The 144,179-nt window shown below is 41.6% G+C and overlaps 6 protein-coding genes and 1 long non-coding RNA gene across 11 annotated transcripts; 6 read left to right on the top strand and 1 right to left on the bottom strand.

Annotated features, from left to right (window-relative positions):
* Nucleotides 1–11,778: 11,778 nt before the first annotated feature.
* On the top strand, nucleotides 11,779–31,340 carry LOC124124276 (UDP-glucuronosyltransferase 1A5-like). 4 transcript variants are annotated; one of them, XM_048403005.1, is made up of 3 exons: nucleotides 15,473–15,566; nucleotides 19,335–20,855; nucleotides 30,253–31,340. In XM_048403005.1, the coding sequence occupies exons 2-3, from the start codon at nucleotides 19,350–19,352 to the stop codon at nucleotides 30,283–30,285; spliced, it is 1,539 nt and encodes a 512-aa protein (XP_048258962.1). In that variant the 5' UTR covers nucleotides 15,473–15,566; nucleotides 19,335–19,349; the 3' UTR covers nucleotides 30,286–31,340. The 4 variants fall into 4 exon arrangements, with proteins under 4 accessions (XP_046343381.1, XP_048258962.1, XP_048258961.1 ...); XM_048403006.1 differs by having other exon boundaries at nucleotides 15,497–15,566; nucleotides 19,319–20,855; XM_046487425.2 differs by lacking the exons at nucleotides 15,473–15,566; nucleotides 19,335–20,855 and adding an exon at nucleotides 11,779–11,892 and having other exon boundaries at nucleotides 28,731–31,340.
* Nucleotides 31,341–55,904: 24,564 nt separating this feature from the next.
* On the top strand, nucleotides 55,905–58,047 carry LOC124125061 (2-hydroxyacylsphingosine 1-beta-galactosyltransferase-like). Its single transcript, XM_046488378.2, has 3 exons — nucleotides 55,905–55,968; nucleotides 56,249–57,207; nucleotides 57,895–58,047. Exons 1-3 carry the CDS (start codon nucleotides 55,905–55,907, stop codon nucleotides 58,045–58,047), a joined length of 1,176 nt encoding a protein of 391 aa, XP_046344334.2.
* Nucleotides 58,048–68,627: 10,580 nt separating this feature from the next.
* On the top strand, nucleotides 68,628–73,507 carry LOC124125051 (UDP-glucuronosyltransferase 3A1-like). Of its 2 annotated transcripts, none has more exons than XM_048403003.1 (2): nucleotides 68,628–68,771; nucleotides 71,654–73,507. In XM_048403003.1, the coding sequence occupies exon 2, from the start codon at nucleotides 71,657–71,659 to the stop codon at nucleotides 73,202–73,204; it is 1,548 nt and encodes a 515-aa protein (XP_048258960.1). In that variant the 5' UTR covers nucleotides 68,628–68,771; nucleotides 71,654–71,656; the 3' UTR covers nucleotides 73,205–73,507. The 2 variants fall into 2 exon arrangements, with proteins under 2 accessions (XP_048258960.1, XP_048258959.1); XM_048403002.1 differs by having other exon boundaries at nucleotides 68,667–68,732.
* A 28,950-nt stretch (nucleotides 73,508–102,457) lies between these two features.
* Nucleotides 102,458–112,723, top strand: LOC124124265 (DNA ligase 1-like). Its single transcript, XM_048403001.1, has 3 exons — nucleotides 102,458–102,547; nucleotides 106,534–106,687; nucleotides 110,400–112,723. Exons 2-3 carry the CDS (start codon nucleotides 106,540–106,542, stop codon nucleotides 112,508–112,510), a joined length of 2,259 nt encoding a protein of 752 aa, XP_048258958.1. The 5' UTR covers nucleotides 102,458–102,547; nucleotides 106,534–106,539; the 3' UTR covers nucleotides 112,511–112,723.
* Nucleotides 112,724–118,821: 6,098 nt separating this feature from the next.
* LOC124125409 lies at nucleotides 118,822–121,376 on the bottom strand. Its single transcript, XR_006859636.2, has 3 exons — nucleotides 119,880–121,376; nucleotides 119,355–119,535; nucleotides 118,822–119,058 (listed from the first exon to the last, which is right to left on the bottom strand). It is a non-coding gene; the product is annotated as an uncharacterized LOC124125409 (long non-coding RNA).
* Nucleotides 121,377–127,275: 5,899 nt separating this feature from the next.
* Nucleotides 127,276–139,626, top strand: LOC124129923. Its single transcript, XM_046493277.2, has 3 exons — nucleotides 127,276–127,338; nucleotides 129,792–129,945; nucleotides 133,322–139,626. Exons 2-3 carry the CDS (start codon nucleotides 129,798–129,800, stop codon nucleotides 139,402–139,404), a joined length of 6,231 nt encoding a protein of 2,076 aa, XP_046349233.2. The 5' UTR covers nucleotides 127,276–127,338; nucleotides 129,792–129,797; the 3' UTR covers nucleotides 139,405–139,626.
* Nucleotides 139,627–141,523: 1,897 nt separating this feature from the next.
* On the top strand, nucleotides 141,524–142,387 carry LOC124125039 (DNA-directed RNA polymerase II subunit RPB1-like). Its single transcript, XM_046488358.2, has one exon. It carries the CDS (start codon nucleotides 141,524–141,526, stop codon nucleotides 142,385–142,387), a length of 864 nt encoding a protein of 287 aa, XP_046344314.2.
* Nucleotides 142,388–144,179: the final 1,792 nt, after the last annotated feature.

Raw genomic sequence — 144,179 nt, 5'->3', positions numbered from 1 at the left:
ACATTAAACAGTACTATTCGATTCGTTGGTGTGTACAGTGTGGTGAGTGAGTTGGGTTTTACGCCGCTTTTAACATTATTCAAGTTATATCGCGGTGTGTCAGATTAATGTGGGAGAAAAGCCCGAAGTGATGCAGGCCTGAGACGTTTACCACTTTGGGGAAACCCACGAGCACGGGTATGGTGCTGACAAACCTAAAAACATAATAGGTGCGAACCGGGATTCGAACCGACAATCATAGGTTTCTGACGCAACCCTGCAGAGCGAATCGCGGCGCCTAAGACGACACCCCCCCCCCCCCCCCCCCCCGTGTGTACAGAAGTTTTTTGAAAGTCCGGTCAGTACGGAATGAATGGTGTTTTCAACGAAGTAAATATTGTCAGAGCAGGGAATAATAAAAATTGACGTCATAAGTTTCCAAAGTGTTGGATTTGAACTTACTCGTCTTACACCTCTATTCGAGTCGTCACGTTAACCACGATTGCAAGGGTGAACGTTCTTTGCGCCGCAGTCACCTTTTCTCCAGCTACATTTCACTCAAAACTCTCACGGGGGTCAAGTTTAGAACCAGCATATGTGATGGTATTGTTTGTTTGTTTGTTGTTTAACACTGAACAATATTCCAGCTTATATGACGGCGGTCTGTAAATAATCGAGTCTGGACCAGACGATCCAGTGATTGATATCATGAACATCGATCCACGCAATTCGGATACGATGACATGCACCAACCGAGTCAGAGAGCCTGACCACTAGATCCCGTTAGTCGCCTATTACGAAAAGCATAGTCGCCTTTTAGGCAAGCATGGGTTGCTGAAGACCTATTCTACCCCGGATCTTCATGGGTCCATACGTGACTGTACGTCCATTGTCACTTCAATATCTAATCGAACAAGACACTGTACATGTACATTATCTGCTTGGCGTACGTCTATAGTCACTTCAATATCTAATCAAACAAGACACTGCACATGTACATTATATGCTTGGCGTACGTCTATAGTCACTTCAATACTAGTATCTAATCAAACAAGACACTGTACATGTACATTATCTGCTTGGCGTACGTCTATAGTCACTTCAATGTCTAATCAAACAAGACACTGTACATGTACATTATATGCTTGGCGTACGTCTATAGTCACTTCAATAGCTAATCAAACAAGACACTGTACATGTCCATTATATGTTTGGCGTACGTCTATAGTCACTTCAATATCTAATCAAACAAGACACTGTACATGTACATTATATGCTTGGCGTACGTCTATAGTCACTTCAATATCTAATCAAACAAGACACTGTACATGTCCATTATATGTTTGGCGTACGTCTATAGTCACTTCAATATCTAATCAAACAAGACACTGTACATGTACATTATATGCTTGGCGTACGTCTATAGTCACTTCAATATCTAATCGAACAAGACACTGTACATGTACATTATATGCTTGGTGTACGTCTATAGTCACTTCAATGTCTAATCAAACAAGACACTGTACATGTACATTATATGCTTGGCGTACGTCTATAGTCACTTCAATATCTAATCAAACAAGACACTGTACATGTCCATTATATGTTTGGCGTACGTCTATAGTCACTTCAATATCTAATCAAACAAGACACTGTACATGTACATTATATGCTTGGCGTACGTCTATAGTCACTTCAATATCTAATCGAACAAGACACTGTACATGTACATTATATGCTTGGTGTACGTCTATAGTCACTTCAATGTCTAATCAAACAAGACACTGTACATGTACATTATATGCTTGGCGTACGTCTATAGTCACTTCAATATCTAATCAAACAAGACACTGTACATGTCCATTATATGCTTGGTGTACGTCTATAGTCACTTCAATATCTAATCAAACAAGACACTGTACATGTACATTATATGTTTGGCGTACGTCTATAGTCACTTCAATATATAATCAAACAAGACACTGTACATGTCCATTATATGTTTGGCGTACGTCTATAGTCACTTCAATATCTAATCAAACAAGACACTGTACATGTACATTATATGCTTGGCGTACGTCTATAGTCACTTCAATATCTAATCAAACAAGACACTGTACATGTACATTATATGCTTGGCGTACGTCTATAGTCACTTCAATATCTAATCAAACAAGACACTGTACATGTCCATTATATGCTTGGTGTACGTCTATAGTCACTTCAATATCTAATCAAACAAGACACTGTACATGTACATTATATGTTTGGCGTACGTCTATAGTCACTTCAATATCTAATCAAACAAGACACTGTACATGTCCATTATATGTTTGGCGTACGTCTATAGTCACTTCAATATCTAATCAAACAAGACACTGTACATGTACATTATATGCTTGGCGTACGTCTATAGTCACTTCAATATCTAATCAAACAAGACACTGTACATGTACATTATATGCTTGGCGTACGTCTATAGTCACTTCAATACTAGTATCTAACCAAACAAGACACTGTACATGTACATTATATGCTTGGCGTACGTCTATAGTCACTTCAATACTAGTATCTAATCAAACAAGACACTGTACATGTACATTATATGCTTGGCGTACGTCTATTGTCACTTCAATACTTGTATCTAACCAAACAAGACACTGCACATGTACATTATCTGCTTGGCGTACGTCTATAGTCACTTCAATATCTAATCAAACAAGACACTGTACATGTACATTATATGCTTGGTGTACGTCTATAGTCACTTCAATATCTAATCAAACAAGACACTGCACATGTACATTATATGCTTGGCGTACGTCTATCATGTCTATAGTCACTTCAATATCTAATCAAACAAGACACTGTACATGTACATTATATGCTTGGCGTACGTCTATAGTCACTTCAATATCTAATCAAACAAGACACTGTACATGTCCATTATATGTTTGGCGTACGTCTATAGTCACTTCAATATCTAATCAAACAAGACACTGTACATGTACATATTCTTGGCGTACGTCTATAGTCACTTCAATATCTAATCAAACAAGACACTGTACATGTACATTATATGCTTGGTGTACGTCTATAGTCACTTCAATATCTAATCAAACAAGACACTGTACATGTACATTATATGCTTGGCGTACGTCTATAGTCACTTCAATACTAGTATCTAATCAAACAAGACACTGTACATGTACATTATATGCTTGGCGTACGTCTTTAGTCACTTCAATACTAGTAACTAATCAAACAAGACACTGTACATGTACATTATATGCTTGGCGTACGTCTATAGTCACTTCAATACTAGTATCTAACCAAACAAGACACTGCACATGTACATTATCTGCTTGGCGTACGTCTATAGTCACTTCAATATCTAATCAAACAAGACACTGTACATGTACATTATATGCTTGGTGTACGTCTATAGTCACTTCAATATCTAATCAAACAAGACACTGCACATGTACATTATATGCTTGGCGTACGTCTATCATGTCTATAGTCACTTCAATATCTAATCAAACAAGACACTGTACATGTACATTATATGCTTGGCGTACGTCTATAGTCACTTCAATTTCTAATCAAACAAGACACTGTGCATGTACACTGTACTCTTGACGTCACATGTTGCATAACAGAAACTTGGTTACACGTTTAAACGCGCTGTGTGAGTAAGTGAGTTTAATTGTATTAGGACGGTTTTAGCACTTATCCATCACGGCTGGGGACGTCAATCAAGGACTTCAAGCCCGGGTCAACGTTGCGAAGAGCTCTGATGAAAACTCTCGAGTGTTTAAGAAATTCTCAGACTGCCTAAATTGTCTATTGATATCCACTAATATACGTAAAAAGACAATTGAATAGCACGTAAGACAAGCACGTTTGTCTGTTGTCAGCAATATTCCAAGTATAGGAAAGTGGTCTGTAAATCATTCAGACAATCCCGTGAATGACATCATGATCATCGATCTACGCAATTTGGATACGATGACATGCATCAACCAAGTGAGTAATGTGAGTAATGGTAAATGTGTTGTTTCAGCACTGTTAACTCGAATGTCTGTTATCTCAAATGGTGTGCGTTCAGGCAGGATTCAATAACACGACCAATGACCAAATAGCACTGCCAGTTTTACGATCAAAGGGACGTAATCGAGAATATTACACCTTAAGTGTCAAGTTCATGTTTGTTTGTTTTTTTATCAAAAGAAATGAAATCAATAATTTTATATTATTTTAGTCATAAATTATATCTAGAATGCATCTAACAAAGCATTGTTAAAAAATAAACAAGCTTTGAACTTTGCAATTGGTCAGCTTTCTCACTACGGAACCTTTGTAGTTTTGTCGTAAAATCACTACAGTAATTATTATTCTGAAAAAGAGACAATTCCTGCGCACTCTTGGAAAGACCCTACTGCTTCTCATGCCATGAGGTATCTACCGACAGACACATGTACAGGTATCACAGATAAGGGGCAAACCATTTGATATTCTGCTCAACGATGTTAAGAAAAAATATTTCTAACTGAAAGATATCTATTTCTGGGACGCCAACAGTTGACAACTCGGTCGACTCGATCCCCGTGTCATCAATGATCTGGTACTACGTTTTTCTCATTCATTCACCCACTTGTTTACCTGACTCATCAGTACGGCAGAAACAGCTTGCCAACCTGTGTGTAGGCTTGAAACGGTTATCCGGTTACTCAGAGAGTAATCTCCCTTGATCAGTTTTATTTTCTCCTTTTCTTAGCAGCCATGGCGGACAACTACAGCTCAACTAGGTGGCAAAATACGTAAAAAAATAAAACAAAATTAAATGCACGGTTTGCTCAATCCAACTCTCTTTTAAGGGTGGCACCACCCCTTCAATGAGGAACCACCAGCAACTGAAACATTTGAAACTACTGCACTCAGATTCAACTGGACCCGTGAAGTTCCGGGTAGAGAATTGGTCTTCAGCAACCCATGCTTGTCGTAAGAGGCTCACTGACTCGGTTGATGCATGCCATTGTATCCCAATTGCGCAGATCGATGCTCATGATGTCAATCACTGGATTGTCTGGTCTGGTCCAAATTCGATTATTTACAGACCGCCGTTATATCGCTCGAACATTGCCGATTGCGGTGTTAAACAACAAACAAACAAATCTGTCAGAATGACCAACCTCCAGCGTGTAGAGTATGTTGTGTCTGACATGTGTCCACATGAACATCCGGGCTAGAATATGTCTTCAGCAACCCATGCTTAATGGCGACTATGCTTTAAGTAAGAGGCGACTAACGGGCTCGGGTGGTCAGGCTCGCAGACTTGGTTGATGTATTTATGCCGTAGCCCAATTGCGTGGATCGATGCTCATGATGTCAATCACTGGGTTGTCTGGTCCAGACTCGATTATTTACAGACCGCCGTCATATAGCTGGAATATTGCTAAGTGCGGCGTTAAACACACGAACAAACAAAAACAAATATCACAGTATAGTCAACAAGCAATATTTCTTTACACTTATAAGGCGCTAATATAAAATGGCAATATAAAACCTTATTTCATAATTATTTACATGTCAGCTACATCAGGTATGCAGGTGCGAAATTAATGTCTCGACCACATATACAAGAGATGGATAGCATGAGCACCGATCAGAAAAACCGGGTGGACTAAAAACACGTGAATGCACCCAGGTTAAGTCATAGAAATAATCCTCGAAATTCTGGATGTTTTGACACAACATGATGATCGTGCCTTGGTACCGCCTCATTAGGTATCGCTGGCATGGCAATTGCACTTACAAACAATCCGTGACTAACTTTGTCTCACTTTGTAACAGTTAAAGAATTCAACACGAGGTGTGCGGTAGGCGATGAGAACATAAAGGATGCACTTTATCATTATTTTCACATTTATTTTTTTGTTGGCAAACTATAGCAGTAATCTAAAGACTATTACCGTACCGGGTCGCTACCATTGATCAGGATGATGGAGGGAACATATTGACTCGAAACTGCTCGCTTGTCTGCGAAAAAAAATCGATAGCCTAAGCAGACTAGTCTAAGGGATATAACTCTTGACGATCATTTTAAGAACACGTGTTTGCGCGACGATCCGGTGAAGTTATTTGAGGTTCGAATCGGGAGCATGAATTTTGCACCCGTGAAGATCTGGGTTTGAATAGGTCTTCAGCAACCGTAAGAGGCGATTATGATAACTAGCGGGATCGGGTGGTCAGGCTCGTTGACTTGGCTGATGCAAGTGGCCCAGTCGTCTAAGGCGCCGCGATTCGTCCCTTGGGCACGCCGGAAACCTATGATTGTGGGTTTAAATCCCGGTTCGCCCCGATTATATTTCTAGGTTTGTCAGCACCATACCCGTGCTCGTGGGTTTCACCGAAGTGGTAAACGTCTGACACCTGCATCACTTCGGGGTTTCCTTCCACATTAAGCTGACACGCCGCGATATAACTGGAATAATGTTAAAAGCGGCGTTAAACCCAACTCACAATGATTATGCTTGTCGTAAGAGGCGACAAACGGGATCGGCTGGTCAGGTTCTAATCTCCAAACCTCTGCTCCATATAACAAAATTGGACTTATATTTGTATCGAAAATTATAAAGAATGTATTATGCATATATTGTTTGAAGAAAACCAAGCTTGTACAGCAGCTTGGTTAGCCTAAATCTTCCATGTCAACCTATTTGTAACATATACACCTTAGTACTTACAGAATGATACAACATCTTACGAATGCCCTTAACAAAACCGATTCTCTATTCTAGCTAATGTCCGACCAGTTTTAAAAACAATAACTTTTGTCTTATTCTTCTTTACAGATAACACTGCAACTGATTAATTTTCTTTGTATTCCAGGTATTGTGCTTACTATATCATCGGCAAAGAAAAGAAGAAAAAAACTACATAATTTCCGGGTGAAGCTGGATGCCATCAGAACAGTTTTGCTGAATTTGTTGAGCTAATTCATTGATAAAGAAGGAGAACAAAAATGGACTTAAAATGCACCCTTGCCTAACACCGATATTGCTTTCAAAGGTGTCAGACACAATGTCGTTATTTCGCACACAAACCTTTACATTCTGATACATACAGCACATTAACTTTCCAATTATAATGCTAAGACCATGAGTTTTGAGACGTGACTGACTATAATTTATTTCTGCTTACAGATTCAAAGTCTTTAAATTGCTAAGTACTGTCATACCACTGACGATCCGGGGTAGAATAGGTCTACAGCAACCCATGCTTGCCGTAAAAGGTGATTGTGCTTGTCGTAAGAGGCGACTAACGGGATCGATGGTCAGGCTTGCTGACTTGGTTGATATATGTCATCGTATCCCAATTGTGTAGATCGATGCTCATGACGTCAATCACTGGATTGTCTGGTACTGACTCGATTATTTACAGACCGTCGTCAGCTGGAATAAAGCTGAGTGCGGCGTTAAACAACAAACAAACAAAGTAAATAAGATACGTCATCTGATGACAAATAATATCTAAAGTTATCAGCTCTACCGTGGACCCATGCAAATCTGAAAGGTTCATTGAAACTTTGATCACTTCCATCTGTTCAGTTGTGTGAAACGTACGTAAATCCATTGTGAGTGGAAGGTGTGGTGTCAGCACTACAACATATCAATAACTCACATGAACATATCCATACAATCATCCACGCTAGCGCCTTGATTTAAAAAAAAGGTGAAATCCCCAACACCCGCATCTGATCCACACCTTCCATTCATAATATGGATGTTAAGAACACCGCACATATCTTAAGAGATGTACCAAATCTGTTTATAGTTGAATCTACCGAAAATCGTTGTATGCTAAAACTATTAAAAAATCCGACCTGTTGTTATCATTACCTTCAAAGTATCCAATGATATAATCTTCAACAAAATCAGGTAGTGTGCCCGTTCTCAAGTTATAATCACCTCCGATGATAATATGCACATCATCACGTTTAGATCATTTTGTAACAGTAATATACCGTTTTCACATTGACGTAACGGGTTATTATACCAGGTTGAAGACCCCGGGTGAATATATACACATGCATATAATAGGTCTTTATTTAAGAAACATATATCCATATCTGGTTTAATGTATATACCACTATCACACACTTTGGTCCACTTTACAAGATGAGAAAGCAGAAATGAGATTGCAGAAAGCAATTGAACTCCCGCCGCCGTTCACAGAACTGTAAAATAACCAGATTCGCGTAAATAAAATATGCACCTGTCTTATTCTCCTTTATATCGTCTTCCTAATGAACGGTGCGATTTTTTAGTGCGGCGCATGTCAAGGCAAACGGTATTTTATACATATTTCAGTCGACCTACCATGCCCCACTTAAGATATTTATTTCAGTAGCTATTATTGTTTCAAAGTATTTCTAACATCAAACAGCTCATTGCGCTAAAATGACTCTACCAATTACAATTTTGATAAAATAGTCTAAATATAAATTAAATGTGCTAGTAGAGCCTCCCTTGTGTAGAGCCTCAATAAACTCGGCAGGTCAGGACGCGAGGACGACAGTCTACCCACCCAAGAACGGGTGCGCGGGCCTTGTCGAGGAACAGAAGCACTAACTGACTCAATCTGTCAAGGGTTTACGATGTCCCAGTTTTCAATATCCAGGTGCAGGGGCGCTGTACCGACACGTGGGCCCGGTGACATACATATACTTGTATATCCTCAACTCTGGTAGATATTAAATAAAACTGTGTTATCTATGTGGACCGTACCTGTGGACTGTTTAACACCACCTGTACGTAAAGATCCCTTGCATAAGGCGCTTCGTCACGCTGATAATAATGACTATCAGATTAAAGTAAATAAATGCAGTCAAGAGGGTTTGGGTGATCCTGGCACAGTCTGGTTTGGCTCATCATCAGCTCCGGGCCCTTAGCCCATCTATAGTATAGCGGCTTAATTATTGACTAAATTGTGCACTTTGTGTTAAAAGTATGACAACTAATACACAGGTTCGTCATCAATGTATATAGGGCCATCAAATATTTTCCGGGGGCACGGGTGGCCCAGTCGTATTAGGCGCCACGATTCCCTGTGCAGAGTTGCGTCCCTTGGGCACGCCAGAAACCTATGATTGTGGGTTCGAATCCCGGTTCACCCCGATTATATTTCTAGGTTTGTCAGCACCATACCCGTGCTCGTGGGTTTCACCGAAGTGGTAAACGTCTGAGACCTGCATCACTTCTGACTTTCCTCCAACATGAAGCTGACACGCCGTTTTATAACTGGAACACTGTTAAAAACGGCGTTAAACCCAACTCACTCATACACTCCAATATTTTCCAATATGGCCGTCAAAATTATCCTTTTTTTTGGACATGTGTAAACATTAGGCGTTTGGTTTTTCATATGCTTTCTCATATACTGCACTGCCTAGTCAACTTTTCGGAGAATGCGAATATGGTTGTAATAATGGCAGCAAGCCCAGGTATTCTCTCAATGTCAGTCAACAGTTTGAGAGGTATCAAACCTAAGGCACCGGGTGAGTATGGTTTTACGCCGCTTTTAGCAATATTCCATCAATATCACGGCGGGGGACACAAGAAATTGGCTTCACATAATGTACCTATGTCAGGAATCGAACCCGGGTCTTCGGCGTGACGAGCGAACGTTTTAACCACATGATATGGCTACCCGACCGCCCCGAAAAAATGGGGAGTCGGACAACTTGGTACGTGGGATGCACGCGTGACATTTCGAAAGGAGGTTCCCATATTTGCCATGTTTTTCCTGAGCCTTGTCAATCACATTAGTGTCAAAAGGGACCTACGTTTTCGTGATATAAATTATTTCCTTTGAATCGTCAAAAAGGACAAGATCGGGTTTGTTGGCCTGGGTAGGTCTAAGCCTGTATTGCGGGCTTATTCCAAAGAATTTTGATTTTATCATTTTCGCCGTCGACATATTCTGGGTCGTACCATGGATGGACCTCTGTGTCAAAACCACAAGCATGGCGAAGGCGGTAGTAAAATGTTTGAGCCTCTCCATCACGTCGCTTAGATACTGTGTTTGTGCCAAAGCTGGGCATCCACTGACAAGGCGTTGGACAGTCTCATTAAATTCATTGCAGAATCTACATTTCATATTTACATTCTGATGCAAAATTAAACGGTTTCGATTTGGATGTGACTGGTCCTGAGCAGCAAACAGAAAGCATTCTGTTTCACTTTTCAGGCCTATTTTTATTATTACTAATATTTCGTCTACGATCCCAAAGCTGACAAAATATCTTCCAAATTACAATTTACCCAGTCTTACCTGTTTAGTTTCGTGTACTTTCTGCTCATTAACCTTTTACGCTGCCTGGCGCTCAGCATCAATGGCATAAAAGAAGGACTGACTGGCTCGGACGCAGTATGATGTGTCGGACCCCTAGTGAGTTTGCGGCACGGTATTTAATTGCTATAACCCAGGCGTAAGTAAGGTAAGTTTGTGTTTTTGTTGTTTAATTTCAGCTACATGGCGGCAGTCTGCAAATAATCGAGTCTGGACCAGACAATTCAGTGACTGACATCATGAGCATCGTTTGCATTTGAAGGTCTTCATGATCTTGGATCATCCTCGAGGGTCTCTCTTCAAAACCCATTAACTCACAATCCACCTCTTAGCAATAGCACAGGAAGGAGCATCACCTCCTAAAGTTGTCAATATGGCTGTTGGAGTTAACGCTTTCAGTTGGAGATCCTAGGTGACAGCGCAGTTACCAATTATGTCTATTTTCATCAACAGAGTTACGTCGCGTTTAACAGTATTCCAGTTATATCACGGCGTGTCAGCTTAATGTGGGAGGAAAGCCCGAAGTGATGCAGGTCTGAGACGGTTACCACTTCGGTGAAACCCACGAGCACGGGTATGGTGCTGACAAACCTGGACACAGTCGGGGCGAACTGGGATTCGAACCAATAATCATAGGTTTCTGGCGTGCCCAAGAGACGCAACTCTTCACAGCGAATCGCGGCGCCTTAGACGACTGGGTCACCCGTGCTCCCCTCATCAACAGAAAAAAACCTAGTCACTTTGTAGACATATGCTGCCTGGCTGAGTACTTTTTTCAGATGCAGCCTGTTAACGGGGCAGATATTGTACTTACTACATGCAGTGTTGAGGGTGTACTTTTCAGCCACCTCCGCTTTGTTTGTTTGTTGCTTAGCGCCCCCCTCAGCAATATTCCAGCTATATGACGGCATTTTGCAAATAATCGAGTCTGGACCAGACAATCCTGTAATTGATATCATGATCATCGATCTACGCAATTGGGATACGATGACATGCATCAACCAAGTCAGCGAGCCTGACCATCGCCTCTTACGACTAGCATTATCACCTCAAAAGACAAACATGGGTTGCTGAAGACCTATTCTAACCCCGATCTTCACGGGTACCCCCCGTAGAAGCAGCCACGCACGCATGTGCAGGCTCGTCGCTACCTAACTGAAATCATATTGAACGCGACAATTCATTTCACCTCACCTGTTTATTGAGATATCTCACCTGTTCACTGACATTTTCACCTCACCTGTTTATTGACATATCTCACCTGTTCATTGACATTTTACCTCACCTGTTCATTGACAACATTCAGTTTCTTATGTTTCAGATTGTTCTGAAACCTAGGCTGTTCATGTCTGCACCTCTTTGAACTGTTTGTGTGTGTACCCTCTCACTTGTCCAAGGTCTAACGTCTCGATTTTTTACGAGTTAACGTTTGTATGCTGTCGGTTGCGTTTATCTGATAGCAGCCACTACTTCAAAAGTACAAGGCAGAGTTACCTCCCCTGTTATCGAGGACCATCGCTTGCGAGACTGTCGTGTGTGTTGTCGCAAACTTGTCAGGTACGTCAACGTAGATGTTCATGAAGTTACTTATAGTTTTGCAGCGGATCGCATGTAACTATGGCAATCAGCACGGCACTACTCTCGCTTCCTTGAGGTTTATTGACTGCCCTTCATTGACAGAACATCCCGTCGAAGTTGTGGGTAGAGAGGGGTGGTTTACATGAACGGAATTAGAAATATACAGTGTATTATAACCGTTTACTTATTGTTTCACGGGGGATGGGAAATGTTTGTTATATTAAAGAGAGGATAGGACATTAATTTTCAGCGAACAATCTTTTTGTGTCCCATTTATTTCTGGAACTATAATGTTATTTCGAAAAAAGTTTAAAATTCTTTCTTACTAATTTGCCTGGTGGTCTCAGCCATTCTCACAGAATCATTTGCAGGTGATTCGGGAATAAGTGCCTAAGAGTGTCCGCCTTATCCATGTACAGTTGTACACGTGAGGCTCGTCCAGCTCTTGGGCTTCAGGGGGGTCACAGCATGTATGAACGAACCTTTGATCATCTCCTGTTTGTTTGAACATTGTTTACATAACAATTGATTGGTTTATAGTGTCGAATACGATATTTCTTTTCCTTGTGTTACAAGATGAAGTGTAAATGTAACTGCAGCATGTACGTATTTCTTGGGATGTGTAATAGTCAATATTGTAAGTTTATAGAACCAATGTCCATGAATAGCCGTTTCATATTATTTTACAACTAAAACTGAATATATTACTTTAACAATGGATATACTTTTCGTTAAAATATATGCACACATTTCTGAAAGAATTGCCTTGGTCTTGGAATTGTTTTTTTTATGTCGTTTGATACACAGAACAGTGATGTCTGACGATTCGCCAGATGCGCGTTAGTCACCAACAATTTACGAATTATTCCTCTCGTTTTGCATTATATAATCAATGGGTTCATTCTTTTTTCAATATTGTGATCACAGGATATTAAACTGTTTACTTTATTTCTCCAGGAATTGTAAAAAGTATAAAAACAAAACCCATGCCAGGAACCCCGTTGGTCCAACCTTAAACGATTATACTGATAATTCTTTACCAATAGAGTTTTCTTCGCATCTTTTATTGTATAATTCTGAGACGAGATGAAGAGAAATAACAAACACAATATAGTCCACAATTAAATATAAATTTGGTTGTTTTGAAATATTCTTTTGGGTATTTCATTACGTAATTGATGCCAAACAGGTGCGTGTCTTGTCCAATTAAGACACACGACAAACTATCTAATTGTTTACATATTCAATACATTATTTACTTGCTGAAAGCAGTCATTTTATGTTGTGTCGAAAAAGCGTCAAATTCCGTTTTACACATCGAAATTTTCCATACCATGAACTAAAATTAGGTGAGATATAAATTAATCAAAATACGACGTTATCAAAGACATGAAAACAGTCATGACGTCAAAAGTAATGGTGTTATGTTTTTGGTATTTCATTTGATTATAAGGCTAGTGCTCCATTAATACTGGTACAACATTAGTCAAATTACACTTGCACAATCAGGAGAATGTTGGAATCTAAGGACTAAGTTATAGGTTAAATAGGGCCATCCATTTCTCTATTACCTCTTTTTAAAGTACGATTTCATCATTTCTTATGGGTTTTTTTAATAATTGAAAGTATACAGTTTCAATATCGATATTTGTATTGGGATATTTTGGTTCCTCGTGAACAAAACACCACGAAAATTAATTGCCCTTACCCACAGCTGATTCTCACCAAGTGACCTGAGTTACAGTGAACTAGTGCTAAGCATAGCGGAGTTATGCCCCCATTTCTTTGTACGCGTGTAACCTCTCCGTAGCCTTTTGACGTCATAGAGAAAAATCAGTTTTCGTCATTTACGGCATGCTATTTTTGGCATTGAATGTATGTCGTTATACATACGCATATAACTCCATTTGATATGTAGTTATGTCGTTCAGATATGAGGCAGTATTTTGTTCGCTCAGTTTCCGTAAAGCTTCTAAATAATTGTTTTTTTTCGCACAGTACTTTTATCGGTGTACGAAAAAAAGCGGAGTAATTTACTGCTTTTCAACGCAGAATAAATTCTCTGACAACACTTAGAAGTGTTTTTTTTAAAACCGTTTTAATATTTGCAGTTAAATTTAAACCATCAAATAGGAAATTTAATATTCTCCACCTCTGCGTAATTTTATAGCCAGAGGTAGATTCAGTGCCGCGTGAGCGCAATTCTCGCACAACCTTCACTTTTCCGACCTTAGGAAAATGTGCGTCAGAAAAAACCCTCGGCATCCAGAGGGAGAGACCCGTGATATGGCTGGAATAGTGCTAAAATCGGCGTAAACCTCTCACTCACTCTTGGGCTTCATGTGCATACACAGTATGGAATCGCAGAAGGGCGGATCTGAATTACGCCCTCCATTGTGGACGGATTACACCAGAAAAGCAGCCAAACGTGCGCACGTTAAGAGATACTTTCTTAGTTTAAGTGTAAAATTGGCTGAATATATCAGCTGAAATATGCACACGAGATTCATATACGCGTAATGTACCACCACGCCAAAATAAGTACACATATGACTGGCGTTACCCATAATTCACTGTGTTGTTTGATGCGTTCAAGTTTGGACAAGTATTCTTCAATTAGATAGTCTCTACGATGTTTACAACATTGATTTAACTACATGTAATTCTTGTATTTTGATTATCCTTAACGTTGAAAGGAGGGACAGCGAAAGCACCCGATACACAGCCAGTTACGGCCTCCCAGCCAGAAGTATGACAGTGACGGTCTGGTTGGCCTCTGGGTGACTTTATCTTCCAGTGACGGCCTTCCTCGGCCGTCACTGAACATCTCAGTGTGTAGGTATTCTGGCATCTAGTATCATAGCCACAGTTGAGCCCTCGGAAGGCTGTCAGTGGTTATACAGATACAAGATTACGTCACCCAGAGGCCAACCAGGCCACCTATACAGCGGTGTGTCATACTGTTGTTGGCCGAGACGTTGCAAGTGGTCGCGTGTAGGGTGTCGACAGTCAGCAACCCTGGCATCGTGTTGAACGGATTACCCGTAAGGGCATTGAACAAACTAGTTTTTCAAAATATCTGTGTGAACGTATTACACTTTTGAGTAATTGCTTTAAAGATTTTGTTCCTTAAAATTAATGATATAAATACAATCGATTCATCCATATGCGTTGGAATTTTGTATCGAGATAAGATTTGTTCAGCTACAGATACAAAACCAGATATTTTTTATTTAAAACTATGAACCTGATTTAAGAAAATGCAAAACACCTTGAAACAATGTAATTTTTGCGGCAGGCGATTTCCATTCGGAGATTGGTATTACGAGCAACTGTCCAAACCGTCGAGGTATGATGACACAAGATCAACTGTGTTATCAATCATACCACTCGATACATTTTGTCGATCTAATGTCAGATCTGTATTGTGTAAATAAGGACATCTGCTGTCACATCCAGATCCAGATCAGCTTGACATATTTGCTTCTTTATTTCCCACTGATACCTTGGTTGGTCCTATGTGGTTTGCAGAACAAGCTATCAACGTTTGTTCACAATGCAATGATTGATCTGAGAATAGAGTTACCTCCCCTGGTCTTGGTTGTTGATGGTTGTTGAGACGGAGGAAATCCAATTGTGTTTAAGTTGTGAAGGTATGTACTTGCAAGTTCTCGACAGAAAGTTGTATGGTAGCGTCATTATTATAACGAAGTGTTTTATTTGACTATTACTAGTACAAGGAAGATTTCGTTGTTATTTCCACTGACGGCTCACGGAAACAAATCTGTGGCTGTTGCCAGTGAGGGTAGAGAGGGGTGGTCTCGGGGACACCATATTTTTTTTACACCCCTTAGCTCCGTTTAAACCATTTTAGATGAACTGATGCACATGATTAACATTAAGGCTTTTATATTCAGTTTTCTGATCTGCGGCACTGAAATATCACAATGTAGGATGAAATAAAAAAGAAATATTTTCCCATCTATGTGTAATTTCAGTAATGAGAAAAACACCTTAAAAAGAACAACATTGTTTTATTTTTGTTAATTATCATTTAATGCAACACTCAGGAATATATTTCATCTATCTGACGACAGCCGGTGAATAATAGAGTCTTGTCCAGACAAACCAGGATTGATACTTGGAGCACAGTCCCATGCAGTCGTAGTACGATGACAACCAAGTCAACAAACAAATGCATTTTGTGTACAACAATGACTCCCCTCCCATGAAGTATGCCCATCTCCTCATGTGTTGTCACCATATCCCTACTGGAATTGCACAATATATTTAATAACAACATTTAACAAGCGATTATATTATCGTTATTTCAACAATTGTAAACACTGCTTGATAAGACCACACACGCTTATCTAAGGTTTTGTTAATCAAGTTGTTCGCGAAGTTACCTACTGCAAAGGTTGTTGATAAGCTTAGCGGAGCACTTTTACGTCCGTAGTACGACGGAACTGAACCCGAAACCGACTGACCGTTATGTTTACAAGCATGTGATGACTTTCGTGATGTCCAAAACACTTTTCCCATTATTTTGTCTGAATTATTTGCTTCAACTTCCATGTAATTAGTAAGGTGTGAATGCAATCTCTGCAATCTAGTACCAAACAAACAAACAAACAAACAAACCCCAAAATATATATGTCATGGTGACAGAGTGCACGATGACTCAGTAGGACAGCGCAGGGTTACAGAGAGTGCACAATTACATGGTGACGTGGGGTGCACGATAACACAATGACACAGAGTGCAGGATGACATGGTGACAGTGTGCCTGATAACACAGTGACACAGTGTACACTTTGATGCCGATTTCACGATGACACAGTGACACAGAGTGCTCAGTGACACAGTGTATACAATGACAGTGACACAGAGCCCAAGATGACATGGTGATAGAGTGCCTGATGACACAGTGACACAGAGTGCTCAATGACACAGTGTATACAATGACAGTGACACAGAGCCCAAGATGACAGAGTGCATGATAAAAGTGAAATAGTGCACAATAGCAGTGATGGAGTACATGATGACACATTGATAGGTTACATGATGACACGGTGATAGTGCATGATAACAGTGGCAAAGTGCATGATGCCACAGTGATGGAGTACTTGATGACAGTGACAGTACATGATGACCCAGTGACAGTGAATGAGTGAGTGAGTGAGTAATATCACGGCGGGGGACACCAGAAATGTGATGATGATGCATGATGACAGTGGCAGAGTGCATGACGACATATGGGCAGAGTACACGATGACAGTGACAGTACATGATGACAGAGTGACAGTGCATGATGACAGTGACAGTACATGATGACACAGTGGCAGAGTGCATGACTGTGGCAGAGTGCATGCTGACACAGTGAAATAGTGCATGATGTTAGTGACATAGTGCATGATAACAGTGATGGCATGAAGGCACTGTGATAAAGTACATGATGACACAGTAACAGAGTGTATGATGACAGTTACAGAGTGCATGATAACAGTGACAGTACATGATGACACATTAACAGAGTGCAAACTGACACAGTGAAATAGTGCAAGATGCCAGTGACTGAGTGCATGATAAAAGTGACAGAGAGCATGATGACAGTGACAGAGTGCATGATGACAGTGAAATAGTGCATGATGACAGTGACTGAGTGCATGATAAAAGTGACAGAGAGCATGATGACAGTGACAGAGTGCATGATGACAGTGAAATAGTGCATGATGCCAGTGACTGAGTGCATGATAAAAGTGACAGAGAGCATGATGACAGTGACAGAGTGCATGATGACAGTGAAATAGTGCATAATGACAGTGGCAGAGTGCATGATGACAGTGGCAGAGTGCATAATTACAGTGGCATAGTGCATGATGACAGTGAAATAGTGCATGATAAAAGTGACAGAGTGCATAATTACAGTGGCATAGCAGTGATGGAGTACATGATGACACATTGATAGGTTACACGATGACACGGTGATAGTGCATGATAACAGTGGCAAAGTGCATGATGCCACAGTGATGGAGTACTTGATGACACAGGGACATAGTGCATGATAACACAGTGATAGAGTGCATGATGACAGTGAAAGAGTACTTGATGACAGTGACAGTACATGATGACAGTGAGAGAGTACATGATGACAGTGAGAGAGTACATGATGACACAGTGACAGTGTATGATGACAGTGAGACAGCGTACGATGGCAGTGACAGAGTACATGATGACAGTGACAGTACATGATGACACAGTGACAGTGCATGAGTGAGTGAGTGAGTAATATCACGGCGGGGGACACCAGAAATGTGATGATGATGCATGATGACAGTGGCAGAGTGCATGACGACATAGGGACAGAGTACACGATGACAGTGACAGTACATGATGACACAGTGACAGCGTGCATGATGACAGTGACAGTACATGATGACACAGTGGCAGAGTGCATGACTGTGGCAGAGTGCATGCTGACACAGTGAAATAGTGCATGATGTCAGTGACAGAGTGCATGATAACAGTGACGGCATAATGACACATTGACAGAGTGCATGATAACACAGTGATAGAGTATATGATGACAAAGTGACAGAGTGCATAATGACACAGTGACAAAGCATGATGACAGTGACAGAGTGCATGATGACAGTGACAGAGTGTACATGATGACACAGTGACAGAGTGCATGATGACACAGTGACAGATTGCATGATGACAGTGAAATAGTGCACAATAGCAGTGACTGAGTGTATGATGCCACAGTGACAGTACATGATAACATAGTGACAGGGTACATGATGACACACTGACAGAGTGCATGATGACACAGTGACAGAGTACATGATGACACATTGACAGAGTGCATGATGACACAGGGACAGAGTGCATGATGACAGCGATAGAGTGCATGATGACAGTGAGAGTGTACATGATGACACAAAGAGAGAGTGCATGATGACACGGTGACAGTGCATGATGACACAGTGACAGTGTATGATGACAGTGACACAGCGTGCATGATGACAGTGACACAGAGTGCACGATGTCACAGTGACACAGAGTGCAATATGACACAGTGACAGTGCATGGTGACACAGTGACAGGGCATGATGACATGGTGACACAGAGTGCACGGTGGCACAGAGTCAACCAGGTATGGGTACGCAAGCGATACACAAGCGAGCACAATCAAATGGAATATGTGATGGTAGACACTCAGCATGGACAAGGCTGATTGAAAAGTACATTGTGACAACGTATCCTGAATTGTGTGGGTAGTCATACATTCGATATCAGTTTGCTAATCTTTCCGACTCTTAACACATGATGCAGTGACTATAAAGCATCAAAGATGTTTTCTCAGGAATAATCCTCAATACTAACTGATAATGAACAGGTTCTTCTGTTTTCAGGTAGTTCAGTTCAAGATGTCATTTCCTTCCTTCATACTTCTTAGCTCAATAGTCAGCTGTGTCCAGGGAGCAAGAATTCTTCATATCCCCGCTCCTGCAACTAGCCACTGTCTAGAATCAATGTCCATTGGGCACGCACTTCTTGAAAGAGGCCATCATGTAACGTTGTTTGTTGTCCTCTCGAATCCCAAGCCATGTTTAGAAAGAATAAATACTGAAGTCTTCAAGTCCAGATTCAGACTGGTTGTTCCTGATCTGGATCCATCGTTTCAGGAGAAACATGATGACCTGATGGCAATTATCCTCAAAGGGATATTTGAAGGAGTTGTTAAACTGGGCATGATTCTGTCTGTCATGAAACCTTTAATCGAAAACCACTGCAGAGCTGCGATGAAAGATAAAGAAACTCTAAAAATGTTAAAAATGGACAAGTACGATATTGTGGTGGTCGATTCTATGCCTGGCAATGAATGTCTGTTTGCCATTGCAGCCTATCTTGGGGTTCCAGCAGTCACTACCAGTTCCTATATTAGCCCGACAGAGAGCGGAATGCCTCATCAAAGTAACACTCTCCCTCACATATTGTCTACTTACACGAATGACATGACATTCCCAGAAAGGTTCATGAACACACTCGTCAACTTCGCCACTCCACTTCTGTTGCGCTTCGTGTCCCCATCCATTGACTTCTCGGTATTGGATGAAAAACTCCGACATGTTCAGCCAGGTGACTTGATAAGGCACTCTGTGCTTTTCATTGAAAACTCCGACTATATCATTGACTACCCCAAAGCTGTGTTTCCGAATTTTATTCAGTGTGGTGGTCTTACAGCAAGACCAGCAAACCCACTTTCATCTGAAATGAAGAAATACATGGATGCGGCAGAACAAGGCGTTGTACTTGTTACCTTTGGAAGCTTGATAAAAGGGTTTCCACCACCTCTGATTGAAAAGTTGATGGCTGTCTTTGGTCGACTGAAGTACCAAGTTCTGTTCAAGCAGGATAAAGAGGAAATCCGCGGTAACATCAAAACCATGAAATGGGTGCCGCAAAATGATATCCTAGGCCATCCCAACACCAAGGTGTTTATTTCTCATTGTGGGAAGAACGGATTTTGGGAGGCACTGTATCACGGAGTTCCAATCATCTGTATGCCAATCCACGCGGAAACATTCACCACAGCCATAAAGGTTAAGAAATACAATATAGGATCTAGAATTGAAATATTTGATGATACTGTTGATGATCTGTTTGAAAAGATAAGCCGCATTCTTGAAAACAAATCTATCAGCCAGAACATGAAGAGGATGTCGAGGCTCCTTCATGACAGACCAGAAAAGCCTGCAGAACGAGCAGCATCTGCTGTAGAACATGTTATCAAGTACGGCGGAGACCACTTGCGGCCACCCCCAGTTTGCTTCGTTAGTTACATCTATGCTGATGTATGGCTGTCTATTGCTGTTATTGTCAGTGTGATAATTGCTGTCGATATCTGGATCTGTCGCAAGTGTTGTTGCAAGGGAAAGAGTGACAGGAAGCACAAAACTGAGTGATGAAGTATACCTGTGGTGTATATGGATTGTTAGGCGTATTTATTTGAAGCTTAGATCAATGAATCAATTGTGACTGTGAATTTGACAATAATCATGATTAGTGAAGTCACTTGTCATTGCTATGTTGATATTCATATACTACAACAGGCTAAAGACTATTTCCTGCAGACTAAAGATACTATTGTCAAATGACAAAGTGTGTTCAGTGTTTTCTGTGTTCTTTGAAATAAAGTTTTCCTTTCAAACAAGAGTTATTTAACTGTTGGATCATGACTGTCTTTAATTCTAAAGTTGTAGTACGCTGCCTACCGTTGTTGAGAGATATTGATATGCCCTTCTTATTTGTTGTTGAAAAGATTCAGAAAATGGGGAAGATGTTATCCATACGTGTTTTTGCGATAAAGTTTTACTTGAAATGTATGTTTGATAGTTGTGATATATGGAGTTGATATCACTGGAATATTCCTGCTTGCGGCCTTAAACAACTTTCGCTCACTTACTGTTCTTTTTAGGATTGTTTTCGTCTTACTTTTCAATTACATGTACTTGTCCATCAACCAAACTCAAGTAGTGTTGTATTAAGTTGTAATTTTGACGTGTGGGTTATCGCGAGTTTGAACTTGAACATCTTTAATTGCTTTGTTCTCATCTGGGATTTCGGATCATTTTGGAGCCCCAATAGCCCTTAGTTGTCATCGTACCCTGATGGCTCGGAACGTTGCTCCTAGTATCAATCACCGATTTGTCTTGTCTTGGTTTGACTACTCGATTATTTACGGTGTTAAACAACAAACAGCATGTACACTTGCAAAGTTGTAATGGGACTGTGGGGAGGGAGCCTAGTGGTAAACTCACCTGGTGTACCAGCAATTCTGTTAGAACCGGCGTCACTCCCTATAAAATATCAAAGGTCAATAAATGTGTACGTCGTAACCCGAATCTGTATCAGTTCTAACAAAGCAGTATTGTATCAATTCACTGCGTGTGTCAGTGCCCCATCTCCACCCTCAAAGTTGGGGTCAACAACTGCGCACACCCTGGGTCCTTACTCATAATATGAGTCACGCGTTGCCCGGGTTGAAAAAAATACATTTATTCGTGGTTTTCACCATTACTTTGTGCTTTCCTTCCACAAAAACATCCGATTTGACTCGATTATTTACAGGCCGCCGTCATATCAGCTTGAATAGTGCTGAGTGCGGTGTTGAACAACAAACAGGATGTAGACTTGCAAAGCTATAATGAGACTGTGGGGAGCCTTCTGGTAGGCTCACCTGGTGTACCAGCAAAACTGGTTGCAATCTGTGTCACTCGCTATAAAATATCAAAGGTCAATAAATGTGTACACCGTAACCCGAGTTTTTATCTATTCCAACTTAGCGGTATTGTACCTGGTTGTTACTTAACAACACCGCGTGTGTCAGTGCCCGATCTCCACCCTCAGTGTTGGGGTCAACAACTGTGCACATCGCAAACGGATATCTGTGAATACATGTACCTAAAGGAAATGAGACATGTTTTATGAACATTTTGAAGCATTTTGTTAGTAAAGGATCTAACTGTGTGAAGTAGTTTGGGTGAATGGTATTCCTTTCATCGCTCTTATAACACAGTCACTCAGTGGTTTTCTCTAGTTACACAACACTTAACACAGGCACAGTAGCGTCAATTGTGATGTCAGGTGGTAACAGAAAGCAGCTTGTTGCTTTTCCCTAAACCAGTTCGGACTTATGCCGATTTCATAGTGCTGGCCCACTGAGATAACATGCCGCAGTTTAAAGTAAATACCCCACTCAGACACAATATACTGACTCCGAGCCGACCAATCCTTGTTTTGGCCCAAACCTCACGCAACACTAATCCTAACCCTTAAACCTTCACAAACGCACCTCATGGAGCAAACACATCAAAATCAAAATTGACAGTTCACTTTTGACCTGCATCACTTCGAGCTTTCCTCCCACATTAAGCTGACACGCCGTGGTATACCTGGAATAATGTTAAAAGCGGCGTTAAACCCAACTCACTCATTCACTCACCAACTCACTCAGTCAGGGCTCAGTATGATACACTGTCAGTGAGGGCTCAGTATAATACACTGTCAGTCAGGGCTCAGTATGATACACTGTTAGTCAGCACTCAGTATGATACACTGTCAGTCGGGGCTCAGTATGATACACTGTCAGTCAGGGCTCAGTAGGATACACCGTCAGTCAGGACTCAGTATGATACACCGTCAGTCAGGGCTCGGTATGATACACTGTCAGTCGGGGCTCATTAGGATACACTGTCAGTCAGGGCTCAGTATGATGCACTGACAGTCAGGGTTCAGTATGTTGTGCTTCTGATCACAATTGTCATCCGCTGCCATGGGGCCAAAATTCTTTTAATTCCAACTCCTGCAACTAGCCACTATCTGGAAATTATGTCCATTGGACAAGCTCTTCTGAATAGAGGCCACCATTTTACCAAGTTGCCGTCCTCTTTGATCCCAGGGGCGGTCGGGTAGCCTAGTGGTTAAAGGGTTCGCTCGTCACGCCAAAGACGGGGTTCGATTCCCGACATGGGTACAATGTGTGAAGCCCTTTTCTGGTGTCCCCCCGCCGTGATATTGCTGGAATATTGCTAAAGCGGCGTAAAACCACACTCACTCACTCACTCTTTGATCCCAAATCCTGTATTGGAAGGTTGGATAAGGAGGCTTTCAAGACCACATTCAACCTTATTGTTCCTGATCTTGATCCATCGATGCGCAGATGACACCGGATGAACTGATGGCAGCTGCAAACAAACATATTTTTAGTCATGGTAGTTTATGGAAAATGTTTTTGAACTTTTTGAAACCTATACTAGAGAATCACTGCACTGCTGCGATGAAAGATGGGGTTGTTTTAGAAGGGTTGAAGAAGGGCATTTATAACATTGCATTGGTTGGTGAATGCCTAGCTCAGAATGTTTGTACGCCATCGCTGCCCGTCTAGGGGTTCAAACAGTTGCTACTGGCTCCTACATCGATGCATCTGACAGCTGAATGCCTATACAAAGTAACACATTTCCTCACCTATATAATAGTGGTTTTCACCAAAGTCAGAAACGCCGAGGTTAATTTGTATTCCGTCCATATCAAGTACAAGGTGAGTGCAGAATATAAACAAGTAGTGAACCTGCTTCCTCGATCTCTTCGGTGGGACACACTATTGTCAGATATAATAAAGTTGTCAAAATACACCCGTGGCTAACAGAGAATATTGGGCTGATTGGACATAGATGGACACTGGAAAACATAAAAAAAGAAAGAAAATCAATTCATAACTCGTAACTCGTAACAATACATCTTTTTATCCCCCGCCGCGCGAAAGCGCGAAGCGGGGGATATAGTATTCACGACCGTCCGTACGTACGTCCGTACGTCCCACCTGTTTGTTGCCGCGATATCTCAAGAACTAAACACTGGATTGTCTTCATATTTGGAACTATGGTGTATATACAGACTCCGCAGACACCAGTCGGTTTTGGTGACCTTGATCCCATTTTCAAGGTCACAGCAGACAAATCTGCTTTTAGAGTTGGAAAACGGTGTTGCCGCGATATCTCAAGAACTAATCGCTGGATTGTCTTCATATTTGGAACTATAGTGTATATACAGACACCGCATATACCTGTCAGATTTGGTGACCTTGACCCCATTTTCAAGGTCACAGCAGGCAAATCTGTTTTTGGAGTTGGAAAACGGTGTTGCCACAATATCTCAAGAACTAATTGCTGGATTGTCTTCATATTTGGTACTATGGTGAACAGGCGGGGGATATTTCGTCACTCTGTGACAAATACTTGTTCTAAAACGTTTTGTGTCTGGGAATGCAATGCCAACTGTCATGTACTGTGCATATTAAACGTTAAATGAACATGTAATATACAAATTATTTCATTTCCAAACTTCAGATTTGAAATATTTCCTCATTGTATTCACAACTGAAAGTTGTGTAAGGACATATTTTGTATCAGGGGCTAAAAAAAATATCAAGTAGAGTTTTGCTGCTGGTGATTTTCATTTGGGATAAAGTTATCTCCATTGTCCTTGTCCCTTCCCTTGTTGCCTATCAGAACGCGCAGTCTATCTGGGTCAGGTGGTTACCAAACGAATAGTGCAAAATAACAAAATCGGTTCCTTCTTTTCCAATAAGTTGTATATGTGCTTCATACGGAGTTACCTCATGTTCACGTTAAAGTAGGAATACGAGGATAAATATCTTAATTACATATTAGGTTTGCTTTATCAACAAGGCATTTCATAACATGCATATGACCATATAAAAGTGAAAATACGTCATATATAAGTGAACTGTCAACTTTGATCTTTGAGGTGTTTGCTCCATGAGGTGGGTTTGTGAAGACTTTGGGGTTAGGATAAGTAGGATAAGTGTAGCGTGAGGTTCGGGAGTGAACGGCCTGTGGTTTAAGGTGCTGCCGCTGCTGCCAGTCACTGATGTTGGTGTCATGGAATATTACTCCTTTAACAATGGGCTTTCTCCCACACTGAGCTGACAAGTCTAAGTATGTTGCCCTGTCAGTCAGGGTCTCAGTATGTTACCCTGTCAGTCAGGACTCAGTATGTTACCCTGTCAGTCAGGGTCTCAGTATGTTACCCTGTCAGTCAGGGACTCAGTAGGTTGCACTGTCAGTCAGGGTCTCAGTATGTTGCCCTGTCAGTCAGGGACTCAGTATGTTGCCCTGTCAGTCAGGGTCTCAGTATGTTACCCTGTCAGTCAGGGACTCAGTAGGTTGCACTGTCAGTCAGGACTCAGTATGTTGCCCTGTCAGTCAGGGTCTCAGTATGTTACCCTGTCAGTCAGGGACTCAGTATGTTGCACTGTCAGTCAGGGTCTCAGTATGTTGCCCTGTCAGTCAGGGTCTCAGTAGGTTGCACTGTCAGTCAGGACTCAGTAGGTTGTACTGTCGGTCAGGGTCTCAGTATGTTGCCCTGTCAGTCAGGACTCAGTATATCGCCCTGTCAGTCAGGGTCTCAGTAGGTTGCACTGTCAGTCAGGGGCTCAGGATGTTGTACTGTCAGTCAGGGTCTCAGTATGTTGCCCGGTCAGTCAGGGTCTCAGTATGTTGCCCTGTCAGTCAGGGTCTCAGTATGTTGTACTGTCAGTCAGGGTCTCAGTAGGTTGCCCTGTCAGTCAGGGTCTCAGTATGTTGCCCTGTCAGTCAGGGCTCAGTATGGTGTACTGTCAGTCAGGGGCTGAGTATGCATGCTGTCTTTAAGGCACTCGTGATCAGTAGGTTGCACTATCAGTCAGGGTCTCAGGATGTTGTACTGTCAGTCAGGGTCTCAGTAGGTTGCCCTGTCAGTCAGGGTCTCAGTATGTTGCCCTGTCAGTCAGGGCTCAGTATGGTGTACTGTCAGTCAGGCGCTGAGTATGCATGCTGTCTTTAAGGCACTCATGATCAGTAGGTTGCACTGTCAGTCAGGGACTCAGTAGGTTGCACTATCAGTCAGGGGCTCAGGATGTTGTACTGTCAGTCAGGGTCTCAGTATGTTGCCCTGTCAGTCAGGGCTCAGTATGGTGTACTGTCAGTCAGGCGCTGAGTATGCATGCTGTCTTTAAGGCACTCGTGATCAGTAGGTTGCACTGTCAGTCAGGGACTCAGTGGGTTGCACTATCAGTCAGGGGCTCAGGATGTTGTACTGTCAGTCAGGGACTCAGTATGTTGTACTGTCAGTTAGGGACTCAGTAAGTTGTACTGTCAGTCAGGGGCTCAGTATGTTGTACTGTCAGTCAGGGACTCTGTATGTTGTACTCTCAGTCAGGGACTCAGTATGTTGTACTGTCAGTTAGGGACTCAGTATGTTGTACTGTCAGTCAGGGACTCAGTAGGTTGTACTGTCAGTCAGGGGCTCAGGATGTTGTACTGTCAGTCAGGGACTCAGTATGTTGCACTGTCAGTCAGGGACTCAGTATGTCGTACTGTCAGTCAGGGGCTCAGTATGTTGTACTGTCAGTTAGGGACTCAGTATGTTGTACTGTCAGTTAGGGACTCAGTATGTTGTACTGTCAGTCAGGACTCAGTATATTGCACTGTCAGCCAGGGTCTCAGTATGTTGCCCTTTCAGTCAGGGTTTCAGTATGTTGCCCTGTCAGTCAGGGACTCAGTAGGTTGCACTATCAGTCAGGGACTTAGAATGTTGTACTGTCAGTCAGGGACTCAGTAGGTTGCACTATCAGTCAGGGTCTCAGTAGGTTGCCCTGTCAGTCAGGGCTCAGTAGGTTGTACTGTCAGTCAGGGACTCAGTAGGTTGCACTATCAGTCAGGGTCTCAGTATGTTGCCCTGTCAGTCAGGGTCTCAGTATGTTGCCCTGTCAGTCAGGGTCTCAGTATGTTGCCCTGTCAGTCAGGGACTCAGTAGGTTGCACTGTCAGTCAGGGTCTCAGTATGTTACCCTGTCAGTCAGGGCTCAGTAGGTTGCACTATCAGTCAGGGTCTCAGTATGTTGCCCTGTCAGTCAGGGTCTCAGTATGTTGCCCTGTCAGTCAGGGTCTCAGTATGTTGCCCTGTCAGTCAGGGTCTCAGTATGTTGCCCTGTCAGTCAGGGTCTCAGTATGTTACCCTGTCAGTCAGGGCTCAGTAGGTTGCACTATCAGTCAGGGTATCAGTATGTTGCCCTGTCAGTCAGGGTCTCAGTATGTTGCCCTGTCAGTCAGGGTCTCAGTATGTTACCCTGTCAGTCAGGACTCAGGATGTTGTACTGTCAGTCAGGGTCTCAGTATGTTGCCCTGTCAGTCAGGGCTCCGTATGGTGTACTGTCAGTCAGGCGCTGAGTATGCATGCTGTCTTTAAGGCACTCGTGATCAGTAGGTTGCACTGTCAGTCAGGGACTCAGTAGGTTGCACTATCAGTCAGGGGCTCAGGATGTTGTACTGTCAGTCAGGGACTCAGTATGTTGTACTGTCAGTTAGGGACTCAGTATGTTGTACTGTCAGTCAGGGGCTCAGTATGTTGTACTGTCAGTCAGGGACTCTGTATGTTGTACTCTCAGTTAGGGACTCAGTATGTTGTACTGTCAGTTAGGGACTCAGTATGTTGTACTGTCAGTCAGGGACTCAGTATGTTGTACTGTCAGTCAGGGTCTCAGGATGTTGTACTGTCAGTCAGGGACTCAGTATGTTGCACTGTCAGTCAGGGACTCAGTATGTTGTACTGTCAGTCAGGGTCTCAGTATGTTGCACTGTCAGTCAGGGGCTCAGTAGGTTGCACTGTCAGTCAGGACTCAGTGTGTTGTACTGTCAGTCAGGGTCTCAGTATGATTAGATGTCAGTCAGCGCTCAGTATGTTGTGCTGTCAGTCAGGGTCTCAGTATGATTAGATGTCAGTCAGCGCTCAGTCTGTTGTGCTGTCAGTCAGGCTCAGTATGTTGTACTGTCAGTCAGGGACTCTGTATGTTGTACTCTCAGTTAGGGACTCAGTATGTTGTACTGTCAGTCAGGGACTCAGTAGGTTGTACTGTCAGTCAGGGGCTCAGGATGTTGTACTGTCAGTCAGGGTCTCGTTATCAGTCAGGGTCTCAGTGTGCTACGCTGTCAGTCAGGGAATCATTATGATTAGCTTTCAGTCAGGGGCCTTGTCAGTCTGTTGCGGTGTCCATTGATTTAAGGTGCGGCATCAGCTGCCAGTACCTACTTCAGCCCAATGATCATTATTCGATTACACTTTCTCACACACTGAGCTGATAAGAGGTCATACTGTTAATAAAAATATTTACATTATACCCTCTTACAATGTAGAGCAGTGAAAGCGCAACTTCAATAATTAGTAATCAATAGCTGCTTTTAATTGCAGGTATTTCAGTTGAAAGATGTCACTTCCTAACTTCGTCCTTCTGATCACAATTGTCAGCTGCTGCCATGGGGCCAAGATTCTTTTAATTCCAACTCCTGCAACTAGCCACTGTCTGGAAATTATGTCCATTGGACAAGCTCTTCTGAAAAGAGGCCACCATGTTACCTTATTTGCCGTCCTCTTTGATCCCAAATCCTGTATTGGAAGGTTGGATAAGGAGGCTTTCAAGACCACATTCAACGTTATTGTTCCTGATCTTGATCCATCGATGCAGAAGACACATGAAGAAGTGTTGGCAGCTGGACAAAAAGTCATATTTAGTCGTGGTGGTATGTGGAAAATGTTTTTGAACTTTTTGAAACCTATGCTACAGAATCACTGTAGTGCTGCGATGAAAGATAGGGTTGTTTTAGAAGGGTTAAAGAAGGGCAATTATGACATTGCATTGGTGAGTAGAATGCCTGGCTCAGAATGTTTGTTCGCCATCGCTGCCTATCTTGGGGTTCCAACAGTTGTTGCTAGCTCCTACATCGACGCAAGAGACAGCGGAATGCCTCTACAAAGTAACACATTTCCTCACCTTATGTCTAGTTTCACCAATGACATGACATTCCCTGAAAGACTCATAAACACACTCTTAATCTTTGCCACTTCTATCGTATTCAAAGCTTCTTCAACATCTACTGACTACTCTGTGCTGGGTGATAAACTCCGAGATGTTGACGCAAGCCAACTGGTAAGGGACTCTGTGCTTTTCATAGAAAACTCCGATTATATCATTGACTACCCCAAAGCTGTGTTTCCAAATTTCATTCAGTGTGGTGGTCTTACAGCAAGCCCAGCAAACCCTCTTTCAGGGGAATTGAAGAAGTACATGGATGCAGCACAAAAAGGTGTTGTACTTGTTACCTTTGGAAGCTTGATAAAAGGGTTTCCACCACCTCTGATTGAAAAGTTGATGGCTGTCTTTGGTCGACTGAAGTACCAAGTTCTGTTCAAGCAGGATAAAGAGGAAATCCGCGGTAACATCAAAACCATGAAATGGGTGCCGCAAAATGATATCCTAGGCCATCCCAACACCAAGGTGTTTATTTCTCATTGTGGGAAGAACGGATTTTGGGAGGCACTGTATCACGGAGTTCCAATCATCTGTATGCCAATCCACGCGGAAACATTCACCACAGCCATAAAGGTTAAGAAATACAATATAGGATCTAGAATTGAAATATTTGATGATACTGTTGATGATCTGTTTGAAAAGATAAGCCGCGTTCTTGAAAACAAATCAATCAGCCAGAACATGAAGAGGATGTCGAGGCTCCTTCGTGACAGACCAGAAAAGCCTGCAGAACGAGCGGCATCTGCTGTAGAACATGTTATCAAGTACGGCGGAAACCACATGCGACAGCCCCCAGTTTGCTTTGTTAGTTACATCTATGCTGATGTATGGCTGTCTATTGCTGTTATTGTCAGTGTGATAATTGCTGTCGATATCTGGATCTGTCGCAAGTGTTGTTGCAAGGGAAAGAGCGACAAGAAGCACAAAACTGAGTGAGATGGAACATTTTGATAATGTTACTTCGTAGGTTAGAACTCATGGATGTTTGAATGTTTGTTCACTTTGATAACACCAGCACATTACATACAATGAGAATAAACTGTTTGATATACTTCCAAATGTCATGGCTCAGTCAATCAAAATGATGATTTGGCAATTCATTTAACTAGACTTGTTTTGTTATAAAGGCTGCATACGCCACCTCTGACTTCTGGCCTGTACTAAAATGAAACTTAATTGAACAAGAGATTCAAGCAGTGAAAAGTTCAATAACGTTTAGAAAATTGATGCCAATGTCGTATTTTGTTTTGTCAAATTTTATATTCATATTATTCCAATATTCAATGGACACTTCGTTTAGTTCGATATTTTATTATATCAAATGCACTATGGCGGAATACATATGTACTATTCATGTTACATAACAGGATACGTAACAGTCTGACGGTGTTTAGCCATTGTGTTAGTCAGTATGCAATCTGACCGTTGGACAGCAGCTAGGCAGGCTGCCTCACTGATCCTCCAAGATGCTGTCTGGCCATTGCTGTCCTGTTACCATTGTGTTTTGTTTGTTTGTTGATAATGCAGCACTCAGCACTGTTCAAGCTATATGACAGTGGTCTGTAAATAATCGTGTCTGGACCAGACAATCCAGTGATTGATATCATGAACATTGATCCATGCAGTTGGGATACGATGACATGCATCAACCAAGTCAGCGAGCCTAACCACTCAATCCCGTTAGTCGCCTCAAGCAGGATCGACTTTTATACGGCAAGCATTGGATTGACGAATACCTTTCCACCCCGGATCCTCATGGGTGTGGCTGTATTCTTTTAATCAGGAATAAAATGTTGTGGACCCAATGATGGACTCCTGTATTGGAAGAGACAGATCTCCCAAACGAAATAGTCCTGGATACTTGTAATGATTTGTTTGTTTAACGCCACTGTCATAGCGACTGATTTACGACACCCATTGTCTGAAGAACATTTAATTGCAAAGGCTCTTTACCCTGGAGCCATGACATCTATATGCCTTGAAACATTTAATTGCTGTTATTTATAAGATGCTAATCATAATTGTTAATCCCCATTTTTGTGTACATCGACCGTCTGTCATCCTGAACAGGATGTGCAAGTATGTCACTGATGATTTACTGTTTACATTTATATTTATTACTCACTAAATTTCAGGTGACCTTGGCTATATAAGCCTTGGTCCAGAATGATTGAAAGGAGAAAAGAGAGAAAGAGAAAGAAAGGTCTTACCCTTAGCCTAGCTAGGGTTAGGCTGGGTGCTCCGGGGCACCAAGACAACAAGCACTACCACTATGTGCTGACTTGGCACATAGTGTCATTTGTATGTATCTATCTACATGTATAAAGTAAAACTGTATATACTGCAAGCCATCGTCTCCAAGTTGTCACTTCCTACTGAGAACCATACGTCGGCCTCTTGCATATACCAGTATGCAAATTGTTCATTTATCAACGTCAGACCGACACGCGTTGTTACCACACTGAGCGATATTCCAGCTTTATTACAACTGTCACAAATATTCGAATTTGACCAGCCAATCAAGTGGTTGACATTATGGGTATAAATCTACTCAATCCACCAACTCACCGAGTCTGACACATTCAGTCGCTTGAGGAATTATACGGATTTTCCCAAGGTCGGAGCAGGGAGAAATAGGTATGGGGCGTAATAGGGATTGAGAACATTAATCTTGGTAGCTGCTCATTGTTTATGTGTGTCTTATTCTATCAGGATCTTCATTTCACGAGTTCGAATCCAAGGCCTACACCACTTTTGGCTTTCCTCACACTTCAAGATCACCTGCTGATATACTGTTGAATCTGTGTTAAACTGAACTCGATCAATGTATGCGAGGATTAGATTAAAATAGTTTAGTCATTTTCATATTATTATTTTGGACCCGCAATATACAATCGTAAGATTGATCTCTTTCTTATCACATTTAGCTTCGACCCTCAGTGTATATTTTCAATGGGAAAGGATACATGTTTAGAAGAGATAAAATTGATTTGAGGATTGCCAGTAGATTCTGTGTTCACTGTAATAAAGTATTATTTTCTGTGTTTTGTTTTAGTATTGCAGCCTCAGGTTTCCAAATACAATTTAGTAATAATTTCTGAATTGAGTTTGTTTTGTTTTTTTAACGACCACAATTAATATATTGTAATCGAGTGTCATCAATAGAGTGGGCTCGTGAGCTAGGTGTATTCTTCAGAATATTAAACACATCATTCCCTCTAACGTATCCGACGCCATACCATTCTCCGCTCTTGATCTGAAATAAGCTTCAGGGCTTGAATTTTGGGCTATTTGACTTAAATATCGACCTTCTGACGATGCTTTATCTTTTAGTGCCCTTAAACATCCGGGGAAGGATAGGTCTTCAGCAATCAATGCTTGCTGTAAAAGACGACAATGCTTGTCGTAAGAGGCAACTGAAGGGATCGAGTGGTCAGGCTCGCTGACTTGGTTGATCCATGTCACCTATCCCAATTGCGTCGATGCTCATGATGTAAATCACTGGATTGTCTGGTCCAGACTCGATTATTTACACACCGCCGTAATACAGCTGGATTATTGCTGAGTGCGGCGTTAAACAACAAACAAACAAACTAGTCAGAGAGAACAGCTTACATTATCATTAAGACGTATACAAGAAACACAAGTGTACAAATCAATGTGAAACTTTTGTGAGAGGGACGTGCAGACCTATCAACAAGTCATGTATATATATATGTATTTAAGGCAGTGCAATCTGTCAGACTAAATGCTTTGTCTAATTTATCTCTTTTCTTCTGTTTTTGTTTCTTTCCATACTCATCAATACTTATTGTACTTGTCTTCCTACGTCACCCCTTGTACATATGTAAATAATGTATGGAAATACCAAGGGGGGGGGTGTGTGTTGGTGTTGGATAACTCGTTCCTAATCCTTTTCTATTTGGGAATAAAATATGCTTTAACTAAATTCACTGAACATAATTGCGTTGGTCTACAATTGGATGCGTCCTCTATTGATCTTTCGCTAATTCTACTGCACTGTTACGTGCAGATAACGCAGTCCTTCTAGCCTTTTCAAGAAAACATTACATACTTCTTTTGGTTGTTTTCATTGATATTGTACAAATATTGCAACTAAATATAAATACGAATAAAACAGAAGCAATATTTTTGGGGGTAATGCATCTCTCAAAAGAAAGCATATATGTCTTGAATGTAACTAATCTGGAATTCGTTGATGGGTATAAGTGTCTTGGGATTCCTTATCAGAAGAAACAATATATTTCACTAAATCAGTAGACACATCTGTGTGATCAAGCTACTTTACGCTTGTGCTTTGTTCCACGAAAATCGGGGCGGTCGGGTAGCCTAGTGGTTAAAGCGTTCGCTCGTCACGACGAAGACCCGGGTTCGAATCCCGACATGGGTACAATGTGTGAAGCCCATTTCTGGTGTCCCCCGCCGTGATATTGCTGGAATATTGCTAAAAGCGGCGTAAAACCATACTCACTCACTCCACAAAAATCACGCATATGTAACTTTTCACATAAATGTCAACTTTATTTATTTGATGCTATGTTGAAACCATAGGGGGAAGTTTTGGATTTTGAATTTTTTATTTTAAAAAAAAAGTCCACATATATTATCTAAGAAAACTTATCCCAGTTAAAAAAGGAACACCACCTTTTATGCTTTATGCTGTGCTGGGTAGAACTCCCCTTTTCATAGATATTCAGATAAGAAAGATCACATTTTGGACGAAAGTTTTTATCTGAAAATAGAGAAAACTGCCCAATATTATATACATGTTCTGGTATAAAGGTACAAATACAAATGGTACAATTTACAAATGGCTCACTTTTATTCAAAATATGTTAGACCAAGCTGGCATGAGCTATGTTTGGCTGCCACAGAGTTAAATATCATCTCCCTGGTAAAACGTAACCCTTTCACGCAAACTACATGATATTCATCGGCAAAATGGGGCGGTCGGGTAGCCTAGTGGTTAAAGCGTTCGCTCGTCACGCCGAAGACCCGGGTTCGAATCCCGACATGGGTACAATGTGTGAAGCCCATTTCTGGTGTCCCCCGCCGTGATATTGCTGGAATATTGCTAAAAGCGGCGTAAAACCATACTCACTCACTCACTCATCGGCAAAATTGGAACGCGGGTACTTCAGATTCATCTTAATGTTCAACATATCTTAACATCATAATTGACAAGAATCTTGAATAGTATTTATTAAATATTCCCTTCCTTTTAGCTCTTAAATTAATCTTCTTTTGAACATTGTGAATTGAAAGAGGAAAAGGGAATAAGACTCCAATAAGTGATCATATTTGTAAGTTTTTTGAAAAATGAAAGGTGTTGGTTATGAAAAGCATTAAATTTTTAAATGTACATATTTTAACGATGTTTGTAAATTGTATATCCTATGTAAATGTAGGAATCAACTTAAACAATTTTATGAACTCTAGCAATTTTAACTCCTCAAAAATCTGTCCAGATGAAACTGTAAATATACTGATATCAACATGAAAGCAGTTAAAGCTGTCAATGTCACACAACCAAACTCAAATAGTGTTGCATTAAGTTGTAATTTTTACGTGTGGGTTATCGTGAGTTTGAGCTGCTTTTAACAGTATTCCAGTTATATCGCGGCGTGTCAGCTTAGTGTGGAAGGAAAGCCCGAAGTGATGCAGGTCTCGGACGTTTACCACTTCGGTGAAACCCACGAGCACGGGTATGGTGCTGACAAACCTAGAAACATAATCGGTGCGAACCGTGATTCGAACCAACAATCATAGGTCAGTAAGGGACTCAGTATGTTGCACTGTCAGTCAGGACTCAGTATGTTGCACTGTCAGTCAGGACTCAGTAGGATACACTGTCAGTCAGGACTCAGTAGGATACACTGTCAGTCAGGACCCAGTAGGTTGCACTGTCAGTCAGGGACTCGGGATGTTGTTCTGTCAGTTAGGGACTCAGTATGTTGTACTGTCAGTCAGGGGCTCAGTATGTTGTACTGTCAGTCAGGGACTCAGTATGTTGTACTGTCAGTTAGGGGCTCAGTATGTTGCACTGTCAGTCAGGACTCAGTAGGATACACTGTCAGTCAGGACTCAGTAGGTTGCACTGTCAGTCAGGGTCTCAGGATGTTGCACTGTCAGTTAGGGACTCAGTAGGTTGCACTGTCAGTCAGGACTCAGTATGTTGTACTGTCAGTTAGGACTCAGTATGTTGCACTGTCAGTCAGGGACTATGTATGTTGTACTGTCAGTTAGGGACTCAGTATGTTGTACTGTCAGTTAGGGACTCAGTATGTTGCACTGTCAGTTAGGGACTCAGTATGTTGCACTGTCAGTCAGGGACTCAGTATGTTGTACTGTCAGTCAGGGACTCAGTATGTTGTACTGTCAGTCAGGGACTCAGTATGTTGTACTGTCAGTTAGGGACTCAGTATGTTGTACTGTCAGTCAGGACTCAGTATGTTGCACTGTCAGTCAGGGACCCAGTATGTTGCACTGTCAGTCGACTCAGTAGGTTGCACTATCAGTCAAGGGCTCAGGATGTTGTACTATCAGTCAGGGACTCAGTATGGTGTACTGTCAGTCAGGGACTCAGTATATTGCACTGTCAGTCAGGGACACAGTATGTTGTACTATCAGTCAGGGACCAAGTATGTTGCACTGACACTCAGGACTCAGTATGTTGCACTGTCAGTCAGGGACTCAGTATGTTGCACTGTCAGTCGACTCAGTAGGTTGCACTATCAGTCAGGGGCTCAGGATGTTGCACTGTCAGTCAGGACACAGTATGTTGCACTGTCAGTCAGGACTCAGTAGGATACACTGTCAGTCAGGACTCAGTAGGTTGTACTGTCAGTTAGGGACTCAGTATGTTGTACTGTCAGTCAGGGACTCAGTATGTTGCACTGTCAGTCAGGGACCCAGTATGTTGCACTGTCAGTCAGGACTCAGTATGTTGCACTGTCAGTCAGGGACTCAGTATGTTGCACTGTCAGTCGACTTAGTAGGTTGCACTATTAGTCAGGGGATCAGGATGTTGCACTGTCAGTCAGGACTCAGTATGTTGCACTGTCAGTCAGGACTCAGTAGGATACACTGTCAGTCAGGACTCAGTAGGTTGTACTGTCAGTTAGGGACTCAGTATGTTGTACTGTCAGTCAGGGACTCAGTATGTTGCACTGTTAGTCAGGGACTCAGTATGTTGTATTGTCGGTCAGGGACTCAGTATGTTGTACTGTCAGTTAGGGACTCAGTATGTTGCACTGTTAGTCAGGACTCAGAAGGATACACTCTCAGTCAGGACGCAGTAGGTTGCACTGTCAGTCAGGACTCAGTATGTTGTACTGTCAGTCAGGACTCAGTATGTTGCACTGTCAGTCAGGGACCCAGTATGTTGCACTGTCAGTCGACTCAGTAGGTTGCACTATCAGTCAGGGGCTCAGGATGTTGTACTATCAGTCAGGGACTCAGTATGTTGTAGTGTCAGTCAGGGACTCAGTATGTTGCACTGTCAGTCAGGGACACAGTATGTTGTACTGTCAGTCAGGGGGCTCAGTATGTTGTACTGTCAGTCAGGGACACAGTTTGTTGTACTGTCAGTCAGGGGGCCCAGGATGTTGTACTGTCAGTCAGGACTCAGTATGTTGTAGTGTCAGTCAGGGACTCAGTATGTTGTACTGTCAGTCAGGGAATTAGTATGATGTACTTTCAGTTAGGGACTCAGTATGTTGTACTGTCAGTCAGGACTCAGTATGTTGCACTGTCAGTCAGGGACTCAGTATGTTGCACTGTCAGTCGACTCAGTAGGTTGCACTATGAGTCAGGGGATCAGGATGTTGTACTGTCAGTCAGGGACTCAGTATGTTGCACTGTCGGTCAGGGACTCAGTATGTTGCACTGTCAGTCAGGGGGCTCGGTATTTTGTACTGTCAGTCAGGACTCAGTATTTTGCACTGTCGGTCAGGGACTCAGTATGTTGCACTGTCAGTCAGGGGGCTCGGTATTTTGTACTGTGAGTCAGGACTCAGTATTTTGCACTGTCGGTCAGGGACTCAGTATGTTGTACTGTCACTTAGGGACTCAGTATGTTGTACTCTCAGTCAGGGACTCAGTATGTTGTACTGTCAGTCAGGACTCAGTATGTTGCACTGTCAGTCAGGGACCCAGTATGTTGCACTGTCAGTCGACTCAGTAGGTTGCACTATCAGTCAGGGGCTCGGGATGTTGTACTATCAGTCAGGGACTCAGTATGTTGCACTGTCAGTCAGGGACACAGTATGTTGTACTGTCAGTCAGGGGGCTCAGTATGTTGTACTGTCAGTCAGGACTCAGTATGTTGCACTGTCGGTCAGGGACTCAGTATGTTGTACTGTCAGTTAGGGACTCTGTATGTTGCACTGTCAGTCAGGACTCAGTATGTTGCACTGTCAGTCAGGACTCAGTAGGATACACTGTCAGTCAGGACCCAGTAGGTTGCACTGTCAGTCAGGGACTCAGGATGTTGTTCTGTCAGTTAGGGACTCAGTATGTTGCACTGTCAGTCAGGGGCTCAGTATGTTGTACTGTCAGTCAGGGACTCAGTATGTTGTACTGTCAGTTAGGGACTCAGTATGTTGCACTGTCAGTCAGGACTCAATATGTTGCACTGTCAGTCAGGACTCAGTATGTTGCACTGTCAGTCAGGGACCCAGTATGTTGCACTGTCAGTCGACTCAGTAGGTTGCACTATCAGTCAAGGGCTCAGGATGTTGCACTATCAGTCAGGGACTCAGTATGGTGTACTGTCAGTCAGGGACTCAGTATGTTGCACTGTCAGTCAGGGACACAGTATGTTGTACTGTCAGTCAGGGACCCAGTATGTTGCACTGTCAGTCAGGACTCAGTATGTTGCACTGTCAGTCAGGGACTCAGTATGTTGCACTGTCAGTCGACTCAGTAGGTTGCACTATGAGTCAGGGGTTCAGGATGTTGCACTGTCAGTCAGGACTCAGTATGTTGCACTGTCAGTCGACTCAGTAGGATACACTGTCAGTCAGGACTCAGTAGGTTGTACTGTCAGTTAGGGACTCAGTATGTTGTACTGTCAGTCAGGACTCAGTATGTTGCACTGTAGGTCAGGGACTCAGTATGTTGTACTGTCAGTTAGGGAGTCTGTATGTTGCACTGTCAGTCAGGACTCAGTATGTTGAACTGTCAGTCAGGACTCAGTAGGATACACTGTCAGTCAGGACCCAGTAGGTTGCACTGTCAGTCAGGGACTCAGGATGTTGTACTGTCAGTCAGGGACTCAGTATGTTGTACTGTCAGTTAGGGACTCAGTATGTTGCACTGTCAGTCAAGGGCTAAGGATGTTGTACTATCAGTCAGGGACTCAGTGTGGTGTACTGTCAGTCAGGGACTCAGTATGTTGCACTGTCAGTCAGGGACACAGTATGTTGTACTGTCAGTTAGGGACTCAGTATGTTGCACTGTCAGTCAGGGGCTCAGTATGTTGTACTGTCAGTCAGGGACTCAGTATGTTGTACTGTCAGTTAGGGACTCAGTATGTTGCACTGTCAGTCAGGGACTCAGTATGTTGCACTGTCAGTCAGGACTCAATATGTTGCACTGTCAGTCAGGACTCAGTAGGATACACTGTCAGTCAGGACCCAGTAGGTTGCACTATCAGTCAGGAACTCAGGATGTTGTTCTGTCAGTTAGGGACTAAGTATGTTGTACCGTCAGTCAGGGGCTCAGTATGTTGTACTGTCAGTCAGGGACTCAGTATGTTGTACTGTCAGTTAGGGACTCGGGATGTTGCACTGTCAGTCAGGACTCAGTAGGTGACACTGTCAGTCAGGACTCAGTATGTTGCACTGTCGGTCAGGGACTCAGTATGTTGTACTGTCACTTAGGGACTCAGTATGTTGTACTCTCAGTCAGGGACTCAGTATGTTGTACTGTCAGTCAGGACTCAGTATTGTGCTCTGTCAGTCAGGGACCCAGTATGTTGCACTGTCAGTCGACTCAGTAGGTTGCACTATCAGTCAGGGGCTCGGGATGTTGTACTATCAGTCAGGGACTCAGTATGTTGCACTGTCAGTCAGGGACACAGTATGTTGTACTGTCAGTCAGGGGGCTCAGTATGTTGTACTGTCAGTCAGGACTCAGTATGTTGCACTGTCGGTCAGGGACTCAGTATGTTGTACTGTCAGTTAGGGACTCTGTATGTTGTACCGTCAGTCAGGGGCTCAGTATGTTGTACTGTCAGTCAGGGACTCAGTATGTTGTACTGTCAGTTAGGGACTCAGTATGTTGCACTGTCAGTCACGACTCAATATGTTGCACTGTCAGTCAGGGACTCAGTAGGTGACACTGTCAGTCAGGACTCAGTATGTTGCACTGTCGGTCAGGGACTCAGTATGTTGTACTGTCACTTAGGGACTCAGTATGTTGTACTCTCAGTCAGGGACTCAGTATGTTGTACTGTCAGTCAGGACTCAGTATTGTGCTCTGTCAGTCAGGGACCCAGTATGTTGCACTGTCAGTCGACTCAGTAGGTTGCACTATCAGTCAGGGGCTCGGGATGTTGTACTATCAGTCAGGGACTCAGTATGTTGCACTGTCAGTCAGGGACACAGTATGTTGTACTGTCAGTCAGGGGGCTCAGTAAGTTGTACTGTCAGTCAGGACTCAGTATGTTGCACTGTCGGTCAGGGACTCAGTATGTTGTACTGTCACTTAGGGACTCTGTATGTTGTACTCTCAGTCAGGGACTCAGTATGTTGTACTGTCAGTCAGGACTCAGTATGTTGCACTGTCAGTCAGGGACCCAGTATGTTGCACTGTCAGTCGACTCAGTAGGTTGCACTATCAGTCAGGGGCTCGGGATGTTGTACTGTCAGTCAGGGACTCAGTATGTTGCACTGTCAGTCAGGGACTCAGTATGTTGTACTGTCAGTCAGGGGGCTCAGTAAGTTGTACTGTCAGTCAGGACTCAGTATGTTGCACTGTCGGTCAGGGACTCAGTATGTTGTACTGTCAGTTAGGGACTCTGTATGTTGCACTGTCAGTCAGGACTCAGTATGTTGCACTGTCAGTCAGGACTCAGTAGGATACACTGTCAGTCAGGACCCAGTAGGTTGCACTGTCAGTCAGGGACTCAGGATGTTGTTCTGTCAGTTAGGGACTCAGTATGTTGCACTGTCAGTCAGGGGCTCAGTATGTTGTACTGTCAGTCAGGGACTCAGTATGTTGTACTGTCAGTTAGGGACTCAGTATGTTGCACTGTCAGTCAGGACTCAATATGTTGCACTGTCAGTCAGGACTCAGTATGTTGCACTGTCAGTCAGGGACCCAGTATGTTGCACTGTCAGTCGACTCAGTAGGTTGCACTATCAGTCAAGGGCTCAGGATGTTGCACTATCAGTCAGGGACTCAGTATGGTGTACTGTCAGTCAGGGACTCAGTATGTTGCACTGTCAGTCAGGGACACAGTATGTTGTACTGTCAGTCAGGGACCCAGTATGTTGCACTGTCAGTCAGGACTCAGTATGTTGCACTGTCAGTCAGGGACTCAGTATGTTGCACTGTCAGTCGACTCAGTAGGTTGCACTATGAGTCAGGGGTTCAGGATGTTGCACTGTCAGTCAGGACTCAGTATGTTGCACTGTCAGTCGACTCAGTAGGATACACTGTCAGTCAGGACTCAGTAGGTTGTACTGTCAGTTAGGGACTCAGTATGTTGTACTGTCAGTCAGGACTCAGTATGTTTCACTGTAGGTCAGGGACTCAGTATGTTGCACTGTCAGTCGACTCAGTAGGTTGCACTATGAGTCAGGGGATCAGGATGTTGTACTGTCAGTCAGGGACTCAGTATGTTGCACTGTCAGTCAGGGGGCTCGGTATTTTGTACTGTCAGTCAGGACTCAGTATTTTGCACTGTCGGTCAGGGACTCAGTATGTTGCACTGTCAGTCAGGGGGCTCGGTATTTTGTACTGTGAGTCAGGACTCAGTATTTTGCACTGTCGGTCAGGGACTCAGTATGTTGTACTGTCACTTAGGGACTCAGTATGTTGTACTCTCAGTCAGGGACTCAGTATGTTGTACTGTCAGTCAGGACTCAGTATGTTGCACTGTCAGTCAGGGACCCAGTATGTTGCACTGTCAGTCGACTCAGTAGGTTGCACTATCAGTCAGGGGCTCGGGATGTTGTACTATCAGTCAGGGACTCAGTATGTTGCACTGTCAGTCAGGGACACAGTATGTTGTACTGTCAGTCAGGGGGCTCAGTATGTTGTACTGTCAGTCAGGACTCAGTATGTTGCACTGTCGGTCAGGGACTCAGTATGTTGTACTGTCAGTTAGGGACTCTGTATGTTGCACTGTCAGTCAGGACTCAGTATGTTGCACTGTCAGTCAGGACTCAGTAGGATACACTGTCAGTCAGGACCCAGTAGGTTGCACTGTCAGTCAGGGACTCAGGATGTTGTTCTGTCAGTTAGGGACTCAGTATGTTGCACTGTCAGTCAGGGGCTCAGTATGTTGTACTGTCAGTCAGGGACTCAGTATGTTGTACTGTCAGTTAGGGACTCAGTATGTTGCACTGTCAGTCAGGACTCAATATGTTGCACTGTCAGTCAGGACTCAGTATGTTGCACTGTCAGTCAGGGACCCAGTATGTTGCACTGTCAGTCGACTCAGTAGGTTGCACTATCAGTCAAGGGCTCAGGATGTTGCACTATCAGTCAGGGACTCAGTATGGTGTACTGTCAGTCAGGGACTCAGTATGTTGCACTGTCAGTCAGGGACACAGTATGTTGTACTGTCAGTCAGGGACCCAGTATGTTGCACTGTCAGTCAGGACTCAGTATGTTGCACTGTCAGTCAGGGACTCAGTATGTTGCACTGTCAGTCGACTCAGTAGGTTGCACTATGAGTCAGGGGTTCAGGATGTTGCACTGTCAGTCAGGACTCAGTATGTTGCACTGTCAGTCGACTCAGTAGGATACACTGTCAGTCAGGACTCAGTAGGTTGTACTGTCAGTTAGGGACTCAGTATGTTGTACTGTCAGTCAGGACTCAGTATGTTTCACTGTAGGTCAGGGACTCAGTATGTTGTACTGTCAGTTAGGGAGTCTGTATGTTGCACTGTCAGTCAGGACTCAGTATGTTGAACTGTCAGTCAGGACTCAGTAGGATACACTGTCAGTCAGGACCCAGTAGGTTGCACTGTCAGTCAGGGACTCAGGATGTTGTACTGTCAGTCAGGGACTCAGTATGTTGTACTGTCAGTTAGGGACTCAGTATGTTGCACTGTCAGTCAAGGGCTAAGGATGTTGTACTATCAGTCAGGGACTCAGTATGGTGTACTGTCAGTCAGGGACTCAGTATGTTTCACTGTCAGTCAGGGACACAGTATGTTGTACTGTCAGTTAGGGACTCAGTATGTTGCACTGTCAGTCAGGGGCTCAGTATGTTGTACTGTCAGTCAGGGACTCAGTATGTTGTACTGTCAGTTAGGGACTCAGTATGTTGCACTGTCAGTCAGGGACTCAGTATGTTGCACTGTCAGTCAGGACTCAATATGTTGCACTGTCAGTCAGGACTCAGTAGGATACACTGTCAGTCAGGACCCAGTAGGTTGCACTGTCAGTCAGGAACTCAGGATGTTGTTCTGTCAGTTAGGGACTAAGTATGTTGTACCGTCAGTCAGGGGCTCAGTATGTTGTACTGTCAGTCAGGGACTCAGTATGTTGTACTGTCAGTTAGGGACTCGGGATGTTGCACTGTCAGTCAGGACTCAGTAGGTGACACTGTCAGTCAGGACTCAGTATGTTGCACTGTCGGTCAGGGACTCAGTATGTTGTACTGTCACTTAGGGACTCAGTATGTTGTACTCTCAGTCAGGGACTCAGTATGTTGTACTGTCAGTCAGGACTCAGTATTGTGCTCTGTCAGTCAGGGACCCAGTATGTTGCACTGTCAGTCGACTCAGTAGGTTGCACTATCAGTCAGGGGCTCGGGATGTTGTACTATCAGTCAGGGACTCAGTATGTTGCACTGTCAGTCAGGGACACAGTATGTTGTACTGTCAGTCAGGGGGCTCAGTATGTTGTACTGTCAGTCAGGACTCAGTATGTTGCACTGTCGGTCAGGGACTCAGTATGTTGTACTGTCAGTTAGGGACTCTGTATGTTGTACCGTCAGTCAGGGGCTCAGTATGTTGTACTATCAGTCAGGGACTCAGTATGTTGTACTGTCAGTTAGGGACTCAGTATGTTGCACTGTCAGTCACGACTCAATATGTTGCACTGTCAGTCAGGGACTCAGTAGGTGACACTGTCAGTCAGGACTCAGTATGTTGCACTGTCGGTCAGGGACTCAGTATGTTGTACTGTCACTTAGGGACTCAGTATGTTGTACTCTCAGTCAGGGACTCAGTATGTTGTACTGTCAGTCAGGACTCAGTATTGTGCTCTGTCAGTCAGGGACCCAGTATGTTGCACTGTCAGTCGACTCAGTAGGTTGCACTATCAGTCAGGGGCTCGGGATGTTGTACTATCAGTCAGGGACTCAGTATGTTGCACTGTCAGTCAGGGACACAGTATGTTGTACTGTCAGTCAGGGGGCTCAGTAAGTTGTACTGTCAGTCAGGACTCAGTATGTTGCACTGTCGGTCAGGGACTCAGTATGTTGTACTGTCACTTAGGGACTCAGTATGTTGTACTCTCAGTCAGGGACTCAGTATGTTGTACTGTCAGTCAGGACTCAGTATGTTGCACTGTCAGTCAGGGACCCAGTATGTTGCACTGTCAGTCGACTCAGTAGGTTGCACTATCAGTCAGGGGCTCGGGATGTTGTACTGTCAGTCAGGGACTCAGTATGTTGCACTGTCAGTCAGGGACTCAGTATGTTGTACTGTCAGTCAGGGGGCTCAGTATGTTGTACTGTCAGTCAGGACTCAGTATGTTGCACTGTCGGTCAGGGACTCAGTATGTTGTACTGTCAGTTAGGGACTCTGTATGTTGCACTGTCAGTCAGGACTCAGTATGTTGCACTGTCAGTCAGGACTCAGTAGGATACACTGTCAGTCAGGACCCAGTAGGTTGCACTGTCAGTCAGGGACTCAGGATGTTGTTCTGTCAGTTAGGGACTCAGTATGTTGCACTGTCAGTCAGGGGCTCAGTATGTTGTACTGTCAGTCAGGGACTCAGTATGTTGTACTGTCAGTTAGGGACTCAGTATGTTGCACTGTCAGTCAGGACTCAATATGTTGCACTGTCAGTCAGGACTCAGTATGTTGCACTGTCAGTCAGGGACCCAGTATGTTGCACTGTCAGTCGACTCAGTAGGTTGCACTATCAGTCAAGGGCTCAGGATGTTGCACTATCAGTCAGGGACTCAGTATGGTGTACTGTCAGTCAGGGACTCAGTATGTTGCACTGTCAGTCAGGGACACAGTATGTTGTACTGTCAGTCAGGGACCCAGTATGTTGCACTGTCAGTCAGGACTCAGTATGTTGCACTGTCAGTCAGGGACTCAGTATGTTGCACTGTCAGTCGACTCAGTAGGTTGCACTATGAGTCAGGGGTTCAGGATGTTGCACTGTCAGTCAGGACTCAGTATGTTGCACTGTCAGTCGACTCAGTAGGATACACTGTCAGTCAGGACTCAGTAGGTTGTACTGTCAGTTAGGGACTCAGTATGTTGTACTGTCAGTCAGGACTCAGTATGTTTCACTGTAGGTCAGGGACTCAGTATGTTGTACTGTCAGTTAGGGAGTCTGTATGTTGCACTGTCAGTCAGGACTCAGTATGTTGAACTGTCAGTCAGGACTCAGTAGGATACACTGTCAGTCAGGACCCAGTAGGTTGCACTGTCAGTCAGGGACTCAGGATGTTGTACTGTCAGTCAGGGACTCAGTATGTTGTACTGTCAGTTAGGGACTCAGTATGTTGCACTGTCAGTCAAGGGCTAAGGATGTTGTACTATCAGTCAGGGACTCAGTATGGTGTACTGTCAGTCAGGGACTCAGTATGTTGCACTGTCAGTCAGGGACACAGTATGTTGTACTGTCAGTTAGGGACTCAGTATGTTGCACTGTCAGTCAGGGGCTCAGTATGTTGTACTGTCAGTCAGGGACTCAGTATGTTGTACTGTCAGTTAGGGACTCAGTATGTTGCACTGTCAGTCAGGGACTCAGTATGTTGCACTGTCAGTCAGGACTCAATATGTTGCACTGTCAGTCAGGACTCAGTAGGATACACTGTCAGTCAGGACCCAGTAGGTTGCACTGTCAGTCAGAAACTCAGGATGTTGTTCTGTCAGTTAGGGACTAAGTATGTTGTACCGTCAGTCAGGGGCTCAGTATGTTGTACTGTCAGTTAGGGACTCGGGATGTTGCACTGTCAGTCAGGACTCAGTAGGTGACACTGTCAGTCAGGACTCAGTATGTTGCACTGTCGGTCAGGGACTCAGTATGTTGTACTGTCACTTAGGGACTCAGTATGTTGTACTCTCAGTCAGGGACTCAGTATGTTGTACTGTCAGTCAGGACTCAGTATTGTGCTCTGTCAGTCAGGGACCCAGTATGTTGCACTGTCAGTCGACTCAGTAGGTTGCACTATCAGTCAGGGGCTCGGGATGTTGTACTATCAGTCAGGGACTCAGTATGTTGCACTGTCAGTCAGGGACACAGTATGTTGTACTGTCAGTCAGGGGGCTCAGTAAGTTGTACTGTCAGTCAGGACTCAGTATGTTGCACTGTCGGTCAGGGACTCAGTATGTTGTACTGTCAGTTAGGGACTCTGTATGTTGCACTGTCAGTCAGGACTCAGTATGTTGCACTGTCAGTCGGGACTCAGTAGGATACACTGTCAGTCAGGACCCAGTAGGTTGCACTGTCAGTCAGGGACTCAGGATGTTGTTCTGTCAGTTAGGGACTCAGTATGTTGCACTGTCAGTCAGGGGCTCAGTATGTTGTACTGTCAGTCAGGGACTCAGTATGTTGTACTGTCAGTTAGGGACTCAGTATGTTGCACTGTCAGTCAGGACTCAATATGTTGCACTGTCAGTCAGGACTCAGTATGTTGCACTGTCAGTCAGGGACCCAGTATGTTGCACTGTCAGTCGACTGAGTAGGTTGCACTATCAGTCAAGGGCTCAGGATGTTGCACTATCAGTCAGGGACTCAGTATGGTGTACTGTCAGTCAGGGACTCAGTATGTTGCACTGTCAGTCAGGGACACAGTATGTTGTACTGTCAGTCAGGGACCCAGTATGTTGCACTGTCAGTCAGGACTCAGTATGTTGCACTGTCAGTCAGGGACTCAGTATGTTGCACTGTCAGTCGACTCAGTAGGTTGCACTATGAGTCAGGGGCTCAGGATGTTGCACTGTCAGTCAGGACTCAGTATGTTGCACTGTCAGTCGACTCAGTAGGATACACTGTCAGTCAGGACTCAGTAGGTTGTACTGTCAGTTAGGGACTCAGTATGTTGTACTGTCAGTCAGGACTCAGTATGTTGCACTGTTGGTCAGGGACTCAGTATGTTGTACTGTCAGTTAGGGACTCTGTATGTTGCACTGTCAGTCAGGACTCAGTATGTTGCACTGTCAGTCAGGACTCAGTAGGATACACTGTCAGTCAGGACCCAGTAGGTTGCACTGTCAGTCAGGGACTCGGGATGTTGTACTGTCAGTCAGGGACTCAGTATGTTGTACTGTAAGTTAGGGACTCAGTATGTTGCACTGTCAGTCAAGGGCTCAGGTTGTTGTTCTATCAGTCAGGGACTCAGTATGGTGTACTGTCAGTCAGGGACTCAGTATGTTGCACTGTCAGTCAGGGACACAGTATGTTGTACTGTCAGTTAGGGACTCAGTATGTTGCACTGTCAGTCAGGGGCTCAGTATGTTGTACTGTCAGTCAGGGACTCAGTATGTTGTACTGTCAGTTAGGGACTCAGTATGTTGCACTGTCAGTCAGGGACTCAGTATGTTGCACTGTCAGTCAGGACTCAATATGTTGCACTATCAGTCAGGACTCAGTAGGATACACTGTCAGTCAGGACCCAGTATGTTGCACTGTCAGTCAGGAACTCAGGATGTTGTTCTGTCAGTTAGGGACTAAGTATGTTGTACCGTCAGTCAGGGGCTCAGTATGTTGCACTGTCAGTCAGGACTCAGTAGGTGACACTGTCAGTCAGGACTCAGTAGGTTGCACTGTCAGTCAGGGACTCAGGATGTTGTACTGTGAGTTAGGGACTCAGTATGTTGCACTGTCAGTTAGGGACTCAGTAGGTTGCACTGTCAGTCAGGGACTAAGTATGTTGTACTGTCAGTTAGGACTCAGTACAGTATGTTGTACTGTCAGTTAGGACTCAGTATTGTGCTCTGTCAGTCAGGGACTATGTATGTTGTACTGTCAGTCAGGACTCAGTATGTTGCACTGTCAGTCGACTCAGTAGGTTGCACTATCAGTCAGGGGCTGAGGATGTTGTACTATCAGTTAGGGACTCAGTATGTTGTACTGTCAGTCAGGACTCAGTATGTTGCACTGTCAGACAGGGACCCAGTATGTTGCACTGTCAGTCGACTCGGTAGGTTGCACTATCAGTCAGGGGCTCAGGATGTTGTACTATCAGTGAGGGACTCAGTATGTTGTACTGTCAGTCAGGGACTCAGTATGTTGGACTGTCAGTCAGGGACACAGTGTGTTGTACTGTCAGTCAGGGGGCTCAGTATGTTGTACTGTCAGTCAGGACTCAATATGTTGCACTGTCAGTCAGGAGTCAGTAGGATACACTGTCAGTCAGGGACTCGGTATGTTGTACTGTCAGTCAGGAGCTCAGTATGTTGTACTGTCAGTCAGGGACTCAGTATGTTGTACTGTCAGTCAGGGGCTCAGTATGTTGTACTGTCAGTCAGGGACTCAGTATGTTGTACTGTCAGTTAGGGACTCAGTATGTTGCACTGTCAGTTAGGGACTCAGTATGTTGTACTGTCAGTCAGGACTCAGTAGGTTGCACTGTCAGTCAGGGACTCAGTAGGTTGCACTTTCAGTCAGGGGCTCAGGATGTTGTACTGTCAGTCAGGGACTCAGTATGTTGTACTGTCAGTCAGGACTCAGTATGTTGCACTGTCAGTCAGGGACTCAGTATGTTGTACTGTCAGTCAGGGACTCAGTATGTTGTACTGTCAGTCAGGGACTCAGTATGTTGTACTGTCAGTCAGAGACTCAGTGTGTTGTACTGTCAGTCAGGGACTCGACCGCCTCCGTGGTCTTGTGGTAGAGCGTCCGCCCGGAGAGCGGAAGGTCCAGGGTTCGATCCCGGGCCGCGTCATACAAAAAGACGTTAAAAGATTGTACTTGTTGTTACCCTGTCTGGCGCTCGGCATTAAGGGGCTAAAACAAGGACTGGTCGGCTCGGAGTCAGTGTACTGTGTCTGAGTGGGGTATTCATGTTAAACTGCGGCATGGTATCTCAGTGAGCTAGCACTATAAATCGGCATCAGTCCGGACTAGTACAAGCAGCCACACACACACATACACGTGCATGCACGTCGCTATATAAGTGCAAAAATCTTGGACGCGACGTTAAACCCAATTTCACCTCACCAGTCAGGGACTCAGTATGTTGTACTGTCAGTCAGGACTCAGTATGTTGCACTGTCAGTCAGGGACTCAGTATGTTGCACTGTGACTTAGGGACTCAGTATGTTGCACTGTCAGTCAGGACTCAGTATGTTGTACTGTCAGTTAAGGACTCAGTATGTTGTACTGTCAGTCAGGGACTCAGTAGGTTGCACTGTTAGTCAGGGACTCAGTATGTTGTACTGTCAGTTAGGGACTCAGTATGTTGTACTATCAGTCAGGGGCTCAGTATGTTGTACTGTCAGTCAGGGACTCAGTATGTTGTACTGTCTGTTGGGGACTCAGTATGTTGCATTGTCAGTTAGGGACTCAGTATGTTGTACCGTCAGTCAGGACTCAGTATGTTGCAATGTCAGTCAGGACTCAGTATGTTGCACTGTCAGTCAGGGACTCAGTAGGTTGCACTATCAGTCAGGGGCTCAGGATGTTGTACTGTCAGTAAGGGACTCAGTATGTTGCACTGTCAGTCAGGGACTCAGTATGTTGTACTGTCAGGCAGGAATTCAATATGTTGGCTGTCAGACAGGGCCTCAGTTTGACGCGCTTTCAGTCAGGGGTTTTGTATTCTGGCTGTCAGACAGGGCCTCAACAGGTTCCACTGTCAGTCAGGGACTTGTTATGATGCGCTGTCAGTCAGGGCCTCAGTACGTTGCGAAGAACGACAAGGGCTCAGTTTGTTGCACTGCCAGTCAGTATGTTGTACTGTCCGATGACGTGTGGTTTAAGGTGCAGCCGCAGCTACCAGTACCTGCTGTTGGTGTGATCAATAAATGATCATTGGGCTTTCTCCCACACTGAGCTGACAAGAGGTGATGTGGCTGAAATGTTACCAATATTTACATTATACCCACTTACAGGGTAGAGTGGCACAACTTCAATAATTAGTAATGATAAGCTACAGATGTTTTGTAACTGTTCGAAACCTATGATGCAGTATTTCTGCGATAAAAGTTGTTATTGTTATGGTAGGGTTAGAGAACAGGAATTATAATATTGGATTGAATTGGTGAGTTGAATGCCCGGCTCTGAATGTCTATGTGCCATCACAGCGCATCCCGGGTGGACAGTGGAATGCAAACTGTCAAGTCTCTGGAAAACTGCTACAACATTAACGACAATCCAAAAGCTGTTTTTCCGAATTCTATTCGGTGTGGTGGTCCCACAGCAAGACCAGCAAACCCACTTTCAGCTGAGATGTAGAAGTACATGGATGCGGCAAAAGACGGGGCTGTATTTGTTACCTTTGGAAGCATGTTAAGAGGATTACCGGCATAACTGACTGAAATGTTGATGGGTGCCTTTGGTAGACTGAAGTACCAAGTTCTCTCCAGGCAGGACAAAGAGGAAATCCTCGGGAGAATAAAAACCATGAAATGAATGCCACAAAATGTCTTCCTAGGCCATCCCAACACCAAAGTGTTTATTTCTCATAGTGGGAAGAACGTATTTTGAGACGGTCTGTCATTGAGTTCCTATCATCTGTATGCCAAGTCACGTAGACACATGCATTGCAGCCACAAAGGCGAAGCAATACAATATAGGATAGGCATGGAGCTTAGCTCCTGCGACTAGGGTGTTAATAAATGTTGATAAAGAAATGATAGACAACGTGTTAAACGTTTACAGTTTTATTACTATCACCTTCTTTATGATCAGTTTGAGACAATCTGAAAGTGCCTGGAGCCCGATCGTCACAGACAAAAATCGCTGATAAATAAACGATGAACCTAAACGAATATGCAGGAACGTTAACTATGAAACCGGATTACAGCTTTTACTAAAGATGGCAAAAGCAACACTCTGACAAGACTCTGACATCAGCAAGGCACATAGACAGCTGATTAAACCGGCTGCGACCAATAAACACCTGACAGTAAACACCTAGCAGTTAAAACTTGCACTCTCTAATGAGTGAATAACGAGGCTTGGCTAGATGCGGAGAAATGGGCACAGAGGAGCGAACAGAATTGTATTTTCTGAAGTAGGACAAACCTGAATAGCAAACTAACTACTAAACCAAAATTGGAGATGTACAAATGTAGGTAAATATAGGACTACCTAAAGATATTATTAAACATTACAACCAGATATGTACAATTAGTAAGGTGACACAAATGACTATAAATGAAATATATCAAATTATAATTTATAAATGCGTGAAAATTAATGTTACTAAAACACCTTCAACATGCGAATATGCTTTATGTTAGGAGATAACATACATCAAAACAACGCATATTAACAGCATAACAATAAAATGCTTGTGAATGAAATTTGCAGATAAGAAATTCTCTAGCGATCAATCACAAAGTTAGAGAACTGAAGCCGAGACAGAGATAAGTAAGGTAACACTAAGATCACTAGACAGTATATAGCTCGGTTTTACGACATGGTGACAAGGATCTAGGATCGAAATCTTTGATGATACTGCTGACAATAGGCCACGTTCTTGAAAACACAGTTATCAGCCAGAACATGAAGAAGATGTCGAACCTCCTACGTGAGGGACCAGAAAAGCGTGGAGAACAAGCAGTAGCTGCTTTATGACAAGTTGCCAGGTCGCGGGAGATTACATGCGAACCCCCACAGTTTGCATTATTTGTTACATCTATAGTAATGTATGGGTTTCTATTGCTGTGATTTTCGGTTATAACCGGAAGTGTTATTGCAAGGGAAAGAGTGACAGGCAGATCAAAACTAATGTGTAGCATATTGATAGTGTTACTCTCAGCAGAAAACGGGACTCGCCTGTGAACAGAACACGTGTCCGTCTTGCTTGAGGCCATGTGACTCTCTGACGACACCACTGCAGACGTTCACGGAGGTGATGCGGCCTCAGGATGTTACGCCGTACGGGTACCCTGGCTGAAATACCGGCTGCTCTCCCGGACGCAGTCCCGGTACTTGTGAGGATGTTGACGTCGCCGTGATGAAACGGTCCCGCAGGTGTCGTACCCTGATGTAGCGATCTTGCCCAGGCGTTATAACGCGAGGTCGTCCTGACCTTGGCCTGACACGAACGTTGCCGATTATCAAATAGTCCGTGACATCCCAACTGGTGAATCTTTTCCTAAGTTATATTCACACACAGTGTTAACTGGTTGATCAAAATCCTTTCAATGTGTTGGAATAGTCAAACTACTTCAACCGATAACCAAATTGTTGTATTATGAAGTAAATATGACCTCCATATGTGTTAACTCATTTCAGTTTCAGCCGACAATTATAGATATAGATCTTATTACGATAGTAACCATCGTGCGTCTGGTCAAAGGTAACTTATAATAATACGTGTGTCAGTTTGTAACGCCAACGGCTCGCATTTGTGCTCACCCTCAGTTTTCCTAACTTTTTGTTAACACAGATATTAGTGCTAATGCAATAGTTGATACATGACTCAGTAGATCGTAACGAAATTAAAGTTTCTGTTTTGTAAGCATCATCGTTTGAAACCAGTTTTGTATAATAAACCTCAGTTCAGGGGCGTATCAAGATGGGGTGAAAAACCATCATCTATAATATAATAAAAACAACCTGATGACGTTGCACCATGGCACCTTCTGCATCCTGCCCTTGTTTCGCCAGTGCCAGCCGATATTCGCAGTTTTCACTGTACTGCATGACCGTTGCAGGATTTCACACTGTCACGCTGACCTTGCCGCCGTTATGTCAAAAAACTGTTGACTCCAGTAAAGAAGCCTCTAATTAAAAGGGAGAGGGCACTTCGGGAAAATCAAAAGTTCAATTCAAAACACTTTTCATATTTAAATAAAATCACAAAGACCTGGTCTTCAGTAATCTTTTACTGGGGACCCAAATAGGTCATTTTTTGCGAGTAACAGGTGAATGAACAAACACGGTCATATTCTATATAATCAGATACGTTAACATTACTTGGTAACCCTGATTCTCTGTAAGTTGTTTTTGCCAGAAATGTCTCAAAATGGCCAATTAATGTACCCAGACAAAAACGTTCCTCACTGAACTTAACACAATTAATTGCATGTAACATGATTTCTGAAAATCTCATGATGCGAATTTCACCATGACACTGTTTACTTGTGTCAAACAGTTTTATATTTGTTCTGAATTTAATTACTACATTAAATGTACACCTGAAGATCAATTTGATAATAAAGATTTTGCCAAAAAAAGAGAACATATTGAGTTTTAGCAGAAAGCTAACAAAGAACAGAGTTTGAAACCACTGGTCGTCGTTAATGTATCTGATGCTCTGTTCTTTTTTTTGTTGAAACTTCATAAATAATATTTTTTAAAAACTCACAAACGTTACAGTATGTTTCCATCAAAATTATCTCTATACACTATGTGATCGACCCAACAGTTATATCATAGATATAATACTTTTTAGCAACATATGTTTTAGAAACAGACATATAAATCAGATAAGTTTAATTATCATCAGATACGTTACCTGCAAGATTCAGTGTTTGTGGTATACATACGCTTGTAATAATACAATATAGGATCCGTTCATAATCTTAAACCTATGCTAATATTGCCATCAATATTGTCACGTCGAGTTTAGTATATTACTTACCGAACAAAATGGAATATTTATAGGACTTGTTTAAAAAATTGTGCCCAAAGACACGTGCTGAGAATAGAAGTGGCATGACTCTTTGGTCAAATGAGCAGGTTTTCCTAATGAAAATCTGAATAAAATGTATACAGTTCACGTATCTGATGCTACAAATAAACAAAAGAACGACATATATCGCCCTTTAATCCACTATACATCTCCTGGACATACACCACACCCTTATCTCGCTGTTCATTCTGTCAGAAAGTATCGAATAACGGTAACTGGTTTAGGAGTTTCACAATCCGTATTGGTGTGTTTAACGTATCTGCATGTTGAAAAACGAATGTAACAAAGATAAAAAAAAAGAGAGTTTTAATTGTAACATGCTTACTTGAACACACATGTCAAAGCTGTAGTTTGCTGTTTGATAATCAGTTAATACCCGTGTTTATGCATTATTTAACTGTGTAAAGAGTTCAATTCTAATATTATAACAACGATTTCAAAAGTGTTTAACGTATCTGATGATAACTTTTGGGACAGATTCATAAATGTTCTCAGTTTAAGACAACTGACAAAACTGATGTAATATTGTTCAAATACAGTTTCTATGTCAATTCTATTAACAAATAACATAGAACATTATATGCGTATTGGGAAAATGTGAAATATAGTTTGAAAGTTTTGATGTATATAGGCGAGGGACAAGAGTAAAAATGCAGTTATTGACTGTATTTCAAGTATTATTGAAATCAAATAATGTATAACATAATGTTTTCGTGAATATTCTGATTTAACCACATCTGGTATACATATCTAAATTTGTACTTGTTCATAAAGTTGTACAAAATTCAGCAAATCTCCACTTAGTGGAGAATGAATGTTAAATTCACTGAAGGTGGAAGTACATCAATAAATAGTAAATGGGGATTCAGTTTTCTCGCAAAAATAATTCATTTATGTCGGTGAAGAACTTAAAAACGTAAAATTTATAACATAAATTTTTATACCAGACTTGGCGACCAACGTTTTACGAAAACGAAATTTCTTTTGAAAAACTCACCAGTATTTCACTTTCTTTACATTTGGATTCCTTCATGAGATATGAAAACAATGTAAAATGTCTATAATCTCTCAATACTTCAGAAATGAGTATTGTTTAACCAAAGTATTCATATAAGTCACTGAAGTAGATATAACAAATAAATAAATAGATTGCTCAGAGCCTTTTCTGAGAAACCAAACAAACACAGTGAATCAGCAACCGGTTAAAATGTACTGCACAGTCACTTGCGCGCGGCGTTAAAATAGTGTTAAAACCAAAAAGGCAAACCAAATACCCGACATAGTAAAAATATGTTTTATAAGAGACCCGTGTCAGTCTAGCTCGCACTCGCCCGTCTTCTACATAAGAATTAAGATGGAACACCTCTGGACACCTCTGCCGGTATGCCCGCTAAAAGTTTTTCAAAATGTAACTTGCAATACCCAGAACAGCTAATATGCTTTGGACGTCCATTGCTGCACATAGGATAGACAACATGGTCGACGGACAAATTATTATGTATACATGCAATTTCATTTAACAACGCTGTTTAGAAATGATTCAGAAACAATCTCAGTCGATGTTCCCGAGTGCTCAGACAGCAGTGACGTCAGTGGTGAAGACTTGTGAGCAGATGTATTTGTTCATTGGTAGATAATAGAATCCAATCATTGCGGAAAATGCCAACCTGCATGTCGTCTGCTTTTGCAGTCAGTAGAATGGTGAAATGATCATGGTGATTAAAGAATGAGATTATAATGTAGCTTTCTATTAAGATGTAATATATCTCTTATGATGGGTATTTCGCTATCACGCGTCTGCTATTGTAGACGACATGCAGTATATATTTTCCGCAATGACTGGATTCTATTACCTACCAATAAACAAATACATCTCCTCACCACTGACGTCACTGCCGTCTACGCTCTCGGGAGCATCGATTGAATTTTTTATGAAACATTTCTATACAGCGTTGTTACATGAAATCGCATTTATACATATGCATTTGTCTGTCTTCCACGTTGTCTATCCTATGTGCATAGACATAAATTTTTTATCCCAGACTGTACAAACTCCCACACACCGCAGTTGTAATGGTAGTTTTAACAAAACAATCTGTACTTTTTCTTTAGGCAGAAAATGCTAATCAAATAGGAAAGTCTGACTCATACTATAGGTGTTCTGTACTGTCAACAATAATGGATAACAACTGTCAAAGGTTATCACGCAATGCCAATCCCAACAGCATTTAACACTGCAAACTCAAAGTTTTCATTGAACTCGCTGTATTCATCGTAGGTAACAGGCAATCTTAAAATGCAGCTGCAGGTATTGGCCGTTGGATATCTCATGTCTGGTGAATCTGGCAGAAGCTCAAGTCGTGAGTTTGTATCAAATCCAGAAGGTGGTATGGATTCAAATCCAGTGGCGAACATCAATGTGTCGGAGAACTGCAGTCAAATCGTGTTAATTTGCAAAAGGTTACGATAACAGAAAGTGAAATATCAAAATTTTGAAAAACAGACGCCATGTCCCTTATGGGCCACCCTATATAACAGCTATGAGAATATTGCTGAAAAAGGGCGGACAGATTTACACATTTAATAGGTGGGACCTTAGCAAGTTCAAGTCAAAGTTCAAGACCCTTTCACCTGCTCTAGATCCAGACGTGATACAGAAACACAATACCTTCTTCGAACAGACTGAAAAGGTGATTATGGACGGCACAGGTCTTCTGAAGATGCTTATATTCATGATAAAGCCAGTGATAACTAATCTTTGTCATTCTGCCTTTTCCGACCAAGACGTTCTGAACGAGTTTCAGGAGGATAAGTATGATCTTGCTGTGGTAGAAGGACTACCGATGACAGGGTGTATCTTTTCCATTCCTGTTTATCTTGGAATCCCTTATGCAGCTATTGGTTCATTCATTGATCCGCAGGATGCTATGATGCCACTACAAACAACCTTATTTCCAAGCTTCTATTTGCCATATTCTAATGACATGACATTTCTTGAACGCTTTATCAACACAATAATCTACTTCCTCAACCCTCTCATCAAATACGCCATAATTCCCTCCCTAGATCTTTCAAGCTTCAGCGAAAAACTGAAAACAGTCGATACAAGGAATTTGATCAAAGATTCTGTTCTTTTTCTAGAAAACTCAGATTATTTCATAGACCACCCAAAAGCACTGTTCCCCAATTTCTTACAAGTAGGAGGCCTCACAGCTTCTCCCTCGAACCCATTACCAGAGGATCTGAGGAAATATATTGATGGTGCCAGGGATGGGGTCATCATTGTGACTTTTGGTAGTGTTTTGAAGCATGTGCCTCAGCGTGTGGTTGAACGGATGATGAATGCCATGACCCGATTGGGACAGCGTATTTTATTCAAGCACAATAACGAGGAGCTTAAGGGAAATATCAAAACCATGAAGTGGATACCACAGAATGATGTGCTTGGCCATCCTAACGTGAAACTCTTTGTCTCCCATGTCTCCCATGAGCATGTGATTAAATATGGCGGTAATAATATGAGACCTCCTGAAGTGGACTTTCTAAGCAGCATCTATGCAGATGTGTGGCTGATCATTTTTGTCTTTGATTTCCTCTTAGTTAGTGGTGTCATATTCATATTTCGTAAATGTTGGAGCATAAGAAAAGGATTCAGTAAGCCCAAAGCAGAATGATAAACTATTGTCCTAAACAAAGTATACCAAGGGTTTTAGAATCTATGAAAGCACGTTCCAAACCAACTTAATACCGAGTATGTCTACCTTATGCATTAATGCTCTCCTGAACACGCACCGATAACGTCAAACGTCAGATGACGTTGGTGATAATCCGCTGCCATTGCTCAATGAGACATTGTCCAAGTTCTTGACAGTTGGCTAGTGCCTCTGCTCGTCCCTTGATCTGTCTGTCAAGGTAATCCCATAAATGTTTAATGGGGTTCATATCAGGAGAACTTACCGGCCAGGGTAAAACGTGAATATTTGCGTTGTTCAGAAAGTTATGTGTGAGCCTTGCTATATGCAGTCATGCATTGCCTTCTGGAAGACAATGCCACGCCGCTGTTGCTGAATGAATGTTTGTCTCAAAACTTCATCTGGATGTCTCTGGGTATTCAGATTTCCCTGAATAATAACGAACCTCCCATGACGCTACCGCCTCCAAATAGTTGAACGTGTTGAACCCAATTTAGCGCTAAACGTTCACGTACTCGCCTGTATACTCGCTGCCGACCATCATTTCTGTTGATGTTGATGTTGATGTTGATGTTGATGATTTTGATGTTGAAGTGGAAACGTCAGTCCGCAGTAGGGTCGATGTGCTCTGAACCCACGTTCACCAAACCTCCAATACTCTGTCTGACGACTGACCCTGTGTCCCAGTGCTGTCGCTGCCGTTGCCGTCGCCGTCGCCGTCACTGTTATGAAGAGGTTCGGGGATGAATGGTCCGGATGTGGCGGTTTTCAATGGGCGTGGTCACAGTGGTCTCCCGCTACTACATCTGTCTTGTCTGTCCTGTCTGCTGCATCAATCTGCGAAAAATTCTTGCAATAGCAAGTTGTTTACCGGTTAAAATTTCATAACGTGCGGTGTCACCAGATTTATATTGTACTTTCGCACGTAACCCAAAGTCGTCATGGCGAAATGCACGATTTTCACGAAAAACGTCAATTTGTCCTGCTTTTTGTTACCGAATACATTTGGTTGTATTCGTGCAAACCTATTTAAGTCTTGATTTATACTGACTTTTAAAGTTATCAAAAAAGAGTAAAATATTTAGTAGATTAGCAAAGGGTGGTCTGACTCATTAACAAAGAGCTGTCTACCTCATTATCAAAGAGTGGTCTAAGTCAGTAGGAAAGAGTAGTCTGTCTCATTAGCAATGAATGGCCTAACTCGTTAATAAAAAGTGGCGTGGCTCATTAACAAAGCGTTGTCTCATTCATTAGCAAAGGGCGGCCTGACTCATTAACATAGAGTTGTCTATCTCACTTGCAAAGAGATGCCTTCCTCTTTAAAAAAGACTGGTCTGATTCATTAACAACGACTTGCCAGATAAGCAATAACCAGATTCCTTTCAGCAATTAAAGAGCAAAACCCATAGAAAACTCCAATATGAGAGGCTCACTTAAACGTTTGCAACAATCACACTCCTCCTTGGTCCATGATTCATTACGTGCTGGGACAGTTAAAAGGAAGCACCGTAATAACATATTTTGATATAATGGTCCCACAACATTGGCTCTTGTTACCTTATAACCCAGCAATTTGAACTTCAATTAACCCCACACGGTTAAGTGGGATTGTGATTTTAAGAACACTCAAAATATAATAATACTGACAATACTATGTACATTTAGAATGTTCCAAATTCCATTCATGTGAATGCTCACGGCGCCACATTGTTATTACCCCAACCAATGGATCTGATCTGATATCAGATGTTCAAAATCGCTACAACTATTCGATCTTTATCTTTACGCAGATGTTTAAGGAAGTTCAGGTGTGGTATACATACCCTCAATATACAATTATACAGACACTCCAAAGATAATGATGTTTTAGCATCGATGTGTCCTTTCTGCAAATATTACCAAGAAGATGAATACCATGTTTTATTGATATGTCCAGTATATGAAGATATAAGAATCAAATACCTGCCTAGCTATTATTATACGTATCCATCACATAGAAAATTTGTACAGTTAAGGAACAGCAAAAATATCCACATTTTTCTCGGAGATTTTTGTGTTTATAAGATATTTAAAAGAAGGATGATACTTTTCAACTACAATCTAATCAGTATACAAGTGGTGCTCGTCGATGAATTTTCCTACAACAAAATGTCATTGTACTATTGGCTTCATGGCCACACATACGAACTAAATTTGTCTGTCTGTCTGTCTGTCTGGCTGGCAATCAATGGATCTGTGTGCACCACAAGTGCTGGAAAGTTAACAGTCACATTACCATCTCATCCAACCAGGTACTGTCATATTTTTAGGTGACCCGCCCCGATTCCCCCTGACCACTGAGCTACCGATAACTTGTTGAAGACGATGGCAGAATAGGGTGATTTGGCTGAAAAGTGTTTGTCACATGCTGGAATTCGAAATGAAATGGGGTCTCATCCATTGTCTTTGAGATGGGACCTCCTAAATCTGAAACCTTCTGACATTATAGAGAGACCAGGACCGCTTAACGTATATGCTTAATTTCGAACACAATTTGTCAAGCAACACAAATATGTGTTTTAAAGTTGACGACAGCACGTGCGTACATCGCTGACCACTCCACACAGTCACAAGCTATCGATGACAAAAAATAAAACGCGAAACAACTCTACCCTCTCCCCATGACACAGTTCTATCACTTGATCTACAGCTCTGCTGGTAGTGCTTATGGGACATGTTTATGCCAAAAGTCGCTGGTGACCGCGATGCCAAATGGTGGAATATTGATTGAACAAAACTCCAAACTGCTGCCGCCATTTATCACGCAAGAGGACAGCTGCTTTATGTAGTTCAATTACTACTGGTGTATGAAACAGGGACACTTTCAGTTCAGTCGTGACTTGAAAGTGTAAGTATGACACTACACATGTGTCCTTTCCCCCAGACCCGTGAAGATCCGGGGTAGAATTGATCTACAGCAACCCATACTTGTCGCAAAGGGCGACTATGCTTGTCGTTGGAGGCGACTAATGGGATCCGGTGGTCAGGCTCGCTGACTTGGTTGATGCATGTCATCGTATCCCAATTGCGTGGATCGATGCTCATGATATTAATCACTGGATTGTATGGTCAAGACTCGACTATTTACAGATCGCCGTCATACAGCTGGAATATTGCTGATTGCGGCGTTAAACAACAAACCAACCAACCAACCTTTCCCGCCATCGCCATATGGCTGAAATAATGCCGATGCGACGTTAAATTTTAACTCACTCACTCCTTCAGACTGACAAGTGAGCACAAGCTGGAAACTGTCCTAGTACATACATGTAGTTAGATCACCATGAAAACCAGACTGCCCAGGTACAAAGCTTCTACAGAAATACAATATGCATTTTGAAAGAAGTATTTAAGATTTTACCAAGGACATTAATTAGCATTAGCTCGGTAGCCTGAGTCAGTTTATTTCATGCAAAGGTATCTCAATGACTTGTAGAATTTCAGGCTTTTTGGTAGACTAAAATCTAGTCTCTGAAATGAACATATCGTACGTAAAAAAAACCAGTTGTTCAGTTATCTTAATAAAAATATAATAAAAAGGAGCCCAGTGACTCTCTTCATTTTCTAGACTTGCCAAACATTATAGACTTGCATGGGCTGCATTTGATATATATTTGTATCAGGGTCTGTAAGACAGACTAGCTTTTTGGTGTCCTTTTATATTTTCACTATACAGGCTAGTAAATGTTTCCGGTTCAGTGGATCCATGCATTACATATTAGAGGATGATTATCCTACCATCTTTGTATTTCCGTTTTGTGTGGAAAAATCACAAGCTTTACATTTACAAAAATTAAATGTATTACTTCTTATCAATTATATTTTCTTTATGTAAAGATGATTTTACATCTTGAAATGATTTGTCAGCAAAGGTTATTCATTATCTCGAGGGAAATATATTTTCCATCATTATATTTTCAGCAGCAAAACACATTTAAAAATAAACATGAACCTTAAAGAGCATATTATCATGTGAATATTGTTGCTGGTGCTGAACCTGTGTTAATTTATGATTACTAGACAATATACTGAAAGTGTACACCCATGTTTGATGGTGGGTAAAAATGAAACTAACAGTGAGTGAGTGAGTTGGGTTTAACGCCGCTTTTAAACAGTATTACAGTTATATCTCGGCGTGTCAGCTTAATGTGTGAGGAAAGCCCGAAGTGATGCAGGTCTCAGACCTTTACCACTTCGGTAAAACCCTCGAGCACGGGTATGGTGCTGACAACTCTGAAACTAAAAAGAAATGTTTATTCGATGGTGATGTATTCGATACGGGTATCATAGTTATGTTTTTGACCTGAGTATTTTTTCAGGTCCAAGCATACTCTAATAGTCATTGCACATATCATGTTTGATATAATACTGACATGTAAATGTAAAATTGGGAGAGAATGTAGGAACTATACTCCACAGCTCCGTCTAGATACTCTTTTGTAGTTCTAAATGATCCTGTAAAATACTTGAATTAATTTCCGCAATCAGATTACCAGAATGTTGTGAGGCCATATGCGCCTCACATCTTGATTGCCAGCAAATGACAGACTATTGACATCTCAAACACACTGCAGTTTCCAAACTACAGGCCTGTGAGGTAATGAATCAACACGAAACTCTAATAATAGAACCATTACTGTTCAGCATCTCCATGAACTATTGCCATGTACATCTCGCCTCGTGCAGTGCACCATAAAGGGCAATGTATCATTTATGGTGACACTTACAGACTGTGTAACACAAGTGGTTAGAAACTCAACAAACCCTCTTGTTTCTATAATCTATGGACAGGAGAAAGTTATTCGAAAGCCAAAACAATGGCATACGCACCCTCCAAACAACAAATGGCGACGATTGAAGCTAAGTCAGGCCAAGCCACCTTAGAAGTTGATGGCTTCGATCCGTATACTAGGCGTTACTCGCTCAGATGAGTATTACTAGTGATAAGAACATGACTAAAGAAACAACATAGCTATATCAATCGTTCCCACTTTATAAGCAAACTCCTCAAGGGTAAGACTCATATTTTCATCAAATTCACCTCATATCCAACACTCTAGAGGTGGACTCTGGTATTGTATGAGGTGAGCTGCAAAGGGTATGTTGAAGGGCAATACGAACAGAACATTCATAATTGAAGACCTGACACGTTACATACACGAACTTGTCAAAATGCTAAACAAATTTCGTCATTCTATATTCAAGATGGACGGGTATTTGCAACGCCGGCGACATAATTCGCATTGAAACTGTAAATGATATTGCCCAAATGTAATTGATTTGACTGAATCAATTCAAAAATCCATATACCCGGTATTCCTATTCTATATGGAGAACACACACATTGTACATTATGCTATTGTTCACATGCATGGTGATTGTCAACCTGATCCTGCCCAAGTGACAGTCCTTGTAAAGGGCATGTTACAAGCATTTATCCTATACCTATCATAGATGATACGAGTCATGTTGCATGTGCGATAGAACCAACACAGAAACGGTTACACCACGGAGGGTGTAATAACCTGACCCGCATTACACATCTAGTACGGGTGTTATGGCTTGTCAATGCATTTTCAATGGGATATCGATATCAGCCCGGGTGGCCCGAATATCAACTGCACATATCCATATTGCACCACATTGTATTGTTTTGTAGATTTGTATACTTCCATTACCAAAACAATCATTTCATTGTCAACACAACCACAATCTACCTTGGATACTCTGACTTTGAAAACCTGACTGACATAGTAACTCATAACAGGGCAGTGATCGGCTTTTTCTATAACAGATGTGCTCCTTCACACCTAAAACGCCATATTTTTAATCAAAATTGGAATATCTCCAGTTTTATCTTGGGTAAACGTTGTACCACTGGCCAAGTGTTATATTCCGTTCTTTGCTTAATCAAATGTTTGTTTGTAAACGTCACTTCACGTCGCTTCCTGCTTCCCGCCCTTTCTGCTTCCTCCTGATGTCCATCCAACTTCTGGCACAAAGGCGTCACTTGAGTTACTAGAGAGCTCACGTGATGTTTCCCGTGATATCGTTCGGGACGTAAATGAGGATTTGTTGAGTAACACTGTCCATCACCAGTAAACATTGGAGAAATGTGAGCACGGAACCTACACGAATTGACATCAAACACGCCGACCTTGATAGATCCTATCTTAATAAGTAAAGATTATAACTGTACCCTTACAGGTGTTATCAATCTTGCACAAATATATCTGATCACAAAACAAAGAAGGGTTCGCTGCACTGTGTATCTTTCAAAACACAAAACATTCACATAATATGGTGATTTGAATAAACCTAACAACGTATCTCATTACGAAAATTAACTGGAATAGACAGCTGCATAGGGCGATGTTAATGACGTGATTTGTTTCATTCGAGTATTAAATGTACCATGGCTGACCACATTCCAAATGAAACAATAACTGTTCGACTATGTGACAAACCCTGGTTTGATAATGATCAGCGTCTATTATGAGACCGTCACAGATAAAAGGCCATAAGTACCGGTAATATTAGTCATATAACGAATTATAAAAACATATCCATAGAAATTAGTTTAATAATATTAAAAAGGTTGCAAAAGAAAGTTGTTTTTCAGATATAAATGGATTACTAGATACATAATTGACTAATTAAAAAATATTAATTACTTGGAAATTATTGAGATACATTTAAACGATGGAGGAATGACAACATGTATCCCCCAGCTTTATACGGATGCTAGCTCGGACAAACCTTTAGCGTTTAAAGACACCGACAAGGCTGAAGTTCTTAATGAGTATTTTGTTTCTATAAGTAATGTTGAACCTATACACTTGAACCCCCTCTCAACAGAGCTGTGCATCCCTCCTTACCATACACGAGCAAGAAATTAGTAATCTGATCATATCTTTGCCATGTAATAAAGCTATAATTCAAGGGAAGGGATTTGTCTTACAACGCTAATGCCCAGTCAAATGGAATAAAATGGGTTGCTATAAAGAATGAAAAACCTGCTGCCACCACCACTGTTACTAACTTAAGTTACTTTCAGTTCCATCACTTTGTGCCTTCCTTCCACAATACACTTATGAGCAATTACAAATACAGTTATTTTAAGACAACAACTCAACGCTAACTTGCTCCTGTGTTAGGAGTGTCGAATGTAAACACTCAGATAAATCGTATTCCGTCCGTATCAAGTCAAGGACGGGTGCAGAAAAAAAGCAAGTAGTGAACCGGTTTTCTTGATCTCTTTGGGCGGACACACTATTGTCATATGGTCAGTAGATGCCAGTGGCTTATGGAGAGTCTTGGGCATAAGTGGGGTCACGGGTGGCCCAGTCGTCTAAGGCGCCGCGATTCGCTGTGCAGAGTTGTGTCCCTTGGACACGTCAGAACCTATGATTGTGGGTTCGAATCCCGGTTCGCCCCGATTATGTTTCTAGGTTTGTCAGCACCATACCCGTGCTCGTGAGTTTCACCGAAGTGGTAAGCGTCTGAGAACTACATCACTGCGGGCTTTCCTCCCAGATTAAGCTGACACGCCGTGACATAACTGGAATACTGTTAAAAACGGCGTTAAACCCAACTCACTTACTCACTCACTTGGGCATAAGTGACACAGATGGACACTGGAAAACATAAAAGAACAGAAAATTAAACCGTCAGGGTATCAGTTACAAAAAATATATTTCTAATACACTAAGTGTTAAAGCAATGTCAACTGTCATTTTTTGTGCATATGAAATAATAAATGAGCATATGATAACCAATATACTAATCAGTTCATATCCACAGACTTCAGATCTGAAACATTACCTCGTTGTAGTTACAACTGAAAGTTGAAAAAGGACATATTTTGCAGGGGCTAGCAATACGAATATCAAGTTGAGTTTTGATACTGTTGATTTTCGCTTGGGATAAAGTTATCTCCCTTGTCCTTGTCCCTGTCCCTTCACGGCCCCAGTCAGAGCCTGCAGTCTATTTAAACGCTGTTGGTACAAAGGTATGTGAGTTGACGATCTTTCAATGTGTAACAGTGGGATTATAACCTACAGCTGATTTATCTAATTGTGAGGCAGGTGTTAATCTAATAAATCCTCGATGGCACTGCACAGGGAACTTGGGCACACAGTTAAGGGTGTGTTTGTAGATAGAACATCTACATAACCCCCTTCACCTCTTGATACGCCAGTGAGCACGTTGTAGGTATATATGTCAGTATCAATAGCTTTGAACACCTGCTGCATATGTATTGGCAATTGTGCGGAGTCATGCTGTTATGAGCCGCCACAGACGGTCAGACATACCCGTCGTATTACAAACAAGAAAACATTGATGCAGAGCATCAAAGTTCCCCGCCATATATGATGCCTCACAAACGCATAATTATGATGTTACTGAAAGGCATGATGGAGCATAATTATATTAACCACAAATAACACAACGCTGTTGTGGAAAAAAATATTATTTATTTTGAGTATTGGGCAATACAGTTGATACATTTGCATAGGGTAGGTCTATTTAAAAATAGTTTCTTGTTTAACGCCGCACTCAGCATTATTCCAGCCATATGACGGAGGTCTGTAAATAATCCAGTCTGGACCAGATCATCCAGTGATTGACACCAAGAGCATCGAACTACGCAATTGGAATATGATGTTATGCATCGACCAAATCGGCGAGCCTGACTACCCAATCCTGTTCGTCGCCTCTTACGGCAAGCATAGGTTGCTGAAGACCTATTCTTACCTGGGTCTTTATTTAAAAAGTAGATCGAAGGAAATGGAAGCAATTTCTGGCACAAATGTAAACATGTGGAAATAGTATCAAAACTGCCAACAACATTGGCAGATGCACTTACTCAAAAAATAGATCACATTCTTTTTACACTTAGCATTTGGTTATAATAATGTAAATGAAAATACTAAGGGCTCCATATGGCAAAAAAAGTCATACTAGATAAGGTCTTTTTGTCACAACCACAGATGCACATACTCAAAATATTATCACGTAGTTGGAGAACATTTCAATACCGGAACTAATCGATAACGGAGATTCCTCGTCTCTTGTTTTACGTTTTTTGGTCAGTTTGTTTGTGTATTTCTTTCTTTCAAAGAATAGTAATTGTGATCATGATGAGTTGAGTTACTTGTTTTTTTTTCTATATACTGTTTTTTTATCCAGTGTCAGTAACTGTTGTGGAATGTGGTTTACTTGTAACAATGACTGGTTTGAGTTCATATGATGATGATTGATTGGTTTGTCGTTTAACGCCGCACTCAGCAATATCCCAGCTATATGACGGCGGTCTGTAAATAATCGAGTCTGGACCAGACAATCCAGTGCCTAATATCATGAGCATCGATCCAAGCAATTGGGATCGACGCCTCTTACGTCAAGCATAGTAGCCTGATATATATATATACTGTTAAGATGTAACATGACAATTCATCCATACTACTAAACAGAAGTAAAACAGCTTGTCCATTCGGATCAATCTGACCAAGACCATTCCGCTGATGACAGCAAATAAAGCATACGAATCGAAATCCGTAAAAAATGCAATGGAGACATCATTAAAAGTTACCAAAAGTGACGGGGATATCAATATTGCTTTTTGAAATGATTCTATGAAATTTGTTTTCCCTGCTTCAATATTTGGAGCACCTGTGACGGAGCCATAAAACTGATCTGTTATGTAGACAATATCGCTTGAGGCAGTGGCTGCTGGGGACTGATTATGACCTAAATACACCTCATAGCCTTCGGTGTTAACTTTGTGGCTGTAGAGAGCTGTGCCTTCATTCCACAGATTATCGAGGTCAGTGGAACACGGTACAGACGCAAATAGATTTGAGCTATGGGACACAAAATATATGAATGACCAGAGCTACGGCTGTACATTGAATTCCATTAAACGGTTGAAAAATACTACAGCCTTGATGCAAATTCGCTGACACACTACTCCGATTTTGCTTTGACTTTGCTACCAAACGTTTCACATGTGGTTATGTGCGGTGCACTGATTAAAAAACACACATGGGGGACTGGGTTTATTCAGAATACGGAATATAACTATTCCAAATATTTCCAGTGAACATGAGCATCCAAACAATCAAAAGTGTGGTATGTAGAATATGGAATTCAGCCATATTACATTTAAATTGAGATGTCGTCGTTGTTCATGAATAAGCATATTCAGAACATAATTTTTATTATGCTGTTATTTACGATCTCCGGAGCACAGTTCTTCTTTTGTATACACCGTGAAAATCAGAAAATTAGTCCTTGAGGAAAAAAGGACATCGGATTACACATGAATGGTTTAATAATGTCAGCTAATGACCAGAAACGGTCAGATGCATCAATTAACTACATAAAGACGACTTTGAAGTATCTCTTATTGCTGGAAAAGAATAGCATCAACATTTGACGCACATGATTTGTATGTTTTGTTTCCGTAAATGCGTGGCTTGAAATTTCAAATAAACCAACATGTTGACATACATGCCACAAATTTAACGTTTCCCGTATACTTCCCCGCCTTAAGGGCGGGGAAGAATAAATATAGAATGCTAAACTAGCTCCCGTGTAATACCAATTTTATGAAACGATTTTCATAAAATTGGTTTTACACGGGAGCGAGTTTAGTATTTAATTTACTACTTGCCATTTATAACGTTTTTTGAATTATACTTTTGAGTATTAATAGGCTGACACCTACACGATCCACGGCATAGTCCAATTGAGTTTAACAGAATAACACTTCAAACACGTCAAAAGTTGAAACGTATGAATTTAATACCATACAACGGTCCACCTTTAGAATTCACAAAATTATCGTAGGGCTAAGACTATCGCAACTCACATACTTTAACTAAGACTAACGACTGTCGTTGCGCTACAATACGATCGCCCTGTGGAACTGACCCTTGCACCTCAAAGTTTACAATAACGTCACAATACCCGATGACGTAATTTGTGGAATTTTGTTGCAAGATCCATCGGCGAAACAATGCCATGTGACGTCAGCCTAGCAACAAGGTTGCTGGGGTCATCGAGTGTGCATAAGCTCCTCTCAGTGATCTATCAACTCCACACGCGATGTCGTTGAATAAGCCAAGGGATGTTGAGAGCTTTCAATATTTGTTCGTGTGTTCCGAGAGTACATAAACACGCGTTTTGGTATTACACAATGTGTAATAACAGCTGTATGTTTATCAAACGGGCGACCTCTTCACGGGCAAGTAATAAATCCAGGTTACTATATGTACAAACCGCGTTTAGTTCGATCCCCTCTCCACCCTGAATAATCGAGGTCAGTATCTGTGTACATGACAGGCCGCCGGCGGTGGATGGCTTATGTGAGAGGACAGAGATTTGAAGTGCGTAACCATTGCTAATTGTTTAGTGAGTTTAGTAAGGTAAGGTTGAAAATTCAATTATGTTTAAACATTTTAAAAGAACATTATTCTATATTTTTAAATACTCAGATCTCGCAACGTTGTGACAGTATTAGAAGTACCACAGCATCCAATAATTTAAGTCTCAGTATATTGCACTGTCAGTTTGGGGGTCAGTGTGTTGCACTGCTATAAGTCAGAGGCTCAGTATGCTGCGCTGTCAGTTAGGGGCTCTATATCTTGTACTGTCAGACAGGTACTCGGTATGTTACACTGTCAGTCAGGGGCTTACTATGTTGCGTTATCAATCAGGGGCTCAGTCTGTTGTACTGTCAGTCAGGTACTCAGTATGATGCACTGTCAGTTAGGGGTCAGTATGTTGCACTGTAAGTAGGGCCCCAGTATGTTGCACTCTCAATCAAGGGCTCAGTATGCTGCACTGTCAGTCAGGGGTCAGCATGTTGCACTGTAAGCTGGGGCTCAGTATGCTGCGCTGTCAGTCAGGGGCTCAGTAAGTTGCGTTGTCAGTTAGGGGCTCAGTATGTTGCGTTGTCAGTCAGGGGTCAGTATCCTGCGCTGTCAGTCAGGGGTCATTATGCTCTGCTATCAGTTAGGGGCCCATTATGTTGCACTGTCAGTCAGGGGCTCAGTATGTTGCGTTGTAAGTCAGGGGCTCAGTATGTTGCACTGTCAGTTAAGGGCTCATTATGCTGCGCTGTCAGTTAGGGGCTCAATATGTTGCACTGTCAATCAAGTACTCAGTGTGTTGCGTTGTCCGTCAAGTATTCAGTATGTTGCGCTGTCAGTTAATGACACAGGATGTTGCGTTGTCAGGGGCTCAATTTGTTGCACTGTCAGTTAAGGGCACAGTATGTTGCACTGTCAGTCAGGTTTCAGTATTCTGCGTTGTCAGTTAGGGGCTCAGTATTTTGCACTGTCAGTCAGGGGTCAGTATGCTGCGCTGTCAGTCAGGGGTCAGTATGCTCTGCTGTCATTTAGGAGCCCATTATGTTGCACTGTTAGTCAGGGGCTCAGTATGTTGCGTTGTAAGTCAGGGGCTCAGTATGTCGCACTGTCAGTTAGGGGCTCAGTATGTTTCGTTGTCAGGGGCTCAGTATGTTGCACTGTGAGTAAGGGGCTCAGTATGTTTCACTTTCCGTCAGGGGTCAGTATGCTGCGCTGTCAGTAAGGGGTCAGTATGCTGTGCTGTGATTCAGGGGTCAGTATGTTGCACTGTCAGTCATGGGCTTTGTATGTTGCACTGTCAGGCAGGTACTCAGTATGTTGCATTGTCAGTTAGGGGCTCAGTATGTTGCACTGTCAATTGCAGGCTCAGTATGTTGCGTTGTCAGGGGTTCAGTATGTTGCACTGTAAGTCAGAGGCTCAGTATGTTGCACTGTCAGTTAAGGGCTCAGTATGCTGCGCTTTCAGTTAGGGGCTCAATATGTAGCACTGCCAGTCAGGGACACAGTATGTTGCACTGTCAGTCAGGGGGCTCAGTATGTTGCGCTGTCAGGTAGGCGCTCAGTATGTTGCGTAGTCAGTTAGGGTCTCAGTATGCTGCGCTGTAATTCAGGGGCTGAGTATGTTGCACTGTCAGTCAGGTTCTCGGTATGTTGCACTGTCTGTCAGGTTCTCGGTATGTTGTACTGCCAGTCAGCGATTAGTATGCAGTGCTGCTAGTCTCGGAATCAGTCTGTTAGGTACCAGTCCAGGGTTTTGTATGTGTACTGTCTGTCACGGTCTCAGTATCTTACGCTGGCAAGAGACTAAATATTTAGTGAGGGAAAGGTACAAGCATTTCATTTGAAATACCCACAATTCTAACTCCTGCAACTAACCACTGTCTGAAAATTACGACCATTGGACAATTCCTCACCTTATGTCTAGAGACACTGGTGTCTCGGTTAATTACCATGGCCTCACCACAGAGACATGTGCGGGTCCGCTGCTTATCATTAAAGTCTGAGTGTGGCTGTTAGGCCACTGAAGCTTAACGTTGTGAATAAGGTGCTCATACATGTGACGTAACACGATACGTGGCAGTCTGACAGTGTTTCGGCTGAGGGTTAAAGATAGAATGCAATGCGTTTGTCAGTTTGAATTCTGACCCTCGGACAGCAGCTTGGCAAGTTGCTTCCTTGATCCTTCAAGATGCTGTCTGGCCATTGCTGTCCTATTATCACTAGGTTGCTATATTTGTTATAACATGAATAAAGTGCTGTTTATCCACCCATGGACTCCTGTGTTTGAAGAGACAAAACAAAATAGCCCTGGATATTGGTAATGATTTGTTTATTTGTTGATTAAGGCTACACTAAGCAGTCTTTCAGCGTTATGACAGCTGCCTGTAAATAGTCCAGTCTGGACCAGCCAATTAAGTGATACGGTGACCCTGAAGCAAGTAACCAAGCCTGATCCATTTAGTCACTTCAGGAATTTTCACGAATGATGGGATGGGGTACAAATTGGGACACTGGGGCATAATTTAGGTAGCCACTAATCGTTTACTTATCCATATCAGGATCTTCTGTTTATGCGCTCGAATCTTCCCCACTGAAGTGAATTTATATTTTCATGGAAAGCATCCGGTACATTGTACCATGGCCGTTTGTTAAGCTGCGTGTTTTACGACCCATTATATCCATATTGAGTCACATTTTGGCCGTTAACATTAAATTTTGACATAGACTAATGTCAAAACGAAATACCTCCCAAAATGCCTTGATTATCAATGGGAAACTTTCATTTATCATTTCCACGCAGTGACGTTTCTTTTGCGCTTCAGCAGATACGATTTTGTTGAGGTTGTTCGTAGCATCCTCTTCAAATTGTAATTCTCAGAATATCGGAAACGATCTCAAATGTTAGTTTCCCTGTTGTATTTGTTGTATCTTTGCAGGACATGTTGGACAACATGAGGATGACTCTTACTTCCATATTGGCCATCGTGACCTGTGCTTCTGCAGCCAAAGTTTTGTTGATCCCTGGTCCAGCTGTAAGTCATTGTCTTGAGACTCTTGCCGTTGGTAAGGAACTTTTAAAACGAGGTCATGATGTAACAGTGTTTGCACACTTATTTGACGCCAAAGCATGTATTAATAGGTGGGACCTTAGCAAGTTCAAGTCAAAGTTCAAGACCCTTTCACCTGCTCTAGATCCAGACGTGATACAGAAACACAATACCTTCTTCGAACAGACTGAAAAGGTGATGATGGACGGCACAGGTCTTCTGAAGATGCTTATATTCATGATAAAGCCAGTGATAACTAATCTTTGTCATTCTGCCTTTTCCGACCAAAACGTTCTGAACGAGCTTCAGGAGGATAAGTATGATCTTGCTGTGGTAGAAGGACTACCGATGACAGGGTGTATCTTTTCCATTCCTGTTTATCTTGGAATCCCTTATGCAGCTACTGGTTCATTCATTGATCCGCAGGATGCTATGATGCCACTACAAACAACCTTATTTCCGAGCCTTTTTTTGCCGTATTCTAATGACATGACATTTCCTGAACGCTTTATCAACACAATAACCTACTTTCTTAACCCTCTCATCAAATACGCCATAATTCACTCAATAGATCTCTCAAGCTACAGCGAAAAACTGAAAACAGTCGATACAAGGAATTTGATCAAAGATTCTGTTCTTTTTCTAGAAAACTCAGATTATTTCATAGACTACCCAAAAGCACTGTTCCCCAATTTCTTACAAGTAGGAGGCCTCACAGCTTCTCCCTCGAACCCATTACCAGAGGATCTGAGGAAATATATTGATGGTGCCAGGGATGGGGTCATCCTTGTGACTTTTGGTAGTGTTTTGAAGCATGTGCCTCAGCGTGTGGTTGAACGGATGACGAATGCCATGGCCCGATTGGAACAGCGTATTTTATTCAAGCACAATAACGAGGAGCTTAAGGGAAATATCAAAACCATGAAGTGGATACCACAGAATGATGTGCTTGGCCATCCTAACGTGAAACTCTTTGTCTCCCATTGCGGAAAAAACAGTTTATGGGAGGGAATATACCATGCCGTTCCGATAATTTGTACTCCTTTCGGAACTGATGCTGTTTCAACAGGAATTAAGGTAATGAAGTATGGAGTTGGGTCATCGGTTAATATTCTCCAGGGAACTACTGAGGAAATATTTCAAACGGTTCAGGCTGTTCTTGGCAACAAGACAATAGAACAGAATATGAAGACTATGTCTGCTATAATGCGTGATAGGTCGGAAACTCCCTCACAACGTGCAGCATCTGCTGTTGAGCATGTGATTAAATATGGCGGTGATCATATGAGACCTCCTGAAGTTGACTTTCTAAGCAGCATCTATGCAGATGTGTGGCTGATCATTTTTGTCTTTCATTTCCTCTTAGTTAGTGGGGTCATATTCATATGTCGTAAATGTTGGAGCATAAGAAAGGGATTCAATAAGCCTAAGGCAGATTAAATACTATAATTGTGTCACAGAGTGACTTAAAAGCACTCACATTATGACATTTATAGCCTTAATCCATTTTCCCCTGGGCCGTGTCTGTAATCACATCCATAAGCCCCATGTCCAGGGCAACGCCATTATCTCTTTGTCTGTCTATTGTTGTCGAATAGTGTGTATATATGTTTAGACCTTTACTGTTAGTTAGTCTGGTATTCCGACAGCACCTGTATGTACAGCCGCGAGTAGGATATGCCTGCTTGCTGGACTTCACTAGTAAATGTTGAGTTGGAATCACCGCTCGACAAAGTTCTATTATTAACTGTATTTGTTTGTTTTATTGACGACTAAAGAGTCAGTGAGTGAGTGAGAATGGTTTTACGCCGCTTTTAGCAATATTCCAGCAATATCACGGCAGGGGACACCAGAAATGGGCTTCACACATTGTGCCCATGTGGGGAATCGAACCCAGGTCTTCAGCGTGACGAGCGAACGCTTTATCCACTAGGCCACCCCACCGCCCGCCGACTTAAGAAGTTTGGACTCAATGTATTCTTCGTCTTCAATCTGAGCTAATTTCACCGTCAACCAGCGTTGACAACTGGTGTTAGAATCTGGAATCTTCAATGCGAGAGTAGGACATGGAGAGGATTTTATTCGAGATGACAGTACAAATTACCTCCCTCTTCCTGAAGATTATACTAGCGACTCATTTAACCTTCCAAGGGATGTTTGTGATAAAGATGTAAATGCTTATGGAATTTGTCTACCTGAATTATGCAAGTTATTTCGTATTCATATTGTTAAATGGTAGAATGAAGTTTGACATTCCAAGTAATTTCACTTTTGTCTCGCATCTAGGCACAAGTGTTGTAGACTATTTCCTTGTGTCAACAGACATATTCCCCAAACTAGTAGATCTCAAAGTGTGTTCAAGAACAGATTCAAACCACATGCCTCTGATCTGTACTACATCTCACATGTTTGATAATGTGATTACTAATACTGACCATATAACAACAGTATCACCCATTCCTAGATATAAATAAATCGATCAACATGCTCTGAAATATAAACAATTACTACAGTCTACTGATATAGTTGAAGAATTTTACACAGCTTTACAAACAGATGTAAATACTGCAGTCAAGACATTGGGAGATATACTGATCCACATTGATTGTTCTCCTGGAGGTTTTTGTACACTATTCAACAATAAATCCAGAAATCAACCAATTTGGTTTGACCATGAATGTACTCAACTGAAAAAGGAAAAATATAGGTATCTTAATTTATTTAAGCAGTTCAAATGTAATGAAAATTTGCAAAAATATGTTATAGCCAAAAGAAAATTTAAAATATGCTGTGGTCAGAAAAAGAAATAATAGTAAAATAGTAAAAATAATGGTAAAATAGTTGAAGATTTGAAAGATGCTGCAAAACATGGTAATTGTAAAACATTTTGGAACACCCTTAAACGGGTTTTATGTAGCAAACACTCTAAATGTGCAATATCTCCTGATGCTCTTCAGTTATCTTTAAAGATTTGTTAAACTCGTACAAAACAGAAGTGAATGAAGATTTTAATGTACTTGTAAATGAATTCATTGACAGCCACTCTTGTGATAATTGTGATAGCTTACCCATTACAGATGAGTTGTTATCAGATATTATTACTGATGAAGAAGTAGCTGAAGCGTTAAAAAAGATTAAAACTTGGGAAATCTCCTGGTGAAGATGGAATCCCTCCAGAATTGTTTAAACTTTCAGAACAAATTCTTATTAAATACTTGAGACCATTATTTAATAAAATATTAGATACCGGTATATTTCCTGAAGCATGGAACATTGGACTTATAATACCTATACATAAATCTGGTGTTACCTCTGACCCCAACAATTATAGAGGAATATCCCTGCTAAATGCAACTGGGAAATTATTCACGTCAATACTTGGATATAAACGATTTAATACATGAAGCACAAGCTGGATTCAGATCCAACTATTCAGTAACGGACAACATTTTCACACTCCAGGCTCTTTGTACTAAATATTTAACAAAGCGAGGGGGAGATTTTATTGTGCTTTCATTGATTTCAAGAAAGCCTTTGACTTTGTGGAAAGGAAAAAAAATATTATATATGATACTACTTTTTGCCGACAATGTGACTATGTTCTCATATACAGTTATTGGTCTACAAAGACAATTAGATATCTTAAGAAAATTTTGCATTACCTGGGGCTAAGTGTGAATCTTGATAAAACAAAAACAATTCTTTTCCGAAACGTTGGCATTATACGAAAAAATGAAAAATGGTTCTATGGTTCTATAAGTGTAAAACTTGTCACTTACTACAAGTATCTTGGAGTATTTTTCTTCTCAAGGCTAATCTGGTCAATGGCCTGCAAAAGCCTAGCATCACTGGCTTCTAAAGCCACTAGAGCCATTTATCATGCTTTCAAAAGAAATTGCTATATAACATTCGAAACAGCTTGTACAATGTTTGATTGTAAGATTGCTCCTATATTACTTTATGGGGCTGAAATCTGGGGGGCAAAATATTATGAATGTATAGAAAAAGTACATACGTCCTATTTTAAAAATTATCTTTGTATCGGAAAATATGCCTCTAATAAAGCTATTCTTGGTGAAACTGGGCGATTAAATATGTTCGTGTTTAGCAAAATAAGGGTACTTAAATACTGGTTGAGATTGCTACGTATGAATCAATGTCGATATCCAAAACAATGTTACAATCTACTTAAGCAGTAAGATGATAATGATAAACACACCTGGGTGTCTGATGTAAGATATATTTTGTTTTCTTCAGGCTTTTCATTTGTATGGATGTCTCAACATATTGGCGATGAAAATCTCTTTTTACTAAAAATAAAACAAAGGCTGAGTGATATGTATTCTCAAGAGTGGCATGACTCTATTTCTTGATCAAAATATCTGTCACATTATGCAAATTTGAAATCACTTTTACAGCCAGAATTTTACATCAGTAATCTCACGAATAAATCACTCAGGAGAGCATATTGTAAATTCAGAATATCGCTACACGGTTTTAAGATTAACATGCTACGAAAGTCAAAACATACAAATGAAGACTTGAGTCTATATCTATGTACCCACTGTAAAGGGAGACAATTAGAGGATGAATTTCATGTTTTGTTTGTATGTTCAAAATATTCTTCTGTCAGAAACCACTATTTGCCTTGGTTATCCAATGTCCATCATGCATATGATAATCACAGTTTATGTAATCTACTCAACTCCAAAACTATCAACATTGTAAAGGCTTTGGCCTTATACTTAAATCATGTATTTAATGTGAAATAAGACTACTTGTATTTATTTTCCTGACATCACGTGACGCAGCAATTATTGTAATTGTAATTGTACTCTAGGCCACATGGCCCAAAATACTGAATAAAGAATCTTGAATCTTGAATCTTGTTAGAATCTGGCTGGAGTAACTTTTGAGCTTACTCCCGATCCAGTAACCTCTCCACTTGCCTACCTGGAATATCTCCTGAATGTTCAACTTCAGAAAACCCTCATTTATCTGGTCAGAAGGCTATAACACCTTCTTCAGCATCGTCGGTAGATCTGTATGTTGAATTCTGTTGTCAAGATGAGATTCCATCAGGACCAACAGTTCAAACTATTGGAACTGATATTCGAGAAAACAATCTTGCAGCGAGACAGCGATGTTCAGCAGATTTGAAGCCTATCATTGACTTTCTAGAGAATGGTGAGATTCCCTCTCATTACACTGATTCTCAAGTCAAAGGTCTCCAAGGTCTCTCACAGGAGTATGATCTATGTGATGGCATCTTGTATCATTTCTACCTGCCAAAGCATAGAGGACATAAGAACGGCCGTCACCCAATGGTTACACAACTGGCAGTTCCTATTTCTGACAGGAAATCCCTGCTTTATGCTTACCATGATTCAAAAGCAGGTGGGTGCCACTTTGGTCGGGATGCTACCCGTCAGTCCATTTTGACCAAATACCATTGGCCAGGCTTGTGCCAAGATGTCGAAACATACATAAAATCTTGTGAAGAATGTAAAAAAAGCAAACGTTGGGCCCATTCAAAACCAGCTCCAATGGTACCAATGCCTATTGAAGACAACTTTTCCAGGTTACTTGTTGACATCCTTGGACTTCTTCTTCAAACAAAGGATGGGCATATATATGTTCTTGTAGCTGTGGATTCATTCTCAAGGTGGATTGAAGCATCTCCATTGCACACTCAAGATGTTGTGGAAGTAGCAACAAAACTCTTTAATGAGGTCTTCACAAGGTACGGTGCACCTCGAACTCTAGTCACTGATAGAGATCACCAGTTCACATCAAAGCTGGTCTATGCTATCTGTGAAATCTTTGAGGTTAAGCACCACTTCACATCCTTGTACCATCCTCAGACAAATGGAATGGTTGAACGGCGTAACAGTACAATTGCACAAGCCTTTAAATCTTACTGTAATCCTGACCAATCCAACTGGGCTGATATTCTTCCATGTCTTCTCATGTCAGTGCGAAACTCACCATGCCAATCAACTGGTTACTCACCACACCATATGCTCTTTGGCAGAGAGACGTGTCTTCCATTTGATACTACACTCACACCGAAGCCAACACTTAGTAAAAATGCAGAGACACATCTCCAGCAGCTCATCGACAATCTGAAGGTTGTCAAATCTATTGCTCGCGACAACATGTCTGTAAGTCAACAGATAGACAATGAGCACCAAGAGCTTAAATCATCAGAACCTTCTTTCATATTAGGTCAGCAGGTGCTTCTCCAGAGCCCTGTAGTCAAACAAGGACTTTCCCCGAAGCTGTCGCAATCATGGACAGGTCCTTATTTTATCACAGACATTGGTCCAAACCACACCTTCAAAATTCACAGATGTTCAGATGACAAGGAACATAAGTCTTTGGTCCATGCCAATCGCCAGAAACCCTATGTCCTCAGAGATAATGTTGCACGGCATATTGACTCATCATGTTCTTCTGCACCTACATTGGTGTCAAGCAGAGCACAGGACATGTTACCAGACCCTCTTGCACAAACTTTGCAAGGCAGCCCCCCACTAGACTCACCAGTCTTTTGTGAAAAGCCAAACGCAAAAGCAGATGAAACTGTGCCATCAGAGCACAATCACAAGCAAACAAAAGATCACAATCAAGATCAATTCTATGATGTCGAAAAACTCTTGAAGTACAAAGACATCAATGGCATCCGCCATTTTCTTGTCAAATGGGTTGCATATCCTACACCAACATGGGAGCCACACCTTAACATAGGACAAGGACTTATCAGAGACTTCCACGTGCATAAAAACACAGGCTGGACGCAGTCGTAAACACAAACGATCACACAAATATTTTGTCTAATCTCTAATAATATAGTTATCCATGACTTTGATAGTACCTGGCAGTTAGTTTCATTGTGAGTAGTAAGATGTTGTCAACAAATCTGCAGGGCCTCCTGTGTTATTAAGTGCTGGAAGGTTGATAGTTGCAAATGTCATCTCTTCAAACCCGTTGTCAACGCTAGTCCACCCACTTGATCTTCTCTCAGAGTTGTCAGATTCAGTTATCTATTATTATAGATTATGCTGTTATCATGGTGTATATTTCAAAATCGAAACAAACGTTATGTCCAAATATGACACCATTTGGCCACCTTCCTTCAGATAACTATTTAAAACTTTAAACTTAATAAAAAACAGTTTACGTTGTATGAACTGTTACTCATCAATGAACTAAACCAACACATGTATATGACCTCTTTCATCAAGTAAAGTTTTCAAATTGCCGAGTTCCTGCTGCGAACAATACCCTACATGTTCTATTAAGCCAGATGCTGCTAAAACTATTGTATTATGCTTCATTATGTTGTACGTTTTTTGGTTCTCATCACAGAACAATACTCTGTCATAACATGTACTGTTTGGTAGACTATTGCTCAAATATTGCATTCTCTTTATATCAATACCTGTAGTATGTTTGTAACCATGATAAATGTATATTGTATCTTTCAGTAGCACTAGTTCCATGTAACATATTTTGTGCTTTTGCGGTCAAAAGCTTCCCACCGTGGAGGGATATTGTCATAGTTCTAAAATCACTATAATTAACCCATAATTATGGTGGTCATATTTCAATAATAATATTTTGTATTTTTCTCAATATTTTATCTTACAACTAGCTAAACCTAAATACATTTCTGTAGATAATGATTGTCAGTTGCCGTGCACGTAACTGACCGTCACAAACCAGTGACTCTGGATTATCTAACTCAGCCAGGTGGCCAGGCTAGGGTTATGCCCCAGGCTGTAACATGCTGTGTATGGCCGGTCGCACCATCATTTTAGTATCAGATAGGTGGAATATATAGGATATTACGCGGTCAGTGCGCTTCGTAACTGTCGAATAATTGTAATTAATACACCACGCATGTGGCAGATGTAGATCATAGCTTCACTATTAGGTAACTAACGCATTCAAAGAAGGCCTGAGTCCCTATAAATACGGAGTCCAGTGGCAGATACGTATACTTCACTCTGTCACGAATACAGAAGTAAAGGGACTCAGCAGCCTTATCTCTGTTTTAAGGTGATAGCCGAGTAATCAGCTCTACCAAGTTAATTCCCCCACTAACTTGGTCATTGTGACGTAGCAAACGGGACCACGCCCACACAAGGCAAAACGGTCCCAAGGCAAGCTACGTCAATTGTACAAAATGTAGGTGATACTGGAGAAAAGTATGGAGTTTTTGTAAGCCTTGTGGGGGGATGGTATTATGTTAAAACATTCCCAATCTCAAGATATAATACACACATATTGCCATTTTCTGTTCAGCTATAACATGTTTGCCTGATGTATGTAAAAAACATATCCTCTGAGGGCATGTATTATGTAAGTGCCTTGTCAAGCCCTTAAGGAGATTTTTATATTTTGTGAAAACCCATACGAGATATTGAAAATATGTGGAGCATTCTGGACCACCTTCTGATCACCTTTATCGTTGAGAACAGGCAGGAGAGAACATATGGTGGTAGAAAGAAGTTATAAAAGCCAGCAATGGTCGGCAATGTTGGCAATAGTTGAAGTTGCAGGAAATGCACGCTCTTCACAATTGTGGAGGTAATACACAAGCACAAAACTGACAAATGGCTGGGAATTCAGCCAGTTGAGATATGCACGTTATGGTTCTGCCTTTATATTTAATGTGGAACAATACAGAAAAGTAGATAACAAAAGAGTCCTACTTATTACCCCTACAACCAATGAATTGCTATCAACGTATGAAGGAATTTACCTGTACAGTGTAAATGCATGTGTGCAAATGATATGATCATTAAATGTACTGTTGCTGACAAGGTCTTTCATTCTGAATCAACTTGTCTGAATGGACAAATGTCAGTGAGATCTAAAGGCGATATTTATTTTTGGCGCTGACTGGGTTCAACCTGCATTAGAAGCCATAATATGGGAACGGGTGGCTCACGTATTTAAGAAGCCGCAATTCGTTGTGAAGAGTTACGTTCCTTAATTGTACCAGGAACTGATGAAATGTAGAATCGAATTCGAAATTCTCCCTGATAATGATCTGTGGTTTGTCAACATCATGCCCATAATCGTAAGTTTCACCACAGTTGTGAACTGGAGACCTTATTAAAACACATCTGTGACGTCATGCCATTGTTTGAACGCTCCGTTATTTTTAAGGAATGGAGAGATACTCGGACATTTCCCTCTACGTCTTATAACACTTTGGAATTTCCTCATACACCCTGACACACCCGAAATACTGTTCATTATATAATCATGAATATGCTAATAAATCATTGATGTATATATATATTAAAACACATCTGTAACGTCATTCCATTGTTTGAACGCTCCATTATTTTTCAGGAATGGAGAGCTGCTTGTCAATTTTACATTATCTTGAAGCAACATTTAAATTAATTACCACTTGGAACAGACGGAACTATTTTGGAAGACGGAAGACATGTGTCGTCAGGGGGGTTAGAAACCGCATCGTTAGATTTGAAAACGTGTAATTGTTATTCTCAGCTACTGCGGCACATGAAGGTATGATGTGAAATTAACTATTAAATATTTTCATAATTTTGGATAATGCTTAAAAGCTCAAAATAATATGTATGTATTTTGTGTTAGAGAAGGTTACCCACAACAATTTTTATATCTATAGCAGTTAGATAAACCTTTGACAAGAAAAAAACAAATAAGGTAATATAAATATCGCCTGTTCGGGGCTCTTTTCCTATTATACCCATCAGCATGTATTAACAATGTGCAAGCGATTGATAAAAACTAGTTTAGGACCCAACGAAATTATGAAGAGCCGTGTACCATGCATTGTAAATGTCAGCTCGCGACGGAGCTTGGCGCACGTGCAACAGCAGCAGAGAACGCATTCCTCGTGCATCACGCAAGGTCGACTCACGCAGTATAAATACAGACAACAAAGAGTTCTGGTTTATTTTTCAAATATTTTCAAGTACAGAAGATTTTATCATAGTGTAAAAGTAGGGATGAGTTTAAGTAGGGGAATATCCTCGTAACTCATTCGATAAACATAACGGGCCTCGGCCACTGCGGGGCCACTGCTCCATTATTTTTAAGGAATGGAGAGTTACTCGGACATTCTACTCTACGTCTTATAACACTTTGGAATTTCCTCATACATCCTGACACACCTGAAATACTGAAATACTGAATAATAAGCAAAGTAATTAGTTTAGTTGTCACAAAATAAAACTGTTGATACACAATGGAAAGTAGGTTCCTGTTGATCAAACGCCTTAGAGATCGACCATTCAAGTATCTTAAGTGACAAAAAGGATATTGAATATATATTCGAAATCCCTCTTCGTATTTACAGTTTACATTGCAATTTCCAGCTCTTTTCTGGATAATTTATCCATGATTAAGTGACTGACCGTGTCTATAAAGGAAATTCTCGTATGTCCCCATACATCTTTGTTTTTTAAAGGTACTTGTCCAAATGAAACATTTATACGAACCTTGTCTCTAAATGCAACAATAACAATAAGTGTTTGCACTCTGATATGTTAATCGGTCATTAAATAGACAGGACCTATTCTTTCCAGCAATCGCAATGGATAACACAAATTTAGTTATTTCGAGCTGTAATAAATGATGTTACTTATCATTCATCCTTGACTTTGTCAACTTCATGACACGAGATGGATTCTATCGTATTGTGCCTCCAATTAGTTTAATATCTATCTGTTAATTCTATAAGAGAGACAACTGGTGTTGACTTTTACACATCGGTCTCTGACATGCACGTGCTGTTGTCATAAAATGTCTAATGCAGCTCTATGTCAAGTAAACCGTGGAATCTTCAATCGCACGAGTAATAATGTGTGCAAAATATCACCTGATACCCACGTTTGCTTATCTGCCTAAGAAATCGCTGTTATGTGTCAAGTGGCGTCTACAAGTTAAGATGTAGGCTTTAGGTTGATTGGTTGGTTGGTTTGTTGTTTAACGCCGCACTCAGCAATATTCCAGCTATATGACGGCGGTCTGTAAATAATCGAGTCTGGACCAGACAATCCAGTGAATGATATCATGAGCATTGATCCACGCAATTTGGATCGATGACATGCATCAAACCAAGTCAGCGAGCCTGACCACCCGATCCCGTTAGTCGCCTTTTACGAAAAACATAGTCGCCTTTTACGGCAAGCATGGGTTGCTGAAGACCTATTCTACCCTGGAATCTTCACGGGTCTGTAGGCTTTAGGAAAAACAAGAGAAACATTAAAAGGTAAACACATATCCACATTCAACGACCTTCACATAACTGCTGTATCCAGAAACATATCGTCTGATATAATTGAAACTTCTTACGGAGTAGGTACAACACAAACACCTGAACAGCAAATGTAGCGCATCAATACATGAGAAAAACACATGTTGGGTGAAAGAGAGGGTCTCGTTTAATGACATAGGAAAATGTTTACATTCAGCAAAAGGGAACGAGCCAGTAGAAACTCTTAACCCCATTTCATGTACAAACACATAACATAACAAATGGAAGATCCTCTACTGAGCCTAAGCTTTGACCCGAATGACAAAGGTTCGTAAAGAACAGTTAACTTGAAGACGAGTTTCAAGAGAAGAGTACCCGCACAAATGTAGAAATGCAGCCCTACCTTCGAGAATTTTAAATCTTTCTAATTTAGTTGCATACAAAAAATGGTTAAAATATAATGGATTTAATGTTAAAATGTGACATTCAATGTATATTAGCAGGTGGTGTTATGGGGATTGAGGTGGACGTTGCCATGATTAAATACTGCTGACATTGTATGCTTTGCCAGCCACCGGATATGGAAGTATGCCCAACTTAATACCGGACAATCCAGTCCTAGGGGAGGTAACTTCTACCGTTTAAATTATTTTCACTCTGGAAAAACAAGTGCATATAACGTTTTCAAGTATCTCCTGCAAACAGAATAACAAACAATAGTTGCGTCGCTCAGCTTTTGCCGTCTTGCAAACCTTACTTCGACATCAAACTTACTGCATTAGTTGGGCGGGGCTGTAGCCTAGCTGGTGGTAAAAACGTTAAACTTTGCTCGTCACACCGAAGACGCGGGTTTGATTCCCCACATGGGTAAAATGTGTGAAGCCCATTTCTGGTGCCCCCGTCGTGATTTTGCTGGAATTTTGCAAAAAGCGGAGTAAAACCATACTCATTCATTACTACATTAATTAGTACCTATATGTTTGACAGACGTTTATTTAGCAAAATCATACAAAACACCACTCCTGAAAAACAGTTTTGACACAGATATGGTTTCCCCAAAGAGGTACAAACACGAGGAACTGGAAAACTTCCTACTTTTAAAATAGTCGCCAGAAAAAGTAATTATGTGGGATAGTAATGAAATGGGACATGATCACTGTGACTGCCAGAACGCCACTACATATTGACAATGGAAGAGTAACTGACAGTACCACCGAGACAACATAATGTCGCCAATAGTTGTGCCGTTTGCGCGTCTTGGTTTGTCTTTCAAGGTCAAAATCGGCATCACTGTCCCGGAACGTTTAATACACAATAAACCACAAATAAACAATGAGCGGAATACCTGCTCTGACAATACAAACACTACGATGAGCGGACTTTCCAGCTCAGACACACACGAGGTAAATCAGCTCAACCTCTTGGGCGTTTCCTACCAGCCGCTCATCCTGTTCGTGGTCTTCCGTAAACCAGCGCTCGGAATACCAAGCTGACTTACAGTAGCAATGTAACACAGTAATGGGCAACAATGAACAGAAGAAGAGACAATGACGTTGCTCTGGACATGGGTCGTGATTACCGACACAGCCGGATATGAATTGATTAAGGTTATATATCTAAAGATGTCACGGCTTCAGGATAATTAGCCTTTGTTTATTCAGACAAAGGTTATCCCAAATCGGCCACTATGACACCTTTAACAAACAACAAACACAGGCAAAACAAAGGATAATAATTTGAAAGAGTATAAAAATGTTGACATAAAGAGCTGCTGTTTTCATAACTTGTTTCTGCACAATTTACAACCCGTTGACGAGGAACCACAATTGAATATACTTTGGATATTTTTTTTTTTTTAGATATTTAGGGAAACAGGGACTACTTTCAATTTATTCTACTTCATCAGATGACATCTTTTTGAATTTGATAAAGTATTGCAAAGTTATTAATAGACAGAATTACAATGCAGATAATGGGACGTGAAGATGCATAGGTCAAAAACATGAATAAAATATCTCACACGCACTTCTCGAGAGAAAGCGAAGAAGATGATTTACTTTTATAGCTTTGCTGTACACTTTGGCAATTTGGAATGCGTGGCGTCTGAGACATGGTCCAGGAATGGACTTTCGGAATGCTTTTCCAAGGCAACAATAAAACACAAAGTTTGTGGAAATAACCACGGTCACTTAAGAATTGACCTTCACTTTGTGTGAGTTCATTGGAGTATGAACCTTCATAGAGTGAGGGCCAAACTGTATGAACGTCGGAGCTTGCGACGACGTTCATACAATGTTTGGCCCTCACTCTATGAAGGTTCATACTCCAATGAACTCACACAAAGTGAAAGTCAATTCTTATAATTTTTGTATCACAATTTCTTACCTCAAAGGATGTAGGCCAAGATCTAAACACAATTTTATTTAGGAGGTGTGACTTCATGTTTACACTGAAGGCCATACAACAACCAGCTATATCGCGGATTAAAATAGTTCCTCAAAAAGAGAGGTGACATGGGCGTATGGATGCAGGACTTGCTCTTCAGAAACATCTTACGCAGCACATGTGTTCAAATAATATTACCGTTAGATGAAAAAGGTCTGTAAAGAAGTACCTCAGTAAGTCAGTCACAATGACAGCGCGTCGTAATACAATTACATCAAGTACAAGACGTCAAAATGGCCGACACGATAAACGTGACGGGAGAGATTTCGGAAGTTGTTCATAAACCTGTGGCGGTTACATGTGTTAGTCATCATTGATCAACTGGCCGATCATTGAAAGGTGATTAAAGATGCGTCAAACAGACACTAAGGTAAATTCGTAGATTGCTGGAGACGGTCACTGTCAGCCTAGACACGGATCGAGTCGATACTGAGATAGATTGGATGTGCATTTCTTCAATGTATACTGAAACGCTGAGACCAAGAAGAAAGGTTCTAAATGACCAGAAAGAACGCTTATGCATGTTTTCTTGCTAGGGAATTCCCAGGGTTTTCCCCAGGAATGTTGAGGTAGTCCGTCAGTGTTTACGTCATTTCAAGAACACGGTCTCGTGAAAAACGTATGAACGTCAAAAATTGTCGTTCATACACTTATGAACGTCAATTTCGCGGTCATGTGACCGACCTCTCGTCCAATGGAAAAACCGTATATCGTGCTAACTTCAAATAAAAAAATTATATACTCTTGAACTATCCGAGATCTTTCATTGTGCAGTAACAAATCAACTCCTCTGGTTCCATGAGTTACGAGAGATAACAGACCCGTGAAGATTCCGGGGAAGAATAGGTCTTCAGCAACCCATGCTTGCCGTAAAAGGTGACTATGTTTGTCGTAAAAGGCGACTAACGAGATCGGGTGGTCAGGCTCGCTGACTTGGTTTGATGCATGTCATCGATCCAAATTGCGTGGATCGATGCTCACGATATTAATCACTGGATTGTCTGGTCCAGACTCGATTATTTACAGACCGCCGTCATATAGCTGGAATATTGCTGAGTTCGGCGTTAAACAACAACCCAAACCCAAACCCAAACATAACATAACAACGTGATGGACATGACTGCCACTGTGAGTTGATTTGTGTTGTCCGCTGTTAAGTGGATTCCGGTGGTCATTCGTCGTTTTGCTGATATAATCCAAATAATATTACACGTTATCAGAATGATCGTGGGAATTATAGCTCGAAACACTAAAGTAATGATTCCTCTATATATATCATAAGCATATGGTGTTTCAGATCCATTTGTTTGAATTTTAAACAGCGTCATATTAAATCTATTATTCCATGCAAGAGTCGGCCAGTAGGCAATCCACAGAGGGACATTGTAAGCAATGGAGAATAGTAACACCCCAGCAAGCATCCTGTTCACGACGGAGTCCCGCATGTAGGATCCCAAATGCAATGTCGAAGTAATTGCTATGCTTATCTGCACTGCCATAAGAGGTGAGGTAAATCTCAAATCGGGAGATGATCGTAACTATCAGAAATGCAAATGGATGGAATATCGCGTATGTTAAATCAGCAACATACCGAAGACCGAGTCTAATGACTCCACTTTTTGTTCGCTTCATCCGATTTAGAACAATAGCTCCATAAGGGTTTCCAAAGATTCCAAATATGAAGAAAGACGTTGAAATGGATGCCACTATCCGCACAGTAGATACAGCAGAACCGGAGAGGGCTGGCTGTTTTTCAACTTTAGTGATGTTTTCAAAGTCGGTTTGAAGAGTTTTTATACATCTCAGCCGTCAAGTGTAGTCCCAAAAGATCACCGGTAAAAGGTCACCGATAAACAATTGTTGCAAAAACATGTTTCCCATGGCTGCAGTTGTATGCATGACCGTAATTTTGAATGTGCCCGTTGAATCGGATATTTCATACACACATTCTAAGAGCTTAAGTACGAAATCAAAGAAGGGACATTGTCGCGTTGTCGCCCTTTCAAAAACAAGCAAAAAGGGTCAGAATGAAACAAAGCATGACATCTTGACTATCTTGACCATCTTGACGCATTGTCGCATTTTGAATAACATTTCTTACTTCTACCAAAAGGCGACATCACGACAATGCGACATTATCAATATGGCTACTTCAACTTTCTTTTCATTTAAGCATGATTATGGCTTTTGTGGATTTTGCATTGAAGTTTGTATAGCAATCTACTGATCTTACTTGCATCCCATTGGGCTTGCTATTTTTGGACAAAGGATGCTTTGCTTTTGCTTTTTATCCCTTGTTTGCTGAAGGGAATAGGCTGCACTGTAATTCATATAAGTAGGGTATACATGTCCACATCTGTACCCTAAACACGTTTAGCTGTTAAACACAATCCTAACCACAATGTTTAGACCCAACCATGTCAAAAGTATGGGACACCGAACGTGTTTAGGTTTGTGTTAAGGACATATTTTTGTCAGCGTGTATCTCCACGTTGCCCGCAATACATTCAGTTCTTTGTTTCAATCTATATGTTTGCTCCAAGTGAGGGTTTGATCAAGGAATAATTATTGTTGTTGCTTTAAGTGTTTAAGCGGTCGCTTCTGCCTGAGAATTTCCGGCTGATCTGTGCCTCTTTGGGACTCATGTGTGTGAGTAGGGTACACATGCCTATTGTTAGTTTTAGTATTGATAAGATTTGTATTTTGGTATTGATATGATTTCAATTATCATTGTTTGAAATTGAGAGAAGAATGTCTTTGGCTGCTCTGTTTATATGCGTTCGAGTAGCTGACTATCTATCAGAAACAGGGCCAGTTTGGCCTTCGCTATTGCATCTATTGGCCTCGGGAGATCTACGATAGCTAGCGGATCTAACTGCAATTTTTGTTTTGTATTATTATTGATGACAGCATCCACTTTTACTCAGTGCTACATCGTATGTTTGATCTCTCGTGATCTGTTGAAACTGTTTTATGCATTTTATGTATATGCACTCTTTCTGAATAACCTGTTTCTATCATAAAACGTATATCTACTGTATGACTCGCCTCGATTATATCATAAATCGGTATGCATTCACGATTTACCGCATTCACGGCTTCTCCATCGATGTGGCGCTCGCGGTACCAACAGCAGACTTACTCGAATATGAGTTCGGCGTCCTCGGGACTATCTGATATTCAAATGTGGCGTTCCCGCCCCTCACCTTTGTGACCTTTAAAAATATCGCGGTGTCACATTATCGTCCTTTGTTAAAAGTAAGAAATATAATTCAAAGCGCGACAATGCGTCAATGTCAGAATGTCAAAATGTCGCGTTGTTGCGCTTTGGTTAATTTTGACAATTTTTGCTTGTATTTGCAAGGGCGACAATGCAATCGACTATGCGACAAACGTGACAATGTCCCTTCTAGGATTCCATACTTAAGCCTTGTTATTAACGTCCCTGTGCACTGATTATGGTTTGTGGCCATGATATGAACCCATCCCTAAAACGTGTTTCTGATCCTGAGCAATTATCACTTGCAGAGGATGGTGAATAATTATCGTGGTCCATTTCAAATGTCCAGGACGCAGTGTCGCCATTGAGCCGGTATCAACTAACCATTTCATATAGTCTATAAACGTGTAATTCATGGCAGATTCAAAGACCGAAAATCAATTATCAAATTCGCTGAACGATTTGGGAATACGAAGTTTATCCCGATAAATACACCTCTAGATAACAGCCTACACAATAACGTGACGTGAATCGTGAATTGTCTTGCACGCATACAACAGTTTTCGAAAGCGGCGTCATTGTGCATTCACATACATAACCAACACTAGTAGCTAGTTGTCTTGAAGTGCCGTCCTGCACTGACACACTGGGCCAACGCTCATACTTAGCCCTCACACACGCTCCTTTTCTCTGAAAATATTATTTAACCCACAAGATGTAATTTTACATAATATTCAGCTTGCCCAGTGAATACTTTTTTAACAAAACAAAAGAATTTTGACCAAATTGCAATGATTAAGATCCGGAAATTGCCTCCCCCATCCGCTCTTTAACACACACACACACACACACACACACACACACACACACACACACACACACACGCGTACATTAAATGCGGATCACGATAATGCATTTTAGTCGGTTTTGTCAACGGCTAACCAAACTAATCCGACGTAAATATCAACAGCGAAATCATACTTTTATCACAAATCATAAGAACTGATTAAATTGTATTCAGGTACAGGGGACGAGCCTCACAGTAGTCCTCTCATCCCAACACCTGAATATGTCAGCGTTACCTCATCGATGTTGTTAATGGAACAAGTGGATTTTTGATCAACTTTAATGAATAACAGAGACTGAGATAACTTTGTGCTTGATGTCATTGTGTGTTTGATGTATGTGACTGAGTTGACGAAAGATTACACTGGGTTGCCTGTAGTTGTCTTTCATCTACTTGTTTTGCAGGTGAAATTTCAAGTGGATAAAGCTCACACCTGTTAGGTATAACCTTTTTTTTAATCGAATACTACAAGTCATAATTCTAAATACTATGGAACACTACAAATCATAATCTCAATATACGTATATATTTTCCAATCGGACATGTATCTAATCAGAAAGTGGTTAACGTTGGTACGAACGGCGTGTCAACTTGAAGGAAATCCATGTGGAACAAGCACATGTTTTGTGTATTGTTTAACGTCACATCCACGTGGGAGCTTCCGGCATCTATTTAACGTCGTCATCTGCAACATTACAGCTATATATCGATGTCCTGAAAATAATTGAACCTGGACCAGGCAAACCTGTCATTGAAGTTAGCAGTGTCCACGGCCTTCGGGTTACGACGACATGCCATCTACCAAGTGACAGAGCCTACATGTCATTCGACAAGCATGCCATCTACCAAGTGACAGAGCCTACATGTCATTCGACAAGCATGCCATCTACCAAGTGACAGAGCCTACCAGTCATTCGACAAGCATGCCATCTACCAAGTGACAGAGCCTACCCGTCATTCGACAAGCATGTCATCTACCAAGTGACAGAGCCTACCAGTCATTCGACAAGCATGCCATCTACCAAGTGACAGAGCCTACCAGTCATTCGACAAGTATGCCATCTACCAAGTGACAGAGCCTACCAGTCATTCGACAAGCATGCCATCTACCAAGTGACAGAGCCTACCAGTCATTCGACAAGCATGCCATCTACCAAGTGACAGAGCCTACATGTCATTCGACAAGCATGCCATCTACCAAGTGACAGAGCCTACCCGTCATTCGACAAGCATGCCATCCACCAAGTGACAGAGCCTACATGTCATTCGACAAGCATGCCATCTACCAAGTGACAGAGCCTAAATGTCATTCGACAAGCATGCGATCCACCAAGTGACAGAGCCTACATGTCATTCGACATGCATACCATCTACCAAGTGAAAGAGCCTACCAGTCATTCGACAAGCATGCCATCTACCAAGTGACAGAGCCTTATGTCATTCGACAAGCATACCATCTACCAAGTGACAGAGCCCACATGTCATTCGACAAGCATGCCATCTACCAAGTGAAAGAGCCCACATGTCATTCGACATGCATACCATCTACCAAGTGACAGAGCCTACATGTCATTCGACAAGCACATGTTCTAACCCGGAATCAACTGAGTTGAAGGTCAGCTGACAGTGAGACATGGAATATAATTTATATGATTATAAGGACAGCAAACTTTACAGAGAGCATGCTGTGCGGACACATACATATAAATAAACGTATTAGTGAGTGTGTGAGTGAGTTTGGTTTAACGACGCTTTGAAATGTATAACTTTTATTTCACGGCTTGTTGACAATACCTTAGATGTTGCTACATTGTGGTGAGGAGACCATTGGCACAGAGCTGAAACAAAATAAGGGATTCTATCCAGGGTTTCTGGCACGTATGCTGGAGGCCACCCTGTACAGTGAATTGCAGCTCCTGTGTCACTTAGCCGTGTTCCAATGTCCTGTGTCGCTTAGACGTGTTCCAATGTCCTGTGTCCCTTAGCCGTGTTCCAATGTCCTGTGTCGCTTAGACGTGTTCCAATGTCCTGTGTCCCTTAGCCGTGTTCCAATGTCCTGTGTCCCGTAGCTTTGTTCCAATGTCCTGTGTCCCTAAGCCGTGTTCCAATGTCCCGTGTCCCTAAGCCGTGTTCCAATGTCCTGTGTCCCTTAGACGTGTTGCAATGTCCTGTGTCCCTTAGCTGTATTCCAATGTCCTGTGTCGCTTAGACGTGTTCCAATGTCCTGTGTCCCTTAGCCGTGTTCCAATGTCCTGTGTCCCGTAGCTTTGTTCCAATGTCCTGTGTCCCTTAGCCGTGTTCCAATGTCCTGTGTCCCTTAGCCGTGTTCCAATGTCCTTAGTCCCTTAGCCCTGTTCCAATGTCCTGTGTCCCTTAGCCGTGTTCCAATGTCCTGTGTCCATTGGCCGTGTTCCAATGTCATGTGTCCCTTAGCCGTGTTCCAATATCCTGTGTCGCTCAGCGTTGTTCCAATGTCCTGTGTCCCTTACCCGTGTTCCAATGTCCTGTGTCCCTTAGCCGTGTTCCAATGTCCTGTGTCCCTTAGCCGTGTTCAAATGTCCTGTGTCCCTAAGCCATGTTCCAATGTCCTGTGTCCCTAAGCCTAGTTCCAATGTCCTGTGTCCCTTAGCCGTGTTCCAATGTCATGTGTCCCTTAGACGTGTTCCAATGTTCTGTGTCCCTTAGCCGAGTCCCAATGTCCTGTGTCCCTTAGCCGTGTTCCAATGTCCTGTGCCCCTTAGCCCTGTTCCAATGTCCTGTGTCCCTTAGCCGTGTTCCAATGTCCTGCGTCCATTGGCCGTGTTCCAATGTCCTGTGTCCCTTAGCCGTGTTCCAATATCCTGTGTCGCTTAGCCGTGTTCCAAAGCCCTGTGTCCCTTACCCGTGTTCCAATGTCCTGTGTCCTGTAGCTTTGTTCCAATGTCCTGTGTTCCTTAGCCGTGTTCAAATGTCCTGTGTCCATTAGCCGTGTTCCAATGTCCTGTGTCCCTTAGCCTTGTTCAAATGTCCTGTGTCCCTTAGCCGTGTTCCAAAGTCCTGTGTCCCTTAGCCGTGTTCCAATGTCCTGTGTCCCTTAGCCGTGTAATGTCCTGTGTCCCTTAGCCGTGTTCCAATGTCCTGTGTCCCTTAGCCGTGTTCCAATGTCCTGTGTCCCTTAGCCGTGTTCCAATGTCCTGTGTCCATTGGCCGTGTTCCAATGTCCTCTGTCCCTTAGCCGTGTTCCAATGTCCTGTGTCCCTTAGCCGTGTTCCAATGTCCTGTGTCCATTAGCCGTGTCCCAATGTCCTGTGTCCCTTAGCCTTGTTCAAATGTCCTGTGTCCCTTAGCCGTGTTCCAATGCCCTGTGTCCCTTAGCCATATTTCAATGTCCTGTGTCGCTTAGCCGTATTCCAATGTCCTGTGTCCCTCAGCCCTGTTCCAATGTCCTGTGTCGCTTAGCCGTGTTCCAATGTCCTGTGCCCCTTAGCCGTGTTCCAATGTCCTATGTCCCTTAGCCCTGTTCCAATGTCCTGTGTCCCTTAGCCCTGTTCCAATGTCCTGTGTCTCTTAGCCTTGTTCCAATGTCCTGTGTCGCTTAGCCGTGTTCCAATGTCCTGTGCCCCTTAGCCGTGTTCCAATGACCTGTGTCCCTTAGCCGTGTTCCAATATCCTGTGTCGCTTAGCCTTGTTCCAATGTCCTCTGTCCCTTAGCCGTGTTCCAATGTCCTGTGTCCATTGGCCGTGTTCCAATGTCCTGTGTCCCTTAGCCCTGTTCCAATGTCCTGTGTCCCTTAGCCGTGTCCCAATGTCCTGTGTCCCTTAGCCGTGTTCCAATGTCCTGTGTCCATTAGCCGTGTTCCAATGTACTGTGTCCATTGGCCGTGTTCCAATGTCCTCTGTCCCTTAGCCGTGTTCCAATGTCCTGTGTCCCTTAGCCGTGTTCCAATGTCCTGTGTCCATTAGCCGTGTCCCAATGTCTTGTGTCCCTTAGCCTTGTTCAAATGTCCTGTGTCCCTTAGCCGTGTTCCAATGCCCTGTGTCCCTTAGCCGTGTTCCAATGTCCTGTGCCCTTATCCTTGTTCCAATGTCCTGTGTCCCTTAGCCGTGTTCCAATGTCCTGTGTCCCTTAGCCGTGTTCCAATGTCCTGTGTCCATTGGCCGTGTTCCAATGTCCTGTGTCCCTTAGCCGTGTTCTAATGTCCTGTGTCCCTTAGCCGTGTTCCAATGTCCTGTGTCCTTTGGCCGTGTTCCAATGTCATGTTTCCTTTAGCCATGTTCCAATATCCCGTGTCACTTAGCCTAGTTCCAATGTCCTGTGTCCCTTAGCCTAGTTCCAATGTCCTGTGTCCCTTAGCCTAGTTCCAATGTCCTGTGTCCATTGGCCGTGTTCCAATGTCCTGTGTCCCTTAGCCGTGTTCCAATGTCCTGTGTCCCTTAGCCTTGTTCCAATGTCCTGTGTCCCTTAGCCGTGTTCCAATGTCCTGTGTCCCTTAGCCGTGTTCCAATGTCCTGTGTCCCTTAGCCATGTTCCAATGTCCTGTGTCGCTTAGCCGTGTTCCAATGTCCTGTGTCCCTCAGCCCTGTTCCAATGTCCTGTGTCGCTTAGCCGTGTTCCAATGTCCTGTGTCCCTTAGCCGTGTCCTAATGTCCTGTGTCCCTTAGCCGTGTTCCAATATCTGTCCTGTGCCCCTTAGCCGTGTCCTAATGTCCTGTGTCCCTTAGCCGTGTTCCAATATCTGTCCTGTGCCCCTTAGCCGTGTCCTAATGTCCTGTGTCCCTTAGCCGTGTTCCAATATCCTGTGTCGCTTAGCCTTGTTCCAATGTCTTGTGTCCCTTAGCCGTGTTCCAATGTCCTGTGTCCCTTAGCCGTATTCCAATGTCCTGTGTTCCTTAGCCTAGTTCCAATGTCCTGTGTCCCTTAGCCGTGTTCCAATGTCCTGTGTCCATTGGCCGTGTTCCAATGTCCTGTGTCCCTTAGCCCTGTTCCAATGTCCTGTGTCTCTTAGCCTTGTCCCAATTTCCTGTATCCCTTAGCCGTGTTCCAATGTCCTGTGTCCATTGGCCGTGTTCCAATGTCCTGTGTCCCTTAGCCATGTTCCAATGTCCTGTGTCCCTTAGCCGTGTTCCAATGTCCTGTGTCCCTTAGCCCTGTTCCAATGTCCTGTGTCCATTGGCCGTGTTCCAATGTCCTGTGTCCCTTAGCCGTGTTCCAATGTCCTGTGTCCCTTAGCCGTGTTCCAATGTCCTGTGTCCATTGGCCGTGTTCTAATGACATGTTTCCTTTAGCCATGTTCCAATATCCCGTGTCGCTTAGCCTAGTTCCAATGTCCTGTGTCCCTTAGCCTTGTCCCAATGTCCTGTGTCCCTTAGCCGTGTTCCAATGTCCTGTGTCGCCTAGCCGTGTTCCAATGTCCTGTGTCCCTTAGCCGTGTTCCAATGTCCTGTGTCCCTTAGCCGTGTTCCAATGTCCTGTGTCCATTAGCCGTGTCCCAATGTCTTGTGTCCCTTAGCCTTGTTCCAATGTCCTGTGTCCCTTAGCCGTGTTCCAATGCCCTGTGTCCCTTAGCCGTGTTCCAATGTCCTGTGTCCTTTAGCCTTGTTCCAATGTCCTGTGTCCCTTAGCCGTGTTCCAATGTCCTGTGTCCCTTAGCCGTGTTCCAATGTCCTGTGTCCCTTAGCCGTGTTCCAATGTCCTGTGTCCATTGGCCGTGTTCCAATGTCCTGTGTCCCTTAGCCGTGTTCTAATGTCCTGTGTCCCTTAGCCGTGTTCCAATGTCCTGTGTCCTTTGGCCGTGTTCCAATGTCATGTTTCCTTTAGCCATGTTCCAATATCCCGTGTCACTTAGCCTAGTTCCAATGTCCTGTGTCCCTTAGCCGTGTTCCAATGTCCTGTGTCCCTTAGCCTAGTTCCAATGTCCTGTGTCCATTGGCCGTGTTCCAATGTCCTGTGTCCCTTAGCCGTGTTCCAATGTCCTGTGTCCCTTAGCCTTGTTCCAATGTCCTGTGTCCCTTAGCCGTGTTCCAATGTCCTGTGTCGCTTAGCCGTGTTCCAATGTCCTGTGTCCCTTAGCCATGTTCCAATGTCCTGTGTCGCTTAGCCGTGTTCCAATGTCCTGTGTCCCTCAGCCCTGTTCCAATGTCCTGTGTCGCTTAGCCGTGTTCCAATGTCCTGTGCCCCTTAGCCGTGTCCTAATGTCCTGTGTCCCTTAGCCGTGTTCCAATATCTGTCCTGTGCCCCTTAGCCGTGTCCTAATGTCCTGTGTCCCTTAGCCGTGTTCCAATATCTGTCCTGTGCCCCTTAGCCGTGTCCTAATGTCCTGTGTCCCTTAGCCGTGTTCCAATATCCTGTGTCGCTTAGCCTTGTTCCAATGTCTTGTGTCCCTGAGCCGTGTTCCAATGTCCTGTGTCCCTTAGCCGTATTCCAATGTCCTGTGTTCCTTAGCCTAGTTCCAATGTCCTGTGTCCCTTAGCCGTGTTCCAATGTCCTGTGTCCATTGGCCGTGTTCCAATGACATGTTTCCTTTAGCCATGTTCCAATTTCCCGTGTCGCTTAGCCTAGTTCCAATGTCCTGTGTCCCTTAGCCTAGTTCCAATGTCCTGTGTCCCTTAGCCTAGTTCCAATGTCCTGTGTCCATTGGCCGTGTTCCAATGTCCTGTGTCTCTTAGCCGTGTTCCAATGTCCTGTGTCCCTTAGCCTTGTTCCTATGTCCCGTGTCCCTTAGCCGTGTTCAAATGTCCTGTGTCCCTTAGCCGTGTTCCAATGTCCTGTGTCCCTTAGCCATGTTCCAATGTCCTGTGTCGCTTAGCCGTGTTCCAATGTTCTGTGTCCCTCAGCCCTGTTCCAATGTCCTGTGTCGCTTAGCCGTGTTCCAATGTCCTGTGCCCCTTAGCCGTGTTCCAATGTCCTGTGTCCCTTAGCCGTGTTCTAATATCCTGTGTCGCTTAGCCTTGTTCCAATGTCCCGTGTCCCTTAGCCGTGTTCAAATGTCCTGTGTCCCTTAGCCGTGTTCCAATGTCCTGTGTCCCTTAGCCTAGTTCCAATGTCCTGTGTCGCTTAGCCGTGTTCCAATGTCCTGTGTCCCTCAGCCCTGTTCCAATGTCCTGTGTCGCTTAGCCGTGTTCCAATGTCCTGTGCCCCTTAGCCGTGTTCCAATGTCCTGTGTCCCTTAGCCGTGTTCTAATATCCTGTGTCCCTTAGCCATGTTCCAATGTCCTGTGTCGCTTAGCCGTGTTCCAATGTCCTGTGTCCCTCAGCCCTATTCCAATGTCCTGTGTCCCTTAGCCGTGTTCCAATGTCCTGTGCCCCTTAGCCGTGTTCCAATGTCCTGTGTCCCTTAGCCGTGTTCTAATATCCTGTGTCGCTTAGCCTTGTTCCAATGTCTTGTGTCCCTTAGCCCTGTTCCAATGCCATGTGTCCCTTAGCCCTGTTCCAATGTCCTGTGTCTCTTAGCCTTGTCCCAATTTCCTGTGTCCCTTAGCCTTGTTCAAATGTCCTGTATCCATTAGCCGTGTTCCAATGTCCTGTGTCCCTTAGCCGTGTTCCAGTGTCCTGTGTCCCTTAGCCGTGTTCCAATGTCCTGTGTCCCTTAGCCGTGTTCCAATGTCCTGTGTCCCTTAGCCGTGTTCCAATGTCCTGTGTCCCTTAGCCCTGTTCCAATGTCCTGTGTCCCTTAGCCGTGTTCCAATGTCCTGTGTCCATTAGCCGTGTTCCAATGTCCTGTGTCCCTTAGCCGTGTTCCAATGTCCTGTGTCCCTTAGCCCTGTTCCAATGTCCTGTGTCCCTTAGCCGTGTTCCAATGTCCTGTGTCCCTTAGCCGTGTTCTAATATCCTGTGTCGCTTAGCCTTGTTCCAATGTCTTGTGTCCCTTAGCCGTGTTCCAATGCCCTGTGTCCCTTAGCCGTATTCCAATGTCCTGTGTTCCTTAGCCGTAATCCAATGTCCTGTGTCCCTTAGCCGTGTTCCAATGTCCTGTGTCCATTGGTCGTGTTCCAATGGCCTGTGTCCCTTAGCCCTGTTCCAATGCCATGTGTCCCTTAGCCCTGTTCCAATGTCCTGTGTCTCTTAGCCTTGTCCCAATTTCCTGTGTCCCTTAGCCTTGTTCAAATGTCCTGTATCCATTAGCCGTGTTCCAATGTCCTGTGTCCCTTAGCCGTGTTCCAGTGTCCTGTGTCCCTTAGCCGTGTTCCAATGTTCTGTGTCCCTTAGCCGTGTTCCAATGTCCTTTGTCCCTTAGCCGTGTTCCAATGTCCTTTGTCCCTTAGCCTTGTCCCAGTGTCCTGTGTCCCTTAGCCGTGTTCCAATGTCCTGTGTCCATTAGCCGTGTTCCAATGTCCTGTGTCCCTTAGCCGTGTTCCAATGTCCTGTGTCCCTTAGCCCTGTTCCAATGTCCTGTGTCCCTTAGCCGTGTTCCAATGTCCTGTGTCCCTTAGCCTTGTCCCAATGTCCTGTGTCCCTTAGCCGTGTTCCAATGTCCTGTGTCGCCTAGCCGTGTTCCAATGTCCTGTGTCCCTTAGCCGTGTTCCAATGTCCTGTGTCCCTTAGCCGTGTTCCAATGTCCTGTGTCCCTTCGCTGTGTTCCAATCACCTGTGTCGCTTAGCCTTGTTCCTATGTCCCGTGTCCCTTAGCCGTGTTCAAATGTCCTGTGTCCCTTAGCCGTGTTCCAATGTCCTGTGTCCCTTAGCCTAGTTCCAATGTCCTGTGTCGCTTAGCCGTGTTCCAATGTCCTGTGTCCCTCAGCCCTGTTCCAATGTCCTGTGTCGCTTAGCCGTGTTCCAATGTCCTGTGCCCCTTAGCCGTGTTCCAATGTCCTGTGTCCCTTAGCCGTGTTCTAATATCCTGTGTCCCTTAGCCATGTTCCAATGTCCTGTGTCGCTTAGCCGTGTTCCAATGTCCTGTGTCCCTCAGCCCTATTCCAATGTCCTGTGTCCCTTAGCCGTGTTCCAATGTCCTGTGCCCCTTAGCCGTGTTCCAATGTCCTGTGTCCCTTAGCCGTGTTCTAATATCCTGTGTCGCTTAGCCTTGTTCCAATGTCTTGTGTCCCTTAGCCGTGTTCCAATGCCCTGTGTCCCTTAGCCGTATTCCAATGTCCTGTGTTCCTTAGCCGTAATCCAATGTCCTGTGTCCCTTAGCCGTGTTCCAATGTCCTGTGTCCATTGGCCGTGTTCCAATGGCCTGTGTCCCTTAGCCCTGTTCCAATGCCATGTGTCCCTTAGCCCTGTTCCAATGTCCTGTGTCTCTTAGCCTTGTCCCAATTTCCTGTGTCCCTTAGCCTTGTTCAAATGTCCTGTATCCATTAGCCGTGTTCCAATGTCCTGTGTCCCTTAGCCGTGTTCCAGTGTCCTGTGTCCCTTAGCCGTGTTCCAATGTCCTGTGTCCCTTAGCCGTGTTCCAATGTCCTTTGTCCCTTAGCCGTGTTCCAATGTCCTTTGTCCCTTAGCCTTGTCCCAGTGTCCTGTGTCCCTTAGCCGTGTTCCAATGTCCTGTGTCCATTAGCCGTGTTCCAATGTCCTGTGTCCCTTAGCCCTGTTCCAATGTCCTGTGTCCCTTAGCCCTGTTCCAATGTCCTGTGTCCCTTAGCCCTGTTCCAATGTCCTGTGTCCCTTAGCCTTGTCCCAATGTCCTGTGTCCCTTAGCCGTGTTCCAATGTCCTGTGTCGCCTAGCCGTGTTCCAATGTCCTGTGTCCCTTAGCCGTGTTCCAATGTCCTGTGTCCCTTAGCCGTGTTCCAATGTCCTGTGTCCCTTAGCCGTGTTCCAATGTCCTGTGTCCCTTAGCCGTGTTCCAATATCCTGTGTCTCTTAGCCTTGTTCCAATGTCCTGTGTCCCTTAGCCGTGTTCCAATATCCTGTGTCGCTTAGCCTTGTTCCAATGTCCTGTGTTCCTTAGCCCTGTTCCAATGTCCTGCGTCCATTGACCGTGTTCCAATGTCCTTTGTCCCGTAGCCTTGTTCCAATGTCCTGTGTCTCTTAGCCGTGTTCCAATGTCCTGCGTCCATTGGCCGTGTTCCAATGTTCTGTGTCCCTTAGCCTTGTTCCAATGTCCTGTGTCCCTTAGCCATGCCAGGATCCGGTGATTTATTATCTTCGACTTTCCCCACACCCGATCCCCGACCCCCAACCAACAGTGTTCCATTGTCGGCAGAATGAATTTGTTCTTGGGTTGTGAAAATCAATTTTCTTCAGCAGACATGTAATCATCCATACAACACATGTGAGCACACGACATACATACGTGTGACTTGATGTTGGCAAATAAGTAACCTTATTGCATATATAAAGGTCTATATCTACATGTACATCTGAGCCATTGTGCTATTATGTCGTCTTGATTTTAATACATAAGTCATTCCTTTCCTGGTTAATAGTTCACAGTATCATGTTTACCATATATTTTATCATCCATAACTGGCTTCCACAAGAGATATCGCTTGGGTGAGATATCGCTACGATAGAATTGCATGTTTTTCAGACCACTTTGGCGTCATCGGTGACCATGACGCCATCAAATGACATCACTAATCGCTCTGAAACTTGTTATCTGTGCTTTTTACACTCAGGGCACTGTTTTCCACAAACTGAAAAAGTTGATAGAAGGATTTGGGTTGAAAAATGCACTCTCAGCCTCGCTAATATGTTAATATCAAATATATCAACACTCGTGGACAAATGTTGAAAATCCTTGGGCTGAAAAATAAGATCACAGCTCATAATTTTGCGTAAATATAAAACCTAGCCTCCGTCTGCTTGAACAAAATCACATCTCGACCGCAATCTGGCCATCATCATCAAAACAGAGTAGTTCGTGAGCAAACCAATAATCTGATCTTAGGGAATGAGTTAAAATTTACATCGAATCGGTAATGTTAATGTGATCTTACAATTCAAACGTTATACTACTAATATTCACCATATAACTAATTTACATGGTGATTTTAATAAGAAGGTTTGCTTGCTTTCACTAGGAGGATTTGAAAGAAAAGTGGTCAAACAACCTTTGAGGAAAATGACTTGCCTTTCATTTTATTCAATTTCACGCTGATTGTCTTACCCCAATGGTTCACTAGCTGTATTTGCGGAAGTGTATATACACAATGTCTTTGATAGTGTATTCCAACGTGCTTCAACTAAAGTGGGTTATGAAGAAATACAACATGTTGATGTGTTACTTATTTTTACAATGGAAAAAAAGTTATGTAAATTAATCTGAACATACAGGGATGTAATAACTTGCACTTTTTGAAAACGTCAACGGTTGTCAATTTTCTGTGATATGGAGTCTGTGTAAAACACACGCGATATATAAAAAATTCTACTTAACGGTACACTGTTTACAGCACACGCCATTTCGTGCCTCGTAAAGGCAGGTTAAACATTCATACTAGATTAGAGTAGCACATGTTGCTACTCAGAGAAACATCACTACCATTCTACCATGAATGTATGCATGCTTGTTCCTCCAAACAGGGAATATATATATCATCTATATCAGTGCAACTGTTTCGCATTCCTTCAGTTGTATATAATTCGAGCTGTCCCTCTTGTGTTTCACGGTGAGATAGCCTCGACATGTCTTGGCAATGTGGAAGTCCTGCGTTACATACTCTGGTAGCATTGGCAATGACGTATACCACCTGGCTACTTGTTTGCTATATTTACCTTCTCCTGTATAATACGTCTTGGACTCATTTGTGGGTCTTTGCCACAGTTTGGTGCTGACGAACTCCTGGATAGAACGTACTGCGCATATTAAGAAGAGTTGTTTGAAATCATAGTTAATCCGTTTTAATTTATATTCATTGCCATGTATATGTATGGAGGTCATTATCAGTGGACTCGCATACGACACAGATGTTATAGATACTATGCCAAAAAAGTAGGGCTAGTGGGAATCATCAAGACATAATTTCATATCTATATGGTATTGGCAAATGGAAATGATATGGTCATATCTTCTTGGGAGTAGGCGATCAGATCTAATGGCTTCTAATGGTAGTGGCGCACTAAATCATCACTTATATGGCCATTACCTCTGTTGGTGAAACATGTACGAATACTTCGAGCCATGCTGTTGATGAGTCGACCACTGTCAGCTTGACTCATGTTGTTCCACTCATCAGTGAGCGCAACACCGAGTTCATTGAGAGTAGTAGATGGATTTTGACGTTGAGCAAATGGTGCAATGACTATGCCAGGAACACTACGAAGCGCAGTTCTACCAGTCCTTGTAATACCACTCAATACCCAGCCCCCAAAACGATAGAGCGATACAACGTTAATGTCCATAAAACGCCCCTAACGCTCCAAACGTTAGGACGTATCCAAACTCGATGCCTTCGGTCATGGAAGTCGGGAGTGAACCTCTATTCGTCAGAAAACATGTCATTAGCCCAAGGTCGATTACCCCATTGCTGAAATCGTAGGCGTTTACAGGCGGTGGTGTAGGGAACCACTACACCACTGACGCCTCTGATTCAAATGACGTGCAGTAGGTTGCACAAATAAAAGAACATCGTTCTCTAAAGATCAGATCTAAACAGCCGGGAGGATAAGTGTTTCACAGGGGAATAAATCTCACATTACAGTCAAATAAATATTTTGTAGCCTCAATGAAAAAGAAATCATGCTGATTTATATATAGTGGAAAATACATAACTGTCACATTATTGCCTCCCAATGCTAACACTGGTTATAACACTGGCCAATGCAGCACTTTTACCGAAAGCTCTCCTTCTATATAGAATAAATATCTATTTTAAGGCTGCTTAGTAACGATTCCGTAAACAGTACTTATCATAAAACATCTGTATCTCATGTCAACTAATCATGAAGTCATATGATTATACATTTATTGGCATGAATAACACAACAGACATATCACCTTGCTTGTTCCCCTTGCGGATAGTAATTACATGCGTTTACGGTTCCAGATCTAACCGCACCACCTGCGTATTTTTCGATTGGCTGTAGGAATTTATTACAAAGGCCGTAACTGGCACTCAATGTCAAAACCTCACGGGAACTCTCTACAAAGTAAGTATATTCTTTAACGTTTAATGGGTTTATTGAAGCTGTGATCCTCAATGCTTGGGTGCTATAGTAGTTCGCGATATTTAGAAATGATGCCTTTTAGAGTATCATAACATGACTAAGGTGTATAAGAGAAAACACGTCTCCGTGGCTTTAGTCCTATTTTGTATGTAAACAAATAACTACAGGGCACAAAGCCATAATCTCTGACACATAGCCATGAGCATGAGAGACAATGTGCCTGTAACACCTATAATTTATTAATAATCATTTTAAATCTTCCATTTCAAGAGGCCATATCATGCAAGTCACTGTTGTATCCTTCGACAAGGTTATTGACTCGCTTGTCCCACTGTGATAGGACTGAAACAGTTGTTGACTGTGAAGTGAAATACCCATAAGCATTATGAACCCTAACTTAGAACAAAATACATAACAAAAACATAAACATACACACACAAACGCGCACACACAAAACAGAACACGACCAATGTCAAGGATTATACTTCAAATAGACATGAATTAACATCCTTACTAACTATACAGTCGATGAGAACAAAAAAGAATGGATTGTGTCACAGTTTGGAGGATGTTGTCAGTTGTTCAGTTTTCCTGGGTGGTGGTTACACGAAGTGTGGCACTCCTAGGCTTGTCGCTCTTCCGCCCAGTCAGGCTGCAACAGGCCATGCGCCTCGTGATTGTCATTCGGCTATAGCCAAAAGCGACGTTGCTCTTTTGTAAATCATGCCAACAACGACTTGATCTCTCTGCTGTAGCGTTAATCTCAGCATGTTATTTGTCACTGTCCACTGGTTTGAGTGTGAATGAACTGTACATCATTCCTTCATACCCATATCTTTTTTTAGGTTGGCATGCTGAAAGTGCAGTTTAGTAACGTTACCTTTGTTCGCCATTTACATCAGAAGTTATGCTATCTATGTCAATTATCCACACTCTTAGTAACTTCTTTAACGTCGCACTCAGCAATATTCCAGCTGTATGACGGCGTTCTGTGAATAATCGAGTCTGGGCCAAACAATCCAGTGATTGATATCATGAGCATCCACGATCCCGTTAGTCGCCTCCTACGACAAGCCCAATCGCTTTTTACGGCAAGCATGTGCTGCTGCTGCATATTCTACCCCGGATCTTCACGTGGCTATTACAATTAGGAGTGACGATTCAACATCAGAACTTGCTTGATAATGGTGTTATAACCTACTCCGAAACTTGCACTGATCACGCCCTTGATAACAGTGTTTGAACATACACCGAAACGTCGCACCTAATTGTAATAGAGAAATTGTACATCCATATCTTACTTACAAGAACTCAGTAATCGAAAAGTACATTCCTACAGCACTTGTGAGTTCAAACGCGTTTTTCTGTCAAGTGAACACTCGCTTTGTGCTACACATAGTGTTTCATTATATAAAAATACAATATCATACCGCTATTTTCATTGTTCATGCACCTACATCTGTACAGTTATTATGTTTTAGTAAACAGTGAGAAATTTCTAACATTATTTCCATATGTTGAATTTGAAATGTGACGTAAAGAATATCTAAGCCTACTTTTATGAAGAAAAAACAATCGCAACCCTTAAAAGCGAAGAAGTCCAAACATCGTCTTACTAGGAAAAGTCTCCTAGCAGGAATGAGTTTTTATTAGGAAAAAGTAAAACTTCATCCGGGATCTTACTGCCTACAGAAAGATTGGTTCAATGGTAAGTACACACAAAGAGGTTGATAAGTAGTTTGTAAGGCTAAGATTCCTGGAAGAACTCGGATCAACGACAAGTTCTCATATATATGGCATATTCACAATGAATGGCAGATTATAAATAAATGCTTTTACAGGCTTCTATGCACAATCATCCTCGCTATGACAATACATTATCCTCACAATGATAAAAAAAACCTCATAGTGATCATACACAATTATTGCACTTTTTGACGGTGATGAGCTAACAAGCGTAGTATCGTCGGCAAGCGAGATTGTAGGAATATCCATACCATATGCACGAAAGCCACATTGTGCTTGTCTAAGGGCTGTAATGAGATCATTTATGAAACAAGAAAAAACCCAGCAGAGATTACTTGGCCTTGGTCAGCACCTTGTTGAACCATATATCTGTCTGATTGTTCACCTTGGTAGGACATATAACTATTTGTATACCAATAATGTAGTAATTTCCATGTATTACCTCTAATGCCCAGTTTATGTAGTTTGTAAAATAATCCATAATGCCATATCCTATCGAATGCGGGGGCAAGGGTGCCCCAGTTGTCTAAGGCGCCGCAATTCGCTGTGCAGAGTTGCGTCCCTTGGGCACGCCAGAAACCTATGATTGTGGGTTCGAATCCCGGTTCACTCTGATTATGTTTCTAGGTTTGTCAGCACCATACCCATGCTCGTGGGTTTCACCGAAGTGGTAAACGTCTGAGACCTGCATCACTTCGGGCTTTCCTCCCTCATTAAGCTGACACGCCGCGATGTGAATTGAATACTGTTAAAGCGGCGTTAAACCCAACTCACTCACTCAATCACTCCTATCGAATGCTTTTTCATTATCTAAGAAAGCTGCATAGACTGCAGAGTCCCTTTTGTAATGTAATACTGAATGCCTTCGATCAAAGTAAATACTGACATAATAGCTTCGTGTTCTTTTCTAAAACAAAATGAAACTGTAGCATTTCAGGAGAATCTGGGTTAAGCTTACATAATTCGTCTTCTATAGGTTTGAGCAGTATTTTTTCAAAGAGCTTACAGAGACATGATGTTAGAGTAATACCTCGAGGATCAGCTTTTTCATTCTTCCCCTTATATATTCGTATGACCATGCCAAGACTATAATCATAAGGTACATATTGTAGTTTCATCATATGATTACAAAATATACATGAGGAATAAATAATTATGATGTTCTCCAGCATAAATAATATGTTCATCTGTAATCTTATCCGGAACTGGAGATTTATACCTGCTGAGGGATTTGACGGCCTCTCTTATCTCTTGACATGTAAATATCTTTTCCCACTTCCTCGTCAGGACTCTCTCGTACCTGTTTAAATAGTTGTACCTTACTCGTTATATCTGCTTTAAACACATATTCAAATCTTTCAGAATGGTAGGGTTTGGCTAAATCTGAAAAAGAATCACCCCATAATCTGCAAATAGCTGAGGGTGTAGAACCACATTCATCCTTATAGTTTAGTATATGTATCTCGGCCACCCGCCCTCTTTGTTTTCTAACAGTTTTATAAAGAGAATTTATATCAAATTCAGCTGCCCTCTCCATTTCCCTTAGGGTATTCGTTTTGTTGGACCTTTTCGATTTTCGATGGAGGCGCCTGAAATGTCTCTTTTCAGTTTTATAACAGATTCGCAAATCTGAGTCTTCGTCCCTGGGTTTACCGTTTTTTAGCCATGCACACCGTGCAACCCTCATACGACAATGTGCATCATTTAAGTCCATCATCCATTCAAAAAAATATTTTATCATTTTTATCCAATTGGATATGTAGAAATGTGGTGTAGATACCACAGCGTACATTGACAGACATTCCTGACATTTCGATCCATATACGTAGCCCCCGCCAGTGGGCACAGATAGTGCTTAACGTTGATTGTTGAGCAGATACGGAAAATGCTGCTATGTCCACGCCAAAGGTTTAGTGAATGAAAGTAACAAATATGGCCAATGGAGCCATACATACACCAACAGAGGATATGTTCAAGAATCTAAGAGATTTATTAGACTCAACAGTATGTGTTATTTATCTTTATTGTGTTTGTTCTTGCTGACACTGTTAACACATTTTCCTTAAAATGTTCCATATCAGGTAGAGATGTTTGTACAAGTTTCAACTGTAAGTCTATGAGCAACTCCATTGTAACAGTTTAAATTATTCATATTCTTTTAGTTTCATGATGATCATTGAAAACTGATATGTAGATATATGCTCGGGTTTAATTTATTTCAGTGCGTGATGTGGCCAAACATTATTTCTCTGTCCCTGCTGTTGGTGGTGACTTTAACATCCGTGATTGACGAAGGGCTTGCCGTTGAAGAGGGCGCTGCACAAAACCCGGTTGTGTTTTTTGACATTGAAATCGCCAGAAAACCTTTATTTGAAGGTAAGTGTTTCACCAGTCAGATTCAGGGCAACATTTAAAACGAGGTTGTTGGTTATGTTTCGCCACAGTCAACTATATTTCAGCTATACCCGGCGGTGTGTACTTAATAACAGAGAGACAGACAGACAGTTTATTCAGTATGCAAGGCCACGGTAGAGTTCAGTTTTAACAGATACATAAAAATAAACGTGATCTTGAACAAAGTATAATATATTCACCTGAGTCTAAATACATGTTTCAAATACATTGCGAAAGATTTGATAACTTCTTCATTGGTCGAATTCAACAAATTGATCATCAATTGATTGTCTTTGTGTGTAATATCTAAATTAGGTACAAACTTTAATCTCAACGTTTTATATTTTTCACATATAAAAAGAACATGAAACTCGTCTTCAATCTCCTGGTTGGTACAGTTAGAACATATATAATTTTCAAAATCACTATTCTTGGTACTACGATATTTATTGACAATGAAGTTATGGAGATATATTCTAAATTTACAATCGAGTTTTATCTTGTAATATGCTTAAATATTTTTTCTGGTTGCAACAATGATTTAATACCAGCATGATGCCTGAGAAAGTGTGAAGAGGAAACTTGTTGGTGCCAGTTTTGCTGAAATATGTCTAATTATTTTAATAGATTAGTCAGAGACACAGAGATCAGTGATACATATTTTTAGCAACGTCCCACGCAGCCGTCTTACGATCGCTTGAGTATAAATGGAAATGATATGGTATAAACGTTGGATCATTAAAAGTAGGTGGCCGATTAGGTAACAATCCGCAAACAAACTGTGTTTCTAAATGCCTGATACGGAAGTGTTAAAAGCTGGAGTGCCACATGGATCGGTACTTGGCCCTTTCCTGTTTCTGGTGTACACGAGTGAACTTATTCAAGTTGAATAAATACCACGTGGATTCTTAAAAACTCAAAGGATATGCTTGAGTGGTTGCAATCTCAGAAAAGAACCAAGTTGAATTCTCTCAAAACATTGTATTTCTTTGAGAGGCATTTAGAAGTTCGGAGTCATAAGTATTGAAAGGATATATGGATGAACAACTTCTTTATTACATTTAGGAGCGGCGTTTCAGTGTAGGTTCTAACACCGTTATCAAGCAAGTGATGTACAGAGTATGGTTGACAAGCCTATATGAAGGTGTGAAGCATTGTTTGTACAGTTGAGTGGATTAGAATGTGGTTTCAATGGATTGGAGAAGTTTTTAATGTACACAAAAGGGGTTGATATATAAGGTAAAATCTTAACAGGTGAAAGCAGTAGTATAAACTGGTGAAGCCAGTAGTTCAAATAATATGATTATGACTGATTGGGGTCTTTGATGAGTTGATCGTACGCAGGGTGTATGTAATAGCCTTGATCACGGTTGATTGATGGTTGGGGTCTTTTGATGTTGATGGCTTCTTAGAGATTTCTCATTTTGAAGTCTTTGAGGTTGATTGTAAGGGCGTTTTTTTGTCCCACTGGATGCTGTGGCTGAGATTGTCACGGTATGGTCCGATAGAGCTGACTTAGAGTCAGCTTTCGATACTGAGCTTTGATGTTTTTTAATTCGGGTTTTGAGGGACCTTGATGTTTCACCAATGTAAGCTTGTCGACAGTTACACGGAATGTGGTACACTGCTCCTGATGGTTCTTGCTTCTTCTGGATGGTGGTTTGCCTGTGGCTTTAATGGTATTCTGAATGCTGTTACTTCTCTTTAAAACTAATCAACCATATCCGTGATAATCCCAGCCACAGCACCAAGTGGGACAAAATCAAGGCCCTTACATCTTTGTGAAGACATTTAGGCACACTTGTGGCATCCCCGGGGCACCAATTGTGATCCCCTTCTTGTTGATCCATTTTGTATGCATATTAATCGGAATTTCTACTCGGATTGGCGAAAATCAAAACAACAACATTTGGTCAAGAAGTTTAGCTTGAGCTTCAAAGTATATCGAAGATCTGATCTAGTTCAATAATGATAAAATGACCAATGCGTTCCCCTGATTTACCCACTTGAACTAGAAATAAATGAGACCAGTGAAACTGACTCATTTCTTTAGGGTGAGGTGAGGTGAAATGGGGTTTAACCATCGCGTCCAAGATTATTGCACTTACACAGCGACTTGCATGAACGTGTGTGTGTGTGTGTGTGCGTGTGCGTGCGCGCGTGTGGTTGTGGCTGCTTGTACTAGTCCAGACTGATGCCGATTAATAGTGTTAGCCCACTGAGATACAATGTGGCAGTTTAACATGAATACCCTACTCAGACCCAGTATACTGACTACGAGCTGACCGGTCCTTGTTTTAACCCCTTAACGCCGAGCGGCAGACAGGGCAACAACAGGTACCATCTGTGAACGTCTTTTGGTATGACGCGGCCGGGGATCGAACCCCGGACCTTCCGCTAGTAGCTAATTCAAATACAGATTGTCGGTGCAAAATTGAATCATAATGCTCTCCGGGCGGACGCTCTACCACTAGACCACGGAGGCGGTTAATTTCTGTCATAATTTGATCCATGCATAAAGATTCAGCGTGATGAAAAAATCTTTTGCAGTCCAATCGAGCTTGCTCTTACCACGAAAACTGTATCGAGTGTCATACTTCTTTTGTTGAAAAATTGTTTGAATAGGGTTACAACATTCAAGGCCTTAGCAAAATTTTCAAAAGGCTTTATGGTAGACATGTGTATTCCTGTATTTTTCATGTGAATAAATGCTTTGCCTTTGCACGTGTTTGTGACGTCTGCTATCGGTGGCGCATGATGCGCTCACCTTTTAGTGAACACCTGCTTTCATCACAATTTGAAGCTTGAAATGGAATTTTAGTAGAGATTTCTTATGATTTTTGACTTGGTGTTTGTCGCTTTATTTTATTCGCAGTCATTTTGAATATGCATGTGAAGTTTGGGACGGATGTACAGATTACAAAACTTGAAGCAGCAGGACTGTTTGTAACTTCTTGGGACCTCTTATCTTAGCGTAGGAGAAGCCTACGTTTCAGGTTAAATATAACATACAACGTTAAAGCTGCTCAAAATAACCATGTCTTTATTACGCCTTGTAATATTTCCGATTCTTTATACCATCCTATATTGATATAAATTACCCTTTCAATTAAGGGAAAATGAAACCTTTTCTCGATTTAAATCCAGTATAAGAACATATCAATTCACACCATATTTCTCATACAGTCTCAGAATAATTAACATTATAGTACATAATTAAGGCATAAAGATGAGACAAGATTTAAACGAGGAAACACATTGCAGATGTGGCAACCCATGTGAAAACTCATTTCTTTGAATGACTAGATTTTAATTGAGCTAGAAACGAATTGGTGCACTCAGTATTGTTAATTGTAAGGTACTCGCGATGTTAATATTGACTGGATGCTAGTTGGCAATGCAGCTGTACCTAACCATGTAAACGAAAATCATTTTAAGGAATGTACATACATATATAAAGAAAACAAAACGAAAATAAATGTCTTTTTGTCCCTTTCTGCCGATACGATTCTTTGCGTTCATTATATGAAGGTCGTGTGGGGAATGGAACCGAATTTACTATTCACTCTGTGTCCTTTATGCCTACGTAGATCAGTCAGGGAAGTACAAAGTATATTAAATAAACAAAGCAGCGAAAGAAATATAGACAATAACACTTTTTACTTGATCTGTGTTGCATCTTTATGTGTTACAGAATGGCCTGCGGAGGGGTGTGCAGGGGATTTAGACATAAACGGCTGTATTGAACAAAAAGAAGGTGGGAACGTGCGATCCCAGGCATGGAAGAATAAGTTAAAAGCAATGCGGAAGGAAAGAAGGACAAAGTGGCTGCAGAGGATGGCCAAAATCAGAGAAATGGTGAAGGATAGGCAGTCGCATAAGCAAAATAGGCCCCAAAAAACAAAGGATAAGAAAAAAGAGAAAGATCAGGAGACAGACAAAGGCAAAGAGACACAGCAGCAAATACAAGAGAAACAGAAGAGGCCAAAAAAAACAAAGGATAAGAAAAAAGAGAAAGATAAGGAGACAGACACAGGCAAAGAAACACAGCAGCAAATACAAGAGAAGCAGAAGAGGCCCCAAAAAACAAAGGATAAGAAAAAAGGGAAAGATCAGGAGACAGACAAAGGCAAAAAGACACAGCAGCAAATACAAGAGAAGCAGAAGAGGCCCCAAAAAACAAAGGATAAGAAAAAAGAGAAAGATCAGGAGACAGACAAAGGCAAAGAAACACAGCAGCAAATACAAGAGAAGCAGAAGAGGCCCAAAAAAACAAAGGATAAGAAAAAAGAGAAAGATCAGGAGACAGACAAAGGCAAAGAGACACAGCAGCAAATACAAGAGAAGCAGAAGAGGCCCCAAAAAACAAAGGATAAGAAAAAAGAGAAAGATCAGGAGACAGACAAAGGCAAAGAAACACAGCAGCAAATACAAGAGAAGCAGAAGAGGCCCCAAAAAACAAAGGATAAGAAAAAAAAGAAAGATCAGGAGACAGACAAAGGCAAAGAGACACAGCAGCAAATACAAGAGAAGCAGAAGAGGCCAAAAAAAACAAAGGATAAGAAAAAAGAGAAAGATCAGGAGACAGACAAAGGCAAAGAAACACAGCAGCAAATACAAGAGAAGCAGAAGAGGCCCAAAAAAACAAAGGATAAGAAAAAAGAGAAAGATCAGGAGACAGACAAAGGCAAAGAAACACAGCAGCAAATACAAGAGAAGCAGAAGAGGCCCAAAAAAACAAAGGATAAGAAAAAAAAGAAAGATCAGGAGACAGACAAAGGCAAAGAGACACAGCAGCAAATACAAGAGAAGCAGAAGAGGCCCAAAAAAACAAAGGATAAGAAAAAAGAGAAAGATCAGGAGACAGACAAAGGCAAAGAAACACAGCAGCAAATACAAGAGAAGCAGAAGAGGCCCAAAAAAACAAAGGATAAGAAAAAAGAGAAAGATCAGGAGACAGACAAAGGCAAAGAGACACAGCAGCAAATACAAGAGAAGCAGAAGAGGCCCCAAAAAACAAAGGATAAGAAAAAAGAGAAAGATCAGGAGACAGACAAAGGCAAAGAAACACAGCAGCAAATACAAGAGAAGCAGAAGAGGCCCCAAAAAACAAAGGATAAGAAAAAAGAGAAAGGTCAGGAGACAGACAAAGGCAAAGAGACACAGCAGCAAATACAAGAGAAGCAGAAGAGGCAAAAAAAAACAAAGGATAAGAAAAAAGAGAAAGATCAGGAGACAGACAAAGGCAAAGAGACACAGCAGCAAACACAAGAGAAAAAGGAGAAAGATAATATAGAGAAAAAAGAGGAAGAAGTTGAGCTAGAGAAGTTAGAAGGAGAGGAGTGCAAGGGTGCTGCGGATAGTGAAGCCTGTATGAAGGAGATGGCAGAAATAAATGATGGGAAAAAGACAACCTGGGCATGGAAGATGTTGCAAGCAATCCTGAAAGGAAACAAGACAATAGCGCAAGTTAAGGAGAGCATAGGCGAGAAAAAGTTGAGCCGGATGAGGTCAGAAAAGGGTAAAGGGAAAAGGTGGGCGTGGAGGATATTACTATCACTCCTGAATGGAACGAAAACAATATCGCAGGTTAGGAAATTGAAAGTGCCGTCGGAAAATGGGGCGGAACGTGCAGAAGAATGCAAGGGAGCTTCTGACATTGCTGCTTGTATGAAGAAGCTTGGAAAAGCTGATGGTCGGAAAAGGCCATCCTTTGGAGGTAAAATTTTACAGGCTATCCGGAATAAAATAAGACCAAGACAAGCAAATGACCAGGATGCTACTGCAGAAAGGGGAAGAAATTAACGAAAAGAATATTGTGTGGAGAATGAAATAATGACTTTAAGCTAGGAAAGAAGATGACACAAATGCTTTCAGGATACATGCGAATGCTGCCACGAGAAACAATATTTTCTTTTTGTTTATGCAATGAAAATTAAGAGAAGCTTGGTAACAATAAATGGTCGTGTTGGCAGTAGTGATCTCATTCTCAAGTTAATAAATGTTATTGAAGATGAATTATTGTCTTTTATCTTTTTTTGACATTCAAATGATTTCTTTCAGAAATTTCCACTGATAACAGTCCCCCCATTAAAACGGTCAAAGATCCACTGGCTAATAGTATTTAGATTTTTAACTCGCTAATTGTATATTCATGGCCATATACGACATTGGTATGGAAATAACATTAGAAGTCACGTATAGAAATTGGTAAGTGATAATAAGGTATTATTCCCGAAGAACCTTCTTAAGAATTGTTTTTATCTCTTCTTTCCACTTCTTTTCCACGTGAACTGTCTACAGCACACAACACGAGTAATGTCCGCGAGAAAAAAAACATCTTACTATGACACCACGTACATAATGCAGTGACTGTTTTTGGTGTTACATAATTATAGGTATCACAAACTACCCTCTGTCGATTTAAAATGTGTCGACATGGCATCTTTGTCTCCAAACATGACGCTATTCTTTAGTCATTCACATGAAAGATGGGTACTTTATCACACAATTCAATTCAATTCTTTATTGTATGAAAGGTCACAGGCAGACATACAGCGGAGTTACAAAACACATTTTATAAGATATATACTCAAGGTAACAAATAATTTTGCTGCACAAACGCATGATGTATTTACAAAGCTAGTTGATGTTGTATTAGAAGGTCCTTGCAGGACTATGCTTGTCGTAAGAGGCGACTAACGGGATCGGGAGATCATGCTCAGTGATGGTTGATGCATGTCATCGTATACTAACTGCATGGATCGATGCTCATGATGTCAATCACTGGATTGTCCGGTCCAGTCTCTATTATTCACAGACCACCGTCATATCGCTGGAATATTGTGGAGTGTTAAACAACAAACAACAACAACAACAACACAATTTCGCGCTATTTACAGAATCAAATGTCTTTTTAAAATCAATAGAGACCACCTACAATTTTTGCGTTTCCTGTTGGATAAATATCTCTTAAAGACTTCATACATCATTACATGAATATCTACGGAAAAATAGTCTAAATCTAATCGATCACCAACATTTAACTTATCTACATACTGGAAAAATGAAATACTCAACAACACTAGAACCATTTTCTCATACAAACGAGAACTTGCAGCTCCATCAGCGTAAACTCTCTTATTCGGAACAAACGGACGAAGAACAAAGCAAAGATTCAACACAATTCGTCCGAATCTGTTGATAGTACTATCGTAAGACATACGCTGTTCAACAGTCTGCATCATTGTATACATCGTCATGTCAAAAGTCTTCAAAATCTTCATTGTCTGTGCGGGCATTAATATCACCTCAGAGTAACATATGTGAGGAAGTGAAATCAGATCAATAAATGCTTTCTTCCAAAATCATTCTCCTATTGTAAAATGTGGAACCTGCCTGTTTTAAATTCAACACAGATTTTGAAACATTTAACTCTTTAACACGGTGCTAAGGTTGATGCACTGGTTCACAACATCTTGTCTAACGCAGACACACACATCACCAGAACATCTGCCTGAAAACGACAGTTTAACTGCTGGGGCAAAGAACATTTGATAACCCGGTAGCCAGTTTAAGTCTAAGAAATCTGATATTAATAAATGTCTCCCAATAAACACACAGTATCAAACGATTGGAAGTTAGCAATATAGTCAAAATCATCAAACATTTTACGTTGGCCACAAATGTTCCAGCACAACTAGTACAAATGTCTAGCGTTACCGGTGTTTGAGTTGTTTCCATTCTGAGTGGAAAGATAATGACCCTGGCCGGATTGTTATCTCCTGTGGTAGCCATCAAGCTCTGAGGTACTGCTCAATAGACCGACCGATGAGCCCCGCCCACAAGCTGCCGTCCTCGTTTTAGGCATTAGGGGGGACAACAACTGGCTATTCGCTGAGGCGTCACAGCCGGCGAAACTTGAATACGCGGGCAATGAATTTGGCTCAGAATGCTTTGTTACCAGTCGTGTGTCAAAAATATCTGAAGAGAGTTATATATGATCTGTTTTGGGTTCTATTTTGGTTGTCAAATTGCATATCGGGAGTGAGAAAAATTCATAAGTCCGATGTAATGGTGTATCGGTCAATGAGGAAGTCACCATGGCTGAAAGTTAGAAGCGTGCACTACTTCGAAAAACTCAGGTCAGGCAGAGCATACTATATTGTCAATTTACAGAATGTCAATTATATATTATTCATCCAAGGGCGGAGTAACTTAATTTTGTTTGTACTTTCCATCGTAATTTAAGTGTATGGAAAGAGCTGGAAACCGTAAACAAAAGCACAAGTTACAAATCATGTGGATATAAAGAAAATAGATTGTCAACAGTCACATTGCCCACGTATTTTGTCTGGTGCTCTAAGTAAAACCAATATAATCTGAAAGGCTTACAGTTTGTGGGTCTTTTTAATGAATAAACATAAAAGAATAGTTGATAAAATCAAAGCAGTACATTATTTCCCCTCACTGTTACATTGGTTTTTTTATTATATAACAACTGAATCATAACATATATTTTATTTGGGCATCTGGAACATGGGTTGGGCATGTCACCAGGGATAAATCTAGACCTGCTCAGAGGCTGATATTCAGCTCCAAATCTGCATCAGATGTCAGTAAACTGTCCCTCTTCAAAAGCTTCAACATATATATGCCATCCTAAAATAATGCAGAATGTAAGGAAATTATGTTATTAGTTTTTGGAATTCTAAATTTAGATAAAAATCTCTGGTCACACTTCCATAATATTGGACTTAATAAACTGCCAGTATTTAGGGTCATGGATGTGAGAACAGTTGAAAACATTGTGAGGATCCAAGTTAAAATGAGCACCTGTAACTGCCATGGTTATATCAAATCAATCGGATCCATGTTCCCGAAAAGATGAAACCTGCGATGGTAAAAGTCTCTGAAGACAGGGTCTGCAGTACTTCCGATCAATTAACTTGCATTGATAAAATTTACAACACAAATTAAAATTCATATATGATCTTTTATTCAAAAGACTTGTCACCCCTGCACTTTGCATTTACACCTCACTGTGCACTGGACTGAGAGAAAGGATAATACTTATATACAGGTTAGTAGTTAAAATAATAATTGTATTTTATGCCAGTATAATTATGCAAATCACTTTAGTTTAATAAATTTCTATATATATCCTTAATTATATTTAAACTTGTCACATTTACTAGTATTAGTGTGTGCATGGTGAGTGTATGTAGAGTAGATATATTCATTTCACTATATGTGTGTCTTTGTTAATCTAGGACATTTGCGTATTCAGTAACTTGTATTGTGTATTAAAAAACTGATAATAGTTTAGATGTAATGTTCCTATGTGTAAATAAACATGTCTTCATGATGAAGTTTGCATCATGAACAGGTTATCACAGGGGATTTAGTCACTGTCATCATTCAAATAACACCCCAATTTGGATTCGCCGGTTGTATATATAAATACACACACACACACACACACACACACACACACACACACACACACACACACACATATATATATATATATATATATATATATATATATATATATATATCTTGTTTGCATTGTTATACAATAATATTACAATAATATAATATCATATTTATTGTACCATATTTATATTTAATATGTAAAACCATTAAACTGATATATCTAAGCTTATTTTGAAAGAAATAATTGATGACGTCAATCTAATCTCAAGAAAGGCTCATCTGTCATTGCTAACATCAAGAACACAGTCAGACCGAGCAGCCATGGAGAAGCTGTTCAATGTCCCATTACATGACATGTAACAGACGTTTTGCCTACAATTGCATCAGAGTGGGAGACATTGTCTATAGAGCAACAGCACGATATGGGCCATATCGGCAATTATTTTTGTGAACTCCATCTTCTTGCAGTTCATCTTTAAAATATAACAAACTCCCGGAATCCACCTTTGGTCAACTGTATCACACAAAGCATAACAAACCATCTTCATCTCTTTACAATCACACATAATTTTATAACCACCCATCACATTATTCACGTCAGAGTGTCCTCAACCAGGCATCAACACTGAAATAAACATTAATCGCTCAAAATCAACATCACAAAATCATTTGTCAACCAAAACAGACGGATGCCCTTGAACACAAACAGAAGGAAGTGGCCCGAAAACGTTAACTTAAGAGAAACCAGACAAAACATGACGCATACCATATTAAAGACATGGATCCACTAATCACAAACCCAAAGGAACTGTATTAGCTAACATTTATTACAGTCAGTTGAATGTGTATGTGATTTTTGTCATGAAATGTTCAAAGTATAATCAAAATAGATCTCGATAATTAATCTTTCTTTCGGGAAGAAAAAGGCACAGGTTACCCGCCCGAAAAAAACGGACATCATTTCAGATTAGCGCAAGCCGTAACAAATACGTTCACGGCTTGCTGTCTTCTCTCACGTCCGCGCTTGCTCGTGGCATTTACCGCTAAAATTTATGGATAACATTATGTCTGTTGAGCGAACTTTATCAGAATACGTTACGGCAAAGACGTGGCAGTTGTCCAATAGTCCTTGCCAAACTGACCAATAGTTAAGGTATAATACGGACAAGAAGAAATTTTCAATTTTTAAGGGTTTATCATAATAAGGGCTAGTAGTAAAAAGTTTCTTTAGTTGTGTAGATGTATGTTAGTCATTGGTTATGATAACATTGGAGAATCGATTTCTACATATCAATTAATAATTAAAAAGTATGCTTACAAATGCATACATGAATAATCTGTGAACATTTTTGAATATTTTGTTAATATTCCAGAGGAACAACCACACTTTCATAAGCCACTTTCTTATGGCTGTAATTGGAAAGACTTAGAAAATTATTTCTTATTCAAAGGTCCTTACTGTTATACTTACTGTCCTTAATGTCCTTTATTTAATAATTTGAAAATTATCATCAGTAACAAATCTTGTAACTGTTTAAATGAGATATATAAGACAAATGTACAAATCTCTCAATATATACATATTTATTGACAGTATTTACATGTGAATAATATATAAACTATGTACAATAAAGTTAAAAAAAAGTGCCGCATCTTTGCTGGAATACTGCTGAAAGCGGCATTAATCATACTCACTCTATTTACATGAAGTACATAATTGTGAACAAAAGATCAATAATCCATATACAATGAATCGCCACGAATTAACTGGAATATTGCAAATGTGGCGTTGAATCATACTCACGCACCAACATGTCCTTTAATATATACACAAATCCATTTTCTATTTACAGTAAGTATATATATATATCATTAATATCATTTAATCTATTTACAATGAATCGCTGTGATGTTGCTGCTATATTGCAAATACAGCATGGAGTCATACTCTCACAGATATATATATATATATATATATATATATATATATATATATACATTGAGTATTTACAGTAAGTACCAATATACAATATATACAATCTATTTACAAAGATTCGCTGCGATGTTGCTGGAATATTGCAGATGCAGTGGGAAGTCATTAAGTATGAACATAAGTACATTAAACTGCCATATTTTTGCAGGAATATTGCTAAAAGAGGCATAAAACAAACTCACATCATTTACAATAAGTACATAATCATATACAATAGACAATGATCTATTTACAATGAATCGCCCTGATGTTGCTGTTATATTGCAAATACGGCGTTAGGTCATACTCTCTTACAAAAACATCCTTTTAATATATATACACACATATGAAACATTTACAATACGTACATAGATACAATAACTCGCAGTGATGGAATGTTCCATCATATGCCAGTACACACAGCCTTTCACTCTTCAATGTGATCAGCTGTGTGATACTGACAGAAACAGCGTGCACAGAGGCCAACGTGGCAGTCAGGACACCAGGTCCTGACCTTTCCTGCGGAGCCATCGGTGGTCCTCTGTCTCTTTCTGCAGAGAACACACTGTTTCCTCTTCCCTTCAGGCAGCACTTCTATGAAGTGGGGTCGGTCGGGTAGCCTAGTGGTTAAAGCGTTCGCTCGTCACGCCGAAGACCCGGGTTCGATTCCCGACATGGGTACAATGTGTGAAGCCCATTTCTGGTGTCCCCCGCCGTGATATTGCTGGAATAATCCTAAAAGCGGCGTAAAACCAAACTCACTCACTCACTCACTCTATGAAGTGACGTCCGGTCAGTCGTCGGGAAGGAGGCTTGGTCCTGGGCCTGCCAGTCCTCCTCTTCACCCGAGTGTTCCCGACGAGTGAGTGGAGAAGGGACATGTGGAAGTCCAGACGGGAGGTCGTTCTACCATGAGTGTTCAGGAATGTCTGATAGGCATTTACTGAAATGAAATGAGTATGAAACATTAAAATCAAACATTATGAAATAGCTGTTCAGAAGATAAGGTTCACGTTGATTAATCAGTACAATGAATATACAGTGGAAGTGGTACCAGATGCGAAATTATTCCGTTATTGTATTCAGTTAATGCCATTTATTACATATTGGTTGATATTATCATGATAATGACTGTATAGTTGGTAGTAATGACATAGGTCTAGAATTATAAGTTATTCCTAAATTCCTTGTTACCAAATTATTTTATTCTGATTTTCAAATAAATAAAATAATTCTTACCTGATGCTGTGAGAAGAAAGTTGATTAAAACTTTCTTCCACAGCTTCTTGGAGCGGACTTGGGGATCATAGACACCAATGAGTTGATCCCAAGGTCAACTCCACCCATTAGAGTGTTGTACAGTCTAATGACTGAGGGGAGAGTGACAGACCGGTCCCGTGAGTTAAGCCCATCCTCCATTCTGTAAATAAAATATTTCATATTATTTTTTTCAGAAACATGCATATAGAATCTCTATATTCTTTTCATCTTTATGAGAAATTTAAAGTAATTGACACTCATCAAAGCGTACATGTATGAAAGAAAATGGACACTTGGAGTAGGAATCATACTGACTTAACATTAACAGCATTAGAAATTGGCACTAGTCCTATAAGGACTATTAGAAATGTGCCTTCTTTAACAAAGTTTAAGGGTTTTGCTATATGTATGTGACTAGTGACTAGTGGACTGAAACTATTAGTTTCTAACGCTGCTGAACACTAAACAGGATATATAGAACTATATTTAATATTTTGAATTTACCTTGGACTACTGTACCCATGGTAGAAAGGATTGTGAAGACCTTCCTGTCTGAAAAGAGCACTGCCAGCAGTGGACCCTGTCGAAGGAAGGTGTTGACGCCAGCCAGTTCTTGTCCCCTTCATTCCAGTAGGAAGCGATGGTTGGCTTCTTGATGACACCCATGGCCAACAAGAGTCCAAAAAATGCCCGCATTTCTTCCCGGCCTACGGGTCTCCACGCCCGAGCCCTGCCCTGTGGTGATGGAGTGCGGCCCTGCAGGTACTGCTCAGCATACCTGTTTGTCTCCCTGACCAGCAGGTCGAACAAATCAACATCTCCATCCTCTCCTCTGAGTTGCTTATCAAAATAGCATATAGGAGGGGCATGGTAATCTGAAACATATATCATAATTTATGACCACATGAATTATTATAAATCACGCTGTCATATATCATTGTATTTGATACATGTACATGTAATGATAATCTTAATATCATACAACTTATATCCACATTTATACCTAAACATATAATTAACCTTGTTCGAGACACCAAATATGAAACAATTCCTTACTTAGTTTTGGATGACAGGCATTGTCTATGTTGATTATGAATTCATGCACTTAATGATATTTGTATTTATCAATTCTTTTTACCTTGAGGGTTGACAGGGCCGCACTCCTCGGCAAAGTCAATGCTGTTGCCGAGGTCAAAGCTGTCCGTGTCCAGCACGGGCAGCCAGGAGCCACGGACCATTGGTTTGGCCCTTGTATCTTCTTCGCTCTCTTCCGTGTTATTTTCCTCGTGATCTGAAATTTGAAATAATGCTTCTTATTAATAATGTCCTTTCAATAACATATAAAAGTGCTAAGGGAAAGGATTCCTTGTTAAAAGATAGATATGTGTAGTGTGTCCATGCATTCAAATAAAATAGGAGCATGGAAAAAGCATGTATGAATCATTCCACTTCACAGACCATATCCTAGACAGAGTATAACTGTATTATCAAAATTCAAATATCCAGAAATTTAAAAGCTTTTCAAATAATTTTGAATTATGACATGGGCGAAAATTAAAGCTTAAGAATTCAGAGATTTCAGATAAATTAATGCAATCACAATTGTGAGAACATGGTTAGCTTTTTTTATTTGTTTGCCTCTTTAGTATTTTTTTATGTGATGCTTAACACCGAAATCAAAATGAAGGGTTGGAACTAAAATACTTTACAAGACAGGGTAAAATTCCATTGTACTGTTAAAACAATGGGAAGATTTGGAAATTTGTCTACGGATAAGTGAGCTGGTATTAATTTCCATGTCATTGTCCTAAGCAACTGCTGACTCATGTTTTATTAGTGATCAAGGGGAGATAATGTGATTTGTTTAGGTCCTATAATAACTCCCTTGGATACACACTTTTTGCAAATTGCTTCATGGAAGTTTGTCATTTCTCCAATGTGTTTTATGTTTGTTATCAATCTTAAATTTAAATAAAAATATAAATATATCATATATATATATATATATATATATACATATAGACCTATAGACATATATTCAGTTTATTGAAGGAACTATTTCAGACCCTGTAGATCTAGTGAATATTTTACAACACAGTATCAATATTCATGTGGCAACTTTATTTTCGTCAAGACTAATATTTTGCTTGTAATTAATATGTATAACCTGTGACCTTTTTAGTTGGGTACAGATTAAACATGTTGAAAGACTTCTTCTTTATTACTACTATATAAAGATAAGATTAGGATATATGTGCTCCACATGAATTTATTAATGAAAACTGAAGGGCTTCCTTGAGTAGTCACAGGAAAACAATTGTGTAATCATGATGCAAACATTTCCAGGGTGAGAACTAAAATCAAAAGCTTTACAATGATGGTAAATTTTCATAAAAAAATTGGCCATAGCTTCCGCGTCTCCGGGCTACCTGCCCGGTGAGGGAACATTTGTTCAGTGCGCTGACCCCCAACCCATTGGCGCAAGGACAACAGTCACTTGGTGCAATGCCACTCCCCTTTCCCCTTAGTAAGTTATAATAAATGTTAATCTACATCATTTATGATATATCTATAACATTTAACAGTTAGAATTATGAAACATATTCATTTATTTTTAAAATTTCAAAATAAGTTAGACATTTTAGATTTATGAAAAATGACTCATTATACTCATTTAAAAATATGGCTTCATGTCCAAAGTGTGAACTAGTGTGTCCTTCAAGGTTTGATTTTTAACAAAGACATTTTTCCATTAATATTACTGAGCTTTACCGAAAGCATGTGTAGGCCACATGTAGACATGTTAAAACTTCACTACCATGAGAGCCTTTCTTTCAAATCATTTCTAAGTTTCATATTTCATGAAATACTAAACAAGGAAGTTGGCTGTTTCTACTATTACTATCATGGTATGGTAACATTTGAAACATCACAACTATCACGAGTAGATCTAAATCTAGCCTACAATTTCGAAAATTGCAAAAACATAAGAAATTCTTATTCCCGCAATTGCTCTGACACTGACAGTACACCTACTTAATTTACTGAAAATGAACTAATGTTACTTACCGCTTATCTCTTCCTGGGGACTCGGAGTCGGAATCGAGAGAATCGACTGATATGTCCGACTCGAAGTCCGACTCCCCCAAATCATCGTCGTCTCCAACACCAACCGCTGACATGATCCTTGTTGAAGGACAGCTTCGATCGCAATGTTGTCGTCTGTCACATGGGGCTATTTTTATCCCTATGAATATTCATGCTCTCGGCGGGAGACGAACGTTTTTTATATTTTATTTGTGTTCATCGCGCTGATTCGATAAACAAAGCACGAAGATAAAGATTAAAGCATATAATGTATAATTATTTACATTGGATGTCATATTTAACACTGTTGGTGATTTCAACATCGAACTTTGTTTTGGCTTACTCGGGCACCTGTAACCTCTGTGACGTGCATGTCAAAGGTCGCGGGTCACTTTATTTCGTTATTTAACAATAACAAACCGAATGAATACCAAATTTACATACTTAAATTAAACGATAGATTATTAATAATTTAGCAATGAATTCTACTGTTAAAAAGACAGCAATTTATATTTTGACATACGTTCTCGTTCAGACCGAGGTAAAAAATAGCTTAATCGGGGACCGGTATTCAAGTAATTTTAACTGACATTTACACGTTCATAATTCAACATCATATAGTTCTTGTTTATGTATTTATATAACCAATAAATTATAAATATATTCGACACTGCATAAGATCCTATATGCCGAACCTACTTTTCAACGTCTTGTAATAAATTGGCACGCCTCATTAAACATACGAAAACGTGACTTACATATAATCAGTCACAAAACATGAACAACAAAGACCCAAAATGGTGTGTCAAAGTTTATCATGTGCGTTTTCGTTTCTTCTGGGAGACATGCTTTCGACTTTTTTTCTCTCATGAAAAGTACCGCTAAGCGACCTTCAACTTCAGTCGCCATTTTGTTTTAAGTTTCGGCTAAAAAGTTGCGGTACCTTTTCTGTGTTTTTGCCGAATTTGAGGTTTAGGAAGCATTAATGGAATTAATGGAAATATACGTATGAATATGAGAAGTGGCATATTTTCACGCAGACTGTTTTTAACAGATGTCAGTAGGTATGTATAACTGTATGAATGTTTTTGAATACGCTTTGATATGAATGTGATGAACGAGGCCTTGAACAAATACTTTGAAAAAAAAATACACTCAATTCACCATCGATAAACTGGGCATTTAGTTGGCAAGTTTTTAAATTTGGTTTGAGTTACTGATTGCTTAAAATCATTAGGTATAAAACTCATGATATACATGTATGACACATAAAAAAAACAAGATTGTTTTGATCTTCAGGACTTTTCTTTTTGAATAATGATTATAGGAGGGGAGTAAATAATACAAATATGCTTACCGCCGACATATAGCTGGAATATTGCTGAGTGCGGCGTTAAACAACAAACCAACCAACCCACTTACAATTTAACCCCTTATGATTTAAATAGGTTCATAAATCGACGAGCCCCAATTTGTTACGGGTGTTATGAACGGCAGGGGTTCCCGCTAATACCACAAATAACAATTACAAGCATCACACAACAATCTCTGAAGTTTAAAGCTAGATTTAATAATTAAAACAAAGATAAGTATATAACAATTCTCAGTTACTGGGCAAAGCAATATGGCAAATGTGCAATATAGATAATAGTCACCTCAGATTTCTTGACATCACATTCCCAATGAATTCCATTTCACATTGTTCCAAACTTATATATCACAGTTCACAGGATAACTGGGTAACAACAGTTTCCTCCTTGGAAGCGTCGACATGACCTTCTAACTCTGTCTCCGGACATAACGCTGGGCTGAACTGCCCTCGTTCAGTTAAATCATATTTCTCCCTCTCCAATTCTTTTTCCTTCCCCCTTTCTGTTCGATAACTTGCCCTCATACAATAAACAAATTTCCAGGTAAGCTATCTACTTCAGCACACAACAAAAGGTTGATCGGCCCACACCAATCAGTTACCAAGCCAACTCAAACTCCAATCACCCCACAAGCACGCTTCTCGCCGCCAGGCAGCTTGCTTAACTCAATCAAGCATGACGCCGTCTACCCAAACTGGACCCCTTGTGAACACACAAATATACAACGTCAATCATAACATCTTGGAGTACCAATAGCAGCGGAAAAGACCGTACTACCATGCACTTGCCTTACATTTCTTGGCATAGAAATTGACACAGAGGCAATGGAAGCAAGAATCCCTGCTGAGAAAATCATACAATGTCAGCAAGCAATACCAGATTTACTTAGGCAAAACAAAGTCCTACTTAAACAAATACAATCACTACTGGGTTTACTGAATTTTATCTGCAGAACCATACCAATAGGCCGTCCTTTCTCTCGCAGGCTAATTGATTGTACTCGACATGCAAAAAATCCCAATCATCATGTTCGCTTGACGCAAGGAGTCAAAAAGGATTTACAAGTGTGGCAGGAATTCCTGCATCAGCACAATGGAGTCTCATTGTTTCTGGATAAAGAATGGCATTCAAATACAGAGCTTCACCTTTGTACAGATAGCGCTGGAGGTGAGGGGAGAGATTTCGGCCTATATTTTGGGCATCAGTGGTCCTATGGTGCTTGGCCATCCGAGTGGAGAAAAGCTGCATTTACTGTGGACATAACCTTTTTGGAGTTGTTTCCAATTCTGGTTGCAGTACAGCTGTGGGCAGATCAGCTTGTAAACAAGAAAATTATGTTTCATTCAGACAACCAATCACTTGTGACGATTCTGAACAAATTGACATCTAAGTCTGCACGTGGCATGGTTCTTGTTAGGCCTTTTGTGCTTCACTGTTTACAGCGCAACATCTTACTAAGGGGAGAGTATATCCCAGGTAGTAAGAATGCTATCACTCGTTTTCAATTTCATCGACTACCACAGCTGGCTCCCAATCTCATTATGCGACAAACAGACATACCAAGCCAACACTGGGACAACTGGAAACTGAAGCTTCCAGGCTACTAGAGCTTTCATAAGCTGACAACACTAAGAAAGCTTATACAATAAAATATTGCTTTGCATTCCTTTGCCAGGTTAAGATCAACTTACAAATGCAACATACCAGAACTATGGCCAGCCCCTATAGAACACTTACTTCAATATATCTCATACTTATCTCTGCACAACTCAGCTCCCCTCCCTCCCCGCTCATCGATGGTTACCCACGTGGGTTATCTCCCCGAGGTTCTGAACTGCTCGGGTGTTCTATTTTGGCGCTCAGGTATTTTATTTGCTAGGCTGCTTCGACGGCTTGTCGACAGGGGCAGGGAGGGGAGTTGCTCATCGATGGTTACCCGCGTGGGTTATCTCCCCCGGGATTGGAGCTTCTCGGGTGTTTCATAATGGTGATAGGTTATTATTTGTGATAGGTATCTCCCCCAGGGTACCGCCACCAATACTGAATAAACTGCGCCCATATACAAGTGTTTTGTTTTCATGTTTGATGTTTTAATTGTTTGGTTTTTCATGAATGGATGTCACAATTGTTCTTGTGATAATGTGGATTCGATACAATAGACCAGAGATAATTTATATCCCAAAGACTTCAAGACCAATATTTACAGGTCTAGAAAAACACAATTACAAACTCATTAAAAACTCATCTTTTCAGATTATGAAAGACTTATATAATTTGAGCAACACATTAATATTTAGGATGTAAAATATAGAATGCCCCTATAATACTTTAGATTATCAAATCAGCGACCCCCAGTAGAAACTGGCAAATGAAAAAAATGTATCATTGTATGAAAGAAGCTGTCAACTCTGTAATCAAAAGTATTTTGCAAATGAATTCCACCATATTTTGTATGTGCTTTTTTTCAGTAACAAACGCCTTAGATATCTGCCGGCATACTTCACAAATCACCCAGATGTTCTGAAGTTCCTTTCTCTCGTCTAAGGCCGAAAAATCAAAATGCTTAAAAATCCCAGTAAATTTTGCAATTGATCTAAACGCAATTTTAGTCCTACCGGTAATTTCAATGAGGACGTAATAGCTACACAATCATTGTGTGCTGTTAACATTAAAAAACAGGTACGTGAGTATTATGCATCCAACAGACACGCTAAAATCCAAACTGCGCCGTGCATGAACATGCACGTGCAAACTGTGAATCACCACATTAATGTCCAGGAGATGTCTTTATTAATGTGTATTGAAAGATGAATTATTTAAATTTCAAATATTTATTTATCGAACTATATCTTGAGGATAGTTTCTTTTCTCCGCTAGTATTTTATAAAACAAGGGGAAATTCACTCCCAAATAGAGCATGAACTACCATTTTTATCTGTCACCGATTTATCCAAAAGTAACATAATTTCTGACGAGATTTCACCACTACTATACGATATAAGTATCAGATACTACTTCATATACATCTCCTGAAATTTGGTACGCCAAAATGATAATGAATCAGGCTGATTAAAAGATATAGTGGAAAATACATAACTGTCACATTATTAACAATTGTTATAAATGGCCCATGCAGCACTTTTACCAGAAGGCTTACATTTTTAAGTTCATTCCTTCGATATACTTAAAGATGTTGACATTACGGTTGCTCAATAACGATTCCGTAGATACAATAGTAATCACAAAATATCTATATCCCACCCAGAGCCCACTAAAACTGATCTCATATCATGATACATGACAATAAATAATCATACATATATTGCCATGAATAAGACAACAGACACACATTCCCATGTTTGTTCCCCTTTCGGATAGTAATTACATGCGTTTAAGGTTCCAGGACTTACTGCGCCACCTGCGTTTTTTTCGATTGGCTGTCGAAAGGTATTACAAAGCTTGAACTGGCAACTCAATGTCAAAACTTCTCGGGAACTCTCTGCAAAGTAAGTATATACTTTACCTTGCGAATGGTGATTTGATCATCATTGCTTGGGGGTTATAGTAGTTGACGACGTTTAGAAATGATGTCTTTGAGTATTATAAAATCGCTTAGATGTAGCTTGTAAGTGTAAGATTCCTGGAAGAACTCACATCACCGACGGATTCTATAACATATATTCACAATGAATGGAAGAATATAATATTTTTACAGACTTGTATGCACAATCAAACCGTATCATCACAATGATCATACCAACTCCTCACTATGATAATACGAAATCCTCACAATGATCACACAAAATATCCACAATCATCATTCAAAATTCAACACAGTTGGCATTCCGGTTCCCAGCAGCCAATGCTTGTGGGAAGAGGCGTTTGCATGGATCCGGTGGTCAGGCTTGGTGACTTTGACGATGTGTCGTCGTACCCGGACGACGTGGGACGTTGGTCATAAAATCCATCAATGGTTTGTCTTGTCCAGATTCGATTATTTACTGACCGCCGGCATACAGCTGGAATGAAAAACAATAATGATAATATGTGTACATATACGTATATTGCGCTAGACTCCATACAGAAGGTGCATACTCTAACGCTAACACTATACCCCGGTCAATGAAACAGTGTGCACTCGATTTTCATTCTAAGCCCCCTGTGGAGTATACAACCCAAGCTGCCTGGGACACACTAGAAGGTTAACAGCCACTTCAATCTCACCTACCGGGTACCCATTCACTGCTTGGTGAACAGAGGCACTTTTCGAACAAAGTCACTTATCTCAGGAGACACCACCTGTGCTACATGTGCTTCAATGTGGAGCAGGACCGAAGCCCTAGAAACTCTCAGGAGACTCTCGCCCGGGGTCACACATCGAAGTATTCTTAACTCAACTTCACAGAATGTTGCTGAGTGCGACTTTAAACAACGAACAAACAAACAAACAAACAAACAAACCATTCAAAATTCTGTGAACGGTTAGACATGAGGAATGCCCATTAAGCATCTTTTACTCTTACGGCTACGAATCTGCCATTCTTTATAATTCGCTCAAAATGTGATTATTTTCATATTGTAGTGCATTTATATTACATGTGTACACTTTGATTATGGAGAAAGCCACACTTCCTCTTTGACTGCCATTTCTCCAAGTTATATCAGTCCTAAAAATATAACATTATTTTTAGTTAATGCGATAAGTAGAATTGTGTGTGGAACACGTGCTAACATACAATGACAGACTTTCCTAACAGCTCGATCCGCATATCAGTCCCCAGTAGTGACAATAGACAATGCAAAACGATGAACGTTGGAGCAGATATGGATACCGCTCCTATGTCCGCCGCAAAGTATTAGTGACGGCGGTGAAAGAAAGTCACAACTAGGGCATGTACGGTTTCGGGAAATTTTCAGGAATCTAAGATATTTAAAATACTCATCAGGTTGTGTTATTCATCTGAGTTGTGGTTGTTGTTGTTGACACTGTTAACAAATTACAATGTTCCATATGGGGTATTGATGAGTGAACAAGTTTCAGTTGCAGGTCTTAGATTAATTCCATTGTAACGTTTAAATTATTTACATTCTTTTACTTTCATTATTATTATGTACAGATTAAAATAAAAAAAGAGGGTTTGGCTGATCCTGACACAGTCAGGATGGTTAGGATCATCATCAGCTCAGGGCCCTTCCCCTTTTGCACGCAGCCCAGACAGCGAATGGGACTTCTCACAGGAAGCACTGCCTAGTCAAACCCAGAGAATATGAAGACTCCCCAACACTGCAGCCTTCTACATTACACAGATTGTCAGAAGGGCTGTATTCCTGGTAGCAAACCCGGGTACTCTCCCAATGTCAGTCAATAGATTGGGAGGTACCAAACCTAGGGAACCGAGAACAATGGGGAGTCGGACAACTTGGTACTTGGGATGCAAGCGTGACATTTCGAAAGCGAGCTCTGCATACTTGCCATGTTTTGCCTGAATCTTGTCAATCACATTAGTGTCAAAAGGGACAGAAAATTAAAAAGATATAAATGATTTCAATGGATTTATCAAAAGTAGAAGAACGGGTTTATTGGCCTGGATACGTCTGAGGCTGTATACGGGCCTGTTCCAAAGAATTTTGTAGTTATCATTTTCCATGACGCCCTCTACATATTCTGGGTCGTACCATGGATGGACCTATGTGTCAAAACCACAAGCATTACGAAGACGGTAATAAAATGATCGAGCCACTCCATCATGTCGCTTAAGATACTGTGTTTGTGCCAAAGCCGGGCATTCACTGACAATGTGTCAGACAGACTCATTAAATTCATTACATAATCTACATTTCATATTTACATTTTGATGCAAAATTATTATTATTATTATGATGATGATGATGATGATGATGATGATGATGATGATGAGAACTAATATGTAGATATATGCTCGGGTTTAATTTATTTCAGTGCGTGATGTGGCCAAACATGATTTCTCTGTCCTTGCTGTTGGCGGTGGCTTTAACATCCGTGATTGAGGAAGGGCTTGCAGTTGAAGAGGGCGCTGTTGCAAAACCAATTATGTTTGTTGACGTTGAAGTCATCAAGAAACCATTATCTGAAGGTTAGTGTTTCACTAGTCAGATTCAGGGCAGCATTTAAAACGAGGTTGTTGGTTATGTTTCGCCACAGACAACTATTTTCCAACGGTCTGTAAATATTCGAGTCTGGGCCACAGAGACCAGCGATTAATATTATTAGCAACGGCACACACACAGCCGTTTTACAATACTACATATTAACCAAGTCATCGAACCTGACCATGCGAACCACTAAGTTGCTTCATAAGACAAGTATGGGTTACTAGGTGCAATTGTACCCTGGAATGCCCATGAGGCATATGTGTGAAAAGGATGTGCATGCATTAAGTTCGGTCTGTCAAATGGCCTTGGGCTCAAGGCCAAGACGACAGACAAATGACAATGATTTAATAAGGTGGCGTGTCAAAAATAAATTTATAAAGAGTATGTATGTAAATGTTACAAGTAGAGTGAATTCAGAGACACAGCTTCTTTGAGATATCCTCAATGTAGGATTTTGTTTAGGCGTTTCTTTGTTAACATGAAAACGTATGTTTTTTCACAATAACAATATCACAAAGGCAGACTAGACACGGGACAGTTGACATTCCCTGCATATTCATGGCATCAGTTGCGTGTGCAAGATGTATCAGGTCAAAAAAGACGCTGTTGGTCAACCTAATTAGACATTTATAGATGTTTTCTCAGTTTGTCACACGTCTCAAAGTACAACGTCTAGACATCGACTACAAATAAACACCAAATCGGCATAGTCTCCCTTTTAATGAAATTCTGGTTTCAAATAGTATAGTCAGCGTCAGTTAAATGGTGTCACGCAGATAATAAGTAATAAAAGTAGGAAAGCTTACATTGTTTAGAAACGGATCATGTGGCTTGAAAGCATAACCCCAGCCTTCCGATGACACTCTAAGACACATTGAAATGTCTACCAACCTGTCATTGATTCTGTCTAACTTGCAGCATACCAACTACTTGACCTCTCTCCTCTATATAGATAAATCGTATTTCTAACTTCCAAGAGGGCAGTTCAATTGCATCTGGAATGAACCATTTTTTTTACCAACATCGATTACTACATGTCATGTCTTGCACGAACATGGCCATGAGCTACGTGGTTACTGGTTGCGTTCAGGCGTGAGTTTCGGGTAGCATTTCTCATAACCTTCCATCTTGCACTTTTCATTATTTTATTATAGTCATTGTCTATTTCCAGTTTCAGAAAAGCATCCAATCAGTGTTACATAAGCATTAACAACCTGTTCTTCAACTGTTGGCGAGGTCCACCATATCTTTGCACAGTACTTATATTTTACGGTATTCTATCATAGTTAAAAAAAACCGTTTCATATAGTAAGGAATACATGTATAAATGGAAATGTTATGGCATAAATTGATCCATGGGGCACCTGTTACTAAATCTGCTGATAATAGATATAGTTAAATCTCTATATCCTCATTGATAACATCTATGTGAAGACATAAGGCAAGACGTTGGCATCTCAGTGAGCACCAATTGCGCTCCCATTCTTGTTGATCTGTTTCTCTATGTATATAAATCGGTGTTTCTGGTCGGATTGGCAAAACCAAACCAAGAGAATTTGGCCACGAAGATTAACTTAAGCTTCAAAGTATATCTAAGATCTGAAAACGTTCCATAATGATCAAAGCGCCAAGTGCCTTCCACTGCACCCACCTGAATTAGAAATAAAAGAGACCAGTGAAACTGCCTCATCTCTATCATATTTAGATCCATGCATAATGATTCAGAGTGACACAAAAATCTTTTGAGGTACAGTGAGTGAGTGAGTGAGTGAGTATGGTTTTACGCCGCTTTTAGCAATATTCCAGCAATATCACGGCGGGGGACACCAGAAATGGGCTTCACACATTGTACCCATGTCGGGAATCGAACCCGGGTCTTTGGCGTGACGAGCGAACGATTTAACCACTAGGCTACCCCACCGCCCCTTTTGAGGTACAGTCGCGCATGCTCTTTCTACGACAAATTCAGAAAGCGTCATAAAACCCTTGCTCAAAAGGTTGTGATCAGCCTTACAATATTCAAGGCCTTCGCAAAGCTTTTGAAAGATTCTTTGTAGACATGTGGCGGACATTTCCAATTTGGACGCATCAATGATATCCGATGCAATTTCCTATTTTGACTTGTACCATATATTCCTGTGTTTGTTATGTGAACAATTGATTTTCCTTTGCACATGTTTGTGATGGGTGCTATCGCTGGCGCATAATGCGATCACCGTTTCGTGAACAACAGGTTCACTCGAACTTTGATGCTTATTGGACCTTTAGTTGATATTTCTTATGATTGTGGAATTGTATTTTGCCATTTTTTTCCCCTCTCAGTCGTAATATGTTCAACAATGTTATATAACCAAGTATGTAATTTATGCACTTTGAACATACATGTAAAGTTTGGGACTGGTGCACCAAAGATCTGAGTGACAGATTGCAAAGCTTGAACATGACACAGCAAGACTGTTAACTGGAAGTCATACTCCTGTTCAAAAGTTATATTTTAAAACTTATTGGGAACGCTTATCTGAGCTTAGGAGAATCCTAAGTTGCGTTTATTGTTATAAATGCACAGCATATGACACTACCACACCTTCAAGGTCTAGTACCTTACTCTTACTCTCTCGGGATAAAAATAGCATACAACCTCTAGAATTGCTCATAACATTCCTTTATTACGTACTGTAAGATTTCTGCTTTTTCGTTCATACAATCCTCTATTGAATTCCCCATACAATGAAAGGAATACTGAAATCTTTTCTGGATTTAAATCCAGTATGAGAACAGATAATACATTCCAACCATATTTCTCATATGGTCTCAGAATAATTTAAATCATAATTAATAATTAAGACATGGTGATTATAGACAAGGTTTAAACGGGGAACCAAATTGCAAATGTGGCAGCACATTGCTAAAACTTAAATGAGCTAGACAAAAATTGATGCACTCACTATTGTTAATTGTGGAAACTACTTTTAATGGTAATATATAGGGCTATCTAAGTTGTGGCAACTTATTCACAGTACTTTCCAAGTAAATACGATATATTTGAACAATACTGGTATATGAAAATAGGTAAAGTTAGCAAGTTTCAAATATGCAATTCTGCGCCTTGGTTCATTTAACTTTAAATTGATGAGATTAGATAATATTTGATAGCCCTTTATTGCCGAAGCATACACAATGATACGAGTCTTTGCATTTATGATATCAAGGTCGTGTGGGGAATTTACTATACACTCTGCTTCCTTCATGCTTCGTAGAACATTAAGGGGAGCGAACAGTATATGTTATAAACAAACCAGAGAACAATCACAAGCAATATCCCTCCTCACTGTAACTGTGTTGATTTATTTTTTACAGAGTGGTCTGCGGAGGAATGTGCAGGGGATTTAGACATAAACGGTTGTATTGACAAGACTGAACAAAAAGAGGCAACAAAAAACGCACCCAAAGCATGGAAGAATAAGTTAAATGCAATGCGGAAGGGAAGAAGAAAAAAGTGGCAGCAGAGGATGGCCAAAATCAGAGAAATGGTGAGGGACAGGCAGAAGGGAAAGATAAACGATGGGAACAAGAAAACTTGGGCATGGAAGATGTTGCAGGCAATCCTGAAAGGAAAAAAAACAATAGCCCAAGTTAAGGCGACCTTGGGCAAGAAAAAGTTGAGGCGGATGAAGTCAGAAAAGAGTAAAGGGAAAAGGTGGGCGTCGAGGATGTTACTGGCACTCCTGGATGGAACCAAAACAATATCGCAGGTTAAGGAGACTATAAGAAGGCAAAAGCTGAAGAAGTTGCAGTCGCAGAATGAGGAAGAAATTAATGAAGAAAAGACAGTAGAAGAAGCAGATCTGCTGGAGAAGTTAGAAGGAGAGGAGTGCAAGGGTGCTGCGGATAGTGAAGCCTGTACGAAGGAGATGGCAGAAATAAATGATGGGAAAAAGACAACTTGGGCATGGAAGATGTTGCAAGCAATCTTGAAAGGAAACAAAACAATAGCAGAAGTTAGGGGAACAGTCGGCAAGCGAAAGTTGAGGCGGATGAGGTCAGGAAAGGGTAAAGGGAAAAGGTGGGCGTCGAGGATGTTACTGGCACTCCTGGATGGAACCAAAACAATATCGCAGGTTAAGGAGACTATAAGAAAGCAAAAGCTGAAGAAGTTGCAGTCGCAGAATGAGGAAGAAATTAATGAAGAAAAGACAGTAGAAGAAGCAGATGTGCTGGAGAAGTTAGAAGGAGAGGAGTGCAAGGGTGCTGTGGATAGTGAAGCCTGTACGAAGGAGATGGCAGAAATAAATGATGGGAAAAAGACAACTTGGGCATGGAAGATGTTGCAAGCAATCCTGAAAGGAAACAAGACAATAGCAGAAGTTAGGGGAACAGTCGGCAAGCGAAAGTTGAGGCGGATGAGGTCAGGAAAGGGTAAAGGGAAAAGGTGGGCGTCGAGGATGTTACTAGCACTCCTGGATGGAACCAAAACAATATCACAGGTTAAGGAGACCATAGGGAAGCAGAAGCTGAAGAAGTTGCAGTCGCAGAATGAGGAAGAAATTAATGATGAAAAGACAGTAGAAGAAGCAGATCTGCTGGAGAAGTTAGAAGGAGAGGAGTGCAAGGGTGCAGCGGATAGTGAAGCCTGTATGAAGGAGATGGCAGAAATAAATGATGGGAAAAAGACAACTTGGGCATGGAAGATGTTGCAAGCAATCCTGAAAGGAAACAAGACAATAGCAGAAGTTAGGGGAACAGTCAGCAAGCAAAAGTTGAGGCGGATGAGGTCAGGAAAGGGTAAAGGGAAAAGGTGGGCGTCGAAGATGTTACTGGCACTCCTGGATGGAACCAAAACAATATCACAGGTTAAGGAGACTATAGGGAAGCAGAAGCTGAAGAAGTTGCAGTCGCAGAATGAGGAAGAAATTAATGAAGAAAAGACAGTAGAAGAAGCAGTTCTACTGGAGAAGTTAGAAGGAGAGGAGTGCAAGGGTGCAGCGGATAGTGAAGCCTGTACGAAGGAGATGGCAGAAATAAATGATGGGAAAAAGACAACTTGGGCATGGAAGATGTTGCAAGCAATTCTGAAAGGAAACAAGACAATAGCAGAAGTTAGGGGAACAGTCGGCAAGCAAAAGTTGAGGCGGATGAGGTCAGGAAAGGGTAAAGGGAAAAGGTGGGCGTTGAGGATGTTACTGGCACTCCTGGATGGAACCAAAACAATATCACAGGTTAAGGAGACCATAGGGAAGCAGAAGCTGAAGAAGTTGCAGTCGCAGAATGAGGAAGAAATTAATGAAGAAAAGACAGTAGAAGAAGCAGATCTACTGGAGAAGTTAGAAGGAGAGGAGTGCAAGGGTGCTGCGGATAGTGAAGCCTGTACGAAGGAGATGGCAGAAATAAATGATGGGAAAAAGACAACTTGGGCATGGAAGATGTTGCAAGCAATTCTGAAAGGAAACAAGACAATAGCAGAAGTTAGGGGAACAGTCGGCAAGCAAAAGTTGAGGCGGATGAGGTCAGGAAAGGGTAAAGGGAAAAGGTGGGCGTCGAAGATGTTACTGGCACTCCTGGATGGAACCAAAACAATATCACAGGTTAAGGAGACCATAGGGAAGCAGAAGCTGAAGAAGTTGCAGTCGCAGAATGAGGAAGAAATTAATGAAGAAAAGACAGTAGAAGAAGCAGTTCTACTGGAGAAGTTAGAAGGAGAGGAGTGCAAGGGTGCAGCGGATAGTGAAGCCTGTACGAAGGAGATGGCAGAAATAAATGATGGGAAAAAGACAACTTGGGCATGGAAGATGTTGCAAGCAATTCTGAAAGGAAACAAGACAATAGCAGAAGTTAGGGGAACAGTCGGCAAGCAAAAGTTGAGGCGGATGAGGTCAGGAAAGGGTAAAGGGAAAAGGTGGGCGTCGAGGATGTTACTAGCACTCCTGGATGGAACCAAAACAATATCACAGGTTAAGGAGACCATAGGGAAGCAGAAGCTGAAGAAGTTGCAGTCGCAGAATGAGGAAGAAATTAATGAAGAAAAGACAGTAGAAGAAGCAGATCTGCTGGAGAAGTTAGAAGGAGAGGAGTGCAAGGGTGCAGCGGATAGTGAAGCCTGTATGAAGGAGATGGCAGAAATAAATGATGGGAAAAAGACAACTTGGGCACGGAAGATGTTGCAAGCAATCCTGAAAGGAAACAAGACAATAGCAGAAGTTAGGGGAACAGTCGGCAAGCAAAAGTTGAGGCGGATGAGGTCAGGAAAGGGTAAAGGGAAAAGGTGGGCGTCGAAGATGTTACTGGCACTCCTGGATGGAACCAAAACAATATCACAGGTTAAGGAGACCATAGGGAAGCAGAAGCTGAAGAAGTTGCAGTCGCAGAATGAGGAAGAAATTAATGAAGAAAAGACAGTAGAAGAAGCAGTTCTACTGGAGAAGTTAGAAGGAGAGGAGTGCAAGGGTGCTGCGGATAGTGAAGCCTGTACGAAGGAGATGGCAGAAATAAATGATGGGAAAAAGACAACTTGGGCATGGAAGATGTTGCAAGCAATCCTGAAAGGAAACAAGACAATAGCAGAAGTTAGGGGAACAGTCGGCAAGCAAAAGTTGAGGCGGATGAGGTCAGGAAAGGGTAAAGAGAAAAGGTGGGCGTCGAGGATGTTACTAGCACTCCTGGATGGAACCAAAACAATATCACAGGTTGAGGAGACCATAGGGAAGCAGAAGCTGAAGAAGTTGCAGTCGCAGAATGAGGAAGAAATTAATGAAGAAAAGACAGTAGAAGAAGCAGATCTACTGGAGAAGTTAGAAGGAGAGGAGTGCAAGGGTGCTGCGGATAGTGAAGCCTGTATGAAGGAGATGGCAGAAATAAATGATGGGAAAAAGACAACTTGGGCATGGAAAATGTTGCAAGCAATCCTGAAAGGAAACAAGACAATAGCAGAAGTTAGGGGAACAGTCGGCAAGCAAAAGTTGAGGCGGATGAGGTCAGGAAAGGGTAAAAGGAAAAGGTGGGCGTTGAGGATGTTACTGGCACTCCTGGATGGAACCAAAACAATATCACAGGTTAAGGAGACTATAGGGAAGCAGAAGCTGAAGAAGTTGCAGTCGCAGAATGAGGAAGAAATTAATGAAGAAAAGACAGTAGAAGAAGCAGATCTGCTGGAGAAGTTAGAAGGAGAGGAGTGCAAGGGTGCTGCGGATAGTGAAGCCTGTATGAAGGAGATGGCAGAAATAAATGATGGGAAAAAGACAACTTGGGCATGGAAGATGTTGCAAGCAATCCTGAAAGGAAACAAGACAATAGCAGAAGTTAGGGGAACAGTCGGCAAGCAAAAGTTGAGGCGGATGAGGTCAGGAAAGGGTAAAGAGAAAAGGTGGGCGTCGAGGATGTTACTAGCACTCCTGGATGGAACCAAAACAATATCACAGGTTAAGGAGACCATAGGGAAGCAGAAGCTGAAGAAGTTGCAGTCGCAGAATGAGGAAGAAATTAATGAAGAAAAGACAGTAGAAGAAGCAGATCTACTGGAGAAGTTAGAAGGAGAGGAGTGCAAGGGTGCTGCGGATAGTGAAGCCTGTATGAAGGAGATGGCAGAAATAAATGATGGGAAAAAGACAACTTGGGCATGGAAAATGTTGCAAGCAATCCTGAAAGGAAACAAGACAATAGCAGAAGTTAGGGGAACAGTCGGCAAGCAAAAGTTGAGGCGGATGAGGTCAGGAAAGGGTAAAAGGAAAAGGTGGGCGTTGAGGATGTTACTGGCACTCCTGGATGGAACCAAAACAATATCACAGGTTAAGGAGACTATAGGGAAGCAGAAGCTGAAGAAGTTGCAGTCGCAGAATGAGGAAGAAATTAATGAAGAAAAGACAGTAGAAGAAGCAGATCTGCTGGAGAAGTTAGAAGGAGAGGAGTGCAAGGGTGCTGCGGATAGTGAAGCCTGTATGAAGGAGATGGCAGAAATAAATGATGGGAAAAAGACAACTTGGGCATGGAAGATGTTGCAAGCAATCCTGAAAGGAAACAAGACAATAGCAGAAGTTAGGGGAACAGTCGGCAAGCAAAAGTTGAGGCGGATGAGGTCAGGAAAGGGTAAAAGGAAAAGGTGGGCGTTGAGGATGTTACTGGCACTCCTGGATGGAACCAAAACAATATCACAGGTTAAGGAGACTATAGGGAAGCAGAAGCTGAAGAAGTTGCAGTCGCAGAATGAGGAAGAAATTAATGAAGAAAAGACAGTAGAAGAAGCAGATCTGCTGGAGAAGTTAGAAGGAGAGGAGTGCAAGGGTGCTGCGGATAGTGAAGCCTGTATGAAGGAGATGGCAGAAATAAATGATGGGAAAAAGACAACTTGGGCATGGAAGATGTTGCAAGCAATCCTGAAAGGAAACAAGACAATAGCAGAAGTTAGGGGAACAGTCGGCAAGCAAAAGTTGAGGCGGATGAGGTCAGGAAAGGGTAAAGGGAAAAGGTGGGCGTCGAGGATGTTACTGGCACTCCTGGATGGAACCAAAACAATATCACAGGTTAAGGAGACCATAGGGAAGCAGAAGCTGAAGAAGTTGCAGTCGCAGAATGAGGAAGAAATTAATGAAGAAAAGACAGTAGAAGAAGCAGATCTGCTGGAGAAGTTAGAAGGAGAGGAGTGCAAGGGTGCTGCGGATAGTGAAGCCTGTATGAAGGAGATGGCAGAAATAAATGATGGGAAGAAGACAACTTGGGCATGGAAGATGTTGCAAGCAATCCTGAAAGGAAACAAAACAATAAGCGAAGTTAGGGGAACAGTCGGCAAGCGAAAGTTGAGGCGGATGATGTCAGGAAAGGGTAAAGAGAAAAGGTGGGCGTCGAGGATGTTACTGGCACTCCTGGATGGAACCAAAACAATATCACAGGTTAAGGAGACCATAGGGAAGCAGAAGCTGAAGAAGTTGCAGTCGCAGAATGAGGAAGAAATTAATAAAGAAAAGACAGTAGAAGAAGCAGATCTGCTGGAGAAGTTAGAAGGAGAGGAGTGCAAGGGTGCTGCGGATAGTGAAGCCTGTACGAAGGAGATGGCAGAAATAAATGATGGGAAAAAGACAACTTGGGCATGGAAGATGTTGCAAGCAATTCTGAAAGGAACCAAAACAATAGCGCAAGTTAGGAGAACAGTCGGCAAGCGAAAATTGAGGCGGATGAGGTCAGAAAAGGGTAAAGGGAAAAGGTGGGCATCGAGGATGTTACTGGCACTCCTGGATGGAACGAAAACAATATCGCAGGTTAGGAAATTGAAAGTGCCGTCGGAAACTGGGGCGGAACGTGCAGAAGAATGCAAGGGAGCTTCTGACATTGCTGCTTGTATGAAGAAGCTTAGAAAAGCTAATGGTCGAAAAAGGCCATCCTTGGGAGGTAAATTTTTACAGGCTATCCGGAATAAAATAAGACCAAGACAAGCAAATTACCAGGATGTTTCTTGAGAAAGGGGAAGAAATTAACGAAAAGAATATTGTGTGGAGAATTAATTAGACGTTAAGCAAGGGAGGAAGATGATACATTCGCGTTAAGCATGTATGCAAATGGTGCCATGAGAAGCAATATTGTCTTTTTTTATGAAATGAATAATAGTAGAAAGTTAAGTAACAATAAATGGTCGTGCTAGCAGTAATGATGTCATATAAATAAAAGTTATTCAAGATGAATTGTTGTTTTGTTCATCCTTTTTGGACATTAAAATTATTTGTTTCGGAAATGAAATTGATAATAGTCCCGCTATTAAAGCTGCCCAAGAACCACTGTATCGGCTCATATTATGTGTAGATTTTCACTCGCAAATTTCCAGATAGTGTTTGGTCGAAGCAAGGCACGAAGTTGGAATAGAAATTACATGGAAATCTCCCATAGAAATTGGTAAGTGGTAATGATAAGCTATTATCCCTGACGAACTTTCTGAATTTCTGAACTTTCACGTGGACCGTATACAACACGAGTAATTTCAGCGAGAAACAAGGGAAAAGAGAATACTAGCAGCTTACTATGCAAACCAGGGACGGGATGCTGTAAATGTTCCAAGAGCGAAAGACACAATGGTTGGTGTATATATATAAAAAAAATTATATATATATATATATATATATATATATATAGAGAGAGAGAGAGAGAGAGAGAGAGGGAGAGAGAGAGAGAGAGAGAGAGAGAGAGAGAGAGCGATAAAATACAAAAGTCCAAAGATGAGCTGTATAATTTACTCAACCGGTTTCACGCATGTGATTTTCAAGAGTAATTAGGGAGACTATAAGAAGGCAAAAGCTGAAGAAGTTGCAGTCGCAGAATGAGGAAGAAATTAATGAACAAAAGACAGTATTACATATATAGACAGGATGACTATCCTTGGTGGATTTAATACATATATAGTGAGTGAGTGAGTTGGGTTTTACCCCGCTTTTAACAGTGTTCCAGTTATATCACGGCGTGTCAGCTTAATGTGGGATGGAAAGCCCGAAGTGACCCACGAGCACGGTAATGGTGCTGACAAACCTAGAAACATAATCAGGGCAAACCGGGATTCGTACCCACAATCATAGGTTTCTGGCGTGCCCAAGCGGCGCAACTCTGCACAGCGAATCGCGGCACCTTAGACGACTGGGCCACCCGTGCCCCATATATATATATATATATATATATATATATATATGGATCCACCATACACCATCAATACGCCATCACTACGCTAACCTACACCATCACTACGATGACCTACACCATCACTACGCCAACCTACACCATCACTACGCTAACCTACACCATCACTACACCATCGCTACGCCATCACTACACCAACCTACACCATCACAACACCATCACAACGCCATCATAACGCCACCCTACACGATCACTACGCCACCCTACACCATCACTATGCCACCATACACCATCACAACGCCATCACTACGTAAACCTACACCATCGCGATACCATCGCTACGCCATCACTACGCCACCATACACCATCACTACGCCACCCTACACCACCCTACACCATCGCTATGCCACCCTACACCATAACTACACCATCACAACGCCATTACTACGCCACCCTACACCATCACTTTGCCACCAAACACCATCACAACGCCATCACTACGTTAACCTACACCATCACCATACCATCGCTACGCCATCACTACGCCACCTTACACCATCACAACGCCATAACTACACCATCGCTACGCCATCACTACGGGGCCCTACACCATCACTACGCCACCCTACACCATCATTACGCCACCTTACACCATCACAACGCCATCACTACGCCAACCTACACCATCACTACGCTAACCTACACCATTACTACGCTAACCTACACGATCACTACGCCAACGTACACCATCACTACGCTAACCTACACCATCACTACACCATCGCTACGCCATCACTACGCCACCCTACACAATCACATCGCCATCACTACGCTAACCTACACCATCACTACACCACCGCTACGCCATCACTACACCAACCTACACCATCACTACACCATCACAACGCCATCACAACGCCACCCTACACGATCACTACGCCACCCTACACCATCACTATGCCACCAGACTCCATCACAACGCCATCACTACGTAAACCTACACCATCACGATACCAACGCTACGCCATCACTAAGCCACCATACACCATCACTACGCCACCCTACACCATCGCTACGCCATCGCTACGGGGCCCTACACCATCACTACGCCACCCTACACCATCGCTATGCCACCCTACACCATCACTACACAATCACAACGCCATCCCTACGTCAACCTACACCATCACTACGCAAACCTACGCTAAACCTACACCATCACTACGCCACCCTACGCCAACCTACACCATCACTACGCTAACCTACACCATCACTACGCTAACCTACACGATCACTACGCCAACGTACACCATCACTGCGCTAACCTACACCATCACTACACCATCGCTACGCCATCACTACGCCACCCTACACAATCACATCGCCATCACTACGCTACCCTACACCATCACTACACCATCGCTACGCCATCACTACGCCAACCTACACCATCACAACACCATCACAACGCCATCACAACGCCACCCTACACGATCACTACGCCACCCTACACCATCACTATGCCACCATACACCATCACAACGCCATCACTACGTAAACCTACACCATCGCGATACCATCGCTACGCCATCACTACGCCACCATACACCATCATTACGCCCCCCTCCACCATCACAACGCCATCACTACGTCAACCTACACCATCGCTTCGCCACCCAACACCATCACTCCGCCACCCTACACCATCACTACACAAACCTACGCTATACCTACACCATCTCTACACCATTGCTACGCCATCACTACGCAAACCTACGCTATAACTACACCATCACTAAGCCATCACTACGCCAACCCTGAGCAGAAAATAGGCGCTAGGTTATTTTCGATGCGAGCAATGTATTGTTCAATGTCTGAACTCGTTTATATCTGAACATACCAACAATTGCAGAAACTCCGTGAGTTCTGGTGATCACCTGAACTGTCATAGATCCAGGTTTTGTACCGGTGCATTCGTAATCGGTCACCTCTCCGTGTCTGGCCAACAGATGGAACGAGTGCACACAAAGAACCTGAAAAGACGATCGATAATATAACACTGAAGTGTTCAGTTAAGTACTAGAGTTTTGTGTACGCCACTTGCTCCGTCTTTTATAATGAACTAATCCCAACAGTGTAAAAAGTAGCATCATCAAAGAATACTCTCCTACGGACATGCACAGAACTAAGGTTTCCTGATATGATATTCTGATGTGATACGTGTATATTTACAAAACTGCATCTATCAGTAAGATGAATGATCAGCTCCATATTGCTGTATTTGTCATTCTCATCGACAATAATATGTTGTGTTTGTGTTTTCAGCTACATCATGGAGGCCTGCGCAAAAGACGAGTCTCGACGCGACGGCACAGGCGCGAAGATTCCACATTGAACACACACTAGTCATGGGTTCTAATCATGAATGCCAAGATTATTATCATTGCCGAGTTGGCACCATTCGCTTGCCCGTGGTGAATAAAAGTGGTCAACGTTGCCTGCGTCACTGAATGTGTTCCTTCTATATCAGCTGATACACTGCCGGGCAAAATAACGTATACATAATTGTGAAAATTGGATTTTACCAAAACATTACAAACGTTATCAAAACGTTACAAGCCTGTTGTAAAATACTCCTTGTTATGAGGCATGTAATATCCATGTCTATGGTTCGCGTATCAAATATTACAATTACTATTTCTTGTTTGCCACCATCAAAGATGTGTATTCTTCTGCCCTGCAATTTATATATATAAATGAAATACTGTTAACACTGGCGTTAAAACCACTCACCAAAACTAACTCCTTGAATGTCGTCCAATCGGCAATCAGGAAAGCCGTATCTCTTGTTGGTGCCGTCGTTTTCAGATTAAATGACATAGCTAGAATACTGGTTATTCCAGTTTGTTCACACCTTCAACACAACACCATCGTTCCAGTACTTAAATATGTTATTTTCCGTCAAGCAATCTTATATCCTTCAGATAGCGGGGCCCACCCGGCTTATTCCTCATTCCACATAATCAATCCGGACAACAGTGGATCAGTGATATTTCATGATTTCACGTTTGATAAGTCAATCGACGCAGCAGTACCAAAGGATTTGTTCACTGCAGATTGCTAGCGCCCAATTGATGAGTACGGCAGATTTAACAGCAATAACATGTTTACTCATTCACTCACTGATGGGATAATGTGATATTTATCATGACAGGTAATAGAAGGAAAACCTACACATGCACATTGCTGAAATGAGATATCTATACAGTTGTATCGGTGCTCAATCACCATAACGGTAGGCTGGACCAGTCGTCATTTTGTTTATAAACAAACTGTTCAAACATTAATTTTCATATTACCATAAACAAAGGAACAAACCAATCTAACATTTTGTAACACTGTTCCAAACAATCCCAAAGGGGATAAGGGAAATGCATCTGTTTTAAAAAAATATTTTATTACATTCATATGAGAAACAGGGATCGGACTCCTAAAGTATCGATGACCACACATGAAAGGGGCCACCATCAGCTGAAACAGTGGCGTCCGGATAATGAAGAAGGTAAAACAAGCGTCAGGTGCGCCTGTGTACCCCCCTTGTATATTAAATATG

Source organism: Haliotis rufescens, unplaced genomic scaffold, assembly GCF_023055435.1.
Source record: "Haliotis rufescens isolate VD_foot unplaced genomic scaffold, xgHalRufe1.0.p SCAF_3, whole genome shotgun sequence".
Lineage (NCBI taxonomy): Eukaryota > Metazoa > Mollusca > Gastropoda > Lepetellida > Haliotidae > Haliotis > Haliotis rufescens.
This window is presented reverse-complemented; position numbering and strand designations above follow the sequence as displayed.

Excerpts from the sequence above, each read along its gene's own strand:
- LOC124124265 (XM_048403001.1), top strand. The coding sequence starts at position 106,540 with ATGTGGCCAAACATTATTTCTCTGTCCCTGCTGTTGGTGGTGACTTTA. Across the intron at positions 106,688-110,399 it reads CAGAAAACCTTTATTTGAAG|AATGGCCTGCGGAGGGGTGT; the intron begins GTAAGTGTTTCA and ends TATGTGTTACAG.
- LOC124125039 (XM_046488358.2), top strand. The coding sequence starts at position 141,524 with ATGCCACCAGACTCCATCACAACGCCATCACTACGTAAACCTACACCA.
- LOC124124276 (XM_046487425.2), top strand. The coding sequence starts at position 28,747 with ATGTCACTTCCTAACTTCGTCCTTCTGATCACAATTGTCAGCTGCTGC.
- LOC124125051 (XM_048403002.1), top strand. The coding sequence starts at position 68,682 with ATGACAGGCCGCCGGCGGTGGATGGCTTATGTGAGAGGACAGAGATTT. Across the intron at positions 68,733-71,653 it reads TGAGAGGACAGAGATTTGAA|GACATGTTGGACAACATGAG; the intron begins GTGCGTAACCAT and ends GTATCTTTGCAG.
- LOC124125061 (XM_046488378.2), top strand. The coding sequence starts at position 55,905 with ATGCAGCTGCAGGTATTGGCCGTTGGATATCTCATGTCTGGTGAATCT. Across the intron at positions 55,969-56,248 it reads ATCTGGCAGAAGCTCAAGTC|ATCCAGACGTGATACAGAAA; the intron begins GTGAGTTTGTAT and ends CACCTGCTCTAG. Across the intron at positions 57,208-57,894 it reads TTGTCTTTGATTTCCTCTTA|TGGAAACGTCAGTCCGCAGT; the intron begins GTTAGTGGTGTC and ends TTGATGTTGAAG.
- LOC124129923 (XM_046493277.2), top strand. The coding sequence starts at position 129,798 with ATGTGGCCAAACATGATTTCTCTGTCCTTGCTGTTGGCGGTGGCTTTA. Across the intron at positions 129,946-133,321 it reads CAAGAAACCATTATCTGAAG|AGTGGTCTGCGGAGGAATGT; the intron begins GTTAGTGTTTCA and ends TATTTTTTACAG.